Source organism: Prionailurus bengalensis, chromosome A3, assembly GCF_016509475.1.
Source record: "Prionailurus bengalensis isolate Pbe53 chromosome A3, Fcat_Pben_1.1_paternal_pri, whole genome shotgun sequence".
Taxonomy (NCBI): domain Eukaryota; kingdom Metazoa; phylum Chordata; class Mammalia; order Carnivora; family Felidae; genus Prionailurus; species Prionailurus bengalensis.
The window spans coordinates 36,073,302-36,217,480 of NC_057354.1; the positions used below are offsets into that span (position 1 = coordinate 36,073,302).

A 144,179-nucleotide genomic window follows, 5' to 3' on the forward strand; every position below is an offset into this window, starting at 1 on the left:
GTTTAGACTTATATATAGACATACATTCAACTACCAGCCTGGCATCTCCATATAAATGGTCCACAGCCATCCTAAAAAAAAAAATCTACACTATACTGTCGATTTTTACCCCCACATACAAAACCTCCCCTTTTCAATCTTTTCCTCTTGGAAAGCAGCTCCACTATACATCCAGATATTCAAACAAAAAATCTGAAAGCTATCTTTAATTCTTCCTTTCCCTTACCTCTCACACTCAATACATCAGCAAATCTTGTTGACTCTACTTTCTAAATTTGTCTTGAATCTACACTTCTTTCCAGCACCTCTAACATCACTTCTCCCTGTCTAAGCCTCTGCTGTCTCTTGCTTATAGCGCTACAGTAAGTTCCTATCTGATCTTCCCCACTCTACTGCTAAACTTCTCCAACCCCTTTTCACACAAAAGTTAATTTTGGCTTTAAAAATTCTACGATATCATGTCACTAACCTGCTTAAAACTCTTCAAAGGCTTCCCATCATGATTAAAATCAAATCCAAATTTCTTATCATGGCCTGTAAAATCCTACATGACCAAGCCCCTGTCATTCTCTCCAATCTCACCTCCTGCCCCTCTCCCTTTAACTCACCATATCCCAGTCCATTGGCCTTCTTGCTTCTCCCTGAACAACCAAATCCCTCACATCTCAAGACTGCCATTCTTGCTGTTCTGTCTGCTACAAACCTCTTCCCTTGCTTTTTGTTCTTAATCTGGTAGGATCTATTACATCCTTCTCAGGTTAAATCTCACCACCTCTTGGAGGTCTTCTGTGGACACTCTCAAGTGGTATTCCTGCTCCACTCATTTTCCTCCATCAGCCCATCCTGTCCAACTCATTGAAATTATTACAATTTCTTATTCTTTGTATATTTACTTAACAATTCCTTTATTTTCTCTTTTTTCTTCTTATTTTTTTGCCTGTCTTTTCTACCAGATCAGAAGTTGCACGAGGGCAGGAGACTGTGGTTACTTTGTTCATTTAATATCATCAATGCTTACCACAGTTTCTCTCCCACAGTAGGCACTCAGGAAATACTAGTTGAATAAATGAATTTAATACAATCCCTTCAATAACAATGTCAGATAGATTTTTATTACCCCAATTTTGTAAATAAGAAACTTGAGGATAAATATTATCTGTATAATTATTTTTCAGAGCAGATAAAGGGATGGAAACATGATAGCTAGGCTAATTTGTTTAAAAAAAAACAGTAGGGGACTGGAACAAAATTAACCTACTGGGAACATTTACAAGGCCTAATCCTTAATCCCTCAATCCAGTGACTTGATAACCAAGCAAGTGTGCACTTGTTGGGAGGGAGTGTTGTAAAGAGATATGAAAAACAACATGCCCCAACTCACATCTGGTTGTTTCCCACCCTTGGACTGTGGTTGCAGCTCCCAGAGTCATGTCCTCATGGAAATAAATCCAGACGTAGGAAGAAAGGGTCATAAAATAATGGTTTTTCCTTAGCACCTCCTTCTTAGCAAAGAGCAAAATATTTCCCAAAAGCCTGCAGCAAATTTTTAGTTATATTTCATTGGCCATAATTTGGTTCTACTCCTACTTCTAGACAAATCATTTGCTAAGGAGACCACAACTGCCACGTCTGGTCTGCATTCATCACCATTCATCACCTGGACTAGGCTTGTTGCCACACAAATGTATCAAGATTTGGTACCTGTGATAGAAGGGGAGAATAGAAATTGATCATGTAAGCAACAGCATCTGTCACAGCAATTCAATTATCCTGTGTTATTTTGTCCCATTTTATCCTAGAAATTATAGGTGCGATAGATTTAGTCCATGGGCTAGGAAACTCAGAGTTCAATCTCATGACATTGAAGGTCAGCAAGGTTACAGCCTATTTTTCTCAGAAATTGATGAACCCATATGTTGTACTCAAAGAATTTCAACCTTTCACCTCTTGGCAATGGATAAATTCAAATACCAGGCATAGTGAAACAAACAAACAAACAAAATGAAATCATAAGGCACTTTTCTGATGATAAACCTAAAATTGTCCTGATAAATAAATCTAGTCATGTTTTAAATTCAGCACTTTATGCAAATATCAAAATACATCCCTTTTGACAAATCTCAATGTTCCTTTCCTCATAGAGACAACTTTCATTTTCCATAAAATTCCACCTCTTTATGTTTCATGCAGTCATACAAGAATGCTGAACAGTACGTATAGACTAATAGAGGCAAGTTTGGCCTGGTGGAACCAGCCTTTGCCTGAGAATTGGATTCTAGTCTTGCTATATTCCAAAACTGGCTGTATGAACTTGGGCAAGTTGCTTCATTTCTTCTTCTGTGAAATAAAGAGATTAAATAGACTGAGAGCTTTCTAGGTTCTAAAATTCTGTGATTATATCTGATATCCAAGTTAAAGCCAATTGGATAATGTATTGGTAAGGACAATTGATATTATAACAAAAAAATGCCCGAAATTATAGTGGCTTAACACCATAAAAGCTTATTTCTTACATAATGCTCCAATTAGATTCATGAGGTGTTCCTGGTGTCTCCTCCTAGCAGTGTTTCAAGCACTCAGCTTCATTCATTTTATGGTGCTAGTGTCCCCTGCATTTGGCTTCCATGGTTTCTATAAGAGAGAACATGAATAATAAAACAGGAGGTTTTATAGCAGACATGTCAGTCTTGGAAGATGCATTGTCCAGAATCTTGTGGCCAGAATGCATGGCCCCAGACGAAATAAAAGTGAGGTTGGATAATGTAATCTGTGAGACTATAAAGAGGGAACAGGATTGAATAATACTGAGCCAGTGTCAGCCATAAACATTTTTGGGTATATTTCTTTCTCTGAATTCCAAGTAACTAAGGGAAATAATAATCTCACTTTGAATATTCCTGTTGTGTCACTGCTTATCCTGTGTTCCCTAGTACCTCATACTACCACTATGTTTCATCATGAATTAACTCTTTATATGTCTATGTCTTACCAGTTGCTGGGAGCTCCCTGAAAGAGGGACCTTGTGTAATTCCCCTCTATACCCTCAGCGCTCAGCACAGTGGATGGCACCTACTAAGGATTGGAGATCCTGAACAAATCAGAAAAGAGGATATATTCCCAACTGCTTTGTCTTGATGTTGGTGGTCAGTGCTCATTCCCAAACATCTATATTGAGGAGGCATGATCTATATGGTTTGATTTTTATGTCTGTATGGGGGGGGGGGAGGGTAATGGTAAAATTATGTTTGTTTAATGCTTTAGAAAAGTTTTAAGAAACAGCATTTGTCATTTCACAGAATGATGGGGAAGGTTTATTAAATGGAGGTGAAGGAGGTAAAACTATCAACTTTGAACCCCATTGGTGTTGCAGAAGGATGGTAGTGAGAGTAGGTAAAGAGATGATTGTGTGTTTGTGAAGCTCAGATCTTTTTCAGCACAAGCGGACTGAGCCCATGGCCTTAACAGGAGAAGATATTAAGGCCACCACAATGACTGGCATTATAGTTCTGCTCTAGAACAATTGCTGACATTCCCTCCACCCATCCCATGGTCCAACACTGACACCCAGGATGGCCTAACCCCGAGTCCACTCCCAAAGAAATGATTCTGCAGGTTGATGGAATCTCAAGATGCCCATATCCCAGAATTAGAAACTATCCCTGTGGCAGTCAGACCAGAGATGCACACATGAGTTTCTTTTGTTTCAAGTTAAGGATGCATTTTCATGTTTTTTTAAAATTCAACAATAATAAACATTTGTTGAAAGCCCAACTTCTAGAAATGTACTACTCAATACAGCAGTCACTAGCCACATGTGGCTATTAACATTCAAATTTAAATTAATTAAAATTAAACAAAATTCAAAATGCAGTTCCTCAGTCACACTAACCACGTATCAAGTGCTAAATAGCTACATGTGGCTAGTGGCTACCCCAACTGAACAATGAAGCTATAGAATATTTTATGGCATCACAGAAAATTCTGCTGGACAGAACTGTTCTAGAAACTGTTTCCATATAGTGTGTCCAGTTTTCTGGATCAAGTTATCTCAAGCCTATATGGTAGAAGATACAATAAACTCCTTTTAGGATATCAAAAGAGGACCTGTGTTTTGCTAAAATTTAGATATATACATGCAGTTTCTTAAAATAAATTTACATATTTGAAGGGTCAGTCTACCTTGGAAAGCTAAATTTCTCATCTCTAATATGAATGAAGTTTTAACTGCCTGGAACTCAGCCATCGTTATAGATTAGAGGTTAAATAAAACAACAGATCTAATATCTCCTGACATGTTCCAGAAAGAGAGACAGAGAGAGAGAACAAGCAATGTGAGACCTTTTTCAGATAACAGTAGAAGCAAGAATGAACTGAAAAGGAACCTTGCCTACCTTTTGGGTATTATCTCCAAACACGCATCATTTGAAAAATAAAATTCTATTTTAAAATATTCAAAGCAGTGAAACATTTGTACTCCTCATACATGTTAACCTCTAAGCTGTATAATAAGATATGGCATCATTTTTTTTCCCCAAGAGAAGTTAATTTACCCAAAAGAAAAGTGAATTGGCCAGGAACCTATTTTGTCATTGGTCCAGGAGAGGCAAGAATCCTACCTAATCATCAGAGAGGCCATCTGGGCTAGTTATTAGAGATGTTCATAAAAATTTCAACTCTATATCTCCAGGAATATGGGAGATCCACTTCACCACTCCCTAAAGAGAGGCCAGATAACTTGTTTGCGTGGTTAAATATGAGCAGGAGTGATGTATGTCTCTTCCAGTGTTAGCATTTAAGTTCCTGTGCTTGGCCGATTCCTCCTTTCTCCTCATGATGACAATCATGGAAGCCCACATGGGAGTTTCCATTCATGGAAATCCATTAGTGATTATGATGAAGAAAGGCCCTGCTAATTTGTATCAGACAAACAGCAAGTAAAAGAACCAACTTTTATTATATTAAGCCATTATGAATATGAAGGTGTTTGTTACTGCAGTACAATCTAGCCTGTTGTGACCAATATCATCCAAATTCAGGTCATATGGCTCAAAATGGAAACAATGAGTTCTGAGCCCTTTGTTTTTGTGAATAAAAATAAAAAAGCCATATATATGCAGATCAAGAGTTAGACAGAGGCAAGGGATCAAATTTGACAAAGTCAGTACTAGCCTGGATTTCCTATAGGCATTAAACATAGGAAGAAAAAATAGCTTGTTCATGTGAGCATAAATGGTATGTAGAGATTTATTTAAGCTCTGCTGTGAGGCGGGGCCTCATTTTTTTGGATGGTTGAACTAAAAAATGCTATATAGGCTATGTATATCTATGATGCTTTTCCTACAAGAGGCTTAAAATTTTCATTCCCTTCTTTCTAGATATGCTGCTAAGATCTTTTTTTTTTTTCCCCTTGAAGAAAAAATAAACCATTGAGATTAACATCCAGCTTGCTGAGTCATTTGTTTTCTACTTGATGTTAACTACAGGGATCTGAAGGCAGCAAGGAGAGAGAGAGAAAGAGACACAGAGACAGAGATGAAGACATGGAGAAAGAGAGAAATTTAGGGAGAGAAGGAGAAAGATTGATTCTAGAAAAAAAGAAGAAAAATCTGTTAAGTCAAATGGAAAAGCAAAAATAAAATTTGAAAGATTTGGCTATGACATCAGTTTTCTTACTCTGTAGTGGAAGCCCTTTATACAATATTTTAATGAAAACTGTATTGTGATTAAGGTTTGAATCGGATTTTCAGAGTGGAAAAGGGCAAGGCCATTAGAATGGGAAAAACCTAATGTTAAAGTGCAGTGCCTCCACTATTAGCTGTCTGACTAACAAAAGTCAGCTAACTTTTCTGAGTCATGATTTCTTTGTCTATAAAAAGAGAATAAAAAAACTTAGCATATACGTTGGTCGGAAAGATAGAATGCTATAAAATACAGTAAAGGACATTGGAAAGTGGATGACACCAAGCAGAGATCACTGTTTCTTTCTCTCTTTGGACTCTCACATTATCTCTTCTTTATTCTACCAGAAAGTTTCTTTCTCTATAAGGCTTTTTGAATACCAGCTTTAGAAGGGCAAACTGTAGTTCTAATTCTGCCGCTTACTGGAATACTGTGTTAAGTTTTTCACATTCCTGGGGCACCTGGGTAGCTCAGTCAGTTAAGCATTCAACTCTTGATTTTAGCTCAGGTAATGATCTCACAGTTCATGGGATGAAGCCCTGTGTGGGGTTCTGTGCTGGGTTCTCTCTCTCTTTCTCTCTCTCATAATAAATTAAAAAATTGTTTTAAAGTTTTTCACATTCCTTATTTAATATTCACATAATTCTCTGTAAGTTTTTCCCCCTTTTACAAAGGAAGAGGCTTATAGAGAGTTAGAAATTTGCCCAAGTTCACATAGATAGCCTTTTTAGTAATCTAATGCCACAATAATGCAGTCTTGCAAAATTCCTCAAATTCAGGGGCTTATAAACAGCCATTTGGTATGCTTGCCAACCTGTAGATCAACTGGGAAGTTCTGCTCATCTGAATTGCCTCAGCAGGGTCCACTCATGCAACTGCAGTCATTTGGGGTTTGGCAAGTCTCTCTAGTCTATGACCAAAGAACAATAAGTGAGCAGCAGGAAATGGAGTAATCTCTGACTTCTTCATTAAATGAAATGCTGACCATGAGCCAGCAAACTAACCTTCCTTGGACCCTAAGCCAGGGACCTCCTTTGGTCCAATGCCTTAAATCTGTACAGACCTGGAGTAGGGAAATGATGAAGCCAATGATTCTGACAGAAAGGATGCCTCGATCTCCATTTAGTCCCTGAGAGAGATGACTGACAGCAGGACAGAGCCTAGTAAGGGCATATAAAAGCTTCTAACCCCTAGAAGGGACTAGAAGGGAAGGATTTCAAGGGAAGGGCAATCAAGCTTGGGAATACACCACAGCTAGAGATGATTGGAGTTGATGCTTCAACACAATGCCACACCAAAATGTGGTCCATGAACCAGCAGCATCAGCATCACTTGGGAGTTTGTTAGAAGTGTGGACTCTTGGGACTCCACCCTAGACCTCCTGAGTCAGAATCTCAGAAGCACTTTTTTAGGAAGAATCAAAATAGACTCATATCATTGAAATAGCATCTGTAGCCAGATTTTCACTAGTAGGTGAATTAACCCTTCAAGTCCCAGCACCTTGCTGAGCCTCTGACGTCCCAGCCAAGCTTTTAATACCTTCAGTTGATCAACTGGCCCCACTCTCTAGAATGAGCATCTATTATTTTTGCTTACTTAGCATCCATTCCCCTTCCTGTTGACCTCACTCAGAGACCATTCTCCTCCCCAACTCCCAGTCCATGTCTTTTGGATGGGATTTATCATGGGAATGGACATGTGACCCAGGGTACCGAATTAGAGCACAACAAACACCCTTCCACCCACCACAGTGACTGGTTCTGGAAGAAACACATAACCCAGGACTAGCCAATGAAAAGAATAGTCAGGGATATTTGTTGGAACTATTAGAAAAGCAGCATGCTCTTTTCTGCTATTGAGCACAGCTAGTGGAGTCTATCTGAGAATGAAGTCAACACACAGATGTTAAGAGATTAATTTTTGATGACATTGTTTGAGCACCTGAATCTAGCTTTGCTTGAAGCCAGACCTAACGCTAGAGGTTTTAATTGTGTCAATACGTTGCCTTTTTTGCCTAAGTTATTGAAATTTGGATTTCTATAACTTGCGAGAAACATATTCCTGATATACAAAGCCACCCCATGTTCTAAGCTTGCTGACCCCACACAAGTCCTCACTCAGCTCTCAGCTTCCACTCTCTCTTCTGTTCCTCATCACTCGTCATTTTCCAAACTCCAAATTTCAAAATTGTTTGTAATTGTACTTGTTTCCATGGTCACAAGCCAAATGGAGTTTCATAAGATAATATTGGTCATGACCCCAGAGATTTGGGTGGACATTATTTTTCCCAAGTATAACATAGACCTGAAGTTTTGGGTTCTATCAAAACCTCATTATTCAAAATGTGGACCAGGAGCATCAGCATCATCTAGGAGCTTGTTAGAGATGAAGAATTTCAGGCACCACCATGGATCTGCTGAATCATAATTTTCATCTTAACTAATCCCCAGTAATTCATGTACTCAAGTGGCACAAGTCACTGTCTGGGAGTTAGAAGACTGGTCCTATCTTCCTCTGTCTCAGTATTTTTTTACCTGTGAAATGAACAGACCAGTCTATTTCAGAGATTTACTCCAACCTGGACTTTCTATGATACTCATGTTTTTCAGCCCTTGACTGAGACTGTGACAGCCTAGCATGCAAATTAATAGAAACGGCAGGGGGTGGGAGTCAGAAAAATAAAAGAATGCTTCTATCAGTCAGAAAGCAATTGGTTGGACCCTTTGTGTAAAATGATATCAACCTCCAAGTAGAAACATATTCTATTTTAAAAATGAGAAAACAAGCCCAGAGAGGTAAACCGGTTTTCAAAAACCACATAGCACAGATACAGCAGAGCAGAAATGGGAAGATACAGTATTGCTGAGAAGGTACAAAAGAACAGGGGTTAGTGTTTGCACATGGTTGTTCTGGTGCTGGGCTGCCTAGGCACTTATTACAGGGTCCTTGGGAAGATACTTAACTGTTTCGTGTCTCGGTGTACTCATTTGTCCAATGGACATTATAATAGTACAGACTTCATGATATTGTAGGGAATTACATCTGTAAAGTGTTTAAACTATGCCAGCAATATATAACATTTGATATATGTTTGTTAAAGAAATAAAAATAAATCTTGATCCCAGTCTAGAATGATTTCCATAGTATACTGCAGCTCTCCCATGCCAAAAATATCCTCTCTTTCCCCACAAGATTTCTATAACCACCAGGCAATGTGTCTGAAACCCTACCTTAGTTCTTTTTAAAATTACTTTAGTATTTTTTAGCTTGGTGAACATAAATTAATTTAACACGAATTTAATATTAATTAGTTAATAAATGGTGATCCATTTTTAATAGAAACTACCAAGGCAGCAGGTTAGCTCTGCTAAGGTCTTAAAAGGAAAAAGGGATTTAATTAAAAGATTGAGTGAATAGAATGAAACAAAAAGAAAATAAACAAGGTAACTCCTATTCACCAATTTATCAACGGCTTACCCACAGCAATAGTTTGAAATACTGGATACATTTGGGAGGCTTTAAAAACATTATCAATGTCCAGGGCTACTTCAACCTAATTAAATTAGAATTTCTGGAAATGGTACACAAGCATGAGTGTTTTTAAAAAGCTCCCTCTAGTAGGCTGAATGATGTCTCCCAATGATACCAGGTTCTAATTTCTGGAACCTATAAACATTATTTCATTTAGAAAAAGTGTCTTGCAGATGTGATTAAGTTAGGGACCTTGAGATGAGATTATCCTAGGTTTTCTGGGGTAAGGCTTAAATGAAATCAGGCTTCATGTATCCTTATGAAAGGGAGAGATTTGGACATATGAGCACAGAAGAGAAGGCAATATGCACTTAAGAAAATTGTGTATTCTGTTGTTGGGTGGAATGTTATATAGATGTCTGTTAGGTCTAGTGTGTTTTAGTGTTGTTCAAGTCTTTGAACGTTATTGATCTTCTATTAAGGTCTTCTATATACATTGAAAACGGAGTGTTGAAGTCTCCAACTATTATTGTTGGAAGTATCTATTTTTCCCTTCAGTATATTTGTGGTTTTGCTGTGGTGTATATATTATTATGTCTTCTTGAGCAATTGACACTTTTATTATTATAAAATGTCCTTCTTTGTCTCTAGTAATAATTTGTGTCTGAAGACCTATTTTGTCTGTTATTAGTATGGTCAGTCTGGTTCTCTTATATTTGTTTGCATTATCTTTTTATGTCTTTTTTACTTTCAATCTATTTGTATCTTTGACTATAAACTGGTTCTCTTATAGCCAGCATATAGTTGGATATTTGAACAATTTAACCAATTTCTGTCTTTTGATTCAAGTGTTTTATCCATTTACATTTAATACAATTGATGAGGTAGGCTTTATGTCTGCCCTATTGTTATTTGTTTTCTACATGCCTTATGTCTTTTTCCTTTACTCCAACTGCCTTCTTTTGTGTTAGATATTTTCTAGTGTACCATTTTAATTTCATTGTCATTTTGTTTCTTTTACTATGTTTTCTAGTTATTTTCTTAGTGGTTGCCCAGTGCTTAGTACTTCATGTAAGGCAGTTGTGCTACAACAAATTTCTCAGGTGTTTTTGTTATCTAGGAAGGTCTTAATTTCTTTTTTGAGTGATAGTTTTGCTAATACAAAATTCTTGCTTGGAAGTCTTTCAACACTTTGAATATATCATACCATTGTCTTCATGATTTCTGATGAAAAATCAGCTGTTAATCTTATTCAGGATGGCTTACATGAGATGAATCACTTCTGTATCTGTTTTCAAGATTTTTTCTTTGTATCTCCTTGAGTTTTCCTACTTGAAGTTCAGTAAGTTTCTTAATTATTTAGGTTAATGTAATTTTCCAAATTTGGGATGTTTTGGCCATAATTCCTTCAAATATTCTTCCTATCCCTTTCTCTTCTCACTTATACTCCCTTTATGCATATTTGGTACACTTGATGGTGTCCCACTTGTCTCCAAGGTTCTATTAATTTTTAAAATTCTTTTTACTTTCTGTTTCTCAGGCTGAATAATCTTAATTGACCTATCTTTATTTATTTTTTTAAAAAATTTAAAGTTTATTTTTGAGAGAGAGAGACAGAGCTTGAGTGGGGGAGTAGCAGAGAGAGAGGGAGACACAGAACCTGAAGCAGGCTCAAGGCTCTGAGCTATCAGCACAGAGCCCAATGCAGGCCTGAACCCACAAACCTTGAGATCATGACCTGAGCCAAAGTCGGATGCTTAATCGACTGAGCCACCCAGGTACCTCAATTGACCTATCTTTAAATTTGCTAGTTCTTTCTTCGGCCAACTCAAATCTACTACTGTCCTTCTCTAATGAATTTTTCATTTTAGTTACTATACTTTTAAGCTCTGGAATTTCTATTTGGTTCTTTTTAAAAATAATATCTATCTCTTTATTGATATTCTCTATTTGGTTGAGTTATTTTTCTAATAGTTTCCTTTAGTTCTGTAGACATGAGTTAGTTCTTTTAGTTCTTGACATACTGATAATCACCAACTTAATTTTTTGCCCAGTTAGTCCAGTATCTAAGTGTCCTCATGGGAAGTCTCTATTGATCATTTTCCTCCTGCTTATGGGCCATATTTCTTTACATGCTTCAATACTTAGTTAAAAACTGTACATTTAAAATAGTATAATGTGATAACTCTGGAAATCAGATTCTGTCACCACCACTACTCCTAGCATTTATTACAGCCACTGTTTGTTAGTTTAGTGATTTTCCTAAACCACTTCAGTAAAATCTGTATTCTTTATTGTGTGTGGCCCAAAGTCTCTGCTCAGCTAACTTAGTGGTCAGCTAATGAATGGACAGATTTCCTTAAATGCCTTGAACCAATAGGTCTCACAGTCTTTGCAGAGAACCTGTGTGTTAGGGTAATGTTTCAACACTCTAGCAGGCAGTTTACAACACTACCTTAGTCTTTACTTCCTGCTTTTGCAGAATCTCAAGATCATGCAGAGCATAAGGCCTTCTCAGATCTTTTCAGGGCATGTGCACAGCCCTATACATCTGTATGAATATCTAGATTCCCAGGAATATATTGGAGTTTTTCAAAGCCCCTATGTGCATCTCACTTCTCAGCATTTCCTTTTAAGTTTCTTTGTCAGCATCTTGTTTGCCCCAACTATTATTACTGCCTCAGGCAGCTGCTATGTTAAACATTTGCTGCTGACTGTTTTTGACAAATGCCCTGGGGAAAACACTGTTCACACTGAGTTCTGAGTCATTTCAAAGACAAGCACTGAGAGTGGTAGTTTCCAGGAAACTTTCAAACAAGTAAAGTAATGACAATTCTCTTTGGATGGGGCTTCTGGGGAGCTCCGAATCAATTATGTCCCCCACCTTCATTGTCTTCTAGGCTTCTAGGCTTTCAAGGCTACCACAGAACTGAGGAGAGGGGGGTGGGAATAGAGAAAGTTAAATGGTAAAAAATTTGCTGTTCTTACTTAGATCTAGGCTTTTTGTCTTTTTTTTTTTTTTTAATACATGGTCTTCAAATTGTTGCATAGCTTTAGTTAATTTCCAGAGTTCTAAAATGTCTGTTTGGTTTTGACAATTTTTGCCAGTGAGTTTATTGCTTTTATGGAGTAACATATTTTGGAGGTCCTTACTCCACCATTCAAAACTGGCTCTCCCATAAATACAATTATATTATTGAGATGTTGACTCTCAACCAGACTTCTGCCCAGATATTACCTCTCACATCTCACTTTTCAATTTTAATCCAGACTCTCTCTTTAGCTAAAGGGTTAAAAACACATTTCAATATTCATTTTTATTCTCCACTATAAAAGTGGATAGCATTTTAACAGACTGAGAAAATAAGCTTTTAGAATTGCCAAGGCATTATAAGATAGTCATTTAGGGAGAACACTCCAGCCCACACAAACCAAGTGTGCCTCTTTAAAAGCATTTTGAAATAATTTCATAATTTTGTTATCTCTATTTTTTTTTTTACTTTTTTTTTTATTTGAGAGAGCGAGAGAGCATGTGTGTGAGTGGGAAAGAGGAGCAGAGGGAGAGAGAGAATCTGAGGCAGGTTCCACATTCAGCATGTGGAACCCAATAGAGGGCTCACTACTCTAGGATCATGACCTGAGCTGAAATCAAGAGTTGAACGCTCAACCGAGACACTCAGGCACCTCTATCTCTATTCTTTTTAAGAGTTAATATATTCACATTAAAAAATGAGAAATTAAAAAATATAAAATCATGAGTCTTTGTCTTTATTCTTTCCCAAAGAAACTATCTTTAAATATTTCAATTTTAAGTTCTTCTTGTTGTTTATAACTTTAATTTTAAATTACATACTTCTATTCTTGATGCATGGAATTTGAATAGTATGTATTAACTCTCCTTTTTAAAGATTAGAACATCACCTAATTGACTCTTTCTCTCTTTTAAAAATTTTTTTTAAAAATGTTTATTTATTTTTGAGAGAGAGACAGAGCATGAGTGGGGGAGGGGCAGAGAGAGAGGGAGACACAGAATCCAAAGCAGGCTCCATGCTCTGAGCTGTCAGCACAAGCCTGATGTAGGACTCAAATCCACGAGCCCTGAGATCATGACATCAGCTGAAGTCAGATGCTTAACCAACTGAGCCACCCAGGTGCCCTGGCTCTTTCTCTCTTATTCAAACACCCAAACTTTGTTACTTTCATTGAATTTTTGTTTTCTGTTGATTGATTTTATATATAACTTTGTATATAATCATGTAAACCTTTACCACAGAAAATTAGTAAATTGGGGCTTTTATATTAAATGACACCTCTCCACCTTATCCCCTCCTCAGCTCCCTCCTTTAACTACCACATTCTGACAGTTCTATCACCACTTTTATAGTTTAGGACTCATAACATTTAGATTCTGTTAGGAAAACATAGTGAAGTTTCTTGTGCTTGATCTACCACTTGATTATAAACTTTAAAAATCAATAAATAGCATTTATAGCATTATGATCATATAAATACTATTCACTGCAGAACCAAGCAGTGACTCTTTAAATATTCCTATGACACCAAATCTTCACACAAAGAAAATAATCAAACAAAAAGGACAAACAGAAGCTCTTTCCTTAAGCTCCATCAAAAATTGCTCAAAACTGGGGGCCCCTGAGTGGCTCAGTTAGTTAAGCATATGACTTCGGATCAGGTCATGGTCTCACAGTTTGTGGGTTTGAGCCCCATGTCAGGCTCTGTGCTGACAGCCCAGAGCCTGGAGCCTACTTCAAATTCTGTGGTTCCTTCTCTCTTTGCCTCTCCCCTGCTCTCACTCCATCTGTCTCTCAAAATGAATAAACATTTTTAAAAAATTTGCTCAAAATTGTGTCATATTTGGACCAAAAATGTATGGTAAGCTTTCATTTTTCCTGTCATTTATAGGACACTTTTATTTTTATTATTGTTCAAAGAGACCTATGTCATTGTCAGACTAATACACCTTTTAAATTACACTATTTGTTATCTAATTTTTACTGTTTTATTTCTGTACTTGCTTCCTAGTTTTGATCCTAGGAGAAATAAATCCTGCATTAGTTCTAACATTTACTAAATCCCTAGCCTTCTGCATTTTGTGTGTTTTTTTGTGTATTGTTTTTCTGGGGTACAATCCTCAGAAAATGTTTTTATTTGCAGACTGAGTGCACAGGAAGTAAGCATCCTGAATCTGTGTATTTCTGGAAATGTCTTTATTTTGACCTTAATTCCTTATCAACATTTTAGCTTAATAGAGATTTATAGACTGCAACTTATTTTTCTTCTAACACTTCAAGATTTATTCCATTGCCCTCCTATCATCCAGATTTGCTGATGAGAAGTCTGGTGTTGATGTAATTCGTGTTTCTTTGTAAGCAACCATCTTTATTTCCTCTATAGAAGCTCTTAAAACCTTCTTCAAGTAAAGTGGGATATTATGCAAAAGAAGAAGCATACTCATTGTGTGGGATTAACAATGCTAACCTATTCATATTAATAACTGAGTCATCATTTAACAAAAAGTCATGGCATTGAGAGGATGGGGAAAGGGTAAAGGGGTAATATAAGAGAGGTTGATTATCATTGGTCATAACAATAAACCCAATGATAGTCTATTTTATGAGTCAAGAATTAGCAATATCTGCACATTATTTAGAAACAAAAAATACTTTACCCAAAGGAAACACTAATGTCATTAAAAACTGTTACCTTTATATAGAGATAGATAGATAGATAGATAGATAGATAGATAGAGATATAGACTTATATATATTATACATAATATATATAAACACATATATAATGTCAAGAGGAGAAAAGTGCTATGAAGAAAAATAATTCAGGGTAAGAGAATAAAGAATGATAGTGAATTGGAGATTAGCATGATTAGCTAATTTGGATTGTCAGAGAAGACTCCTTTGGAAAAGTAGCATTTGAGGAGGTGAGACATGAGAAGATCTGGGGAAGAATGTTTCAGGTAAAGGTAATAGCAAATACAAAGGTCCTGAGGTGGAAGTTCATTTGATTGTACAATGAACAACAAGAAGGCCAGTGTGATTATAATGGAAATAAGTATAAGGAGAGTGTTGGGAAATGAGTTTCAAGAGGTGGCCAGAAGCCTGATCTTGTAGGTTAGGAGAAGGACTTCTAAAAGTCATAGGAGCCATTAAACGTTTTTTGAGAAAGATTTTTTTTTTTTTTTGCAAGTGCCATTGTGATAACTATATGAAAAAATAGGGGCTAGGAGACAAACTAGGAGGCTACTGTAAGAGCCTAAGTGAAAGATGATGGTGGCTTCAACTGTAGAGGTTGAGAAGTGGGTGAATTCAGAAAAAGTATTGAAAATAGAGCAACATTTGCTCACACATGAGATGTTCACGGGAAAGAGATTAGTGAAATAAGACAAGATTTTATCCTAAAGAAATAGGTGAATGTAGATGCCATTTACTAATATGGGGAAGAGAGCCATATTGGAGTTAAAAATCTCAAATTCTACTTGGTACATGCTAGGTTTTATATCCATATTTGCTTTATATTTATGTTCAGGTATTGAGTAGGAAGTCAGATGGACAAGCTGAAGTTTAAAAGATAAATCAGGGCTGAATACGTAAATATGAGGACATTAACACATAAATGCCACTCAAGGTTCTAGAACTGGATAAAATCACCAAGAAGTGAGTGCATAGATAGGAGAAAAGGTACATGACTGAGCCTATAGAGCTGGGAAGATGAAGAAAAGCCAGAAAAGGAGAACGAAACTAAGATCCTTCTGAGTGCTAATTTAGTAAGCAGGACACCTACTGAGATTGTTAATTAAGAATGTAAGAGATGAAGAAGAGTGGAGGAAACCAACAGATGCATATATATGTTCAGTTTGACATACCTTGATCCTACAGATGAGAGTATTCAGTAAGAAGCTAGGAATATGACTCAAGCTCATGAGAGAAGATGGGACTGATAACATAAAATTAGCAGTCCTACATACATAAAGAATGCTTAAACTCAGGGGGCATGAATCAGATTCTTTTAAGATAACATGTGAAGGAAGGAATAGGACATTGGTTCCTATTTTCCTACCATGAAGACTACAGGAGTCCGAAAAACTCAGTCAGAATTCTCATGTATTAATTTAGAATTAAAATAGAATGGCTCAGTCAGTTAAGCAGTTAAGTGTTGGACTCTTGATTTTGGCTCAGGTCATGATCTCACGAACCATGAGATCAAGCTCTGCCTCAGGCTCTTGCTGACATTGTAGAGCCTGCTTAGGATTCTCTCTCTCCCTCCCTGACTACCCCTCCCCCACTTGTGCATGTTCTCTCTAAATAAATAAAATTAAAAAAAAATTAGAATTGAGATAATAATTGCTTGTACATATATCGCAGAGAATTGTGAGAATAAAATGAGACCATGTATGATAGTGCTTTATAATTTGTACAGGCCTTTGCAAATGTGAGCTGCTAAATTTTCTTCTCTTTGGCTTAGAGTGCAAAAGTTTTCATGGTGGAGAGGCAGGACACATTACATGGACAAATGGAGCTCCCAGAGGGCTTGTGTGGAGCTCAGGAAAATGTACAGCTTAATCTGCTGGGCACCACAATTCTGCTGCTTCAACTCATTTGCTATGGAAAATGAGGAGTCAACAAACAAGGGAGAGAAACAGAGATGGGGGCACTTCATAGAGCACTTTAAGAAATGGAATGAGCAGTACAGAGTGTCAAGTGAAGGCAGAAGTTAAGAAAGATGGGAAGTCCATTGGAAATGACCAGGAGATCACTGACATTACCTGCTGAGATATTAAACTGAATAAATGCTCTGGTGTTAGGTAGCAGAATTGTGCTGTCTTTCATGGCCAAAACCAATCGAATAGTTTCAGATATCCTTTGTACATTCCCAGACATATCCTGAATTATTCACCTTAACCCATCTCACCCTGATTTTCACTGCCTGAGTTCCTGGCTCCTGGAATAAATTCTTACTTATTTATTTGTTTGTTTATTTATTTATTTATTTATTTATTTATTTATTTATTTATTAAATTCTTATTTAAAATCTCCTATCGTTCCCTCAAAACCAGTAGCCAACCTTGCTGTTCTGTTCTGACTTCCTCGACTGACTCTTTCAAGTACATTTTGACTGCATCATCTTGACCCAATTCTTATTTATGCTCCTTATTTGGTATTGATCTCTAAATTCCTTCCTTGATTATACTTGGCACTCTTCTCCTTTAACTCTGTTGTTTCTGTTTACTCCAAGTAATCGTCTTGCCAGCCTAGATCCATTTCTTGGAATTCATCCCAACCAAACCTTGTGGTCAGTGTCCATAGACTCATCCCATTAGCAATGGAACCCTAAAGCTGTTAATGAAAAAAGTCATACACAAACCAAAATATGTTGAGGCAGAGAGGTTAGCTGTAAAGGGAGGATCTGATAGTTAATTTTATGGGTCAACTTGACTGGGACACAAGGTGCCCAGATATTTGGTCAAACATTATTCTGGGTGTTTCTGTCAGGGTATCTTTGGATAAGATAAACATTTAAATCAGTAGACTGACTAAAGCAGATTACCCTCCCTAATGTGGTCAGCCTCATCCAATCAGCTAAAGACCTAAATAGAATAAAAAGTCTGAATCTCTGCTCAGCAACAGAAAGTTCCTTCTACCTAATTGCCTTTAAACTGGGATACTGGCTTTTTTCTGTCTTCATATTCGGACTGAAACAACATCTCTATCCAAGGCTCAAGTTTGCTGGCCTTTGGACTGGTACTACACCATTGGCTCTCTTTGGTCTCCAACTTCTGACTTACACTGCAGATCTTGAGGCTTATCAGCCTCCATAATCATGGAAGCCAATTCCTTATGTCTTTTTGCATATATATATATATATATATGTGTGTATATATATATATATATATATATATATATATATACACACACACACACACACACACACACATACGCACACACATATATATATATACATACATATACATACACAGAGAGGGGCAGGGAAAAGAGAATACACGTGTGTGTATTTGTGTGTGTATACATTCTATTGGTTCTGTTTCTCTTTCCCTGGAGAACCCTAATACATAGGGAAGGAGTCTGATGGGGCTGGAAGAGTCTGTACTAAAGCATAATGATTATAAACTTGAACCATGGGGTTCAAATTCCAGCTGTACCATTTATTAGCTGTGCCTTTAGTCAGGTTATTTAGTCTTCAGTTCCTTCCTCTGTTTTACCTAAACTCCAATATGTGGCAAGCATATGGAAGGTTTTAGATGTTGAATAAATGAATGAATTCAAACAGATGAAGAAACCAGGGCCCAGATGAGTTAAATGATACATATCTAGTCATTAGCTAATGAAAAAAAATCAACCCTCCATATTAAAGCAGCAGTTATGAGTCATTACTTAGAGAAAGTTAAAAGTCTCATCAAATTGATAGATTTATTTTATTTAACCAATACTTCATAGTGTCAGATATGATGATTCTAAGTACTTCACAATTACCTTGTGAGTTGATTACAATTATTGTCCCCATTTTAGCTATGAGAAAACAGAGAGATGACAGAATAATAAGATTCTTAAAAGATTTACTGAAGGAATACTGTGATCTCTTTCAAATAGCCTTTTTAAGTTTCACTAATTTTGACTATTATGTTCTCCTTCCTTGTATCCCTGGTTGACACAAGGTTCTTCCACCCTCCTTGACCACAGGCACATCTTGGCATTGGAGAGAGTTCTAGGGTGCATTCATGTACAAAAGAGAGCCTACAATGTAGATGTTTTAAGGAATAGGAGCATGGAAGCACCTACCCTCTTCTGGCTGATGAGGACTCTCCTCCTTTCCTACAATGATGTTCTTTGTAAAAACCAAAGTATTATTTAAAACTCTGGGTGTGCAATCTTATTTCTTCTCTACATGGCAAGCCAGAAACAGAAACCAATACTCCTGGTTCTTTTTCTACTTCTCACAAACTATGGCCCTACCTCAATGGCTTTAGGTAATAAGGAAAACCTGGGGAGTTTAGAGCTACAGCCCTTAAGCTTTCACCAGGTACTATTTATTCACTTTCTGTGACTGGGTGGGGTGGGGGCTGGGGTAAGGGCTGGAAGAACATGTAATGAAAATGCGGTAAACACACCATGTGGAAAGTAAACCAAGGAATCAAAACAGTTGATCTGTCAAATTGTATATTCTTGTGCCCAAGCCTTGTGCCCTCATGGTGTTTTGAAATATAGTCACAGGATGCCAGGCCTATCCCAAAGGTGGCCCTTGGAGAGGGGCGGTTCTGAGCTGAGCAAGTAACTAAACTATTTGCAAATCGACTTTGGAAAGATCATATGATATAAAGTTTTATTAAAACTTTTATTATTATACTTTTTGAAGTAGTAATTTTTTAATCAATCATACATCTTGTACCTTACCTGGGAAATACAAGCTAAATACCTTGGATCTGGACCTATTACAAACTAGAATACTTTGGGGCATGGTGTACCAGAAAAAGCTTTCAGAGACTGAATTAGCATAGTGTAAATATCCATCCAGCAGAGCAGGTAATTTTCATTACTCATCAAATGAGATCCTAACCATTAGTTACTCTACATGTTGGTTCTTTGTGTTGGTTCACAGGCAGCTGAATCATTTCAAAGCAAATTTTCCATCACCTTTCTTCTGTGGTTTAGACCTTTATAGACCCTGAATAACTTAAATCTGTTGGTTCCCTACTGGTACGGATGACTGTTGATATATTTTTTTTTAATCAAGCAATGAGAAAACCCTGGGGGTAGAGGTGGGGTGGGAATCTTATTATCATATTAAAAATATATTTAGGGCTATCTGATCATCCTTAGTAGACTTATATTTATCCAGTGTTTATGTCTCAAATCAGACTCTGCTACCTTTCCCAGAGAAAGATGAAAAACATCCTAACCTGTATAGTTTTCAGCCTAAGCACAGGAGAGTGGAAAATGTTGCCACCATCACAAGATAATCCTTTGGGCCTGTGGTATTTTCTGTGAAGCTTTGAATCAGTCTCACTCTTTCCTCTTATGTGTAATATTTAAAGATGTCAGTGTGGGGCATCAGCAGTTGAAAATTCAGAATACCAAACCGGTCCTCCCTGGTGACTACCACATCACTTTTGCCTGCAGGATGAGCCTTAGTCAGTGACGTACTTCCTTTATTTATTTGTCCTTTTAAATCTGGAATATCCCCCAAGTCCTCCATTCTTTCACAAAACTTTCTGCATGAATGACTTCCAGTCTGAGGGCCTTACACATATTTTGTTTCTCCTCACTGCAGGCTTTTCCCCAGGAAGATTCTATGTGCTAAATAAGTGCCACATTTTGGAAACAAATCCTGACTCTAAAGGATTTTGTAGTGACATTGCATTTGTCACCACTTCCCTGAGCCCATTCCAGCTTGCTTTATAAAGAAAGTGAGAACTGTAACTAGGAATTTTATTGCCAATTAAGTATCTGAGGACCGTGCAGATTTTCTTCTTCTTTATTGTATAAGAATCTTAAATGTTTAATGAATATTTCAGCAACTTGCCTTGTTTTAGGAATCCAGCTTTAATAAAAATCCAAGCAGTATTTGTTAATTATTATTGAAAACATTAATATTTCAAAATACCCTTTGGGTCAGGGAATCTTTAAGAAACAATGACTTCTACTTATTTCAATTAAAGGCATCCTTTATTTAATTCTTACAGCTCTGCTGGCTCTAAACGCCCCCTTATAACTCTGCTTTCCTTCTTTCTTTTCCTAGGATTCTCTCTACAATAGCTTGCAATTAAAAACTTGAGCTTGGTTCTCAGGCCAGAGAGCCGGGTGTGCTGGGGGGGGGGGGGGGGGGAGTTTGTGTGTGTGTGTGTGTGGTGGCAGGGGTGAGGGCAGTGCGTTGTTTTTCCGGACTCGAGACCAGGATTTTCCATCGCCTGAAAGAGGCCATCAAGTTTCAACATTGCGAGGCACGACTTCTAATCGCATCCTTCCCGGAAAAGTACAAACAGTTCCTCAGCCGAGGTCCCCCACCTCCCACGCGCTCCCCAGCTCTCCCTCCCTGCGGAGAGCCCCGCGACAGCCTCCCCAACACCTGTGAATCATCCGAGAGGCTGCCACCGCGGAACCATTTGCATACCCCACCACCCGCCCTCCCTCAGTGCCTAATACACAACAAAGGAGGACAGTTAGGATTATTGCTTTGTGATTATTATTGTTAATCTCTCATATGACCAGCACAAGTAGCTTTTCTCTCCCACGCCGTTTTGAGCGGCCCCCAACCTAGCCTGGGTTTGCGCACTGAATGAACAACCAGAATTTTGTAGTGTCCCAGAGATCCTTGAATCCATCCGCAGTCCTCCACACTCCCCTTGGAGGTCAGGGCGGTCCTATAAGGCGCGTATGCGACTCTGTGAACTATTCCTAAGAAACCCCAACGTAAAACTCCAGGCTCCGGTTGCAAATTCAACCGAAAACCAGCGTCATCGATTTTGCCCTTTATAAACAACTCTCAACTCCAAGGCTTGAACTCCAGCAAACCCACGCTGGTTGGGTTAACTACTTTTCCCTCCCCCGTCTCCCAATTCATTTTATATCTCCCAGAGATAATTGCTCTGACGTACTTTAAAATAACGTGTACGAGTCTGTCTCCCCAACTGACCACATTAATGCAAACTCCAAGCACTCGATGCTGCTTTGATAAAATGAAGAATTCACTCATAAAAATAGCAGCCCACGTAGCCTGGCCATATATGGAGCTGGCAAGGGTTGACAGGGATGCCCCTTCCGAGCCGCTTCTTTAGAAAAAACAAATTGCAACTGAAATCTTCTCGACTCCCTCCCCCGCCCCCTTCTACTCCTCTGCCTTCCCCTCCCCTTCCATGACTCAATCAAAGACAACTCAGCAGGGAGAAAAATTATATATATCACATGTTTATCGCATATATAACACACATATAATATATGCACAAACAGATACGTATGTACAGACACACGCACACACGCAGAATATCAGAAAACCAGTCGCGACATAAATGTATTTGCCCGAGCTCGGGTGTTAAAATGGAGTCATAAGAATCGTCCCGTTCAGGTGTTTATAAAAGACTACAATACAACGGTTTGCAGTAAAGCGCCCCGGGAGCTGAGTCAAGCAGTCCGCACATCTCGGCTCCTCCCCTCCCACCACCAGCTTCCATCCTCCCTCCGCCCTCCCCTCAACACACTTCCTCCCCGCCCCTCCTGAAGAGGGCTATTAAAAGCTGCTGACGTCAAAAGGGACGGCCATCTTTGATGAGGGCAGAGCTCACGTTGCATTGAAGACGAAACCTCGGGGAGGTCAGGCGCTGTCTCTCCTTCCCTCCCAGCCCGGCGGCTCCTCCACACTTGCGACCTGCAGGGGCCGGGCGAACACCACCCTCTGAAGAAGCCAAGGTAAGGAGCCTCCACCTCAGGTCGTGGTTCTGGTTTTGGATGGCTGCATACCCAGAGGGGACCACAGCCGCGGAGACCAAGTGAGCTTGAGCAAATACAAGTATTTGTGCACCTAGGGTGCGGTATTCCGTGTGTGCGCGTCGGGATAGCTCCTGTCTGGGGCTTTATAAAGTATTTTCGAGGTGAGCTGCTTAGGGAAGGGAGGAATGGGGACACTGCAGATGGAGCGATGGGGAGGAAGCGCAAGGATACGTACCGAATAATAACTTACTCTTTCGAAACAGTAGTGGGACTCTCTCTCTTCCATCTTGCGATGCAGTTTTCAGAGGTCTTTAGGCTGCTGGTTTTTTTTTTTTTTTTTCTGTAGACCAAAACAAACAAACCCTGCCGTTCTGACCCTGTTAGTTTGACTATTGTCGTTAAGGCGCTATTTTCCAGGGAAGAATTAAGGAGAGGGCAGGTTGTGGGAGCTGGGGAGGCGAAAGGAGAAGGGGGAGTTCCCGCCCCGGGCTAGCTGAGCTGCAGCAGCGGCAGCAGCCTCCATGCCCCGCGGACTTGATTTATGCCGCCTGCTCCACGTCAACTGCAGGCTGGCGGGAGGCGGGCGGGTCGTGCTGTGTGGGAGGGCTCTGCGGAGGGCTGGCGGGGGTGGGCTCGCCTCGGGGACTGCGGCGGCCCGCAGTCAGCACCCTGGACAGCAATACCGAGGGACCGCACAGGCGCCCGCGACCTTTCAGCACCGCGGACAGCGGTCGGCAGCAGCGCCGCATCTACCTGCCGCAGAGATGCCTGGCCAGAGCTGGGTATTCAGGGCTGGAGGCCAAATTGCCTCTGTGAGACCCTGGTCTCACAGAGACTCCCTCATAGAGAACGCATAGTAGGTTAAAATTTTTTAAAAAGGGGGAAAAAATCCTTCCCACAGGACTCCTTTGCAGGTAGTTACCTGCTCCCATCCTCAGCTCCTGCATAGCTTCAAAAAAATAAGTCTACTTGTGGAAAATTTCATGTTACCTTCTACCCCTTTTTTTAGGTAGGAAACAAACAAATTTTTTAAAAAAATCTGCATTCATCCTCCAGTCGGATATCAAGGGTTTTGTTTGTTTTTGTTTTTAACACAGAGTATATTTGCCTACAGACCGCGGGTGCACATGAATGAGGTATATATGAAGATGCCAACATGATCTGTTTACAAAAGTGATATATTTCCATATATATTTCTATTTGATAAAAAAATATATGGGGGTAGAATCAACTTTAAGCAGAATCAACTTTAAAAATGAAACCCACTACCACTTCCTTCTCCCCCATCCTTGTAATTAGGCATGAACATAAGCACACACTCACACAAATACATCTCTGAGAAATATTATTGGTCCTGTAGGGTGTAGATTTAATCTCCTTGGCCATGGTTTCAGAGTGAGTGGAAGTGCTTCCTATGGACATTGGTTATCTCAGGCTGATAGTTTTTGATTTTGACATCATTAAGACTGGTTTTCCTCAGGAAAATGCAACTTTGTCCTTCAGGGTAATGCAGGTGTTAGATTGAAACCGGACTCTGACCTAAAGATCTACTGCAATTTCTATTATGGCACTGCGGGATTTTGCTGAGGCAGTGATAAGTACTTTAACCATTTTCTACTCTGAGGCTTGGGGTCTCTGAGTGAACACAAATTACCACAGGGATGTTTCCTGCTGTTTGATATAAATAAAATAGGCATAAAATGACCAGGAGCAAAACTGTGCTATTTGAATAGTTGTTAAGTAAGAGTAACAGCGTCATATGTAAGAATCTATGCAACACATTAAAGAAACGCTGTCATGATCCTTTGAAAAGCCTCACAATAAGATCTTGGATTGTTTTTGTTCGTCATAACTCTGATTATTTCTATACTAGAGCTGCTAAAATGCCCTGTCCACATAGATAAGATATTTTCATTCCCAGCTATTTATTTCCTAGTGTTTTTCAATTTTATAAATAACCATGTGTTTCCACATAAATATATGTTGATCTATTACTATATATGGATGTAAAATTAATTTTCAGGGGTATGTAACTGCGTGGAGGAATTTTTTAACTCTGCAATCCGCAAACGAAATAAACAACTGTGTTTTAGTGATGGGAGGAGGGGAGAAAAAAAGGGTAGGAGGCTTTTAAAATGCTTTGACTTCATGCTGCATGTCCAGACAGCTCTGCGTAGTTGCGTCAAATGAAAAAGCCTAATGCTGCCAGAATTACGTGCTTGGACATTAGTAATTACTGCTGGGTTTGTTTGCTAGTGGAAGACTGGGGGGATGGGGGGTGGAGGTAGAAGACCGCAGTGAAGCTGGCAAAGGGCACATATTTGGGAAGAAGTGGCGATGTGCACAATTATGGAGCTAATTCTAGAACACCTTACTGAGAAATTAAAGAAAAACATAATTTAAGCATGAATTTAACATTTATATTATTGATAAGCTTCAGGGGGGAAATGAAGAGATTTTCTATTTTAAGTTTAAAATTTTAAACATCCAGGGCAATACGGCAAGAAGAGGCAGGAACAGATGGACACAAGGATGTGCCAGGAAACATTCATGCAGACCCTCTGATGCTACCTGCTTGTTTGTTCATTGGCATTTTCTGCATTATCACCTTGGCATTCAGAATATGAACCCATTTATAATCTCCTTAACCTCTCCATGGTAAAATCTCCCAAGAATTTACAATTTTTTTCTACTCTGTTAAACATGTACGACCACACATACACAAACAAAATAAATTGCCCCTTAATTAGCTTGTCTAAAGACATTCCTAAACTCTAAGCGCTAACCCCAGAGTGATGTTATCAACCAGAAAACTGATATTTCTGCCAGTGGCACCTCTTTTCATAGTAGCCAGCCTTCAGCAGAACATGTAGGTTTTGATGATTAGTAGAAATGAGAGGTAACTTGAGAAAGAGGTTGAAAAAGGAGACATGAAGGATAAAAATAGATAAATCTGCTTTTTATATGATGCACTATGAATAAACCATTTTTCTCCCATCATGGAACTGCTTTTCAATTCTATAAAGGTAAGAAAATTGGTGTTGTCAGCCTCAGCATAGATCCATTTCTGCAGTGTCACCCCTTGTCAGCAAGGACCAACCTAATAGGAAGATATTGACCAATCAGTGAGTACCAGATACATAAATGAACCCCATGGAGGATATAAAGTCTCATGTTTATATGGTCTTTGACCTCAATAAGTTTAGCATGTAGTAATCTTAGTAAAAACAATAAATAATAAAATCAATAAATAATACCAGAATGAAAATATAATACAACAGTGGAAGAAAAATCATGAGGGAGTATATAATTATTTGCCAAGTGAATGTGACCAGAAATAAGGAAGGTAAATTCTGAGGAGGACATTGTTGCAGTGGACTCAAATGATCTGAGCAAGGAGGCAGGACTCCAGTTGGCTTTTGGAGGTTGGAGGAGAGATCTTCTCAGTAAAAGTTACAGCGTAGGCAGAACTACAGGTAAGGTAAGCCCAAGTTATGGACAACAAATGCCATCCATTTGAGTAGTGGGGAGCTTACATTGAGGAATACACTGGAACAGAGACTTGATGCCTTCTATGGAAGGCCTTGAATATACCATGCTGGTAATTTGGTGTTTTATCGTCTAAAGTTGATTTCAGAGCAGAAGCCGATATAATAAAGTAATCAGGTCCTTTTTAACATCTGAGAATTTCTATTCACAGATTGGATTATATATTTCTTCCAGAAATAGAGGGGAGTAAATTGGTATAAAGGATGATTAATGAAAAGAAAAAAGAAGTCCTCATTGAGGCATCTTTTAAGATCGCTTTCAGGATACGCATGGACTTATGAGTCCTGCCCAGAAGTTAATTGTAAGTTTCAAAATTTTCATTATTGACTAGAACAAATTATACAAGATGAGCACCTACCAGAGAGATTGAAAAGCAGGTCGGGAATCCAGGAATTAGAGGTACCAAGAAAGTACACTTGAATAATAAACCTGCAGAACACCCTCTCACACCTTCTGAGTATTCTGCATTGTCAAATACATTGGCTAGCTATATGAAAATAGGTGTCAGTTTTTCTGTGCATGTTTCAGGCAGCATGACGCACAGAACCAGCCCCAAGTGGCTAAAACTGAACAACAACAAAAGAGCTGTAGTAAAAATGTGGAAAACTGAGGTGAGGTAGACAGAATATAATATTTCTTTCCCTACTATCCTTGCTGACTTTGGCCGAGTACCCTCACTCCAGGGCTGGCTCAAGGTCTGAACTATACCTATTTCGTTTTTAATCTTGTGGTTACTACTTGCACAGCAGAGCTTCAGAATTCCAAATGCTGACAGAACTGCTGAATTGAAATTGTCAGTGGCTTCATGTGGAGGAATAAGTGGTGGTTGCAGACATAGATCTTGTCGCTATTTCAATTCTCGCTCTGAAGTGTCAAGGGACTATCCTCATCTGTTCTTCACCAAAACACTGGCAGGAGCGACAGCCTTAGGATAATATGTTGATTTCCAAGCTGATTCCCTGGGGGAAATTTGGAAATAGTGACATTTCAGAGGTCAAACTGGTAGTTCTTAAACTGAATGCAGAGGGCCTTCCAAGTATCCAGTAAGAGGGAGGGAGGAGACACCATGTAGCATTGAGGAGACAGGACATGGTGAGTGGAGAAAGACTTTTGAAAAAAAATTAGTTGTAAAGGGGGAAAGGGATTTCAGAGAAATTTCCAGAGAGTTCTAGCTGCAGCTTCAGAATTATGATCATTGCTATAACAATAATTGCTACACATTTCTGCATAATTTTCTTCACAAGGATTTCAGTGCATTTCACCCAATGTAAAAGTATAACCAGTTTCTGATTTCTAAATGAATAATGCAAGCCACAGTTATAATATGAGTTCATATATGATATTAGATAACATTTAGTAAGCCATAGATCTGATTAAGAAGAACAGAGATACCCAAAGCAGTGATTCATCAGAATGCGCCTATCGGGGAGAAGAGTGAGCCACTAATTCTAAAAGCTTTTACCTGTACTAGTTCACTGAATCTTCATAACACCCCCGTAACCAGGGTACCATTATTATTTCTATTTTACAGATGAGGGAACTGAGGCAAAGAAAGGGTCAAAAACTTGCCTAAGATCACAGAGCAGAGCCAGGATTTAAAAGCAATCCCTCCGAGTCCAGAGACTAAGCTATTAACTATCTATTATACGACCTCTTGCATCATCCACATTTTTCATATTGGTAAAATCAGGCACAGAGAATGTATATGATTTCTTTTCCAATATCTTTTCCCCCTCAGTTGGGCTGCAGGGCATGATGTCAAGGATGCTTGCTGATCAGGAGCCAGGAGACCTGGTTCTAGCCCTGAAGTCTGCTTGTAATTTCCTGTTTTGGAATCACACTGTCTTTAAAAAAGTCACTCAACCACCATTGAAAGTCAGTTTGTTCATCTGTAGAATGACAGAACTGGAATAATATTTTCCAATATCCCAACCATTCAGAAGTTAATGAAATCAGTGCTGAAAACTCTGGGTAATAGATCTGGGTCCAGTGACCTGTTGGTCTCAGCTGGCACTGCCTTAATATTGCTTCAGTACCTGATTCGACTCCCTCCCCCATTATAAGATTAATTTACATCCACAGCCTTGCTCCTCCTCAACCTCCCTCTCTCTCTCTCTCTCCCCCAATAATTTCTTTGACACCATTTTTCTGAAGACTTTCCGGTCAGATTTCAGTAATCCTGGCCTTTTCTCCAAAGCCCTGATCTGAGCCATTGCTGTTGTGGGGATCTTCTTCCATCTCAATCAGATTTATTGCTGTCTGTCTATTTCCTACAACCTGCTTAAACTTTTCATAATTCTTTTTCCAATCTAATTAGCTGGGCCCCCCCCCCCCCTTTCTAGACCCCCTTTTGATGCTCTCCTGTGTCTGACTTAAAACAATTAGCTACTGTTGTTTCATTTCTCCTCTCTCTTCCTCTGCCACTTAGAAAAAGAGAAATGGACACTTTAATGGGATCTGTGAGCTCTTGTACTTAAAAAGTAACAATTCCATACGACCTGAATCACATGATGTTAGTAGCTAGCTGAAAAACTAATCAAATTTGAAGGATGGTCTAGGGGTGGGGAGGTAGAGTAACATTTCCAAAAAGCTTTGAGGTCAAGGGACAGGAGAAGGGGAAGCTTTAAAGCCTAGGCGATTTAAAGTTCAGAGGCTAGCAGCTGGCAGTACAACTTTTATTAATTAAACTCATAATCACATGTGAGTTAAAGTCCTGTGTTCCAGAAAAGCCATGTTCTCCTTGCTGCTACAATCCCATTCCTACTGCAATATTTCAGCATCTTTTTACTGAAGTAAAGCATGATATTACAAGAGGAGATCCTAACTGTTTTTCTTACCGCTGCTGACTCACAGAGGTTAGCCTCAGTGATTAACTGATGATAAGAATTAATCTGTATCCCCAAAAGGAGATGGGGAAATCCTGTGTAAGGGTTCATGTTTCCTTTTAAATGCTCCTGTGTAAGGGTTCATGTTTCCTTTTAAATGCTTAACAGTCATTCTAGAGAAAGTCAAAGTGAATTGCAATGCCAGCACCAGATTGATGCTGAATGACAGCTGCACTAGGTTTATGGATTGTTTTCTGTGGTCATGGAAAAATATACATGATCCTCTTAGTTGGTAAAGGAAGCCAAATTCTGTTCCATGTGAAGGGGGAACTAGAACAACTCACTAATCTTTTCTTTTGCTTTTGGGTTTTTTTGTTGTTCTTGTTGTTGAACTGATTTGGTTCCTATTACCCAAACATGGCTAATTCTCCTGTCAGAAATTGAGACTGTTTGCACTTTCTGCTGACTCACCTCATCCATCTTCCAAAATGGTCCCTTTTATGCTTGAAGAGCAAGGTTATATTCCTGCTAAAATGGGAGGTTCTGCAAAATGACCATCTGGTCTCATCGCTTCCGGTATCCAAATAACACCAGTCACAGATTTTGAACTTGGGAGATGACTTTTCATGCCTGCAGGCTTGAGTGAGTGGCTTCTATTCTTTACTGATGGCAGCACATCAGAAAATGAAAGCCTCATAGGTACCCCCCTGGCCTCACCCCTATTTCTGAGGAATACCTCGAAATACCTCGGTATAGCTCTGAGAATTCTGCAAGTTGGGCAGATTCCTTTCCAATGGAGAATCTTAGACAAAATTGCTGATTTCCTTTCTTCATATTCATCTTTTGTACAATTTCAAAAAATAATGACTGAAAAATTGCAAAGCAGTCTATTTCTTAAATTTCTCTGCAGCTAGTCTGAGATTGGTCTGACAGCTAGCTAGAAGTAACTCACACTGAGGCTTCTCCATCAATAAACAGAAAGTAGAGGGAAGTAAATGCCTGTGAGTCTGCCAGGAAGACTATGTAATAGTCCTGTCAAGTGAATTTTTTATTTTAATGGGAAAGCCTATTGTAACTTCACTATAACACTAGAAATAGAGATAGCATTCCTGATTTAGACCAGAGAAATTGCTGAACATATCCACTTTTTCCTGTTTCAAGATGACTATCCCTGTATTCCTCAAACATAATCAGCTGTCATTATGGCACTCTTAATTAATTAATTAATTCAACAAATATTTATTGAGCATCTGTCATTTACCAGGAAAACACTGTACTGATTACTATAGAGCAGTAAATTAAAAATGCATGTTTCAGCCCTCAGTGCATTTTTCTGGGCATCCCCTTTTGAGGTATTATTATTTTAGAAGACCTGTTTCACATGGTATCCCTTTTTGAATCTAAGATATTAACCAACTTAGAAAAGAACTTGGTTCTCTATTCAGTATATGCAATTGATTGAAGGTTTTTACTGAGTGATCAGTATCCAGAGAGAGATTGCTACATCATAAACAGAATATGTATTAAGAACCAGCCTCAGCCATCGAGGAATTTAGTAAATATCTAAGATATTCCCTTATGTAGATTTGTCTCTATTGACATGACAATCAACTAGGATATCACTAAAATTTTCTTTAAATATGTGTCTGTATTCCTGTATCCCCATCTATTAGAACCTCTTCCTATATAGATCATTCCCGCCACTCATGGGGAAAACAGGTCAAGCTTTGAGGAACATGGTACCTCCTAGGCCAGAAAAAAACCTAGCCATGACTATAAAGTTCATGGAACAGTACAAGAATAAGGTGACAGAGAAACAGCAGCATCTTTTTGATGACAGGACTTCCCAAGCCAATTCACTTCCCTCCTTTGAGAACTGTCTTGTTAAACAAGGTTCAATGATTCAGGATTGAGTAGAAGTGTGTGTTAGTCCCCCAACTCTTGCTTTTAGAAAGTTGCCTCTTCTTGCCAATGAGCAATGCTCTCATCTCTCTTATATGATTTATCACAGTGCTTTGTAATTACATATTTATGCATTTCTCTTCCTTAACAGACTATAAAAGTTTTTGAGAGCAAGGGCAATATGTTAACCATCTTTGAACCCTTGGTACCTGTAACAGTGCCTGTCACACACCAGGTATACAGGAAATGAATGGGAATACCAACTGCCCTTTTGCAGAGAAAAGAATTCTACCACTGTAAGTAATTCCTCATTTTATTGACCAAATGTTACACTTAAAACAACTCGGGAAGGTTGATTCACCCTAAATGTTGGAATGAAGTTATGTCCCAAGGAAGCATTTTTGTTCACCCCCTACTAGCTGCCAAATTTCAGCAAATAGTTATTTTTCGGACCTGCTTTTTTATCTCCTGTGAATCAGGGGTTAAAATGCTAATGAAGAATCAGGTGATGCTCAAGCAAAGCATTGACAGGAGCAGATTTATATTCAGAGATGAAAAACCATTGCCTGTGAGTGATTTAAGTCAGTTTCACATACAGAGCCAAGCTATTTGACATATATCAAATACACAGTTAAAAAAGAGAGAGGGGCAGAGAGAGAGGGAAACACAGAATCCAAAGCAGGCTCCATGCTCTGAGCTGTCAGTACAGAGCCTGACGTGGGGCTCGAACTCACAAACCGTGAGATCGTGACCTGAGCCGAAGTCGGATGCTTAACCAACTGAGCCACCCAGGTGCCCTGAAAAAAGAGAGTTTTGATGCCACTGTCCATTCCTACCAGAGTCACCAGGGGGATAGATTGGTGGCTTCAGCTAACTCTTATTTTCAGGGTCACATATTTGCTGCTTCTCTGTTAGAATGATGGCATAGGGTATACAAGAGCTCCATGTTGAGTTGTCTTCCCAGAAAATGTCCTCAGACACATCAGCTTCTAACTTTTCCTTTCACGTATCCAGTGTTCTCTTGCCTAGGGGAGAAAAATAAACTGAGGCATGACATGGTAAATCACTCCCATTTGTCTTTAAGAAAAAGCTGTTATCAACTAAGCATTGAATTTTGCATTTCTTTTTCCTAGTCCTTCTCATGAAACAAGTCTAAAACCTCTGGCCAGTTACCCTGCACCCTACTTCCTTCAGCTGGGAACACAGATACCACTTGATAACAATAAGAAAAAAGTAACTGACTTATTGAATGATTGTGGTGTGGTGCACTAGACCTTTGGCATCCATTATCTCATTGAATCTCTGTGGCAGCCTAAATTCTAAAAGAGTTTAGAAATCTTATCTCCGACCTCAAAGTCTATGTTTTTTTACCAACACCTTGTGAATTTTCCTATGAGTTTTCCCATGAGTTGCACGTAACCCATTGAGATCTTGTAACAGAAAGCATGCTCCTGACATGTAGAACATGAGTCAGCAAAATCCAAAGAACTCAGCCCTCTGGGCTACAAAGTCAAGTGAGAAATGTTGGTATGAGTAACCAGGAGAAACTAAGTATCCAGAGAAGCTCACTGAGTGCTGGATTGAGAGAGATGGTTGCGTACCTGGCCCATTTCTGCCACTTCAGTTTTATGACCCTGACCAATTTACATAACCTGAACTGAGCCTCAGTTTTCACATCTGTAAAAAGCAAGCAATAAACTGCCATGCATATGTCACGTGGCTGTCATGGCACATAAAGGAGCTAAGGCTTGTGAAGTGCTATTCCCTCCACTAGTCTGGGAGCAGGGGAGGAACTGTTGTTATCTTGTCTGTTAGTCGTCATTCAGCATACCAGATTTCCAGGGTTCTTTTTTGCAAGTTATGTGAAGGCCATTCTTTTCCTCTTTATAATGTTGAGTTTGCTTAAAGAAACAGGTCTTGGTATCGCATTATTTTTTAGCTTGAGCAGCATGCGTGATAAATTGGGAAAATGTGTCAACAGTCGGATTTTTCTGTTTGGGGGAGGATTTTTAAAAATGCCTCTGAATAGCATCTCTGCTTTCAAAGTGGCTTGGTGATTCTCAGGATAACGTCTGGAGACCAAAGAGGCTCAGTTATGGTTTAACGAAATGCTAGTCCCCTCTTGCTCAGTGCCTTGGGATTTAAGGCCCTTAAGGAGTTAAAAAGAGATGGTATGCAAAATTTCCTACTATTCTTTAGCTTAAGAAAAAGAAATTTGCTGTAAGCTATTTAGCGAATCATTTTTAAAGCTACATCTGTTGGCTTCATTTTGTATTCAGCTTTGTGTTAGATTTTTTGTTGGGGAGGGTTGCATTCCTTACTGAATACTGTGTGTCTGCATGTGTGTTTTTGTATGTGCACACAAGATATACAGGCAGAGAGGTGCAAACACAGACTCTCGCAGCCAGCCTTGTGTACAAGATTCCTACGTGTCTCACCTCATTTCAAAACCTTTAGTTTTATTCATAAACCAATAAATAGAAAGCCTGCACAAGCAAATTATATGAACTGCAAAATGTATGCTCCTGAGTTGCCTTCACAGAATAATTTCTTTTCAAAGTTGGAAAAGCCCCTCAAAACAACACTAACTGTGGCCGTGACCTCAGATTCTGCTTTTTGGGAGAAGTCCTGTAAATCTAGGTCTATACAGAATAGGACAGGTCTCTGTGAAAAATTTTTAAAACCATTATTGTGTTTTGAGGATCTACTATGTAGTGGTTACTATATTATGGTCTATTGTAGCTAGTATTGTATTTAATTTGTACAGGAACTTCCTAAGTGGTGGGTGTTATTTTCTATACTTGACTCAGAGAAGATACTGTTTGATCAAGGTCCTATCAAGGTGCTTAGTGCCCCTTTCCTCTCCATGAACCAGTGGATACATAACCAGGAGTCAGTGCTTTTTGTTTTAGTCTGATTGGGGAAAAAATGGTTGGGACCAACAGCCAGAATCAGACTAGTTCTGCTCCAAGTCTAGGCATTGGGACCCACCAAAGGAGAAAGGGCTGCAGAGATATGCGAAGTCAGACAGAACAGCTAGAGTACCTAAGATCCTCCCTCCCTCCTCCACCCATCCACCCCAAAGCACAGAACCTTTCTCAGGAGGTTTGCAGCTTGGAGAAGCAGAAAATGCAATCTTGCTATGAGCAGGCAGATCTGAGAGAAAACAAAAAACAAGTTGGCAAGGAGGAGGCTAGGAGCTAGGATTGCTCACTGCTTATTTCGTTATCTTGCCGAGTACTTAAGCTGGGGTGGGAGGGGCAAATAAAGGAAGGGTTGGAAGGGATGATAGAAGCTATCTTCCCAGTACTGGTCTTCCCAAAGAGTAGAGGCTCCCATTTTAAGGGACAAGGTAGGAATTGATGAATCTTTGAGCATCAGAAAATGATTCCTCCTTCTTCCACACAGCTAATAAGAGAGAGAACTTGGATTTGAATTTAAGATCCTAAGTGCAATATTACTGATCTTCCACAATCAGTGACTCATTACTCTAGGACATTGGTTCTTAGACTATGGACATTAGACCAGTAGCATCAGCATCACCTAAGAGTCTGGTAAAAATGCAGTTCTCAGGCTGTACCCCAAACCTGCAGAATCTGAAACTCCAGTGGAATGGGGAGGGACAGAGTCTGTGTTTTCATCACCTCCAGGTGATTCTGAGATAGGCTTAAGTTTGAGAACCAATGTCCTAGAGATCTTAGTAGCTCCTTCAAATGTTCACATTCATCTTAAACTGGGTCTGATGGGGCTGAGGTGTTTCCACTGTTCTCTACCTCACAAAAGCAGTGACCAGTTACTTAGAGAAGAACTATCCTGGGCCACTGGACCAAAGTCTCTACTCACCCTCTGACTTAGTAATAAAGATGCTGTTATTCATGAGAATGAATTTGAAGGATGAGGAAGGTGAGTGTTCACAGCATGAGGATGGGGGTCTTGGGTGGCGGACAGAGGGCTCCTTTGTTATACTTCTCTCCCCCTGTAACAATGGCTCAATCTCTGGCTCCAAGAATCTTCCTCCAAAAACTTAGCAAAATTTAAAATCTCACGAAATGACAGGACAGCCCCTTTCTTCTTTCTGCTGTGTCAGCCTGCAGCCTCTGAAGGATACCAGAGAGTAAAATGTATCCACTCTGCAAAGGATAAAGCAGTTCCCATTGCTCCTCTTTTGGGCCCCACCATGAACTGTCCTGGTACAGGGAGGGGGCCTGTCTCCTTTCCACACAGCCATGCAATTTCTTATTTTCTCCTCTGGATCACAGCACGAACTGCCTTGGAGAAAGGATCCTGATGGCTCATATCACCCCTTCTTTTCTGCCCTCCTCTCATGTAGAATCACACATTTGGGTTTCTTGGGCAGACCTTACAAATGGCATTGTTGAAAAATGACAAATGACCAGGCCCAGAGATAAATTACTTACCAAAGCCGCATGGTGAGAGCTGCATCCGGGACTCCTGACTCACAGATAAGTGCTGCTGCTCTTGCCCTGGGCTGCCTTGACGCTACTGCCTCCAACTCTTTCAAATTTCTTCTCCAGCACAAGTCCACACTCCAATCTGAAAATCTCTCCGTCTGCTGTTACCCTCAGAGATCTTTGGCCTCAAATGGTGACCCAACAACTGTAAAAGCAAAGTAGGAACATTCCTGTGATTCCGAACTGCCAACAGAGCTTCCTGAAAAGGTTGACGATATTGCTTATGTCCGTTTGGTTTTGCGCATGACAAAAACCCAAAGGTAAATGGTTTAGGCTAAAATGCAGATGAATTGGCTCAAAGAATGTGAATAAATGTTGAACAGCCAAGCCATGGGAAGGACAGAGAGGTGTTCAAACACTATCAAGGCTCTTGCTTTGCCTTCTGTCACTGCTTCTTTCTGTACATTGACTTTACTTTCTCTTGTTAAAACACCAGTTCCTCCTTCCACATACCAGAAATATCGTCACCCAGTTTGTGCTTCCTACACATCCACTATGGAAAGGCACTGCCATTTGTTTTCTGTACCCCCTGTTCAAAAATCTCAGGGAAAGACTCTGGTCTAGCTTGGGCCAGGTGCCCAGCTTATACCAATGTGTTGTGAATGTGGAGTGTTATGGAAGCGTATGACTTATATACTGGGACCACACAATTTGATTGGGCGAAGCACCAGTTTCTTAGCAGACATAATAACCCATATTATGTGTCCTATATACACAAGCATACTTTATCAGGTCACTTACCAAATAGTTGTATTAATTCAACCTGTTAAGTGTTTAATGACACTTGTTTCTTTTTTTCAAATTGCTCCCCCCACTATGACCTAATTTTTTTAATTTTATTTTTTATTTTTTAAAATTTACATCCAAATTAGTTAGCATATAGTGCAACAATGATTTCAGGAGTAGATTCCTTAGTGCCCCTTACCCATTTAGCCTGTCCCTCCCCCCCCACAACCCCTCCAGTAACCCTCAGTTCACTATGACCTAATTTTTAAAACTTCATGGCAGCTCTGGAAGGAAAGATGGTAAAAGAAAAAAAAAAAACCAACCATTTTTCAGATGTAAAAACTGGAGCCTAAGGATTTGACTGCCCTGGAAAAGGCAGTCAAATTAGTCAAAGGCAGAGCCGGCTCAAGGATGAAGGTTAGCCAGATGTCTAGTTCTGCTCTTAATTCGTGGATGGCAAACTAATGGCCCCTAGGCTTACTACTATCCAGAAACTTACTTTATTTGGCCAATGCTGGATTTGCAGATATCTTAAACATGAATGCCTTAAAGCAGGGTATTTCCTCTCCAATTTGCCATAGAGCCTAACACTACATGTCTTTATATACCTAGTTCAATCCACATAGTTTTATTATCTTCCCAACCCCTGTAGATATTTGAGTTTGCATCTGCTGCATACCAAAGTTATGGCATTGTTGTGGTTCTGTACTGTGCCACAATCAACCACAGGTAGACGTTTCTTGAGTTATTTTGCCGTAGTTTTTCCCTTCAGATGTCTTCATAATTTATGTCAATATTTTGAGAGACGAGATTGGGCAAATAAATTGCACATAAATAAGACCAACCAATTTTTTTTTCATCTGAATAGAATTAGCTTTTTGTTTTTCTCACTGACCCTGCTGACAGTCTGGTGATGCCTATGAATCCCTTTGCAGAGTGACATTTTTTAATGTATAAAATAAAATACATAAGATTTCATATGAAACAAATTGTATTGAAATACAGTTACAAAAATATTTTTAAAATTTGTGATATAGTCATATATAGTCTTCTAAATATTATACCGTTAAATAGCAGTATTTGGTGGTGAGTCTAATAATGACCACAATTTAAAAGTGGTGATGAGAATACATATTTTGAGAAAGATGTAACAATTGTGCAGTGATATGAAAACATCTGGTATTTCTACTGGTGCTGCATCAGGCTCAGGTCCCCCTTTAGCCCTCCTAGTATGGGGGTGGGAGGAAGCCAGTGGAGAGAAAGGAAGGGTAGATCTACATGTCATGTGGGCACAAGTGTTATCTGGGGTTCTCTGAAGAAGTTGTTTCTTGTTATGTAACAAATTACCCCAAAACTTAGTGGCCTAAAACAGCAATTTCTTATTGCTCATGGGCCTTTGGGTTAATTAGGTGATTCTTCAGTCAGCTGATAGATTGGGGTCTTGTTGGTCTGTAACGTCCTCACTTCTATGAATGGTGGTTGGTAATGGCTGCTGATTAGGGTGGTGGGTGACTAGACCACTTATCTTTCATCATCCAAAAACAGCGAGAAAGGACGAGCACCAATGTGTGAGCACTTTTCAACTCTATTTAGGCCACATTTGCTATTGTCCCATTGGCCAAAGTAAGTCTCATGGCTAAGTACAGAGTCAGTATGGGTGGGGGCCACCCAAAATTATGGATATTGAGAGAGGAATTATTACAACCATTTTTGCAAAATTGTCTACCACAGCCCCCACCAAACTTGGGAGCCTGAGTCAGAGAAAGCTCTTCCATCTGTCACAGGCTGGGCACTAGGCTCTCCCTGTCCATCCTGGAGCTACATAACTTCCACTACCTTCCACAAACCAGGGAACTTAGGCATAGATTATTATTCTCCTGCCAAAGTTAGAGCCCTTGGGGTTAAGTTTTGGAAACATCTCGCTGCATCTCTCCAAGTTAACTAAACAATCACAGACCCAGATGTCTGGTAAATTCAGGGGGTAGTCAAAAGGAAAATGTTCTCTAAACATTGAGGATCTGAATTCAAACTGGAAAAAACACATCACCTTTTTGTTGTTTTGCGATGACATTTCTTTATCTGAAATTTCTCCTGGGCTTGCCTTGGCGAGGGCAGTTGTATTTGAAGTTTTTTTCTTTTTCTTTCCAGAAACCCTCCCTTATTTAAGCAAACTCCACTTTCTCCTCTAATTGCAAGAGCTCCCCATAATGGTAGAAACAATTCTCACCCAGCCCTCTGCCCAATGAGAGATTTGGAAATGGGAACCCAAGGGAGGAGGCAGTGGAAAAAACCCTGAAGGCTTTTCAACTGTGCTGCTGCGTCATGGAAAAGAAGCCAGGCACCTGCCTTGGTGCCTCACAGCAGGCCCCACCAGAGCCTTGTCTTAGTCATTCCATAGATGAGCAGGGGATGTCTGACTCACCCAGCTGTCTAGTCCGGCACTTCAAAGAGCATTCTGAGTCCTGCTCTCAGTCCTTTTCTCAGCTCACTTTAGGTATCAGATGGCAGACTCCTGAGGATCAGACCTGGAGCAGAAGAACTGTTCACTCTTTCAGATCCTGCACCAGCTTCCTTACTGAGCTCCCTCCCCTGCCAAAAAAAAATTTAAAGGTATCTAAATTCTTCAGTCAGAATACTATCTTAGGTTGGGTCCTCCCAGAAGCAGAAGGTGAGGAAGGATGTGAGTGCACATATTTTACTTGGGAGGTGATCCTAGGGATCACAGGTAGGTGAGCAGGGATGAGGAGGAAGAATGAGGAGGAAGCCAATGCAAGGAGCGTTAGTGAGCAGATTACCAGCTGTTGGAGCTCAGGCCTGAACTGCTTCGTTTGAAGGGCAAGGAATCTGGAGTATTTGCGAACCAGCTCCCAGCCTTCAGTGGCTAAGGGCCATTCCCAGGGGTATAAACTTGCATCCAGCCCTGTGGAAGACCAAGCCTACTCCAGAGACTAGAGAAATCCCCCTGGCAGTGAGTCATAGCTTGAGTAGAGAACCTTAGGGTGTACAGGAAAGGTGGGTGCCAAGGAGATACAGGTGGAGCATTAAGAATGGCTCCTCCAATTTTGCAGACTGTCATCTCCAGACACCCCAAGCTTCACAATACCTGTCTCCAGCTTTAGCGCATTAATGGTTTAGTCCTGTGTTTGTTCAACACCTATTCATTGGGCTCCTGCTGGGTACCATTTATTTGGCATCGATGTGCTACACAGTAAACTAAGGTTTTTGCATACATCATCTCATTTGATTCCCATGACAACCTGCGAGGAGGTATTATTAGTTTCATTTTACAGATGAGAAATCTGAGTTGCAGTGAGGTTAAATAAATTACCTTAAGTCCCTCAGCTTGAAAACGGCAGAGCTGAGATTCCCATCCTGGTCCACCTTCAGGTCTCAGCTCCATCCAGTATATCCCCCACCCAGTCAGGTCAGGAGACCATTCTGCTGATTTGAGAGAAGGCTCAACCACACCCAGCCCCTGTACCACCATTTTCCAGAATCCTTCCCCTCTCCCCTCTTTGTCCTGTTCTTTTATATCTTGTTCTCAAGCTGGCTCCAGGGAATTAACCCCTGCCTCTTTGGTGTTCCAAATCCTCTCTCAGGGCAGTGGGCTGTCCCTCCCATCCTCCAGGCCCCCTGACCCTGGGCACGATGACTTCTTTCTCCAACCTCATCACATCTTTGACTCTCTAGGTCCTTAAACACCCAAGTCACACCCACTCATGATCTGTCCTCCTCCAACCAGCATCCGTCAAGCACTTTGGCAGGTTTTGCTGCTTCTGGTATCCTGCCGAAGGGATCAGAGAACCCTCTCTTCGTGACATCTTGTGACTTTAGGGCTAATTTCACCCGTGGGCCCCAAGCAAACGGGCACCAAATGGTTTGTTTTTGAGCAAAAATGCAAGTCCCAATTTACTGTTGTTAATATTTTAAAAATAAAATGGCGTGAGGTGAGGACCAGGAGAGGGAATAATTAATTCCAGCTTGCCAGCGGGGGGTGGGAAGAAGGCATCAGCTCTCACAGTCTCTGGAGGACACCCTGCAGTAAACACAGAGCTGCAACTTCCAGGTGGCAAAGAAATATAAAGGGGGGCAGGTGAGGTGCAGAACAACACTGCACAGCACCATTTTCAGGATAATATGTCTGGCTTCGTGAACACATCCCATCATTTTGAAAAACAGTGTCAGTAGAGCACCAGTGTCAATACCACGTCTGGTGCTTCAGAGCCAGTATTGGTGAGTGGCCTGTTCTCTCCACCTCTCCAGACAGTCAAGTTGGAAATGTGAGAAGTGAAACAACAGGGCTGAGGCCTGTGATGGAAAATGGCATGTTGTAGATCAGTGAGTGCAAATGTTATACCAAGGGTCCAACTAGACCATGTAAATGACAAAACCCAAAGTGTTTTAGCAGAGAAGGAAGAGTAGGGGCCTTTGGTCACTCAAGACCTAGTTTTGAACCCCATCTTGGATCCTACCTCTCGAGGCACTTTGGAACCCCGCAGTGTGCTGTGCTGTGTGTAGGTTACATCGTAGCATCAGGGGAGCTCAAGATGGAAGAAATGTTGGGAAGCATCCAACCCCAAACTCTCACTCATAAGTAAAGATACTGTTGCGACTTTGTTAAATTAACCCTTGTTAAGTAGAGTCCCCACGCTACACCACAATACCCATGAGGCTTCCCTAAGTGGAGGAGCAGAGGGAGACTGGAGCAGGTAGAAGCCCTCTGATTTCAGGAGGCAGCACCGGGAATGCACCAAGGCCTTTCTAGAACCCAGATGCGTTTCTTATTTATTGCTGTGTTAACACCATTACTGCAAAACCAGAGGCTGCAACAGCACACATTTATTATCTCACAGTTTCCATGGGTCATCAGTCTGGGCATGACGTGGCAGAGCTCTCTGCTCAGGTTCTTACAAGCTACTGGGGCTGCATTCTTTTATTTATTTATTTACAAGTCTTTATTATTATTATTATTATTATTATTATTAATTTTTAATTTAATTTTTAAAATTAGTTAGCATATAGTGCCACAATGATTTCAGGAGTAGATTCCTTAGTGCCCCTACCCATTTAGCCCATCCCCCCTCCCACATCCCCTCCAGTAACCCTCTGTTTGTTCTTCATATTTAAGAGTCTCTTCTGTTTTGTCCCCCTCCCTGTTTTTATATTATTTTTCCTTCCCTTCCCTTATGTTCACCTGTTCTGTGTCTTAAAGTCCTCACATGAGTGAAGTCATATGATGTTTGTCTTTCTCTGACTGACTAATTTCGCATAGCATAATACCCTCTGGCTGCATTCTTATCTGGAGCCTGAGGTCCCCTTCCAAGCTCGTTCAGGTTGTCAGCAGAATTCAATTTCTTGCGTCCTAGGGCTGAGAGCCTAGTTACCTGAGGGCTCTCAGACAGGAACCATCCTCAGTTCCTTACCGCACTGCCCCTGACAGCCCCTCTCACAACATTGCAGTTTACTTCTTCAAGGCCAGCAGCAGAATGTTTTTGGGAGGGACCAGCACCTTCTTTTCAGGGCTCTCACCTGATCAGGCCAGGCCCATGCCCAGATAATCTCCCTTTCAATAGTCTCAAAATCAACAGTTTGGGGACCTTAATTACACATGTAGAATCCCTTTACCTTTTCCATATAATATAACCTAATTACAGAGTGACATCTTGTCATATTCACAGATGCCACCCACACTCAGTGGGAGGAGATTCCACACAGAGCCTGTGTGCCAGGCATGGGAATTGTGACAGTCATCTCAGAATTCTGCCTCCCACTCTAGGGAATGCCCAATTCTTCCTTGAACCATCCACATACTTCTACTCTAGAGAGCACCTGGATCCACATCACACGGTCAGGGGCCTCCCAAATGGCCATTTCTCAGCGGCCAGGCCTCGTTCTGAACTGGGTAGTTTTGATATTTACAGACCTGCCTGCTGGCCTGTGTTGGGGCCTGCGTGCGTTTTCCTGACATTGATTGCCTCAATCCACAATCATCGTTCCAGAAGAGATGAGGCTTACGGAGTCCTGGAAGAGCAGGCAGGGGGCCCTAGAGGATTTGACTTTCAGTGTTTGCTGTTAGCGTCCTGCAGAGTGATGCCAGTGGCTCCGATCACTCTGTGGGGCCAGCAATCACTGCAGGTTTTGGGGAGGGGAGGTTCCTGGCATGAGCTATGAGCTACGTAAATGCCTCTGGGAAGTAGCTGCTGGGGGTAATAGGGATGTCGTGCAGCCTCGCTGAGCTTCCACAGAGCCACTCAAGAGTTCTTCCACCCCGCTCATGGGAGGTCAGTGTGGCTGTGGGGCCCTTAGCATATTGAACCCTGCCAAAGCCAGACTGCTTTGAGCCAGAAAGAGCAGTGGGGGCCTTGGCCAGAAAGACAGGGATCGAGATGGACCTCAAGGGGCAGGCTGGCAGAGGAGGTACAATCAGGACAAGGGTGGTCTCTTCATTCAGTGACCTACAGGTAGCCTGGAACTGCCTCCTGGGCCTCAGAGGGCATTGGGTGGGTTGAACCCTGTGGATCCTCATCACTCAGAATTAGAGCCCATGGCATCAATTCTCCCTGCCTCCTCCTGTCATTCACCACATATATATTGAGCATCTATTACACACCTCATGCTGCTATAGGTACTGGGAAAACAGGGGTGAATGTCAGGCAAGAACTCCTCTCGTGGAAATACCATTTTAGTGGGAGGAGACAAACAGTGAACAAACAGATAGACACTGCAGTATCAGATGGGGCCAGAGGCTAAGCAGGAGGTTGGAGTGAGTTGTGGGGATAACATGAGACTGAGGTAGGGGGTACCCCTCTTAGGAGATGGGAGTTAAGCTGCAGATGAGAAGGGACCCATCATGGTGGGGAGAGTATTTCAGAACGTTGGTGCAAAGCCCTGAGACAAGAGCAAAGCTGATGTGTTTGTGCATCTGGGGAACCAGTGCACCTGCCAGGAAAGAGTAACAAGGATCTGGACAGGCACCTCCAGCATCCATTACAGTAGCCATGACTTTCTTGGCTGAGGAGGGGACATGACCAGGCTATGAAGCACTCTGCTGCAAGAAAACACTAGTCCCCCAATTTTTAAAATAAATTAAATGAGCTAACATGGGAGGTCTGTTATAAGAGGAAGCTCTCATTGCCCACAGGTTCTCGTCAAAAAACCTTTAAGCAGTCAGCTCCCACTATACACTTAAAATAGGAATTGATTTACTGGTGTTCTATTCACCCAGCTTCTCAGGAATAAATTCAGTGCATGCTGGAAGGTGTCAAAAACCAAACTGCATACTAAATAAAACAAAGTAGAGAGATGAGTGTATTGCAAGGCTTTTAATTTGCAAACCAGGAAAACCAAGGCTGTGGGCACAGTGAGTTCCAAGTTGCTCACAGACTAAGAGGTTTTTGTAGGATAAATACAGAAGTTATTTAGTTTTTTCAGCTGATTGGTTGCATAGTGGTCTTCTTTCTTGTCTGGATTGGGGTAGCTGAGTCAGGGAAACAATGAGTCCAGAGATGGCATGGATAGACTTGGAGTTTTGGGGATTGGCTGGGTCCTCTGCTGATTTTGGAGGAGAACTGTAAATTCCTATAAGGGTAGGTTATGTTTCCTTAATGCACCTATTAACCATATCCATTTTGTCCTTGACATAAGTAACTCCATTTTACTGTGGTTCTACAAAGTTATATCTGAATATCTGTTTTGCTAACCTAAAAGAAGATTAGGATTAGGTCCTAACCAGTACCTTAGAGTCTCCCACCAGAGAGATCTAAATGTGTTTCTGAGAGTAAATATGAGAGTATATGTGGCCTATTCTCAAGGAGTATGGTTCTAGGAAGAACCACTGCACTGTGATAGCAGAGAAGGAACCAGTAGGTCAGGAGTAGGGCCACCTTAACACAGCTGTCTCTTGTGACTTTACTTAAAAACTGGCTTTACCGCTCAACTGTGTAGCTCTTGAGAATGTAGATCAGTGGGGGATACCTGGGTGGCTCAGTCCGTTAAGCATCAGACTTCAGCTCAGGTCATGATCTCATGGCTCATGAGTTCGAGCCCCACATTGGTCTCTGTGCTGACAGCTCAGAGCCTGGAGCCTGCTTCGGATTCTGTGTCTCCCTCTCTCTCTGCCATTCCCCTGCTTGTGCTCTGTCTCTCAAAAATAAGCAAACATTAAAAATAAAATAAAATTTAAAAAAAAGAATGTAGATCAGTGGTTTCCAAAACCTCTCTGCACATCAGAATTGCCTAGGGTCTTATAAAAATTCCAAAGCCCAGGCCATATCTTAAACCAATGTAATGACAATTCCTGGGGGTGTTTTTAAATAAACTTTTTATTTTGGAATAATTTTAGATTTGCAGAAAAGTTGTGAAGATAGCATACGTCTCCCCCCACAGAATCTATACCCCTCATCCAATCTCCCCCATGGTTATCATCTTACATTATTGTGGTACATTTGTCACAACTAGGAAATTGACCTTAGTCCATTACTATTAAACTCCAAATTGTATGTGGATCCCACCAGATTTTCTATTAATGTTCTCTTCCTATTCCACGGTCCAATCCAGGGACCAGATTGCATTTAGTTGTGTCTCCCCTGTCTCCTTTCTGTGACAGTTTTCCCTCTTTCTTTGTTTTTTGTGACCTTGATAATCTTGAGGAGCATTGGCCAGGTACCCAATCTGGGTTTGTCTGTTGTTCTCATCATTAGACTGGGGCTATGGGTTTTGAGAAAGAACATGGCAAAAGCGAAATGCCCTACTCATCACCTCATGTCAGGACGTATAGCAAATCCCTATGACCTCACTGGTGATGTTACACTTGACTGTTCACCCAAGGTAGTGTTTGCCAGGTGACACCACTGTGAAGTTACTATTTTTCCCTTCTCGTCTTTGGATGAGACTCTAATCTTTGGAAACGTGACACTGAGTCTAGCCCACCATCAAGATGTGTGTGTATGTGTATGAAGGGAATTGGTAATCAAGCCCTACCTGCAGGCAAAAATCTGAAGGGCACATTTTCATGGCCACCATACTGTCCTAATTTCTTTGCTTTGTTCCCAGTCACTACAGTGCAAGCTTTCTCAGATGGTCCAGGACTTGCCGTGTTCCTCCAGCCCACTGGGAATGAACCAGCACTCCCTGGCTGTATTACCTCGGGCAGGTTATTAGTCCCCTGCCTCAGTTTCCTCATCTGACAAATGGGTGTCAATAGAGTATCTATTTCTAAGAGTTATTGAAAAGATTAGTTACATAATGAATATAAAGTTGTGACTGTCCTGCTGGGCATAGAGCAAACCTGCCATAACTGTTAACTACCAATAGTGGTAATAATACTAGTAATGCCTTCCCTCCTCCCACCTTGTGTGCAGGTATGTAGTATACCTCAGTGACACAAACCAATAAGTTGGAACTTACATTTGAGGACATATTAAACAACTCACTCCACAAAGTTTACTTATTAAATGAACACTTATTTAGCATTTACCATATGCCAGGCACTGTTCTGATCATCTTCATGAATATTCACTCATTTAGTCTTCATAAAAAGCCTAGGAGGTGACACCTACTATTATCCCCATTTTACTGATAAGGAAACTGAGGTACAGTGAGGTTAAGGAGCGTGGCTAACTTAGGCACATGGCTAGTGAGTGGCATAGCCATTTGCACTGAGGCAGCCTCACTCTCAAGTCCATGTTGGTAACCGCTACACTACACCAAATGATACAAATAAGTAGCGTTGTGTGTTGTGAGACTATTTAAAGGGGGGCGTGGCCTGGTGAGGGAGGGGAGCCCAGTCAGAGAAAATATCCATGAAATCTTAGGTCATCATATACCAGGCAAGTGTGGGGTGGGGTAGAGGAAGGAGAGCAGGGGTGTTTGGAAAGATTAAGGAACATTCTGGTTCCTCCCAAAAGGCAGCTGATGTTAGGTATTCTTTCCCTGAGAAGTCTCCTCTCTCTCATCTTCTCACTTGCTTTCTCAATTCTTTAATGTGCACTTGGGAAAATTTGACATGTCTTTGATATTAGGGACATAGAGAGCATAGGACACCTCTTTCAATAACTGGAACTGATGGTTGGCATAAAAGAATCTGGACCATTCAATACACACCATCATGCTTGTCTTCCACACGTACAAAATTCAGTCTGCCCTCCTTCATTTTTATGTCAGGAGTTTGGTAATGCAAAGGAAATTCCTGATTGTGAGAACTTGGATTAGCTATCAAAATGTGTTTTGTGAAAATTATTATTCATGTGAATCTGTGAGACTATAAAAAAAAAACACTGGTTCCCTGGGTTTCAGAGTATTTAGGTCTTCACCCTGGGGGTGTCCCCAGATCCATATTCTTGCACCCGAATGCAACTACAAACTTGGTGAAGGGAATGCTATCTTATCTGTCTTTTACACATCCACACACTAAAAATTCCCACACAGTAAATGCTCAATATGTGTTTTGAAGTGGATTTATAATTACATAGACTCATGATAAGATACTGTGACTTGCTTATTATTTCCGTATTTGAAGCTGCATCTAGATTTGAAACCTCAGGAGCATATGCAAATCACAAGCTATGTCACTTCCTTTGTCCCATCGTGTCCCCATATAAAATAGACTTTCTGCTTCCAAAATCGGCAGGAAATAAAAGTATGTTCATTTACATCATAATTAAAATTTTAACATACTTTTGCTGACATCTGAGACTTCAAAGTAACATGTCTTTCAGCCCAGGTAAAGAGTGTTCTCAAGCACTGGTGTTATTTAGTGGAGCTCACTGGAATTCACTTTATGCTTGAATATGTTGATTCCACTTCTGTCTGAAGCCTGCTGGAAAAACTCAGAATTCTGGTGGTTTTGCTGGGGACATACTGATTCTGAACCGATTCTGAGTCATTGTATTTCAAAGAACAGTATCACATTGAATTTTTCTGGTTTGGAATAAAAGAAAGAATGGTGGGTGTACATGTTCTGTGCACGTCTGTATGGGTATGTGAGGTGGGAGTAGAAGATGGAAGGAAAGAGATAAAAGGGGCTGACCTACTTATTGAGAAGGAGAACAAATTACACTTGCAAGATTCTTATCAATAAAGACTGAAAGATGCTGAACCTAGGAGTTGATGCTTGGCTAACCCATCTTACAGAGTTGATGCAAGTGTTGATGTTTGGCTAACACCTCTTACAGAGAAGAGAGAAAAGAGGCAAAGCTACCCTGACAGTGATGGGTGTGTGAAGGAGGTACTTCTGTCATCATCCACACATAGAACCTGAGTGCAAACTGCTTGCTTGGTGGGATAAGTCACTTTCCAGACAAATCTACTAAACTTTCTACCCAATTGCCACTGTTTGAGCTCTAAAGAATTTCAATTCTTTGAACTGAATTTCCAGAAAGAATAGATGTGCTGAGAGTGGCCCTTCAAGTGGAAATACACAGGTAGAAGAGGAGAATAAATCAATACTCATCACTAATATTTATTCCCCAAGGGTGCTCAGCAGCCATCCCCCCCCCCCCAGGTGTAATGTCCCTATTAGGGCTTATAGGGTAAGTCAGACATGGTTATTTATCGAACATCTGCCACGTCCATGCACTGTGCTGGCCTCTGGTCCCGATCTGGTTAATGGCAGGTGCTCTGGCCTAAGACCTAGGGGAAAGCTCTTTATTCTTTCTGTTCCTAATTTCTTTGTGTCTAAAATAGGGGTGATGATAATAAGGCTGTAAGGATTCGCACACACAAAGAGGTTAGACACAGCAAGTTAATGGTGCGTCATTTATGGTGCTTCTAGGCACTCAAGATGGAGTAATTCATCCAATTAAAATCTATATGACCTAAAAGGTAGAAAAGCATAGGCAATGTCTCAACAGCTAAGGCAAGGGCTTTCTTACTCCCTAAAGCTGCAGAGAACACCCTGCTTCTGCCCAGATTACTGTGCCTGATGACTCATTAATTGATGGCTATCAGCAGAGCGATAAAGATGTGCCACCAACAATCACTTGGGCAGATTGACAATGACATCTGGGTTCAGCCCTGCATCGACTTTTTTTTTAGCCTCCTGAAATGAAATGGGATGACAACATTTTATTTTACCAACTACATTCTTCCTGTCCTGGCCCACAACTTCAGTATTCCTTTTTAGACCAATATAGACACTAACCTGAAAATAAATTTCAGCATCAATAGAGGAAAAGACTAAGAATAGAATTACTGGTTGTTCCTGATATGCCATATGAAAAATTTATATTAAGTCATGCTTCTTTCTTTCCTCTTGGCCTATTTTCTTTTATTAAAGGATGTGAAGACAGCACCTTCCATTACCGATGTGCCTTCCAAGCATGCTTTATTTCTGCTCTACTTGCTGCCTGCTGCTTACTCTTACTGATAGTTCAACTGTCTGTAAAGCTCCTAACATAAAAGAGTGAAAAGTTTGGCTGCCGGGTATGGAAGGCAGCACAGGATGATGGCACTATAGCCAACTCTTGAGGTATACCCAGTATATCAGTTAGCTTTCACCGGGTAACAACTTCCCAAATGTAGTAGCTTCAAACAGCATTCATTTATTTAGCTCAGGATTCTACAAGTCAACAATATGAGCTGAGTTCAGTTGAGCAGTGTTTTTCAGTCTTGGTTGAGCTCACTCTGTGGACTGTTGGTGCGTCAGCTGGGAACCAGTTGGTCTAGAATGGCCTTAGGTAAGATGACTTATCTCATGAAGATCTATCTCATGATCCACTAGGCTAGTCTGGTTCATTCACCTGATGGTTTTATGGATATCTTAAGCCCATGCCTGTGGTAATGAGGCCTAAGAAGTTGTTCTTCCTGACTGATTACATGGGAATGATCAGACTCACCCATGTATGCTCAGAAGCCAATGCAAGGTATGCTTGGCTATATGGAAGGGCATGGGTATAGGGAGACCCATGAGGACCCATGAACTATTGCATAGCCAAACATAACACCTCATCTACTTCAGTTGTTAACATTTGCTCTCCTTCAACACAAATCATTTTTATAGTGTTTCTTCTGGTTATAAAAGCAATTCATGGTAATTGCAGAAAAAAAAATGTGTAAAGAAAAGTATACAAAAAGAACAAAAATGTTCAACAATGATCTGATGGTTCAGAGGCAATAATTATAAATAAATTACTATATTATATATGGTATAACATTGGCTTTGTTTTTATCTGTACTTAAATATCCAATGATACTATCTGTTGAGCCCTACATTTCAGGCCTTCTGTTCCTTTACATGTGTTACCTCATTTAATCCATACAGTAGCAATGATTTTTGTCATGAGGAAAATAAGTCTAAGAGAGGCTAAACACCTTGCCTGAGATCACACAGCAAGTTAGTAGTAGAGTCAGCATTTGAAAAACTGCAGCCACACTCCTTAAGCCACTTTTTTCTTTTAATGTTTATTTTTGAGAGAGAGAGAAAGAGAGAGAGAGAGACCATGAGCATGGGAGGGGCAGAGAGACAGGGAGACACAGAATCTGAAGCAGGCTCCAGACTCTGAGCTGTAAGCAGAGGGCCCAACGTGGGGCTTGAACCCACAAGTCGTGAGATAATGACCTGAGCCCAAGTCAGACAATTAACTGACTGAGCCACCCAGATGCCCTTCCTTAATCCATTCTTAACCATTAGAATCTTCTGTCAGTCATCGTATTCAGTGTTACTCAAATTTCAGTGTGCATCAGAATCCCCTAGAGGACTTGTTGAAACAAATTGCTGAGCCCCGCCTCTGGATGTTAAGATTCAGATGGTCTGGAGTGGGGCCTGAGACTCTGCATTTCTTTGTGTTTTTTTTTTAATTTCTTTTTTATTTTAGAGAGAGGGAGAGAGAGAGAGAGGGAGAGAGAGAATCCCAAACAGGCTCCATGCTCAGCACAGAGCCCAATGAAGGGCTCAATCTCAAGACCGTGAAATCATGATCTGAGCTAAAATCAGAGTTGGACGCTTAACGACTGAGCCACCCAGGTGCCCCTCTGTGTTTCTAACAGAGTCGCAGGTGATGCTGATGCTACTGGTCCACGGACCACACTGAGTAGCTCTGCTCACAGCAGAATTTAGTTATGTAATGTTAATTCTGCTTCACAGATGGAAAGACAGAAGTTCAGAGAGGTTTAGTAAGTAGGTCATGGACACATAGCTGGTCAACTCTGTTATTTTCTTTGTCCAGTTTACTCTCATGGAAAACAATGAGTGGGCTTTTCTTCTCTTGACGCTGTAGCACTCAAGGAAATGGTTCAGGATTTAGATGCAGCCTCTGTGACAGTCAGGCATTTCTGTGAGATGCAAAGATTGCAGTTATTCCTTCTTTATTCATTCATTTCCTTCATGAGGGGCTCTAGCTGGGAAGCCCTGGGATGGATAATGCTGATATTTAACTGTCCTCATCAAAAAAGATCTAAAAGGAAAAAAAAAATGCACGAAGATACTCCTTTTGAAGCTACAGAAAGAAACATGCTCCAAAGACTTCTGTGCTATTTTTAAATAGCAAAGAGCCTGGTAATATTTTGCCAGGTTTCTTATAAGAAAAGGAAAACCCCTCCTTGTAGTCACCAAGCTTTCATGATGTTCCAGCTAGATGGAGTATAGCTTTTGTAGCCACATATGATGAGCTGGTAGCTTTCTGGGTGTCTGTCCTCACAACTCAAAGTGTGGTCCGGGGACCAGCAGAATCACCATGCGACTTGGTAGAAATGCCAGTTCATAAACCCCACTCTAAACCTACTCGATTAGAATCTCTGAGGTTGGAGCCCAAGAATCTGTGTTTTTCCAGGCTCTCCCAGTGATTTTATGGAGAACCTTCAGAACTAATTATTTTGCTTCCCAAGGACAGCTGGCCTTCTGGAAACTTCTGATTCTGCAAGTCCCAGACTCATGACCATCAGGATCACATGGAGAGATTGTTAAAACAAATTTGGGGGCAGCACCCTCGTACTCCAATTCAGCAGATCTAGAATGGGGCTCATGAATGTGTATTTCTTGCAAGTTTCCTGGGTATGCTGACGGATGCTGCCACTCTTGGACCATATGCTAGCTAGCACTCAGTTAGCCAACATTCTTCATAAAGAAAAAAAAAACCTGACTTTAACTTTCAAGACCTTTTTAAGATCTCTGATTCTATACTTATGTTTAAAAATGCTGTTTCTTTAGTTAGGGAACCCATTTTCTTCAGACAACTACTTACCTCTAAAATAGTCTTCAACCAAAATCCACAAACTGTTTTGAAATAGAGCTGATTCTGGTGTCCAGGGCATTTCTAAAGAAGCTGGTCAAGTCTAAATAAGTGGAAGAGTGTAAAGTACAGCTTCACGACTTCAGTGTTGGGAGATATTGATAACCTTCCATTCGCTTCGACCCAGAGCCCACTGATAAACGGTGCATGGGGATACATTTTCTGGGTGTATTAACCAGTCCCCCACAAAAATAACATCCAGCTGGCCAACAGTAGTCTCTAAATTCTCCAAAAGAGAAACCTTCATGTGTTTCTCTAACACTTGCATCTGCTCATAAGCCTTCAGTACCAGTGAATGAATGTATGTGTGTGTATGTGTGTGTGTGTGTGTGTGTGTGTGCATATGTATAATTTCTTAAGTTGCTTATTGGACTCTCTAATAAATATTAACATGTTTACATTAATTAATATTAACATGAGAACATATTGCCTCAAAAATGGTCAAAGGAAGATTAGTGCCAGAAAGCTGCAGGAAATAATTAAGCAACGTATATATGAGTGCCTACTCAAGTTTGAGACACAGCATCATGTCAAACACAAATGTTATGAAGAAGTATGAGCTATGATTTTTGTCCTCAAATTATTTACTCCATGATTTCTGTGTACTAGCCACTGGTACTAAAAGGGTGCTCTTTGAGAACCTGCCTAGGGTGGTGGGGGATGTAGATAACATAAAGAGACCAATGTAGTACAAGGTGAAAACTGCCAGGCCAGGACACCTGAATCCAGAGGAGCCATGGCCCAGGCTACCAGCCTCCTCTGGGAGATGCCATTTATACTGAATTTTGAAGGCCAGATGGAAGCTGGCCAGATAAGGAGGGGTGATATTCTGGCAAACAAAATGACAGGGGTTTGGAGGGTTACAGTCAAAGTTAAATAGGTAAGCAATTTTCGTCAGGTTTGCTCCTGAGGGAGCAAATGATTAATAAGCATGAGATCTGATTCCTTGGAAAATGTTAAACAAACCTACCACTACCTCAGAAAAGCAACACATAAATCTATTTGAAGGGAGTGATGTTTGCACTTGTGATTAAGGCAGGCTAACCTTTCCTGGTGGCTTTTGTCTTAACATTTTGTTATTCATGAAATCTTTCATTTTTATCACATCCCCTCGAGGTTCTAGCTGCTTGGACCACAGACCCAGAAAAGCCTGTTTGTCTATGATACCCACCTCCTAGAAAGCAAATTTATGGAAATTTTAGATATTTGTATAGCTATGGAGAAAAAAATCTCAAGTATGGTGGAAGAGAAAGAACAGGAACTCAGGGAGACTCAAGGCACAAATTCTCTGGACACGGTGTTTGCCAGGTCACTCCACCAGTATGTACCAAATAAGAATGAGGGAGAATCACAGACTTGCTTTCTACCATGGCAGCTATGATCTTCTAGAACCATCTAGAGCTCTACCATTGTTAGGTGGATAAAACAATTGTGTCCTGATTTGCTGTCTGGAAGGGCCTATGGACTCATTCTGAGATGCACATATGCAAACTCAGTAGTGATAAAATACAATTTCCAGAGTTAAACCATGACTCTTCTACCAACATACAGTGAATATATGTCAGGGGTTCACTCATGTCATTAGTGAACCAGGAGGCTGAAAAGCTCATTCACAGAGCATTTGAGGAACAAAGATTTATATAGACAGTCAAGAAAGGCATAATAATATGAATTTCTCAGCTAAGTATGAAACTGATTAATGTCCTATAGGGCAATAAAACTGTAACACTTGGGATTATCTTTTCTACCAAAGAAATCATTTGCATCTCTACTGAATGAAGGTCATTTGCTCAGTTTTCTATAAGGTAACATCTAAATTGATAGTCTGGTCTCTAATTGAGAGTAAATAGTAAAAACTTTTGGGAGTGATGGATTTATTTATTACCTTGATCCTGGTGATGGTTTCATAGCAAAGTACCTATGACAAAATGTGTCACATTCTATGCTTTAAATATGTACATTTATTGTTCATCAATCATATACCAATAAAGCAGTTGAAAGAGAAAGGAAAAAAAAATAGTAAGCAAAACAAAAGCATATTCCCTCAGAAAATTAGATGATCCTTGGATGAGTCTATTAGACAATGTTTTTGTATGCTATAGACAGATGCTATAGTCCTTTTGCTTCATTTCTAAGTTTCTGATAATTTTTCTTGACACTAATTAAAGCAGTTGATTCTATAATAAAAGAGATTTAGGTTTTGGTTACTTGCTAATTGTGTAACCTTGGGCAAAATATTTAAGCTTGCCTAAGATTTTTCCATCTGAAAAATTCAAGATAATAATGTGCTCCTATGTCACAGGCATATAACTAGGATGAAATAAAATGGCACATGTGGTGCTTAGTAAAGAACCTTAGTAAAGAACCTGTGGTGTATATTATATTAAGGACCTAATAGGGGCCCCTGGGTGTCTTGTTCAGTTAAGCATCTGACTTTGGCTCGGGTCATGATCTTGTGGTTCATGAGTTCAGGCCCCTCATCAGGCTCCGTGCTGATGGCAGAGACTGCTTCTGATCCTCTGTCTCCCTTTCTCTCTACCCCTCCCTGGCTCGCACTCTCTCTCTCAAAAATAAACATTTTTTAAAAATAAAAAATAATAAAATATAAAAAAAGGATCTAGTAAATGTTAGCAGTTCTTAATTATTGTTTTCAAGGAAGAAAGTAGCTGAAGACCCTGAATGAGACACTATGGCAGATAGAAAAACCGTAGACTAAGAATGAGGCTCTGTGGATACTAAGAACTGCGGGATCACTTCCCTTTACCCATATCTCTCATTTCTCACCTATTAAACTATAAGAAGAGTAGACAAGGGTCAAAGGGATCTAACTTTTAAAGTAGAATTCACTCACTAGGTCTTAAACTGAATATTGATGGAATTCTGGTTTCATCTCATTCAGAATCTATTCATAAGCACTTAGGGCTGAATGTCCACAGTGATCAGTGGCAAAGACTCTGGATTCAGGCTCTCTAGCTTCAAATCCCAACTCTGCCATTTAGTAGCTGTGGAACTGGAGGCCATCCACTTAACCCCTCTGTGCCTTGGTTTCCTATCCATAAAATGGAGACAATCAAGGCACCTGTCTCACATAGAGTTGCTGGGACCATTAAACTGTGTTATCACATCCAAGGATCTAAACAGGCCTTGGCAGACACTAAGCATTCAGTGATCATTCCCTATTATTAGGGCCTTTGGATGAGTGGCCGAGTAGCCACAGGTTGTGGACATTTAGCAAGACTGAGGACTTTTTGTCGAACTTCTTAGAGTGATGAAGGTTGAAAATGTAATTTTTACATGCAGGGCAATTCCCCTCTGGAATATCATTCAGTACTAACTCTAAAGGTATATTTGGGGTTGTCTGGCAGTGTGTGCAGTTTAATGACCCAAAAACGTTCCGTGATCTACGTATCACCCACACCCTGGGACTGGAAAAAAGGTGTTGACACCTACAAAGGGTCTGGCCAGGCAGGTTTCGGGGTGACCTGCCCAGGCCTTCTACCCTGCTAACTGGCAAGGTTCCATCAGCAGGATGTGCCCTCGTGTTCCCACAGAGCCCACAGATGGCTTACCACCTGTTTTGGGCAAGACATCTTTCTTCTCTCTAGTTCTGAGAACTAGCTTGGCCCAGAGCTGCAGGAAGATCTATCCCCAGAAAGTTCCTATAGTGGACACTGTAGCCCCCCATGACATCCCCTTGGATCCTTTCTACCAGCCCACTGCTCAGATTCTGTAGGTTTTGCTGCTAAAGGCAACTTATGACTTTCCCCATGCAAAGCATTGCCTGTGTATAACCCCGTAGAGGATTGCCTCATCCTTACAGGTTTCCAGAAATGCAGGGAGTTTTTGTCTCCTGGTCCCATTGAGTGGCTTTCACCAATAACTGACTGGTCCAAAAGCCCAACACACTGGCCTTGAGGTGGGATGTCCTCTAGGGTGTATTTTACATATCAGAACTCCCTGCAGAATGAGATTATCTTGCTTGGCTTCTATCCCTTTCTTGGTTGACTTCCTCCACCCCCTCCCTGGTCTCCCAGGGCAGCAGAGTGGGTTGGGATTACTGGAGTTTCCCCAGTAAACCTCTTGCACTCAGATTCTTGGCTCAGGATTGACTCCTGGAAGAAGACAGCCTAGGGTTACCTCTTTGCCTTATTCTCACTGCCAGTGGAGAAGTGCCTTTGGGAGAACTTGTGGAAGTTTCTATAAATCTAGGGCTTGTTTTAAGCAGTTGGCCCCATCCTGAGCTGCTTGCTTTGTAAACACTTTGAGTACTGGAGGGGAAACAGGAAAGGACGTCTTGGGGCTTGCAGCGGTAAGGGAAACAGCCATTCAGAATCCTCCGAAGAAAAAAATCATGTTTTTAAGGCAATGTGTGGGCGAGTTAGGCCTGCCTTCCTTGAGGCTTTTCCCATGCTATGGGAGGTCCCAGAGCCTCAGGAACTTCTGAGATACAATCTGCTCTGTGCCTCCTTGACCTCAGAAAATTTTCCTCCACCTCCTCCTTCAGCTCAGCCATAATAGGGGGTCTGAAGCTTCTGTTTCTTCATTTTAGGTAAAAGTTTGCTGAAGCACACTAGGACTCTGCAGCACAGTCATCTGCTAGCCAAAGGTCCTTGAAAAGACTTGGAGGGATCCCTTCCCTAGAAGGTGTCGACGCAGCCCATAGCCTGGTTTTGGTAAAAGACCTGAAGGTCTGCTTCTTTGAGTTTGTGAGGTTACAGAGTCCAGGGGGGCCCTTGAGTGAGTATAATGAACACAACTGCCAACGTGCCAGATTTCCAAAAGTCAGGATGGTCTAACATGGACTCTGGTGCCAGAAAGCACTTCAAAGGTTGATCACTAAAAGGGCCCTGGCCATAGGTGACACCCTTAATTCTTGTTCACCATCTGGCAGTGTATCCTTCAAATGAGCAAATAAGTTCTTGACCAAGACAGAGGCTGGGTAGGTGAGGGTGACTGGATCAGGGTAAGCTCTCCCCAGTTTCTGGAACAGCAACACACACTCACATACACACACCTTCCTCTGTCTTCTCGGGGTTATGGGTGAAAATTTACTGAAGTCAGCTGTTTCTCTTTGTAATATGCAATCACTAGTGGTCTATGTAATGCCTGGCAGTAGGAGAGGCACCATAAAGGTTTCTCAGACACAACAAAGTTAAAAAAGAGCAATAGCTAATGAAATGCAACTCATTAAAAAACTTAGTAGGTAAGTCTGCCTTTCCTCTGATCTAACAGAGGTATCTTGCGGGTGAGGGGGGAGAAGATTGGTGTCCTATATTCATTGAAAATGTTTCTGTTTTCTTGAGTGTAATCTGGCTTTGATGACTTCGGGCTTCATTTAATGATTTTCAATAGGGCTATTAAGCATAGGTCAATGATATTATGCTGACTGTAGAAATAATATTAAAAGTAAATAAATATAAACAAAAATACATAAAAATGGATCTCACTAAATTCAGAATTGTTAATAAGTCAGTCTGGGACATTACATAGAAAAACCTTTCTTCAGAGATAATGCAAGGTACAGCCAATATTACACAGGAAGAATATTTAAAGTAGAACAGATGGATTTAGGCAGGTCTGTTATTGGCAAAGCTACAAGCTGCTTGCAGACAGATTAAAGCCATCTTAGAGAGGATGAGCTTTCAAGTTGTTTTTCAACACCTAAGAGTTCTGTAAGGGAGTGAGTGAGAGTTAAAACCACAACTAGATCACTCCAAGAAATAGCAATGGTTAAAATTGAGACAAGAATATATTCAAAATCGTTTGTTACTAGTCTCAGTCTTTTTCATGTGCATCTGTGAGTCTATCCACTATTACAAAGTACAGTTAACTAGCCTATATATTTTTTAAAAATTAATTCCAGCATAGTTATCATACAGTGTTATATTAGTTTCAGGTGTACAATATAGTGATTCAACAATTCTATACATTACTCAGTGCTCCTCACGATGAGTGTACTTTTAATCCCCTTCACCTGTTTCACCATCGCCCCACCAACCTCCCACCCTGGTAACCCTCAGTTTGCTCTCTGCAGTTATGAGTACTAATTTACATATTTTATGTTACATACATTAATGGAGAAAGAATGAATTATTCCACAAATGACATTGAGAAAAGAAGCTGTTTGGGGGAAATCTCAAATTAGGGATTTAAGTCTTTCCATATACACACTAAAATAACTTTTAGCTGTATTAAACTTAAAAATGCCCTTTGAGGGAGACTTTTAAAAATGATTTTTTAACTGTTCTTGGCATATGCAAATATTTCATAAATAAATAATTGAGGAAATCATCAGTTAAAAAGTATATATTTATAAGCCTTTGTAGAAATAAATGTCTTTAAAACATTTATTTTCAGGGGCACCTGGATGGCACAGTCAGTTAAGCGTCCAACTTCAGCTCAGGTCATGATCTCACTATCTGTGAGTTCGAGCCCCGCATCGGGCTCCGTGCTGACAGCTCAGAGCCTGGAGCATGCTTCAGATTCTGTGTCTCCCTCTCTCTCTCTGCCTCTCCCCTGCTCGTGCTCTCTCTCTCTCTCTCTCTCTCTCTCTCTCTCTCAAAAATAAATAAACAAAAAAATTAAAATATTTATTTTCTTTGCCCTATAAATCCAATCCCGGAAGTCCATTGTAAGGAAATAATCCAAGATGTAGATAAAGTTTTTATATAAATATGTTCATGGCAGTCTAGCCTATAATGGGAAAAAAAGAAAGGGGAAAGAGAAAAGAAAACATAGCATTAAAAGTCCAGGAATAAGAGATAGCCAGATAAATCATAATACATTTATATGAAACACAATACATTCTTTTAAAATAGCATTTGAGGGGCACCTGGGTGTCTCAGTCACTTAAGTGTCTGACTCTTGATTTTGGCTCAGGTCATGATCTCACAATTGTGAGATCTGTGGGGCTGAGTGGGAAGCCTACTTGGGATTCTCTCTCTCTCTCTCTCTCTCTCTCTCTCTCTGTGCTCCTCCCCCACTCATGCTCTCTCTCTTTAAAAATAAAATAAACATTAAAACAATTTTAATGGAATTTGAAAAAATAAAAAGTAAGAAAATGGCATCTGAGCAATGTTTAATGATTTTAAGTTTTTTATTTATTATTTTTGAGAGAGAGCGAAAGAGAGCAGGGAAAGCGCAGAGAGAAAAGGGGAGAGAGAATCCCAAGCAGGCTCTGTGCTGTCAGCACACAGCCCCATGTGGGGCTTGAACTCATAAACTGTGCGATCATGACCTGAGCTGAAATGAAGAGTTGCATGCTTAACCGACTGAGCCATCCAAGTGCCCCAAGCAATGTTTAATGATTAATGAAAATTTTCAAAGTATAATTAATAATAAAAGAAGAAACAGGATAAATATACCTTAGTATGATCCTAATTTTAAAATAAATTTATGTATACACATACATATATTGCTTCTAAGTAGTACAGTGGTTTCAGTCTTGATTTATCTTAGAATCACCTGAAGAGCTTTAAAATATACTGCTGCCTGTGACCTGTTCTCGGAGATTCTCATTGAATTGGTCTGGGGTGTTGGCTGGGTATCTGGAGTTTTTGAAGCTCCTCAAGAGATTTTAATGTGCCCCACCATTCCCCCACCAGGTTTGAGAACCATGGGCATAAGATGTTTAAGATGCTTCACTAAGTGCACTAGGAGAACACATGAATATCCACTCAGCCTTCTGGGGCAAAAAGTTCAGCTGGTGGCTGCTACCAAATATAATGGCATAGTGCCCAAAGAAAAACTCACTCGTTTCTATTATTGAGAAAAATTATCCTAAACTAGGAAATAAGGCAAAGGATGGATGCATGTCTAATGGACCCACTCAAATATTATGTAATTCTCTTTTTTTTTTTAATTTTTTTTTTCAACGTTTATTTATTTTTGGGACAGAGAGAGACAGAGCATGAACGGGGGAGGGGCAGAGAGAGAGGGAGACACAGAATCGGAAGCAGGCTCCAGGCTCTGAGCCGTCAGCCCAGAGCCTGATGCGGGGCTCGAACTCACGGACCGCGAGATCGTGACCTGGCTGAAGTCAGACGCTTAACCGACTGCGCCACCCAGGCGCCCCTTATGTAATTCTCTTTGTTTAACTTACTATTAACTTTTGATTAGGCTCCATACTCTGTGAAGTTACATGTTTCTTAACTCGAAGATTTTTGTGTGCTAATTTAAAGGATTATGTGTGGTAAAAAAGACAACTATAAAAGTTACAGTTTTATTGCCCTATAAGATATTAACTAGCTTTGTGTCTAATTTGGCAATCTCATTCCAGCATGATTATATATGAATTAACTTCGAACCAAATTTATCATTTTATTGGTTCCCTCATTAATGAGTGAAATAAACCTTTGACACATATTCACTCTATGTTTTTATGAGAATCATGTTTTTAACTTATTGAAATTATACCTTGAAACTAGCAATGATCAAACACACATTCAATAACAGAAGTGAACATGGACACTCACACTGGGTGGAGACTTATCCAGCATGAACATCTTACCATTTGACCACAGAAAACTTCCTTCTGATATTTTCGGTACATGCAAAATAATAATAATAATAATAATAATAATAATAATAATAATAATAATAATAATAAATCCCCAGGCCCTCTGCCCACAAAGGCTAGTCCAAAGTGCTTCTTCAATCCACTCCACATTAATGATAGTGAGTGTCAAATAGAGTAACTAAAGAAGCCAAATTTATACACTGCAGTAGTTACTGTCACATTAGTTACTTATCTCAAGCATTGGAGATTTGGGTAAATCTAATTTTATAAATCAGTCTTTGGTTTCCAATGATTTACACAATCACTTCAAAGACACTTTATCATCAGTTGGAACTCTTGTGCCATCAGCTGGGACTCCCGACACTTTGGCCAGACTTTTTAGTTTTTGGTCCCATTCTTTCTGTCAAGTGCTTAACAGTCTATGACATGTTATAGCGTAAGCTAGGAGCTTTGCTATTTGAAGAAACCCTGCAGCGAATTCATTTTTGGAGCAAATAATTTCCCATGAGTCTCTTAGCTTAACTATTTAAGTAGGTTGGATCATGATAAGTTTGTTTGCAGTGGGATTGTGTTTTTGGGTCCTGGTTGCTTCAAGAAGAGACATAGCAGAACTGTTATCTAAGGCAAAAACAATAATGATTATCTTCATCGAAGGTAAAAACAATTAAGTCCAGGGTGAATGCCTATATTCTTTGATATGATATTGTCAGATTAATCTGGGAAATAATCATTAAGTTGTCATTTTTGATCTTCTCACCTCCATCAAGCAACTTTGCAGGTAAGTTAGCTCCTCCCTGAAACCTGTCCACTTAGGGAATGTCTTCCTTATTTACAACCACAGTGGATCTTTTAATATTGAGAAGCAGATGGTTTTCCTTCCTGCATGGCAAACCTTTCCCAAAAAGGATAAGAGGATAGAATTAGGTCCATCTAAGTTTTCATACACCTCAGCTTCTTTCGTAGAACCAGAGACCTCAGGTTTGGAAGGGAATCCAGTGTCCCTTTTCTTGACTGAATTTTGGCCACCATCGGCCACTAGGCTTTCCTTGATTGTTTTCTAAGAACAGGAATTCACTTCATCCAAAATTTCCAACCCAGACTTTGGGTAGATCTTGTCCGTGTTCTTTATTGAGCCCAACTCTGTTATCCTATAACTTCCTAGTGTTTCTGTAAATTGACTTCTGCCAATTTGCTATTTGCCAGTAGTTATTTAATAGATATCTGCAGCCTTTAGTAGTCAGGTGATGTTTATAGCTCTCTTCTCCTATGACTTTGAGAGTGGGTTTTATGTTCAAGGGAAACAAGCCTCGGGATGAATTCTTTCCTCCATGCAATACTTTATTTTTTTTATTTAATTAATTAATTTATTTTTTAATATATGAAATTTATTGTCAAATTGGTTTCCATACAACATGCAATACTTTTTAGAAAGAAGCCACACTCCTAGTTGAACAACCTGTTCTACCAACACGATGTCCCAGCTTTCTTTGGGCACTCCAGCAAGCACCTTCCATAAAAGGCTTATCCAGGGAAGATGCAGCAATATCCTAGTAACAGGATTCAGGTGACCTTCTAATCAGATCAGGTAAGAGCAGTGTATTTTTCTTTCTTTTTTTTAACGTTTATTTATGTTTGAGAGAGAGTGTGAGCAGGGGAATGACAGTGAGAGAGGGGGACAGAGGATCTTGAGCAGGCTCTGCTTCAACAGCAGCGAGCCCAACATGGGGCTCGAACTCACCAACTGGGAGATCATGCCCTGAGCCAGTCGGACGCTCAGCTGATTAAGCCACCCTGGCCCCCAGGAGCGGTGGTTCTTAAAGTGTGCTTCCTGCACTGTCTGCAGCGGTTATCACCTGAGAATTTCTTAGAAGTGCAAATTTTCAGACACCATTCCAGTATCACTTACTACATCAGCAGTCTCAGCTTTAACAAACTCTCCAGGTGAGAACCAGTGGGCAAGAGAATTGCCTAATCATAACAAAATAAAGGACCAAATTTAAACTTTAAGTCAGTAGTGTAGATCCAGACCAACTATACACATACACACACACCCTATTTATGTTATGGGGGATGTTAGTGCCTGTAAAGTATTTCTAGCCAATTCACATATTTTGAATACTCATTTCACCAGTGAGAAGTCATTCCTAACATATATTTCGTTACTTAGCAAACCTGCCAATGCACCACAGAAAAAGGAAGTTGAAGCTCTTAGGGTAGCTCTATCAGGGATGCAGGCTTCTTTTATTTTAAAGATTTTTTTTTTACCTAAAAAATTTTCCCTAATGTTTATTTATATTAGAGAAAGAGAGGGGGAGGGGCAGAGAGAGAAGGAGACAGAATCTGAGGCAGGCTCCAGGCTCTGAGCTGTCAGCACAGAGCCCAATGTGGGGTCTGAACTCACAAGCCCTGATATCATGACCTGAGCTGAAGTTGGATGCTTAACCAACTGAGCCACCCAGGCACCCCTTAAAGACTTTTTAAAATGTTTGTTTGTTTATTTATTTATTTTAAGGAGGAGAGGGGCAGACAGAGAAGGGGAAGAGAGGGAATCCCAAGCAGGCTCCATGCTCATCCAGAGCCTGACTTAGGAATGTGGGCTTCTGATTAAAAATCTTTGAAATGCTAACTGCCCAGCCCAGAACTGTATATTCCTGATTCTGGTGCATACAGGGTTTACCAACCACCTCTGGTGTACAGTTTACAAGTAGCATATCCCCGTGCCAAGGAATTTTAAGTTAAATAACAACTTAAGGGTTCATATAGAACAAGTCTAATGTCCCTTCCTTGTAGTTAACTGTTGAGTCTTTCCCTGCCTTTTCTCTCAGCTAAACACCCTCACACCTTCATTCATCTTTACTACAGTGTGATTTCAAAGACCTTGACCTCCCTGATCCCATCTCAGCTTCAAGTTATCCACAATTAATGAATATGATCATTTGATGGATATCACTCATTTATTCTGTGGGCTCCCAGATTCTAAGATAAAGGTATTTAAACACACACACACACACACACACACACACACACACACACACATACACACACACAAAGTTCCACTTCTATGCCCTGGCCACCACACTCTAGATTTTGCTCAAACTCACAGCCCCTTTTTGTCAATCTTCTCTTGCCTGTCTTTGTCCTCTCTACATGGGTCAGACATGTGGAAATGAAGGCAAGAGTATGGTGGGTGACCCTTCCCCATATCTTTAAGCAACGAACTTCCAAGTATCTCTCTCTCTCTCTCTCTCTCTCTCTCTCTCTCTCACACACACACAGATGAGTTTAAGAGTATGATAAAATTTGCTTTTAAAAATCTGAATCTATTTCAATGTATCCAATATATTGAGAAAACACAATTCACATATAAAACTTCTCGTTGTATAGATATTACTACTTAGAATGAGGTTTGAAACATGAGTCCATTAAATCCAATTTTAAAAAGGATTAAGTTATAATCTGGGGTGCATGTATGCTTTAATTGTGAAGAAAATGCAAGAAGCCCAGGGTTTTGAACAAACTGTTCATATGATAACAGGTCTAGGATATGGGGGACCTGGCTTTGGGTGTCTTCATTATGACACCTTTCCTAGGAAAACAGATCATGGTAATCAACATCATTTACCTGTCAAACTGTTTATGTCTCCAGAAGGAAAATGCCAAAATTCAACTAGTTTAGCATCACAAATACTACAGGTTCTTTGATAAATCCCATATGGTTCATATGCCTTTTTTTTTAATTCAGGAGATAGAAACTTGTATACGAAGACCAGTACCCTCCAGAAGAGATCTACGCTAGAAGAAACTACAGTTTGGGTTTTGTTAGCAGAGAGATGATGGATGATGGATAAAAAGAGCAACTGCCTCAGATTAACAGTAGGAAAAGAGCACAGGCCACATGGGCATTAGTCATGGTGTTTTTATACATTCTGAAAACATTCAGTGAGCTCAGACAAGACTAGTCTCTTCCTCCCAAGTTTTCTGATGTTTGCGGTTGCAACACTACTTTAGGATGAGCCCTAGATTGGGAGTTAAAAGATAGATTTGGGCTCTAGATGATGTTGTGACCTCCAGAAAACTACTGTGCCTCTCTGAGCCTCCCTTTCTCCTATGAGGATAGTCCTCCAATAACCCTCAAGTTCTAGCCACTCTGTGATGTTTTGGATGTGGATTCTTCCACTTTTGGCTGGACTTACCATTCTTTGGCATGGCTAGGAATACAGGGAATTTTTGTTCTCCCCCCTGCCCCACCCCTTTCCTGATGGAATGATTTGTTCATTCCTTTCAGTACCTGCTTTACAATCATCCGTATTTCATAAAATATAACTCACAAGCCCATGGAAGTTGTCTTCAGCTGGTTTCCTCCGAAGCAGACCCTTGGACAAGGATTTGTATGCAAGTGATTTATTAAGGAAGTGCTGCCAGGAGAAACAAGAAGGGGAGAGGAGGAAGCAGGACAGTGAGATAGAGAGGAAGCCAGGCAGTGGAGTGATGGGAGGAGAGGTCTTAGATCTGGCAGGACCCTTTGGTTGGATGGTCCATTATATTTTAGGCTATGTCTTGCCTTAAGGCAAACACAGCAGGGCTTCTGTTCTGCTGTGCTAGTCGGTCACCACCAGCTGCGGGTCTGCCCTGGGGAGACCCAGGCACTTACATCTCTCAGTGGATCAGGTGAAGCAGCCTTAGGGCGGTCTTACAAAAAGGGGTAAAGTCAGGAGTGAAATATGCAAAAACTAGAGGAGTGAGTCAGGCATGAAATATGCAGAAACTGGGGGACCCCCATATGGAGTGAGTGAGGGCAATCCTAGGGGGCTGAACAGAGCACCAGCATCCATTATTTATTGCTGAAGGCAAGACTGTCAGTGAGCATACAGCAGCTTCCAAGTGTTGCCTCAGTCCTGTGGGCATAGAAAGGGTTTGTTTTTTTGTTTCTTTTTTTTATGTTTATTTTTTGAGAGCAAGAGAGCACGAGCAGGAGAGGGACAGAGAGAAAGGGAGACAGAGAATCCAAAGCAGGCTCCGGGCTGTCAGTGCAGAGCTGGATGTGGGGCTCGAACTCATGAACCGCGAGACCGTGACCTGAGCCAAAATCAAGAGTCAGACGCTTAACCCCACTGAGCCACCCAGGCGCCCTCAGAAAGGGTTCTTTCTGCTTGGTCTTGGATTTTGTCTGTTCATTCACTTCTGAGTGAAACCATTTTATTTAGGGAGTAACAAGACTTGTTTTTCATGTGGCCAAGTGTTAGTCCTGCATGGATATTACCTTTCTCCCAGGAACTAGCCGGATTCCTTGGAATACAAACATTTTCATCAGTTCCCTCCTAGGCAAGATGGAGGAGAAAACCCGAAAGCAAAAGGCTTCTAGCTAGAGCCCCTAGAGCCATCTCTTAGAGGTGGCCATTCCTCTCCAGCTGCATGCCAGTTGTGGCTGCACTAGCATAACACTCGGTAAACATTGGGTAGATGGCTAACCAATTACTGTGGTTTGCTATGACTATGATCAGGGTAAATGAAATGAAGTTTGGTTCTGCCCTTCCTTTTCTTCCTGGTCAGTGAGTCCTCACTGCTTCAGGCTTCAATTCCCAAGTCAACAATCAGGAACTGTGGCATCATACAAACCCCAGTGCTAAATACCCATTTGGCTGCATTTGCAAAACAAAGGAAACATTGGCACTTTTGAAAGGAGAGATTTAGGCATAATCAGTGTTGGTTGTGGCTGACAGCCCTGTTGCAATTAAGAGATGCCAGAGCTGGCTGCATGGAGGCCGGCCGCTTTAGGGTCACAGACCAGGACCCTAAATTACAAAGCTGAAGCCACCTATTACCATTGCTGTTATTATGCCCAGAATAGTCCAGGGAAGGGGCTTATCAGGGAAGTCAGAATTTTCTTTTCAAAAGAAACCAGATCAGGACTGTATTTGTTTATATATCTAGATGTACAGTCACAGAGTCCCATTTAGGAATGGGGTGGAGTGCAATGGTTTGGAAAATAAAGAAGCCAAGCTTGAAAGGAATCTAGCTATAATGTTGGTCAGTGACTTCCTTCAGAGAGACTGGGGAAGCAGTGACATATCTGTGAGCTGGTTGAAATATCTGTCACTTGAGATGGTTTCTTAAGGCAAATTCCCCTATAAGAAATGCATTCATAGTGTTTAACCTAGCCCATTCTATACCATCAAATATTGTGAAAACATGGTGGGGGAGAACCAGAGGCTGCCACCTCAGATCAAAATAGCCATGCAAATGCAAAATAGCAATGCAAATGTATTTGCATTTTTAGATGGTTTTATCATAGGATGGTTTTATAAGAGTTTCCCCTTGGATACGTGCAAAGCTTTTCACCCTGCGTGAAGCTATACATGAATCCCCCCATTCTAGGGAGCATAAGAAGGACCTATGGTTGTTACTGAAAATGTGAATTCTAGCCCCACCATCATCAGTCTCTTCCCATAGATGCTATAACTGGCAGTCTGCATTTTTACAAGCAGCTAAAAAGATTTCGATGCAAAGAGACCTTAGACCATGCTACAGAGAAGTGCTATCGTGAGCACTTGTGACTCATCTGTGACCTAGATAATGGGCATAAAATGGAAGTGAGGTGGTAAATCCATTTATTTATGAGCCACTTGTTCTTCATATCTGAAAGATATTTTTTTTATTCAGCTAAGCAATTTGTTAAAACCAGGAGTCCCACAATGAAGAGAGAAGGAAGTTGAATTTCATGCACAGGAATATTCAAAGTAGAATAACAAGGAGCCAAGTCCAGTCCCCACTTTGAAGAACTTATACCACCATAAACACTGCAGATTTAAGAACTGGCTGTTTTTAACAATAGAAGCATAAACAGAACCTTGCCACCTTGCTAAAAGTTATTCTTTGCTCTGATCCTTAGTTTGGCATTAAGACCTATAATTTAATTATCATCATTTTCAGAGGAAGAGTTTATCAGGACTAATCATGTTAAACAAGTCTTAGCCTTCACAGACTCTGTTACTTGAAGGAGGAAAGTCTCTGTGTTCTTTTTCTGTTAAGCATCTTCCTTTTGTTCTTTGAATGAAAGACTATCTCATGGAAATTAGCCAGTGTGTCCACCCTTCAAGTGCAGGACACTGTTGTGAGACATTTGGAACCCATGGCCCATGGAGCTTTCCATTCATTTGGGAAGCAAATGCTGCTGGAAATCGGCAGGTGGTGTAGAAAGGGGAAAGTGAAATATGGAGCAGACACTGAGTCTGGCTCCCCGCATTGGGACTCTCATCCTCTCCCGGCTCTGTGATCTTGGTTGGTTATTGAGTCAACTTGTACTTCATCTTTTCTTGCTTAGTATGGAGATAACACGGTTCAGGGCAACACTTCTCAAACTCCTGATGCTAGATGACCTTGTTCAGGAGGTCTGGGATGGAGCCCATGGTTCTGCATGTCTAACAAGCTCCCTGGTAAGGCTGATGCTGCTGGTCTGGGGACTGCATTTGGAGTAGCAAAGGTTTGGGGGTTCCTATATAACCCCCGTAGCTTTGTACAAAATTCCTAGTTTGATCCTGTCACATAGCACATTCCCAGTAAGTGATGACTATTGTGCATAATATTTAGGCAATAAGAGTTATAATGACATAGCATGTTGGAATCGATGCAGCTGATTTTTCTTAATTGAGAATGGCTGCTTTGAACCTGGGACAAATTCTGATTATTCAGAATAAATAATGCTCCTGATGCGGTTGAGAAGTCTTGAGGACTTGTCTCAAATGCAGTAACTGCACTTCACTATTTCCCTAGAATAGGCACTTTGGATCTTATGGTTGCATCACTTTCAAGGAGAAATTTCATCCAGTAAAAATAATGGCATTAGGCCCATTCTTGATCACATTCTCCTATCACTGTAGTTGGGGAAAGAGAACCAAACATTGTAGTTGGGGAAAGAGATTCTGCCTCCAAACACATCCAAGTACCAACTCCTTCTTGAGGGTAAGGGCAAAAACTCATAGAAAACACGTGACTGCCTCACTGTTTGATTCTGAGTCATGAGCCACATGAGAGCTCCCACATCTGGTTTGTTGTTATTATTGTTGTTTGGGTTTGTTTTAGAAGATGGAAAGGATAGGGCTAAGACGTATATTCCAGACCCTTGAGTTTAATCAAAGTTGTGCACCATAAATATAGTGAAGGGGAATGGGTGATACAGGCTTCCAGGCATAGAATGAATAAGTCATGGAGATGAAAGGTATGGTATAGGGAGTATAGTCAATGGTATTATAATAGTGCTGTATGGTGTCAGATTATAGCTGTATATGTGATGAACGTGGTATAACTTACAGACTTGACAAATTACTATGTTGTACAGCTTAAACTAATGTAACATTATATGTCTATACTTCAATAGATAGATAGATAGGTAAAATAGTGAAATGGGGAGTATGGGTGCAATTCTATTATTTAATATTGATAAAAGCTACAATTTACTATGAAAAAGTAGCTACCATCAGATATTATATGACAGTTCTCCTGCAAAACATTAAAAAGAAAAAAATGAGGGGCGCCTGGGTGGCGCAGTTGGTTAAGCGTCCGACTTCAGCCAGGTCACGATCTCGCGGTCCGGGAGTTCGAGCCCCGCGTTGGGCTCTGGGCTGATGGCTCAGAGCCTGGAGCCTGTTTCCGATTCTGTGTCTCCCTCTCTCTCTGCCCCTCCCCCATTCATGCTCTGTCTCTCTCTGTCCCAAAAATAAATAAACGTTGAAAAAAAAAATTAAAAAAAAAAAAGAAAAAAATGGGCTGACATGTAAGAAGAAATGATAAAGTTATAGTACCACAGGGGTCTTGAATACATGGAGATCAATAGATCCAATTGACTAAAGATTTCAGGGAGTTTTAAAAACAAATTTTCAGCTTAATTTGATGTAGGTTGGTAGGAAGATAGAGTCAAAGATAGAATAGACTTTCTTTTTAAACACAAATCAAACATTCCCAGAAATTGGCCATGGACATGGATACAAAGGAAATCTCACCTAAATTCAAAAACCACATCATATGGGTCACCTTCGCTGCCTATGGTGGGAAAAAAATTAGAAATGACAAGCAAAATACCTCTATTATTAAGCTTCTTTTCTATTACTTAAATTTTAAAATCATACTTTCAAATAACTCTTGAGTTGTTTGAAATTAAAATTGAAACAGAAGAAATTTGAATAAAAGAAATTAAAACTGAAATTTAATGCTATTTAGAAATAAATAACAAAGGCTATAGTGTATGCCCCAATCCTTAGGATAGGGCGACAATAACACAGGATAATTTACAGTAATAAGTATACTGTACCAAAAACAAGAAAAATGTAAAATAAATGAATCTTTTGTCAATTCAAGAAGATATAGAAAGAACAACACAGTAACATTTAGGAAAAAGAGAGAGTTAAAATAAGCATAAAACCGGGGCGAGGGGGTGGGAAGAAGAACTGGAGATTAAATGCATGGGTAGAGGGGTACCTGGGTGGCTCAGTTGGTTAAGCTTCCAACTCTTGATTTCAGCTTAGGTCATGATCTTGGAGTTTGTGGGATCAAGCCCCATATTGAGCTCCCTACTGACAGTGCAGAGCCTGCTTGGGATCCTCTCTCCCTCTCTCTCTGCCCCTTCCCCTGCTCATGCTCTCTCTTTCTCAAAATAAGTAAATAAACATTAAAAATAATAATAAAATAAAAGCATGCGTAGAGATGATAAATGATATCAAAAGCTGGGATATACTGAGATGTACCTGCCAAACCAATCTATGTTATTTTCCAATCTATAAATTAGACTAAAAATAAAATAGTTTCCAGTTTTTGAATAAAAGACAAAATTAGCCACACAATGTTCTTTGAGAGTAAATATGCTTTGAAAATACACTTTTGAAAATGACCCAGATTCCTGATCTGAAATTTATCTGTGTGGTTAATAGAGTTAACTTCTAAACATGTTTCCTAATTTACAAAATGGGGATAGTAAGAATTTGAAGACCGTATGTCATTTAAGGTTCATGTAAGTTATTATATGAACAGCACTTAAAACAGGGCCCAGCTAAGAGTAAGCCCTCAGTCAGCGTTAGTGTGATTTTACTAATAATTAAGGAGAGTTGTCCAACTTGGTTTATAAAGTCCCTTTATTCTTCTTTGGGCACAGTTGAATATAGTGAATCTTCAATAAACTTTTTTTTTAATGTTTATTTTATTTTTGAGAGAGAGAGACAGAGCATAAGTGGTGGAGGGCAGAGAGAGAGGGAGACACCGAACCTGAAGCAGGCTCTAGGTTCTGAGCTGTTAGCACAGAGCCTGACGCGGAGCTCGAAGTCACAAACCGTGAGATCATGACCTGAGCCGAAGTCAGACACTTAACCGACTGAGCCACCCACGCGCCCCTCTTCAGTAAACTTTTGCTGAATTTTAAAGTGTATCTCCACCAGAAAGCAGGCAGGTTCTGCAGGAGGAGAGAGAGAATACCCCAAAGAGGCCTTGTTCAAATGGATTAGCAGCGCAAGAAGACACCAAGTTGTAGGGTGCAGCTCTGTGATAATTCAGCCGATAGATGTTGATGTATATGGGTTTGCTGGTTTGTCTTATTAATTAAAAAATAAGCCATGAAGAGAAATAGGTGTTAGCTCAGGGCATACTCCCCTTACATCTTTCCCAAAATGTTCCTTCCTGATGGCACTCGAACTAATGGCCAGTGTCCCCAGCATAATAGCTCTCCGTGTCACTGTTGACCTTGCCTATTAAAAACAGACATCTCATATTTCCATGCTCACCTCTTTTCCTGGGTCCTAACCATGTTTGAATCCAGACTCTGCATCGAGAGAACAGTGTTACCCTAATGCATGAAAATAAATAAGCCCCTTGACAGGGAAGAAAGGGTTGTCTCTGTATTTTATTTGCCCCATGTCTAATGTGAGTCTCAAATAGACTTGCAGCATTGGAAAATGAAGGGCTTTGCAAATTATACTTGACATCAAGTTATAGCTTCAGCCTGCCTACTTTGTACCACATACCGTGACAGCCACGGCCTCTCAGGTGTTTCTGTCTCTAGTGCAGTCCAGTGCTGCCCCTGGGGCTGGAGAACCTTGGCTGGCAGCTGGGCATGGAAATTAGGAATCTTTGTGAGAGCTGTGCAGGCTTCCAGAACCTTGTGATGAATGACATGGATTAAATCCATAGTTTATAGTCCTAAAACCCTATACAAATTGTCAGTCAAAAGCGAATTCGTGTTCTTTTTTAAATGAAAAAATGACACAGGAAGCTCCATGAGGAGGGACTTTTTCAGACAAATATAGACAGAAGAAAACGTCCTACACTGCGTCTGTCTACAGGAAATGTACAGTGCCCTGCGGGTATGGGAGATGGATAAGGAATGCTTTAAGGATTTTGTTTGACTTGATTTAGCCCAGGGATCAGTAATTGCTTTCTGTATAGGACCAGAGGGTAAATATTTTTGGCATTGAGGGCCGTGGTGTCTCTTGCAACCACACAACTCTGCCGTTGTGGCCTGAAAGGACCATTGATGATAAGGAAGCCAGTGGGCGAGGAGTGTGACAGTAATACTTTATTTACACACCCTGAAACTTGAATTTCATATATTTTTACATGTGCAAAGTCTGCTTCTTCTTTGAGTCTATTTAACCATTTAAAATATAAAACCATCCTTTGCATCGAGCCAACACAAAAATGGGCATTGAACTGGATTTGGCTGTAATTCCCTGAAGCCCCTGGCTGAGCCTGTTTTCCCCGTCTGGGTAATTGTGGAGCCGCCTCGCTTCCCATGCAGCTGGTGGCTCTTACTAACATTCCAGGAGACGGTTCTGTATATCAGAGCTCAGCAAAAGTGCTGTCTGGGCCTATGGCAGCAGCATTGCCTGAGGCTTATTGGAAATGCAGAACCTGGGACTCCCATCTCAGATCAACTGACTCAGAATCTCTGAGAGTGGGACCTAGCACTCTGTTTTAACAAGGTTTCCGGTGATTCTGATGCTCATTGCAGTTTTAGAAGCACTGCCCTAGACCACACCTGGAAAACTGCTGATTTAGGGACATTAAATGCCACCTGGAGAGTATCAGAACAGCTCATTCTGTCTTTCACCCAACAAATCAATTAACATGAATTGAACACCTACTAGGGGCCAGACCCTTTACCAAACACTGGTGATTTGAGATAATTAATAGGATACTGTTAGACCCTTAATAGCATGGGAGATTATCTTACATCAGAGCCCCAGGGAACAGTTTTGAGTGGCTCTGCTTCTAATTTCTTCACTTAACTAAGCGGGCTTTGCTGGCTGGGACCACACTACTAGCTCCAGCAACACACAGGAGGGAGGTCCAATGTGCTAACATGATGAAATGTTCCATGCCGCCTAGATAATAAATGCCATTTCACTGTTAACATCCTTTCAGCTGGTGAAATTGCTGTTCATCAGTGTCTGTATGCCTCTTCAGGTGCTATCTCCTAGAAGGTTAATATGCTTGGGTTTGTGGTTTGTGGGGAGAATTTATCAAACACTAGCATTAAATACCCCAACAGAGGGTTTGGAGGTGTTCTTCATGCCTACTCTCCCTCTCTTCTTATTAGGAGAGTGGACATTGCTCTTTCAGCTTGGAAATGCTGTGCATTTGAGATCTGTCAGATTCATTAGCCCTTCTCCCAAATCACAGGCATCCCCCACATGTTAGGGCAGGACTAAGGTGTGGGAGTTCCTGGGGAGACCGTAGAAGTGACAAAAACAAAGGTATCCACCACATGGCTTCTCTGCCTTCACCCCAACTGTCCGTCAGCCAGGTCCTTTTCAGCTGCCGTCAGCTTGGTGCCAGGGGACCCTACAGCTGTTTTTCAGGTGTTGAGAATAGCAACTTGGGAGGAGATTGCCAAGGAAACCCACGAGACATGAGTGCGTGTGTGTATGAGAGAGACAGAGACAGGGCGCCTAAGAGAGCATCACGAGCAAATAAACCTGGAAGAGAGAACTAGCAATAGTACTACACGTCCGAAAGCACGGGACCAGCCTTCTAATAAACTAACCTATTAGGAGGAAAAGTCAGTTGCTGGCTTGGACTGAAGCAAGATGTTTCCCCAAGGAGCCCAACAGCAAAATACAAAGATGGAGAGCTGGGCCCATGTGGCAATCCTGAGAGGTGCTGCTTTGAGACTGGAGGCTCCGGCACTTTGCTGGTTTCCCTGGTTTCAGTGTCTGCAGGTGCTTGGCGCCCCAGCAACATGCCTCCTGCCCAGCTGTTTTAAAGGAAAGCTAATTAACACACATTAGAATTGTTCCACTCTTAGCAAAGGGTATAGGCTTAACCTGAATGAGTGAGGCTTTCTGAATATTAAGCCCCCACATCCTTACAAACAATGTTGATCAAAACTTTCTATAATATATTCCTCTCAAAAAGCCTATGAAACTGGTATCATGTGCCCTGTTGAAAAAACTGAGGCTCAGAGACAGTGATAGATTTGCCCAGAGTCACCCAGCAACCGAGTATCAGATCCAACAGTTTATCTAAGCTCTTGGCTACTACACTAGGCTACGGCCCGCAGTCTACTCAACATTTCCACTGATGCACCATTTTACTCTAGAGGGTAGATCCCCATCACTCAGAAGAACATGGAATCTTGTTTCTGCTTGTTTCAAGGTTCAGAAGTGGTTTAGTGTAAATTCCTTTCCAGTTTGTGTTTGCTAGATCCGTAATTTCTAAAGTGGAGACCCATGTTTAAGTAAAACACAAAGCATTTAAAGCTCTATATCATATCATGAGTACATATTCTGGTGACCAGAATTGGTGTTCAAAAATTAACAGGCTCGGGGCACCTGAGTGGCTCAGTCACTTAAGCCTCCGACTCTTGATTTTGGCTCAGGTCATGATCTCACAGTTCATGGGATCGAGACTCATGTTGGGCTTGCTGCTTGGGATTCTCTCTCCCTCTCTCTCTGCCCTTCCCCTGCTGGCACTTTCTCTCCCTCTCTCAAAATAAATAAACATTTAAAAAAAAGTTAGCAGGGGGCCCCTGGGTGGCTCAGTCGGTTGAGCGTCCGACTTTGGCTCAGGTCATGATCTCACAGTTCGTGGGTTCGAGCCCCGCATCAGGCTCTGTGCTGACCGCTTGCTCAGAGCCTGGAGCCTTTTTCAGATTCTGTGTCTCCTTCTCTCTCTGCCCCTGCCCCGCTCACGGTTTGTTTCACTCTGTTTCTCAAAAATAAATAAATGTAAAAAAAAATTTTTTTAATTAAAAAAAAAAAAATTAGCAGTCTTATGGTATGATACTCTGTTGAAATTTCAAATGGCTGCCCATAGAATCAACCTAACATAAGCTTACTACCTTTTTCTAAAACGCTGGTAAGTAAAATGTAGCCCTGAAGCTTCTTTCCTTATGTTTTACTGTGATTCCACACTTGATGCTTTACCCAAGAACCACTGGCTACAAAAGAACAGTGAAATCTATTATTTACAAAGAAGATTCACTTTAAGACTCCTCCTATCAGGAATCTTGAATAGTCTGAGTTACTTCACAAAAGTACATGTGGCAGAGTCTAATAATATGTACTAAATTAAGATCCCAGAGGAATCCACTTTAGCTGTTGAGAAAACAGTATAGCAGTGAGCCTAGGAGATGGGGTCATTGAGGGCCTGCCTCTGTGAACCTGATTATGTTGATGAAGAGTTTTTATTCTACTTTTGCCCCAAAAAAAAAAAAAATGCTTCTCATACAAATAATAATAACAATAATAATTACTATAATACTTAAACATTGCTTCACGGCCCTAAATCTAAATTCCTTTCCCATCTTCAGTTTTTTTAATAGAAGAAAAAAACCCAGATGTGTTTTTCAGTTAGGAAATCATGCTCCTATGCAATATTTTTATTCCATTTAAAGTCTCTTTAGGCCTTCATTAGTTAGTGTAACATCAGCTGCTATAACAAAACAAAATCCTTACATTTTCAATAGTGTAGCACAATCGAAGTACACTGTCATTTCATATGAAGGTTCAGGTCTTGGTGGTTAACTGTCAGCTTTCCTCCATGCAGGGATTCTACGGGTCCAAATTCTTGCCGTCTCATAGCCTGGCCATCCTCTAGGGTCCTGTTTTTTCTTTTCTTTCTTTTCTTTTCTTTTCTTTTCTTTCTTTCTTTCTTTCTTTCTTGGCAGAGAGGGAAAGAGAGGGCATAGGAGGAATGCCTGGTTTTTTTTTTAAGTTTATTTATTTATTTTTGAAACAGAAAAAGAGAGCAAGCAGGGGGAGGACAGAGAGAGGGAGACAGAGAATCCCAAGCAGGCTCGCCCTGTCAGTGCTGAGCCCAATGAGGGGCTCAAACTCACAAACTGTGAAATCACGACCTGAGCCAAAACCAAGAGTTGGATGCTTAACCAACTTAGCCACTGAGGCACCCCAGGAATGCCTGTTTCTGAATTGCCTTAGCCTGGCAGGGATGCACATCATTTCCACTGTAACTCATAAACCACCTCTAGCCACATGGCACCACCTCCTTGCAATAGGAACTGGAAATGTAATTCCCAACTGGGCAGCCATTTCCCTAAAACAACACTCTACAATGGAAGAGGGAGGAAAAATTCCAGTGCACACTTAGCCATCTCAGCCACAAAACAAGAGCCCATGCCTTCTATAATTTCACTACTCACAGAGAAGGTTTTATCATATCAAATATTTATCCTCTTGAACCCTTCCTTAGGCTCTTTATCCCATTACCTCTGATGGCCTTTGCTGGGGACATGACTTCCTCAGGGAAACCGGCTATGACCCATGGGCACCCATGGTATATCCCCAAATATAATCAGTTTCACACTAAGTAATTTAATTTCCTTATTTTACTCCCATCTTTCTAATTAGGCTGTTGCTCTGTGATAGCAATGAATTTACCTGTCTTGTTCATCAATATCTTTAGTGCCTAACACTGCCCTGGCATATTATAGGTACTCAGTAAGTATTTGAAAAAGAAGAAAAGACAGGATAAAGAAAGAAGGGAAAAAGGAAGAGGGAGAGGGTGCTGGTTGGCTCTGGAGGGAGCTCAGTGTGGCTACCTGTAATTTGCATCATGTGGGATTTCAAGAGTGTAACCATAAAATGGGCTGGTCACATTTCAGGGATAAGGATCCAACCCTTTTTGGAAAAAATAGTTCTGCATAGTCAATAAGCCTTCTTGGCAAACTCTGATAACAACTGCAAGAGACAAAGATTTTCTGCCTGTAGCTCCTTGCTGGAGGAGGAAAAAATTATCTGTCATTCAGGATTCCTTTAGCTGGCCTAAGAATTAAATGGATTTGAGACCAATTAACAGGAGAAAATAAAATTTAATTATGTATGTATGGGGAATCCATGTAGACATGAGTTCCAAAGACAGTCAGTCAAAATGAGGTATATATGTCACCCTGAACTAAGGAGAAGGGCGTAGGGATCTGGGACTTAAAAGGAAAGGGAGAAATTTGCAGGAAGATTAAAAAAAAAAAAAAAAAAAAAAAAAAGAGTAAATGTTTGCTGGGCCATACAGAAACAAATGGCATAGGGAGGAATTTTAACAATCAGACTTCGCTAAATCCTTCTTGGTCTACCACCCCTAGTTCTTGTTATACTGTAGTTATCTACAGTGATAACTCCTTTCCAGGAGGAGGTCCTCTATCTAAATTCTTGTAGGCAGTTAGGGAGAGAGTCAAATTTCTTCCTGAGTCTTTTGGGCCCTGATTGTTTTCAGCTGGAAATAATCTGTATGCCAAAGTAACACATCTTCAGGTAGCCTCCCCTTAGCCCTATATTCTTTTTTTTTTTAATTTTTTTTCAACGTTTATTTATTTTTGGGACAGAGAGAGACAGAGCATGAACGGGGGAGGGGCAGAGAGAGAGGGAGACACAGAATCGGAAACAGACTCCAGGCTCTGAGCCATCAGCCCAGAGCCTGACGAAACAGACTCCAGGCTCTGAGCCATCAGCCCAGAGCCTGACGCGGGGCTCGAACTCGCGGACCGCGAGATCGTGGCCTGGCTGAAGTCGGACGCTTAACCGACTGCGCCACCCAGGTGCCCCCCCTTAGCCCTATATTCTAAATGCTTCTAAATGCAATGGAATACTACTCAACATCAAAAAGTAGCAAACTGTTAATACATGCTACAACATAATCTCAAAATAATTATGCTAAGTGAAAGAAATGAGGGAAAAAATGACATATACAGTATCATTCGTTTATATAAAATTCTAGGAATTGCAAACTGATTTATAGTAACAGAAAGCAAATAAGCAGTGTCTCAGCCCTGGGGTAAGGTGAGATTGAATGTGTAGGTAGGATTACAAAGAGCATGACCAAATTTTGGGGGGTGATGGATATATTTTCTTAATTGTGGTCATGGTTTCCTGGGTGTATACATATGTCAAAACTTTTCAAATTATATACTTCAAATATGTGGGGTTTATTATATGTCAGTTATACCTCAATAAAGCTCTTAAAAATAAAATAAAAATAAAAAATAAATATGAGGTTAAAAGCGTACTAACCCAGAACAGCATCCCTCCATATTGTCATTCCAAAATCTTGGGTGATTTGTGTCTTAAGAATGCTTCATAGTTATCTGATATCTTCATAGGTATCTGTCTACATTGTAAAGTTGGCAAGTATACATTCATAATGCACCCTTTGGAGAAACAGCAAAATTCTGTTGATCCTGGTCTGAGTATGGCTTCCACCTTTCAGAAGATGACTGAGTTATGGAGAAAGAGTGTGGGCTATTGAGATCTTCTCCTATTTGCACATACTACATGCGCTCATATAAACCCTAACATGTTCAAATCTGTTTCTTTCAGGTTTTGTGTCCAAACCCATCACTGACTCCCCAGCCCAAGCACCCAGCCACCTTCCCCCACCACCACTACCATGGCTGAAGACGCAGACATGCGCAATGAACTGGAGGAGATGCAGCGAAGGGCTGACCAGCTGGCTGATGAGGTGAGGGATGGGACACAGGAAAGGAACAAAAGGTGGGGAACTGAGTAGTTTGACTTATTCAGGTTCAGGTGGAAAAGGTCTTCCAACATTTCAATTTAAAAAACAGTGGGGTATGACTTTGATATTCAATATACCTGATACCTCTGCAGACAGGAATGGTTTGATAAACCTATGTACAAGTAATGACTTACCCTAAACTCCCAATTTCTAGAAATCTAGAGAAGTCAAGATCTTCTAAAAAAAGCAATGTCTTCGGATATCTTATAGCCTACAGTGTGCTAGAGCTGGCCTAATTCTGAGAGGTGATTATTACATTTTCCAGAATTTTGCAAACTGGTACTAAAATTGAATTATATAAACTGACAATTAAATAGATTATATTAAAACCAAAATTAATAAATACTCAAAACTCATCACATCCTAATTATTTTACTGTATTTTACTTCTATCTATGATTTCAAAGTTCTTGACTAGTGTTGTATCTATAGTGTAGGAATACCATGTAATGGTACATTACTGTACATCTTCCCAAGTTCACCTTCAGTGACCCATGATATAGTTAAAAATCAGACAGATTAAGAGTATTTATATCCCAGGAATCTGCAGGCACTACAAGTCAGGGCTGACTTACTGTTTTATTGTTTGTCTAGACTTATGAAAGTAGAGAAAATATATTAATAACCTTAAAAGTCTGCCTGTCTCTAGCCATTATTCTTCAATTAACACAAAAAAATGGAGGAAATCTTCCAGTATTCAAAAATTGTTGTTCTCGTCAGTAAAGAAGTCACCTGCATCATTGACAAACTAGTGAAGTTCCAACATGTCCTCATTGTTTCACATTCCTTTTATTCATTAATGTAAATGAAAATATCAACCAACATTCCTGTTAGAACTACACTTGTTCTTTGCACGCTTAGCATTGGACACAAGAGTTCTGCAAACCTTAACAGAAACTTTCTGGGAGAATCAATTGGCTATATGGAATTATTTGTAAACTTAATGCTTTCCATCCCTTATATCAGAAAAATAGTAAATTTAAATACATATATACATATTCATATATGTTTTCCAGAGAGCTGTTTGTTTAGCATTTACTAGCATACCACAGCTTACAGCTATTTATTTCAAAAAGCAGCCTCCTGACAGCTCTTCCAGGAAAGTTAACATTCTTCACATTTCTGCAGAATCTTGTCCAAAATAAGTTTGTCACTTAAAAGCAAAGCCTTGAGAAATCACCCTGGTTGCTGGAGTCTAGTTGTTAGTTTCAAAAGAACTGAGACAAAAGCGACAACGCTGTGCCAGAGGGACCAGTGCTGACTTCAGATTTTCCGTCTCACTTTGTCTTATCTAAGGATGAAGATAATTATTATAGCTGTCTCCTATAGGCTAGTTATTTCAAACATGCTTGATTTTTTTTCACCCTAAGGCGACAGCTTAATTTGTATTGATAAGAACTTCCAATTGTGTTTCTAGGAGCTTTATGAGAAACTTGATGTTAGATTCATCTCAATTCATGAAAAATTATGTTTGTGTTTAAAATTCAATATTCTTGGTCCAGGGAGGCCAAATTAGTCGTCTGAGTATTTGAGATAATTTTTCATGCATCCTGCACATGCAAAATTATCTTTTCCAGATTACTTTGTCTTTGATATCAAGATCAGCTTCATATGGTTTTGATTTTAGAAGATCAGCTTTAATGTAATTGCTTTAGGGAATCTTATTATGTAGAAAGACTGATAGGAAAGAGATTGAAAATGTGTTTCAGTTATAAACTTAAAAGAATATGTGATAGTAACCCTTTGTGTTTCTCAAGTAAAGAGAATAGTTCTGGTTTTCCAAGACCTCTGGATTCTGCACTGATAATATTTATGCATTTTTTTTTAAATCTCAGTCACTGGAAAGCACCCGTCGTATGCTGCAACTGGTTGAAGAGGTAAGGAGTGGCTGAATTTCAAGATAATGAATTCCTTTTGCTGGCATATTCTTTTCCTAGACCCTACTGCCTTTTCCTAGGCCATGATCCCATTGATTCCAGAGCTAGTGAAGTCTACCAGGAAGCCACGTTAATGAGGGAGATGTCAGGCAGCCATTAAACTATCCCCTCTTCCTCCCAGCCCTGGCTACCTTTATAGTCTGGGAAGTAGAGATGGATGGTATTTCCAAGTAAATGCTCCCAAGAAATCTTCATATAAGATTGAATCACTTTAAGCAAATATAAGGAATTATCTACATAAAAACTTCCCTTGTAATGACTTTGATGCCTCTAGGTCACATCTCATCTTGACATTCTGTTTTGACTTAACCACATATATATATGACTTTTAAAAATATATATCCCAATAGATACAACATTTTCAGAAATTGTAATATTGAGAGTCAGGCACTAAAATTCATGAAATAATAGGAAAATTTTTTGATAAAAGGAATTTCAAGTCCACAACGCACATATAGAAGCTCTTTTATGTTCCTGACTCTGGATTAAACATCCATTTGCGAGGCATGGTTAATGAATCCCAAACTATTTTTAAATGGGTAAAATAGGACAGATAGCAATAATGGAATCAAAAGGGCACTTACAATAAACCTTGCTCTTTCCAATTTGGTAGAGCAGCAGTCAACCAGGAAGAATAAATGGATTAATTGAACTTGTCTATTGGGAGAGATGAAGTGGAAAAAGAATGGGATGGGCTATATTTATCTGAACTGAATAAAACAAGCCTAATAGTTTTTATTTAGTGAAATGCTGTTTTAGCTATGCTTTGAAACTCCTTATCAATTCATGTGTGGTTATCATTTTTCGAGATCTTCAGTGTTCTCAAGGAGAATGATTAAATGAGCCTATTTGCCTCATGCTACTGTAAATTGCTTATGCAATGACATGAAAGGAAGGAAAGATCAATTTTATAAGGCTAAAAGGAAGTTCAGCTGCCTCTCACACTACAGAAGCCAATGTCTTCCCTTATTTCTGCACTTTCAGCTTCTTACCCAGAAATGAAATACTGGCTACATGTGAATTGCCACAGGAGGAGTGGGGAGAAGGTAGTGCCGTGGGCGCCCCAGGACACTGAGGAAAGGGTGAGAGGTACACGTAATGAAATCGGTTATCATGAGAAATGAGAATTTGAGCCTGTAATGTAGCATAAATTGGCCCCTATAGGAAGGCAGGCCAACAAAGGATCCCTCGGCATCACATGAAGCAGCTTTCCATCTCTAAAGGAAGAGAAATATTGTCTTTGCTCTACCCTGGGAACACAACTCATGCAGAAATACTTGAGGACCAAGAAGGAGGCAGATATTCTAAATCTAAGAGTGCTGGTGAGGCTTTCTAGAGTTAGCTTATTGTCCCTCAACCCATCATGAGAAGAAATGAATCACATTTTTGTGACATTCCCATGTGAGTTCTCATGTTGAAATGAAGCGAACCCACATGTCAGCTGACATTATTATGTTCTATGTCTTTATGACCTTCAACCATAGCCTCCAGGCTCGTTTTTCATTTTTGTTTACGTGTATGCATGTGTCAAGTAAATTTGTAAAGTACCAGAACTGTTACCAATTTGCCCACGTATGCAAGTTGAAACACTGCTTAGAATGTGGGAAAATGGTGGAGCAAATGCATTAAAATGCATCACTTTGAACTGGCCCCTCACCCATTGGAGTCTTTGGGCCAACCAATATTTTTTTGCCTCTTCTTAACTTGCAAGTAGTGTCAGTCAGTCTTGAGAAAGAAGTGTCTGCTCTCATTTATTCTAACAGAGGGAGAGTCTCAAAAGCTCTACGGATTAAAGTAGGATACTTAAATCATACATTTTTGTTTCTCTTAAAGTATTTCTTGATCAAGCATGAAGTTGCATCTTATAGCACCAGGGGTGAAACAGACAGAAGCTAGTCCCACCTCTATAAATGAGAGGAGGCTATTAGACTTTCTATCCTTGGGAAATTACGAGCAAGGCATTATTAGAGTAGACTGATTGCTCTTACTTCCTCCTGGGTTATTTTATATTGATGGTCAAACACCCCTTATGTCTAGGGCAGTGGCTATTCAGATGATAGTCTGCTTTTCAATCAAAAAAGAAATTTTCTTTAAAGAGAATCAGCATTAAATATTCATCAAGGGCAGAAATCATTTGGCAAATACGAGCACTGAAATACCAGGATCTTCCCCATGATCCCAAAGTGCATCAGTGCTATCTAATTTGAATTGAGCTGAATTCTTATTGAAATTTAGTCTCAAAGACAGGAAAGGTCACTAAATTTGTAAAGTCTCCCTAAGGCAGACAACCCCACTTTCAGTTCAGTATATGACTTTGTGCCATCCCTCATAGACTTGAGGGTGTAACAGAGTGGCAGGTGTAGAATCTTACTTTTTAATAGAAGCCATTATTGGCATTTCAAGGATAGTGTAAAGTTACACATAAGTCAATTGGGAAAGTTCAGAAAAGCTAGATACCATATACAGGTAAAAAGATTGGAAATCATATAACACTTGGTTCCCAGCCTAGAGTTGCAAACTGGCTCTTCTGATGGCTGTTCTTCAACAAACATGTATGGAATTCCTAACTTTGGAGGTCTGAGGGAAGATATAAATTTGTATCATGCAGGAAACCAGGTATGAAAATAACTCTCCAAATTCAAGGCCTTACCTGCCTTTGGAGCACATAAGAGGGAACAATTAATTCTGGTAATAAAGTCATGAATGTCTCTACAGTATTTGGTTCTGGGCGAAAAGGCTAACTCTGCTGACAATAAATGCTGGAAATGAAATCTACACATGAATGCCTTGAGCTATGAAAACTAGCCCCAGGAAAGCCCCACTGCTTTAGGGCAGGCCAATTCAGAGGCACCACACAGAGCTTTCCTGGAGTGATAGTTACTGAGGCTCTGTGTGGTGTTTTTTGCATGGATGTTTTAAGCATCTTTTCTTTTCATCCCAATTTATCTTTCAAGACACTCTGGTAATGAGAAGGGAATAAGCATTCTAAAGCTATATCTTTGTTATGCCAGACTTTCTACTAAAACTGGAAAATTGAGGCAGGGCAGTTGTTTTCCTATAGGTAGATATGGGGTCTTTTCGAATTCTAGCAGTTAAGATAGTGCCTAGACAGTCCTGGTTTTAGTTCAGATATGTTGGGCTTTGGGGAAAGCATCTCAGAATGAGAAAAGAAAGACTTTAAAATGTTCTAGAAACATGGTCTTAGTTCATCTGTGAGAAAGGGAAAATAAAAATAGAGAAAGAAAAAGAAAGAAAAAAAATTCCTGACATCTCCAACTCCCTGGTTTTTAGGTAGACAATTTTCCCAGCACTCTCAAACAGAAACCAAGAATAGAGCTAAGACAAAAATGGAACCATCTTCTCTCTTTCCTAGCTATTAAAACACAATACTCCTTAAGAATAAGAGAAAAGTAATATTCTGCCTTTCCTGAAATATTATCCCCATCCCTGCCCTTCTCCCTTGCATTTCTAGTATCCCCAAAGAATAATCCAGTTATTTTGATAAAAACTGTCAGGAATACAGTGGAGTCAAATGTAAGTTCTAAAATTTATTGAGAACCTACTATGTGTAGGGTACTATACCTAGAGTCATCATCATCAAACATATATAATCTAACTTAACCCTTGTAGGTAGCCACCTTTTACTACTATTCTGATCTCCATCTTACCAAGGAGGAAATTGAAGTACACAGTGGTTAAGTAACTTGCTTGAGATACCCAGCTACAAATGGTACACATGAAATTAAAACCCAGGTCTAGTGAATCCCAGATCCCAGACTGTGAATTCTTACACACAGCACTCCCCTTCCACCAGCAAACCCTACCATATTTACTTTTTCCTTTGAGAATTCTGCAAAAAGCAAAAGGATCTGAAAAAACAAACACAGCAGCCCATTCTAAACTGATTGAGATTCTATACAAATTAAATCCTTTATCTTAATTGCTTTTTGTAAATACAGCCTCCCATAGAGTGAACTTTTAGAAGCCTTTACTTTCTGAGCTCATTTTAATCTTTATAAGTACTCTGGGCAGTAAGGGAGCTGTTTCTTTCCCTGTCTGACACCTAGGGAAGCTGAGACACAGAACAAGTGACTCTTACAATAGAACTACAAAGATAAGTCTAAAATTTGAAATTATCGACTCCCAGATCCCAACTCTGTCCACCTAACCAAACTGTGTCTAACTCTGTGAAGCAGTTGAGAAGCCATATGCTTGGCCCTTACCTTAGTGCCTGGAACAGAGTGGAGGCTCAATAAATAATCAGTGAATGAATGAATGAATGAATGAGTGAATGAACAAATGAATAAACAAATGAGTGAATGAACACCAACCCAGTAACCACCCAGTCTTCTTTGGCATCTTTACCCTTATCTTAAACATGGGGAAACATGCTAAAAATCAAGTGACTCTTCCACAATCTCATGACTAGTTGCTGATTGAACTAAGAGCGCAGCCCAGTGTTCCTGACTCCCTGATTAGGTACCCACAGCTTCTATTTACCCAAATGGGAGCAAGCTCTTGCTCCTTCAGATTAGTTCTGTGAATCATTCCAGCACTGAAACATTTAGCAGCAAATTGAACAAATGTGAAGTTATACTTGCAGGCTTCCATAAAAAGTACAACAGAGACTGTGAACAGATGAGACCTGGACTGTCCAAACTGAAGTCACTAGCTGCTTCTCATCCTGTGTCCCCAGTAGAATGGAACAGGGATTTCATGCATGGCCTTGAGTTGTGTCCTATAAAGAGAAAATGATCTCTGAGGTGATTCTGTCCTCACCAGTACTTACCTTGTCACATCCATATGCTTGAATAAGGCCATCTGCTTTTTACAATTTCTTCTCTTAAGCAAAGGCTAAAATTTGCAGGAAAAAGGGCACAGAAATTGTTAAAGTACCAGCTAGTGTAGACAAACGTGTTTTGGGGTCTGGAATCTTGCTGTTCAGCATGTGTCTGGGCACCAGCAGTATCATTAGATGGTAGAGCTCATTCAGAATGCAAACTCTCAGGCTCTATCCCAGTCCCACTGAATAAGGATCTACATTAAAAAAATTTTTCTTAACATTTATTTAGTATTGAGAGACAGAGCATGAGCATGGGAGGGGCAGAGAGAGGAGGAGACACAGAATCTGAAGCAGGCTCCAGGCTCTGAGCTGTCAGCACAGAGCCCGACACAGGGCTTGAACTCACGAACGCAAGATCATGACCTGAGCGGAAGTTGGATGCTTAACCGACTGAGCCACCCAGGCACCCTAAGGATCTACATTTAAACAAGCTGTTTCCTATGCAGGGGATACATATGCACTTGAAGGTTTGGGAGGTAGTGGTCGGGAAGCTTCTGATGGTAGTTGGTAATGATGATATTTTTCATTTGCCTAGATATCCTTTTATAGACGCATTTGCTGAGGGTATTTATTTTATATACACTTTTGTCATGCTAACTGTAGGCCAATCACCAGTCTAGCATGTGGGATGTACTATTTCACTTAATTCCCATGACAACTCAATGAGGTATTAACTATTATTACTATATTACAAATGAGGAAAATGAGGCACAGAGTAATTAAGACATGTACCCAAGGTCCCATAGCTAGGAAATGAAATCACCAGGATCTCAGGGCAGAGTCTGGCTCCAGAATCTGTGCTGTTGAGGACTCCTGAAGTCATCCTAAGCTCTACAGACTACACCCTAACCTCACAACTAAAGCCTATCAAAACATGTTCAAGAGTAACTTGGCTTTTCCTGTCTAGGAGAGTTAACTACACATTCTCTGAAATGGTGAGTTTATAAAATTCACAAAAAAAACATTTTCAGTGTTCTATTTTTTAGAAGTCCTATTGGAACTGAGCTGTTAAAATACTATTAAAAAATAATAATAATAAAAATAATAAATTAGTAAATAAACTACCTCTGTTGACCTCCACTAACTTGTCTTTCTTTCTTAGTTATTGGTTTAAAATGAATCCCTGGAAAATAAATGGGGCCATGAGAGATGTCTTACTTTTGAGCTTATTCTAGGGGCCACCATGAGCATTCCTCAAAAAACCAATTAATCCCAACTATTAGCAATGCCACTTTATACTTATTAACAATCACCCTATGAAACAAAGGTCTTTCCTTAACTAGTTTGAATTCCCAGGAATGATGGTTTTTAAGGTTGGGCCATGCAAATATCTGTGTTCCTTTTCCCTACCCACCAACTCCTACTCCCATCCCCCAAATGGTTCAGGTATTCAATTTGTTTAGATCATAAGGAGTGAAGTGAGGGGTGCCTTTTACAGACTTCTGCACAAAATAACTGCAGTAAAGCTTGTGGCTGAATTATTTTCTCATTCTCTTACTGTGCAGAATTTTAGATTTCAGAATAAAGAGCCCTTATTTCTCATCCATCCATCCATTTTCTAAATCTCACAGAACTTTCCCCTGTAGAGAGAAAATGGGAGAGTGAGTTCTGTTTGGGCCCGTATTTCTCAACCTTTGTGAAGCAATGATCTCTTTTGATCAACCTAAAAATTTTGCCCCAAAGTTTCTTACTTTCCACTTGGTCATCCCTTCCCTATTCACTTGAGGGAAACTTCCTGATGTATCATGCCAGAGAAGATTTAGTCTAGATTTTGGAAGATTTGCTTTCCGTGGATGGTGTTATAGAAACTATAAGGCATTTTTGTTTTCCAAGTATTTCACAGTATAATACTAAGTTGTGTATTCCAGTTCCATGCCAAGCCCCATCCCCAGCCCTACCTCCATGGAGACTGAGCTACATCCCCTCTTCTATCCTAAGAATCACTGAGAGAGCAAGTCCATAGGTGACCCCTTCCTCTGATCCCTCCCCAGCCCTTAATACTCTTGCCCTATTTCCTCCCTCTCTTTCCTTTGGTCCTTCTTCATTTTCCATTTCTTGGGCTAATTGTCCCCTTACTGATTTCTGTTTCTCTTTTCTCTCTCTAACTGCTTTTCAACTTTGCTACCATTGTTGGAATGTAGAGTAAAGATGCTGGTATCAGGACTTTGGTTATGTTGGATGAACAAGGAGGTAAGTTGAGATTTCTTCAGTAAGAACAATTCCTCATCTGAATAAAGTGCATTTTCAAAAAATTATTTTTGCATACACAGGTGGTCCTTTTGACACGTGTTACACGCATGTAGGAATATGAGGGTTCTAGAGTTTTCATCGTCTTGCTTTTCCCCCTTTCTTTGTTGAAAACACTGGTAAATGTATGGGAGTATTGAGGCCTTCATGACTGATTGAATGTTACTACTCTCCCTGTTATATATGTTGGAATAACAGAATTTTGAAGGCAAAACTCATGTGTTTGTATTTTCTTTTAATGGTAGTATTTTGGACAGTTTGAGAATTCTCTGATTCCCCCTTATCCCCAGTTTTCCCCATAAATTTAGTTTCTTGTAATAATCCCTAGATAGAATGAGAGAATAATATGTCACATTGTCCATTTCTTCTGACCATCCTAATTCAGTGTCTGGCAGTTTTGATTTCCACGTCATCATGAGGATTCCTTAAATAATTAGAAGCTGTCTTTAACAGGATAGAAGCTGAAGGAGATTATTGGAAAATGGGAAATTGAACCACTTAAAATATTTAAATTGTTTTTTAAATTATTATGGAAGTGCTAGAAGCAATGAAAATCAGAGTATCAAGGAAAATCATCTCTACTCTAAAGTGGAAGCTAGAAGGGTAATATTTTTTTTTCTCAATACATCTAGTCATATGGCAATTTTTATTTAATGCTAGTCACAAGTTAGTTACCTGATTCTATTCTGAATTCTTATCATAACAAACAAATTTTTGAGAACTTTTTTCTTGTTATTTATATTTTTGAAAACATTAGAAAATTCTTAGGAATCATGAGAAAAATTTTTTTAATGTCAAAGATAAAAACGTAAAATGTATTCACAACATGGGACACCACAAGCCAACTTCTGAAATAAATGAACCTCAAAAGAGGTTCATACAGCCATACAGATAGCAGATAGCAGACTTAAGGCATTTCCGTAAAATACAGACAGACCTGCATATCATCAAAGAAAAGGGCAAAACCTACAAGCAAAATGGATTTAAGATATAAATAGTCAATTTGTAAATAGACGTATGAAGCCATGCCTGAACCAACAACAATAATGAGATGCCACTCTTTAGAACAGACTGATACAAATTTTTAAAATTGATAATAACCAATGCTGTGAGTGTTTTGATAACACAGAGATTCTCAATGTACAGATAGGCACTGTAAACTGATAAAAATTTTTGAAGAGTAATGTCATGATCCTTTAAATTATGAAGTGCACACATCTTTGACCAAAACATTCTACTTCTAGAATTATATGCTGTAGATATACACTGACAGCTATAAGAAGAGAAATATACATGCCTAACCTATAATAGTGTAAAACTGGAAACGGCCTAAATGTCTATCAGTGGGGAGAGCAACCAAATTATGTTCTGGCCATAAAGAAATATTCTGCAATCATTACACTAAATGAGATAAATCTTTACCAACTTCTGAAGAGTTAGGGCTGGGACATGGAGGAACTAGTGGAAGGTATCATTTGGGATCCTCTGGGAAGCAAATGCTAAGAATCAGAAGTGTTTGAGATCTATTATGGACACCTGTGATGAATCAAGAGATGAGGAGCAGGAGTAGACAGGGACAGCCAGTCAGATTGACACAGGTCTGACACTTGTAAGAGGAATGGAGGGGAGGAGGTTTGGGGAGGAAGAGTCTCAGACTGCAGTACTGCTCTGAGAAAGTGTCAGCCAAGCTGACGGGGAGCCAGTAGCTAAGATAACCTAATGATAGCCCCGTGATGGGCAGGAATACCTCATCTTTAGTGATTCCATTGTGCTCAGCTCTAGGCTAGAAGCGTCCCAGTGATGCTTGAAGCATGGTCTCCATGCAATTGCTTTGGCGGATCCCATAGGTGCATCAGCTAGAGATGTGAACTAACTACAAATTCCCTCTTGAAGAGAGTTCTGAGGGGCACATCTTCATGACTGTCATATAAAGGCTTTTGTTTCTATATTATGTATTTGTATTGAACTTTGTCAATAAATAGATACCAACCAATTTAAAAAAAAACAAAAGAAAAAGCTTTTAAAAGCAATTTAACATCAAGCCCAACACTTCCCTGCAATTTTTGAAATACGAATTATCAAAAGGTGTATGTAAGTAAGGGAGTCTAGTGAAGTAGTTGTATTTTGAAGGAATTACAGTAGCTGTGGCAATCTTCAGAACTCCCCAAATGAAGTTGTTATAATTGTGAGACTTGCTGGCTTGGTCTGTGTAACAATGTGCCAGATTTTGAAACTCAGGACATAGCAAATCATTTAAAAAAAAAAATTAAACAGCAGGTGCCCATGTAGAAGAGCAGTACCTCATTTCCAGAGCTAAATTGATACATATATACCCAAATAATTAGGAGTTCCATCTTATTAACTGTTTTTGTTAGTAATTTGTATGTGAAGGGAGTAAAAAAGGGAGCATGATAATTGGAAGGAAGCTTTCAGAAAGGCTCAAGATGATGCTTTTTTCCCCCCAATATTGTAATGCATTGACATGAAGACTTGGAAAATAATACATACAAATGTGGAATCAAGAGAAAGTGGGGCGCCTGGATGGCTTAGTAGGTAGAGCGTGAGACTCTTGATCTCGGGGTTGTGAGTTCAAGACCCACATTAGGCATAGAGCCTACTTAACATTAAAAAATTAAATAAATTTAAAAAGAGAGAAAGTGAATAACATGCTTACTTGAGTTGCAGATTTCATTGCACTTTGATGAAGAAAATCTAGAAATAAAATTTGCCAAAATCTCCACACAAAAATATATGATTCATAAGCACAAATGATTCCCAGGAGCATCTATATATTATTCTCTGAGAAAGAAAGCAGAATAACAGATTTCCCCCCAAGATAGTTAATGTTCTCAGCTCAAACATTTCATTTGTGGCCACATCACAGTAAATGCTGAATTCTTTGGTTAAACATATTTTCTAGAATACTTTCGGTTTTACCAGATGCATGGTAATTACATTGGTACTGAGAAAAAAAAAAAAACATGCAACTGTAAAACCTCCAAAAGCAAGTGGCTTCTGCCTGGTCTTTAGTGGTACACACGTTCCATTTATACTATAAGGTGATTAGGACCTTTTAAAATGACAGATGAACATATCTTCACAACTATCTTCACTGCCATGGTAAATGCATTTTAATTCTGTGTATGCTGTGTTTAATTGTTTAGATCAGTAACTGCTTTAAAATGTCTCTCCAGTTATGCTCTACTAATTTTGTCTATGCCTCAACACCAAAAATGTTGATTGCTTCTACCCTGCAGCTGCACAGGAGTTTCAAGAAACAGACATCCTTCTAAAGAACTATTCCAGGTTGTCCAGCCAAAGGCTTGCACTCAGCAATTCTTTATGGGATTCTTGTTTTATACCCAGGTATCAGGAGACACCAAGGAGCACTGAGCATGACAGATGGCCCTGGAAATGCACTGATTCCTGGGACTTTTATTTCTCTAGAAAACTTGTCTCCAAGTGAAATCCCCATGAAACCAACCTCATCAGTAATGTGGGCTAATTTAACCTTTCACCTCCTTATCTCTTATTCCTTTTGTTGGCCTTTGCTGGGTTATGTGTTTGTTTCAATGCTGAAGACTCCGCTCTTGAGACAATCCCATGGGATCGATTTCAAACTAAACAGGGAAATCTTTGACCTTTGCCTGGCAGAGTAAAAGCAAAGTAAGTCCTCTCCCAGAGTGACTGCCGACTTTCTTAAAAGGTTCATGGAGGTACAAAGTAGCATTTGAGAAAACATTCCTCTTGCTAAAGTCTACACACCAATATCTGTTATGAATGACTAAAGCTGCACTAGGGTAGCCACTAGCCACACGTGACTATTTAAACTTATTTAATGAATTTCCATATGTTCATCAATGCTAAGGAAAATGAAAATCATGTAGGCAGCATCTGGTAACTGAATATACTCAGGAAGGCTTGCACACTGGGTCAATAGCATTGACATCTTGCTATTCTTCTACTCTGTGTTTTTAAACCAGGTCGAGGCTTCTGAGGGCCTTATGTTGCCTTACTTAAATAAGATTAGTAGGAAAGGTCTCTAAACTTAGATCCCTGAGCATCCTGCCATTGGTGGATCTATCACAAGTAACCAGTCATCCAAACATGGCGAAAGAAAGTACTATCTCTTGCCCCAACATATAGCACCATCTACTGGAATACTTCTCCTAACCCAAAATGTTACTATCTTCCTAGTCTCCAGGAAGAGACAGAAAACAACCAAAAAGCAAGCTTAGGGAGGTAAGGAACAATCAACAATGGACAGTACATTGCATCAGTCAGTTGGATGCTACTGTCCACCCTGGAATGGAATGAGGATATTGATTACTTTCAAGGATTTGCTGAGAGATTCCTCACAGAAATCCATTGAAATTGTATGAAGTCCCAATATGCCAAACATCCACAAACATAACAGTACACTCTAAAAATGAAAAGTTAGAATACCTATGACAAAATGGTTCCACATGTTTTTAATTAAAGGTTTGACTCAATTCGGTAAAATGATCAGTTCAACCAATATTGGTAGCTATAACATAGTTTTCTGAATCAACTTTTCCGTAAGAGTTTTGGCATCCCTCTCTTCGCTATGACCTTTGCCTAACAATCTGGCAACCCATGATAGAACCCAGCTTTTAGGAATACCGATTGGGACCAGCCTGTTTGTTTTTATATTTTATTTTGAATTCCTGGTTCAGAAATACAACACTTGTGGACCAATTCACATTTTTATTTTATTGCCTTTTATTTTTATTACTGCCTAATCCCTGGGGCTATGGTGGGTGGGGCTCCTGAAATGTTGTATTTTTAGCCAAAATATTAACTCAGGAGAAACTCCTTGGGAAGGACAAATGCCGGAATATGTATGTCCATGCCATAATCTGCGTGTATTTCAGCTGTTATTAGTGGAATGCAGCTTGCTTTCCCTCTGAGTCCAGATGTTTTTCAATCCCATCCTAACCCAGCACTCCAGAAAGCTATTATCAATTATTCCATTGGGATTTCTGTCTGTACTTAACATGGTTCTTCTTTTGACAATGTTGAGCTGTGCCTCTCCCTCTCAATCCCCTCATTCAGTAGTTATTATTTTTTTTTAATCTGCAGACTAGTTTATTACATTCTTTAACGGGAACTAGAATAAAGTCTTTAGAAAGGTACAGAATCTTCTAGGATGTCAAGAGTTGTCATCAATTTTTTTTAAAGTCTTTTTAAAGATTTTCTTAAAGACATTACTATACCTATACATACTCAGCAAAAGTTCACCAGCACAACACTGTTATTTCTTCCAGCTATCCAACGCTGGAGAAACACCTAAATTTTGCCTTCATCCATCATTTGAGGTGCATAGCACAGGTAGCAGATTCCAAATAAGCTAGATTCTATCCTTTGTCCCACAAGAGAGAACACAATGGGCTCTTGATTTCCAAATGGACAGTTTCCCCAGTTTGGGTCACCAAGGAACTTAATCTTCATTTTTTGGAATGATAATCTTCACTCTACAATTTAATGTGAAATTGTTTTTAAATGATTATTTATGCCCTTAGACTGGAAATGTATTTATCAGTTTTATTCTAATCAAGCCTTTATTCCCAGAAGCATGTGTACATGGAAATGTAGATGAAAAGAGGGATGGAAGTGTAATTAGGTTTTGTAACTAGATAGGCATTGCATTGTTCCTTCCCTTTAACAGTCTTAAAAGCTGTTTTAAAAACCCCTTTACTGAACATGTAATTTACTCAATTTGGTGACAACTGTTGAAAAATTAATCAGATTAGTGAATGTAACCTTGGCAACCCAGAAGCACAAGCCAGTTTTATGGCTATTGATCTATGTCTCAGATGCACTTGGGTCGGCTTTGCTGGGAGTGATGACTCTATGTTCCAGCCTGCCACCCCTCCTCCAGAGCCCCAAGCATTTGTTTTCCCTGCTGTCTGCCTGGGTTTGGGATCTAACATGCCCCCCATTGTAGAGACTGGGAAATCAAGTGAAATGCCTTCCAGAATTTGCATAGCAAGTAAGTCAGGATGAGAGAGGAATTTAAATGTTCTGGTACTTGGCATATTACTCTGTTGATGTTGACTTTTTTTTTTTTTTTAACAGTGTCTATGGATTAAGTATTCAAAACCCAAAACTGCCCATGGCCTACCTTTGGCTAGACAGCCACTACTAGGGGAAAAAAGATCCAATACCCATTGCTAATTATCGCTGTAATTATTTTCCCCAAAGAAGATTGATTCTGTTTTCTACCTGTACCTGATCGAGGATGCTTAAAGCCAAAAGATAGAGATAGTTAAAATTGAAGCAGATACCTTCTCTAGTGGCATGAAATCTGAATGCCTAAAACATAAGCTAACACCCTGTTTTTCTTTCTCTCGGGTTTCACTGGTGTCTGAGTAAGTGAATATGCTGTGCTGTTTTCCTGGACACTCAGAATCAAACAGGCCTACCTACCCCATCCCATCGTGTCTGAATTACAACTATTTTGAGCATCATTTCTGTTCGTTTCCTTCCACCTATGCCTGTGTAGGGCAGCAGCACCAGTCTACAGCAATGCATCCTCTTGGACCATGCATTGTAATATCTTTCTCTTTCAAATTCCGTTCCACATAGTCATTTCTCATGTTCTGTTGGAAACCCCCAAAAAATTCATTCCACACTGTCATCCCTTTGTCCTAACCAGAACAACTCGATCGTGTCGAAGAAGGCATGAACCATATCAACCAAGACATGAAGGAGGCCGAGAAAAATTTAAAAGATTTAGGGAAATGCTGTGGCCTTTTCATATGTCCTTGTAACAAGTAGGTACTGGGTACCAGCTCTAATCTGTGGCGTCCAGTTTTCTTTCTTTCTTTCTTTTTATTTTTTTCTTTTTAATGTCAAAGTGAATGTCTGAAGTTTTGTCTTTTTTTTCTTTGTCCTTTTCCATCTGCTTCATTCTGTGGGGATAAAATACTTGTGTTTAATCAGAACAACTGGAACGCATTGAGGAAGGGATGGACCAAATCAATAAGGACATGAAAGAAGCAGAAAAGAATTTGACGGACCTAGGAAAATTCTGCGGGCTTTGTGTGTGTCCCTGTAACAAGTAGGTGCTGCCTGCCTGCCTGAAGCTTTGGTTTCCCAAGGCCCATCTCCAAGCCTTGACAAGCTCATTCCTGCCAAGCACAGAGGCAGGATGAGCATGTGGCATGCAGAACAGATCAATACCGTCTCCAATGTATTCATCTCATAGCATAGATGATATTAGTAGGAGTTACTGTTAATGCATTAAAAATCAGGCATACTACAGTGAAAGCTTCACTGTCAGCAACTTTTATTGACGAACGTTTCAACATTTTCCAGAAAGTGTACCTTGAGCCAGAGACCAGCCTCAAGAAAGAGGCGCCCAGGGAATTTTCTTTTCCCCTAACCCCAAAAGCCAAAATTGCAGAGTTAGAAAAGACTGGGGGGTGAGTTTGGAAGTCGAGAAACACATATGTCATGGTTTGATTTTTTGGAAGAAAAAGAGGCCAGTAATTTGGCCTAAGCAAGCATCCGTAAGATAGTATGAAAGAGATTCCCCTACCAGTTACCAAATCTGTCCAGCGATTAGACTATAGATGCCATAGCTGCACCCACTGCAGAGGCCATGAGCCCTTCAGCAAGAAGTGCTCAAGCTTTACTCAAATTGGACCCATACCTCCGAAATTCTTCCTCTTGGAAGATCTACCTGTACACTGCCTAAAATGTTGAAATGTGTAGATTTTGCATGCACGACGTCACAAAACATTCAACTGTCCTCCAGGTTCTGCAACGCTTTTTTGGAATGTAGCAGAAATGTGACATGTGGTTATAAAGGTTTGCAACAGAAGGAACCTGAAAATGAGGGTTCTGGAAGATAGTCTCATTTGACTAGCGGTGAAAAAAAAATGCATGAGTGGATTGTCCAACATGCATTTGGAAAATTAAACCCGTACCCAATCTCCCTCACTCCTCCCACCTCCCTTTGAACAGAAGCCTTTTCCCTAAAAGCTCTCCTGATCCTAGCTTTTAGAACAGCAATTGATGTTATTTCTAGCTGATTATATGACCATTCACATCCTTTAAACTTTGAGGCTGATTTTAAAATATCCCACTTCCTATTTAGGAGGGGGAGGGGCTCAATTTACAAATAAATTTAAAACTGTTTTAAAAGAATGATCTACGGTAAAGCCTGATTAACTGGAATCTAGCTAACTGGAACCTTCAAATGTATTGATACTTTTGCTTCCGTCCACTTTTAGTAAAAAGAGACAATTGAGCAAAGTGGGGGTGGAAATCACATTGGAGACTTAAAATGGTTTTCCTTGAAGGGCAACCTGGGAAGTTTGCATTCTGCCACTCAGTCTACATCCTATAACTTCCATACCTAAGGGAACCAAACAATAAGAGTTGATCTTCAGAAGAAAGGCCATCAGGCACATCAGGAGAAACTATAACCAAGGAAAAAGTCAGTCATGTTCACTACCCTAAAACTCTAAAGCAGGAAAGTGGCTTGAGAATCTAACAGATATTCAACAATCACCCCTGAAACAAGATTTTCCTCCATGGCCCACTGTTAATTAAGAAAGGCATTTAATTCACCAAGATGACTCATTGCTATGCATTCCAGTTAGTCAAGATTTACCTGTATATCCTTTTCAGTGGCCACTTGTCCCCCCAGGTGAGATTTCCACCTGTTTTGCGGTGAATTCCAACAGATACAATTTCCCCATTCTTCAACTGTGTGGAGAAAGTGTGGAGGCAGGCCCAACCCCTGTATGGATTCTAATGTTCAGATGAAACGATGGCCCCTACGAATTCCACATAGTAGTTGGCACTAATTCCTTATTGCACAAGAGACCCTAACTGAGCTTCAAAGCTTGACTGAAGTGTTCCCTATTGTGTGTAAATAATGCTTTAAAAACCATGTGTCACAATGCAGTGGCTGGTGGTGCCCTGGACTCTCTGAGGGCTTCGCCCTGTCTCAGCATGTTTCGAAGGACTATGGTAGATGTACGGCAGTTATGTGAGTCTATGTGCAGCATTGTGGGTGCAGTGATTCGCCTTCTTTCAGAAACGCAAACTTTCCCACCCCCTTGACTTGGCCAAAGATGGTATACCAGATATTTTACATAGCAGAAAACATCACAAGGTCCATATAACTTCTTTTAATGGGAGGAGGGAGGGGATGGGGAGTTGGAAAAAAACAAAGCCAGACTCTGAGCTCTATTAAATTAGTTTTTGGATGCTGTCCCACTGAGTGGGCCCATGGCTCTTTAGCACAGTAAATTCTGACAGCTCAGGGCTGTGGAGTTATACACTAGATTGTGGGAATTGCTGAAATTCCATTTGTACAATTTTCCAATTTATCTCCAGTGTTGCTTGGTTCTCAATCTGCAAATGTTAGTATTAGAGCCAGTTTTAATAGATGGCTGTGATTCTCTAGTGCATGAAAAAAAGGAGGGGAGGGCTAAATTCTGTTGTCTTATAATGGAAAATGTGAACATGGGACCAAAGGAAGCTCTCTTGTTTTTTGGATGAAAAAGCATATGGTTTCTACTATGCAAAGAACCTAAAAACATCTTTGATTGCCTTAATCCAACACACCCACCAAAATATGCTGCACATGTTTCTATTGGGCACAACAGGTATGCCTGGATTTTAAGTTTATCTCCAAGGCAGCTCAGTGAAATATGGCCCATGGAGACCACACCAGTTCCAGACCACTCTCCCCTGTCACGCCCCAGGATAGCCTGAAGTAGGAGTTTGTAATCACTCCCACCCTGCCCACCCCCCAGCCTGACAAAGAAGCTACTGAACCTGCGTTTCAAATCCTCATGAAGGCTATTACTGTCCTGCTAGTGCCTTTTTCGAGAATGGTCAACTCCTGGAGTAGTTTGGCTTAAATGAGAATGCTTCACTTTCTACTCATGCCTGTAGCTGGTGCATGAAGAAGACATAGAGGGATTTCCTTTTCTGGTGCTAGATGGCTTGTTCTCTCTTCTATTTTCCTGCATTCATTTCACTATGCCTCTTTTACTTTTTGTCTCTGTGGACAAAGGTTTGTACATCAACTAGATGTATAGTGACTGTTTGGAAGTACCGATATATTATCTAATTCAAATCACACTAGAGGCAACTCAAAGACCACCACCCTTGGCCAACCACCAGTCCATTATGTCCTTCATGCAGAGTTGGAATAGCTAGTTCTGTACATGCATTGGGGGGGAAATTAAAACAGGGAATCTGCATGATGGTGTGTAAAAACTCAGTCAAGTGTGTTTTTCTTGATGACAGTGTGTTGCTGTGGTGTGATGTACACACTCTACTTGGCAGTCTTGTTATGTGTCTGTCTGCCAGTATGTTTTTCTGTGTGTTTTGTGTCTCAAAATATAACCATGCCACTGAAATAGAACTGAATGTCCTCCAGCTACCTTAATCTTTGTCTTAAATCCAACGAAACTGCAAAAAGAAACCAAAACAAGAACAACCTTTGGGGCAAAGGTTACAGTCTAGACAATTGCAATTGGCTCAATTGGAAATGAAATGCTGAGTAGCTGAGGCATGGTGGTGGCCAACTGTTTCGGTCCAGATTATGATATATCGGTATTCTCTAATGCCTCAAATTAAAACCCATTTGCTTGGTTTGGTTCTTCGCTTGAAGAGGTAACCATTGTTGTGAGCTTGATGCTCCACCCCCTTGCCTTGTCACTCACCCTCTCTTTTGCATAGGCTTAAATCAAGTGATGCTTACAAAAAAGCCTGGGGTAATAATCAGGACGGAGTGGTGGCCAGCCAGCCTGCTCGTGTGGTGGATGAACGGGAGCAGATGGCCATCAGTGGTGGCTTCATTCGGAGGTGAGCTGTGTGCAGCCAGTCCTATAGCAGTTATCTATTATTGAGTAACAAATCACCCCAAGCTGAGTGGTTCTTAAAGCAACAACCATTTTACTGGTTACTTATAAATATGTATGTTGGCTGGACAGTTCTTCCAAGAGCCCCTCTTGGGCTCCCTCATTACATGCAGACTGGCGCGGGATCACCCAAGATGGTCTCACTCAGTTGTCTGTTGGTTGGCTGGGCAGGGCACCTCATTCTCTTCCGTGTAGTCCCTCCAGCAGAAAAGCCCTGGTTTCTGACGTCGTGGTGGCAGCATTCCAAGCATTGTGCTCCAACACACAAGCACTTACCACAAACCTTGTCAGCTTTGCCAGTTTCATTAGACAAAGCAGGTCATGTGACCAGTATCAGTGCAGCAGAAAATGGGCATCTATCTCATTCCACAAACTTAATTGAACAGAACTTACTAAAGAGATTGTTTATAGAGGCATGGGCAGGGCTAATAACAAGCAATAGTAAATCACTTGTGGACTAGCAGCAGCAGGAAGAGTCCTAAAGGGACAGGAGCTATTGTTAGAACCTGACAATAGTTACCACTGTGGGTGAGAGACTGTAGAGAAATGCAGCTGTTGCAAAACCAGCAGGAAACGAGAAAGGGAAATAAGTGCCCTCACTCCTGTCTCCTCTTGCCCTCCAGTATCTCACTGGTCACCACCAAAGTCTAGCTGGAGGGTAAGAGAAGCTGGGTGATGTAGTTGTAGAGAGGCCAGCATCTCTGGGGAGAGAGCAAAACCAGTCAAACAATGGATCTGGGGGTACAAATAGAGAATAACAAGCATACCTGACTTCTTATTTCCTTTGAGACCTGGAAGCAAAAGCCAACTTAAATACCCGTTTTTAAAATCTCAAATTACACAGATCTGCCTATCCAGAATTCAGCTCTCAGGAGCTAGAAAACAAAATAATAATGACAAATATTCCTGTTGTTAAAAAGAAAAGGGAAAAAAAAAACCGATTCCTTTTTACAGGCTACTATGGAGCTCAGCAGTGACTAGGGTACCATTGACTAGAGTGGTGTACAGATAGTTACACATCTATCTGTTCCTGGACCATTGTAGCTGATATTACCAACCAATAATCCAGATTCAAGTGACAGCTTACTGTCACTTAGGTATAAGGTCTATAAAGCCTCATAGTTGACAATTCTATTCTTGCTTCTATTTGCTCCCAGGGAAACTAGACCAAGCGTTCTCAATCCTGGGTGCACATTAGAGTACCTGAGGCTATTTTTTTTAAAACATCGGGACTTGAGCCTAACCTACACCAACTGAATCAGAATCTCTAGTAGTGAGACCCGGGCATCTGTGGTTTTTAAAGCTCAGGTGATTTGTTGAGAATCATAGAACTAGAAGTAGGCCTTAGCTGTTGATGATCATTAAAATAAACTTTTATGTTAAAAAGCTAGGAAGTTCTCCTTTAATTTCCCCTGGTCTCATCTGCTTTAAAAACTTTAATGAAACAGTCAACTCTGGAGGTTACCATGGGGAATGGGTTTTTTACCCCTCTGGACATTTTTAGGCTATCACCATCTGCAGTGGTAAAATGTTAATTAGCCAGTACATTCTAGAATGAGTACTTACCACTTGCAATAAAGAGCTACTACCTTTGTAACTTTCAAGCTGAGCTATGAAAAAATGGCAAGATGGTAAGGCACTTTGAGAGCCAACTCCTTCCTCCCCAAAATGGGACAATAATCTTTTATCGCAATTTCTTCCCTTGAAATCACCCATTTGCAATGCCACCAAAACCCCCATTGCATTGAAATCGGAGCAAATAGAAATCATCTGGAACAAGTAGCTCCCTTTGGAGTTCTTGGGAGCAAGCCGGATTAAGGGGCAGACTGTAATTATCATTACCCTTCCCATGGATGTTTGTCCCAAATGGGGAAGAACATGAGCAGAGAAATTCTCTGACTTAACACAATAAGCCTTTTCTTTCATTCTAAATTTAACTCTTGGAGACGTTGGTTGACATCTCAGAAGGAAAATACAGTTTCTAACTAGTTCCATCTTCATTCTCCGACTTATAATGCTCCCAACTAAAATGACTTTATTCCTAAAAAATGAAACTTGAGATAAACATATGAAGAGAGGAAGTGATGAGCTGGTGGAAATGAGAGAAGTAGATAATCTATTTAATATGCCTTCTTTATAAACTCAAGCGTTCAAAAATGAAATTTAAAGATTATTTTCTATCGTAGGGGCACCTGGCTGACTCAGTCAGTGGAACATGTGACTCTTGATCTTGGGGTTGTGGGTTCGAGCCCCACGTTGGGTGTAGAGATTACTTAAATATTTAAAAAAATTATTTTCGGGGCGCCTGGGTGGCTCAGTCGGTTAAGCGGCCTACTTCAGTTCAGGTCATGATCTCGCGATCCGTGGGTTCGAGCCCCGCGTCGGGCTCTGTGCTGACAGCTCAGAGCCTAGAGCCTGGAGCCTGTTTCGGATTCTGTGTCTCCCTCTCTCTGACCCTCCCCCGTTCATGCTCTCTCTCTGTCTCAAAAATAAATAAACGTTAAAAAAATTAAAAAAAATTATTTTCTAATGTATAAAAGCTAAAATGTTCTCATATTGAACAGAGTGAAGGTAGATAGGATTGATACCTAGGCGTCTACAGATTTTCCCTAAGCTTTGAGTCCTTGGTATTTGAGATTTTTCTCACATTCTACCTTCTAAAAATTGCCATTTTGACTCTCAGGGTAACAAATGATGCCCGAGAAAATGAAATGGATGAAAATCTGGAGCAGGTGAGCGGTATCATTGGGAACCTCCGTCACATGGCCCTGGATATGGGCAATGAGATTGATACACAGAATCGCCAGATCGACAGGATCATGGAGAAGGTAAGCTTGTGGCAGTTAACAACTTTCCACTGTTCATTACTTCTTCTGAAATAACCACTGAGGAAGGATGAAGGACATAATAAGACCCTCAAGCCGTGATACTGGGTTCAGGCACACCAATAGGTGGAAGTTTCCCCTTATTTTCCAAGACACAAATTCACCAACATATAAGTAAACAAGAGGGTAGAATCTAGCAGATATTCCTATTTCAAGCATTGTGCTAGGCACCAAAGGACATAAATATGAGAAGGACATCATCCCCACTAGTAAGAAACTCACAGCCTATGGGAGGCAGTGAGCCTCCAGATGAATTTATATAATTTGCCAAGAGAGCCACACATAAAATTCAAAGTAGGGTTAGATGAGGGAAGATTTCAAGAGTTAAGTTATAGGACAGTCTCCCAAATAAAAGTCAAATTGAGCCTTGAAGGTTGGTTAGGAGCTTGTCAAGAGATGATGTAGGAATATAATCAGGAAATATGGGAAAGAGTACTTACTTTAGTTTAACCAGAAAATGAATATGAGCTTTGATTTTATAAATGCCAAAGCTTTCATGATAGTTCAAAAAGGCCCACATTCCTTTTCTAGTTCAGCAGTTCACATGTCCAGATCTCAAAATAGAGAGCATAATCTGGTGAAGTTGAATTCACACAAGGACACCAGATGTGCCTCTAAGACTGAACCCCCTGGTGTCAACAAGAGGCATAAGGAAAAGTGGAGAGAATAGAATGGGAAGGAATGGGTTTGGGGGCTTGAGATTGGAAAAGAACAGAAAGAAACACTGGGTAGCTTTTATAAAAAGATTTGGGGCACCAAAACCTGATATCCCACACTATACAAATCTGACATACTTTCTATGATCTTGTATTCTGTCCCCTCCCCAATCAATAGAGTCCTGAATATTGCTTATAATCTCCTAAAATGTCAAAATGACAACAGGAAGAAAGAGATGCATTATAAGTTTAGTGGCCATCATGCATCTATAATCAATTCTAGTTGGCTAATCTTATATTGTATGACTTTATTCCCTGGAGGATGTTGAAGTTCTGAGCCTGAAGCCCTGAGTTTCTTCTAAATAATTCATTCCACTTTGGTGAGCAGAGAAGCATGCTTTGAATCAGAAGGCTAAATACTGAGTTTCTTGGAACCCAAGACTTGAAAAAGGAAGTAGACATAAAGGGAATACTTTGCCTTATTGTGCTCTATGTGCCCCATATTAAAAATATCTGATTGCATAATATTTTGCCCGATCAATATTGAGCTATATAAATGTCAGTGCTGGTTAGCAAAAAGCTTGTGCTTTGCTGACTTTTGCAAGTCATGACATACTTATCCTTGCTAAGAGCCTTTGATATGCTAAAGCTTTTAAAGCTGTGCAAATCAATAGATTTTACAACAATATTGAGAGTTTCAAAAAGCACTGGAGCCAACACAGACTGACCTGCCCATGATGGCCCAGAAAAATGAACTAAGAAATAATTGCTGAACCACCTTCCATCAGGAAATGATTTGAAAAAACAAGAAGTACTCATTTTCTGTCAATGGACCCAATTTACTCACGGATGTAGAGAGATAATGTACCTCTATCTCAATTAGAGTTCCAGAAGGAGAACTTTTACTAAGAGAGAGGGGTCAAACCTTTATTGATGGAGTTGGACTTTAAGCACAAAAAGTGTTCCTGGAAAGGCAAGTGGCATCTTAATTTTGCCACTTTGCATTTCTAGTTCTCTTCTCTAGGGAAAACCTTTCATTTGGGGCCCAATTTACTACAAGGGCAAAGACATATGCAGCCATGAGGTATAATTGGAAGGCAGGCAAGTGGATGGGAAATAGCCGTTATGGTTTGTATCATCCTTTTAGGTGTGGAATTGCTTAAGAAGTGAGAGAGGGGTCTAGTTGCCTTCGAATAACCAGCCTGGGTCTTACTCCCCAAATCATAATCTAAACATGATTAGATAGAGTCCATTTCAACCCAGCGTTGCCCCAAATGATACATGTTATATGAGCTGCACAATTATTAATAGACTTCTACCTTCTCATGTAAATTCTCACTTCTGATAACAGGTAACAGTTTAGAAGGTCTCCTGCATATTTAAGAGTAAATTAAAATCACACTGTAAGAGTAAAGAGAATCCTCTGATGTTTCTCCCATATTCTCTCATGACTCCAACAACAACCTTCACCCTACCCCATCAATCATCATCCTTTCTCATCACTTGGATTGATAGTGAAGTTTGGGAAGTCCAAAACAATGTAATTTTTTTAATGTTTATTTATTTTTGAGGGAGAGCAAGCGAGCATGAGTGGGGGAGGGGCAGAGAGAGAAGGAGTCAGATGAGGCAAAGTGGGCTCTGTACTAACAGCAGAGAACCCAATGTGGGGCTCAAACTCACAAACTGTGAGATCATGACCTGAGCTGAAGTGGAACACTTAACCACCCAGGTGCACCCAAAGCAATGTAATTTTAATACGTCCCCATGGACTGTCAAGAAATTACTTTGTCTATTTAAAAACCTTGCTTTCTGCTTTGAGTTATTTATATATATACAATCTTCTAAGGTTAAAGTGGTACAGTTCTTTCAGAAAACTACTAAAATGGGGCAAATTTATATTAGTTGTTTTATGTTGCTCAGGAAATAGTGGTATTCAAACTTTGAATTTTTTTTAATGTTATTTATTTTTGAGAGAGAGAGAGATAGAGAGAAAGCATGAGTGAGGGAGGGACAGAGAGAGAGGCAGAGAAGCAGGCTCCAGGTTCTGAGTTGTCACCAAAGAACCTGACGCGGGGCTTAAACCCACAAACTGTGAGATCATGACCTGAACCGAAGTCGGACACTTAACCAACTGAGCCACCCAGGTGCCCCGGTATTCAAACTTTGATTTAAAGTTGTCAGTGTTGGTGGTAGGGGCAACTGGGTGGCTGGGTTGGTTGAGTGACTCTTGATTTCAGCTCAGGTCATGATCCCAGGGTCATGGGATCAGGCCCCACATGGGGCTCTGTGCTGAGTGTGGAGCCTGCTTGGGATTTTCTCTCTGTCTCTGTCTCCCTCTGCCACTCTTTTCTGCTTGTGCATTCTCTCTCTTTCTCGCTAAAAAAAAAAAAAAAAAAAAAAAAAAAAAAAAAAAAAAAAAAAAAAAATTAAAAAAAAACCAACAAGAAAGAAAAAAAGGAAGAAAGTATCTCAAGTTGTCAGCAGTAGATGCCACACACACAGTGAAATACAGTGAAGCTGAAGCTTTTAGCATTCCTTGAATTCTCCTATCAATGAGGAAACACAGCATTTGAAAACTAAGACCTCAGGTTCCAACAGCACTCACCAGCTTTGTGACCTGATTTTTTCATCTGGAAGATAATAAAGAACCAGTTCAAACCTCAGATGAGAATGGGCTGCCATGTAGGGTAATAAACATCTACTTCTGGCATTCTGAGCAGGGGTCTAAAAGCTACCTGCCATGGTCTGAAGCTGATATTTCTAGAGTGTTCAGAAGGGTGGTGGGCTAATGAGCTCCTTCTAACTCTTACTGGCTCAGTGGGGGGCGGGGGGGGGGGGTCATGCTTGCTTTCTCACAGGGCAAATCATGTAGTATATTGGGTAGGCCAGCAAGCTTAAGATTCTCTAAATAGAAATGTGAAAACTGGGGTGGGCTATATTCCATAAATACAGTCCTAAAGCATATAAACAGAATGAACACAGGCATTCTCCAAATACCAGGAAGACATCTAAAAGGAGATTACCTCAGGATTTTTTTCCTAAAAGGTCCTATTTCTGTTATACAATAAAGAGGTAGAACCTTTTGCATCAGATATATGGGCTTGAATTTTGATTGCTTCAGAGAAAATTTAGGTGGAAATCACAGATGTTTATTGAACATAGGTCTGTTCCAGAACCTTTGATGATATCCAAAGAATAACCTCATGTTATACTTCAAAATATCCCTTTTCACCACCAGGTGAAGGCTCACCAGTGCATTCTTAATGCAAGAGTTTCTACAATGTTTACCTCCAGAAATGCCACCCATTTTCAAATGAATGATTTTCTTCATTTGAGCTTTCCTCAGTGTATAGTCTGGAAAAAATAGCATAATTCAATCTGCAGGAACATTTCACACTGGTCTGAGCCTTTAATTTTCCTTTGCACCAAAGGGTCATTATTTCTGATAGAATTTATAGCTAAAGAGGGAAGATTTAAGGGCCAAGTAAAATTGGAAAGAATACCTATTTTCCAAATCAGTAAACTAAGGTCCAGAATATGAGTCTATAGATCAAAACAATCAAGGCAAATTAATGTTCTTACCTGTTTTGAAAGTCAACTTTTGGTTATCCAAACAGATGGTAGGAAGCTATTGCCAGATAATTCAGAATTACAGTAATCTAGCAATATTTCTATTTTAACTTGGCAAATTTCTAGTTGAATGTTGGTAACTCTAATTGTGCTGGGAATTCACAATTAAACTGAATAAAGAATATCCAATTTGGTGGAGGCAGGAAAGTACCAAGTACCATAGTAGATGCAAAATCAGTAATAATTGAATAAATACTGGTTGATAGAAAAACAGTTGTTTCCCACACTGCCTCTTGGCTTCCTGCTTCTCTTCTGAGGCTGGGGAGGGGCAGACACCATTACCAATCACTCTGGGACAAAACAACAGCCTAAACAGAATCTTCATATTTGCCTCTGCTTGCTGACTCATACCTTTCTCAGTGGTGTTGGGAATACTTCATTTTCTGGGGTTTAAAAGTTTATTATGGTAGCAACTCTGGGTTTCATGCTATATATACAGCAAAAGGTAACCCAGGCAGTGAGATCAGTCAAGGCACAAAATTATGATAAAAGTCCCCTTGTTAAAACAAGTCAATGAATTATAAGGGGCATCTGCCTGGTTCAGCCAGTAGAGCATGTAACTCTTGATCTTGGGGTCATGAGTTCAAGCCCCATGGGGAGTGGAGCCTACTTTAATAAAAAAAAAAAAGGCAATTATCAGGCTTACAGGAGTGAGTCTTCAGAAATGAGGCCTAAAATAATTTTTTTGTATTTATTTTTGAGACAAAGAAAGAGGTGAATGGGAGAGGGGCAGAGAGGGAGACACAGAATCCAAAGCAGGCTCCAGGCTCTAAGCTGTCAGCACAGAGCCCAACGCATGGCTCAAACTCACAAACCATGACATCATGACCTGAGCTAGAGTTGGACACTTAGCTGACTGAGCCACCCAGGTGCCCTGAGGCCTAAAATTATTAAACATCCCTAAAACAAGTCAAGTTTTCATCCAATAACTATAATTGCAAGATAAGATATATTGAGTACTTAATCTTTGTAAAAAATTATTCTAACATATTATATATATAAACTCATTTCATTTTCACAGCAGACCTAGGTACTATAATGATTAACATAATGATTACCAGTGTGGACTCTGACTCCAGGCTGCCTGGTTTCCTCATTGGGAAAAATGAATTAATAATAATATAAAATAATTAATAATAATATACATCTCATAGTTGATATTAATCTTGATGTTGTCAAAGTTGAATGAATGGGATATAATAGACACTCATGGTTGTTAGCAATATTCTTTTTTATTCCCAGCTTATGGACAAGAAAGCTGAGGCCCCAAGATGTTATGTAATTGGCCCAAAATGATACTGCTAATAAGGTAGCCATGATTTGAATCCAACTGTATAAGTGGTGGTAATTCAACTCAATCCAACAGATGTGAATACCTAACATAGAAGTCATTGGGTGTCATTACAGGATAGAAAGATAAACGATGTAACACTGTCCTTAAAAGGATAACCTCTGGTAGGTTTAAACAGTCATGAGAGCTAAGATCAAGCTTCTTTGATCATGTCTAAGTAGAGCCACAGGAAATGGTTCGGGAATCACAAGAGAAGAGAGGGTTAATTCTGACTGGAGGAGTTTCAAGATGCCTTCATTCAAGAAGGGGGCACTTCAATAGACCAAGAAGGAAGAATGGAATGTCAAAAGGTAACCTGAATTCTGTTTTCTTTTCCCTTTTTCTAGGCTGATTCCAACAAAACCAGAATTGATGAGGCCAACCAACGTGCAACAAAGATGCTGGGGAGTGGTTAAATGTGCCCACCTGTGTTCTCTTCCAAATGCTGTTGGGCAAAATAGCACCTTCATGCTTTTCTCATCGTATTACCTAGTAGGTCTGCACACATACACACATCAGTCCACTCCCATTGTGAATGTTGTCTTGTGTCATTCATCACCTTCCAAACAATATTATGTGTTTTGTTCTTTCTGGGTCTCTTTCTTTCCAAAGGTTGTATATAGTAGTCATTTGGTGGCTCTAACTCCCTACATAAGATGTCTTGGGTTTCATTTTTCCTTTTCTCTCCTCAGTGGTGTTTGCTGAATGACAACAATTTAGGAATGCTCAATGTGCTGTTGATTCTTTAAATACACAGTATTGTTCTTGTAAAACTGTGACATTCCACAGAGCTACTGCCACTGTCCTTTCCTTGGGTGTCAGGCTCTGAAACTCTCAAAATTTGCTGTCCTTGGTTCCTCATGGCTGTCATCTGTCTTTATGATTTCATGATTAGACAATGTGGAATTACATAACAGGCATTGCACTAAAAGTGATGTGATTTATGCATTTATGCATGAGAACTAAATAGATTTTTAGATTCCTACTTAAACAAAATCTTTCCATGACAGTAGCATACTGATGAGAAAACACACACACACACACACACCCCAACAGAAACAACAATACAACAAAGCATGCTCAGTATTGAGACACTGTCAAGATTAAGTTATACCAGCAAAACTGAAGTAGTGTCACTTTCTTTCTGTCAATATATAGACTTATTAATCATAATCATCCTTTTTTTAAAAAAAGAATTAAAAAAAAAAAGATGGATTTGACACACTCACCACTTAATCATTTCCAGCAAAATATACGTTTGGATGAACTATGTCAAATGAATGTAATATAGGATTTGTTTGCTGCTTTTGAAGGCTATGTTTTGGAGAAAGCAATCTTGCTGTGAAACAGTGTGGAGATGTAAATTTTATAAGGCTGACTCTTTTTAATCACCATTTCCCCCTGTGGTTTGTTATCAGTACAATTCTCTGTTGCTTAATCTAGAGCTATGCACACCAAATTGCTGAGATATTTAGTAGCTGATAAAGAAATCTTAAAAAAAATAATATAAATGAATGAGATATAGATAAACTGTGAGATAAATATCATTACAGCATGTAATATTAAATTCCTCCTGTCTCCTCTGTCAGTTTGTGAAGTGATTGACATTTTGTAGCTAGTTTAACATTATTAAAAATTATAGACCTCAGATGTCTGCTTTAATTTCTTCATGGACTCCGTCTGATTTTGCAATCACATGAGAAGAGGAAGCCTGGCTCCTCCATCCCATTGCTCCAAAAAAGCAGTTCTGCATGCTGAGAACACTGTATGGGGGAAAAAAAAAACACTCTATGAAAAAAAAAAATGTTCCTTTTAGACACGATTCCAATGGCGGGTGACACTTGGCTTGATTTTTATAATCTGTTTCAGAAATACTTGTGTGTCGATTCAGTGTCAGCTATGTGCGAAAATGTAGTTTTCCAGAAGATAGAAAAAATGTCTATGGAAAAAATCTGTGGTACTCAGACTTGACCCAACATAGATTTAGGTATATCGGGTATCAATCAACTCTTCCTTCCTCTCCCACACACCAAAAGTGAACCCTCCACAACCACATTGCTGATACCCCCACTTTTTTTTAACAGCTTTATTGATGTATTATACAATTAACCCATTTGAAGTATATAATTCAATGGTTTTTAGTATATTCACAGAGTTGCACAATCTAGTATTAGAATATTTTTATCACCCCAAAAAGAAACCCCATACCTATTAGCACTCACTCCCATACCACTCCCACCAGCCATAGGCAACCTCTAGTTTATGTTCTGTCTCTATAGATTTGCCTGTTTGAACATTTCATATAAATGGAATTATACAGTATGTGGTGGCTTTGCGTCCAGCTTCTTTTACTTATCATGTTTTCAAAGTTCATCCATGTTGTAGCATGTAACAGAACCCCATTCCTTTTAAGGCCAAATAATATCCATTGTGTGTGGCTACCACATTTTGTTTGCCCATTCATCCATTGACGGACATTCAAGTCGTTCCCACTTTTTGGCTATTATGAGTTAGGCTGCTATGGACGTTCATGTGCAAGTCTTTTTTTTTTTTTTTTTTAATTTTTTTTCAACGTTTATTTATTTTTGGGACAGAGAGAGATAGAGCATGAACGGGGGAGGGGCAGAGAGAGAGGGAGACACAGAATTGGAAACAGGCTCCAGGCTCTGAGCCATCAGCCCAGAGCCCGACGAGGGGCTCGAACTCCGGGACCGCGAGATCGTGACCTGGCTGAAGTCGGATGCTTAACCGACTGCGCCACCCAGGCGCCCCTAATGTGCAAGTCTTTGTGCAGACATGTTTCCAGTTCTTTTTACGTCATCATTGTTACCACCATCATTGCTTCTGTCACCATTGAAGCCAACACTTCCACCACCATCATCTCCACCAGCACCTGTACCACCCTTCTCCCCACCATTGCCACTACTTGCCACCTTCCCCTTTCTGCCTCCTCTGCAACTTCATCATCTTCCATAATACCTTCAGCATCTCCACCGTTATCACTGCTATCATCCCAATCACTACAATCACATCCACCACCTGCCACCACTGTCATCGCCCTCACCTCCACCTTCGGCATCACCTTCGCCATCACCACCATTACCTCCCTCACTTCCACTACCTCCTCTGCCTCTCTCTCCTGCCCCGTAATATCAATAGAGATGAATTCATCCTGGTTGCCTTGACTGGCCACCAGATAATTTCATCCCTGAAAGCAGTTCTGGATGTTTGCTAAGAGAAGTTGAACGAAAACAGTGATGACAAACTCATTCTCAACAAATCTTTGCAGTTCTTCACCCTCTTGCCAAGCCTCAGAACAAGTTCTAGACATACCCAGATACTCAGGGAAGTTATTCTGAGAAATAACTATAACAACATATTTCTTCTTTAAAGTTAAAGTAGTGGAAAGGATGCTAGAATATGGAGAAAGTGAATAAATATTCCGCATATATGAAAGCTGCTAAGGGGTCAACGTATGGGTCATATTAGAAAGTTCTGTCCCTGGGGCGCCTGGGTGGCTCATTTGGTTAAGTATCCAACTCTTGGTTTCGGCTCAGGTCATGATCTTGCGGTTCGTGAGTTCAAGCCCCACATCAGGGTCTGCACTGGCAGCAGAACCTGGTTGGGATTCTCTCTCTCTCTCTCTCTCTCTCTCTCTCAGAATCAATAAATAAACTTAAAAGAAAAGAAAATTCTGTCCCAAATACCATATCCTCTCAATCATCTCCACTCACTCAGGTGAGTGAATGTTTGTGTTATTAAAACCCCATACTGGATACATGAAAAGTGAGATACAAGCATTTTGCTTTAAGCCTATGACATAATTCATTCTGAAACACATTTTCTTGGATAACTGAGTTTGTCCAGCCTCAACTCGTATGCAGTTTCTTTTGGCTAAAGGAGTACATGTTCCTTGGGGATGAATCAGCTCTGGGTAGGAACCAAGTCAGGAAGTACATTAGAAACATAATTACTGGGGCAAGGCTGAATCTTCTGTCTCCCTCATCCATGCCCCTTCTACAAACAACCAGAAAGTGAAAGGTGGTCTCAGGTCCTAGGAGCAGTGTCCTTTCCTCTGGCCTATCTCTTCATTTGTAGTTTCAGTTTCCCTTTTTTCACATTCTCCCCCAGCACCCCCTTTGACCAAGGTTCCTGATCTTTGTGTCACTGATTTGTCAGCAAACTGATAACTGCACCCGAAATTAAGAGAAAAGGGAGAAGATTCATACTTTGTGATCATCTACTACATGCCAGGTGCTATGTTAAGTGCCTCATTTATGTTGACTCATTAAACCCTCTTGAAAATGCTACAAAATGGGGGTCATTAGCCCATTTTGCGGAAGAAATTAATAGTTTATTTTAACAAGACTTCTCAGCTAATGATGATGTAGGCATGATTCAAACCAGATGTGTATGATTCCAAAGCTATAGGGAGGCCTGGAAGATGAATCCAGGATTGTGCCTCTCTCAATTCAACCAGCCAGGAAATTCCAGGAGACATTTGGCTTCACAAAGAGCAGCAAAGACAAATTTACTGGACTTCTTAGCCAAAAGTCTTGGTGAACACCTTTGATTCATTTGTTCATTCATTCATGAAATATTTATTGAACTTCTAGGACAGGCCTTGTTTTGAGTATTGGGAGTACACAGGGCAGGGGAAGGGGAGAAGGCAGCAGGGGGAACAGGGAAAATTCTCAGCATTCATTGAATTTATATTCAACCTGGGGGAGATAGATAAACCAACAAGTCAAATATGAAGTGTATCAGGAGATATGTGTCTCACAGAAATGTAAGCAGTGAAGGGGGAAAAGAGTGCAGACAGTGGAGAAGGTATTATTTTAAGAGAGAATGATTGGGGAAGACCTCACAGATAAGTTTAAGTAAAGAGTTCTTCAAGGTTTGGAGTAACCAAAATGATATGTCCAGGGTGAACCCATTTGAGAAGCAGATTTGGGGAATGATGAAACAAATGTACAAATTATATGTTTTCATTTAGTAATACTAGAACTCCTCCTCTGCAACTCAATCAGTCCTGGTTTTAACTATTTCCCACATTGTCTGGAAGAAACTTGCAAATATCTTTGGCTCAGAGAGGAAGGAGGCAAGCCCAGAGGATGAAACAGTGTGCAAGGAATGAACATCAAGTCAAACTGTCTCAGGAGAGTAGAAAATGTTGACTTCAAGGTCCAAGTGGTCTTCATACAATCATTGACATACTAGTTTATCTTCAAGCAAGTTAGTCACAAATCTCAAATTCTCTACCTAGGATTTGGAAGCCCAAATCCATCTCCTAGAATGTAGGACACTTTGGGAAACAAGGAAACCAAAGAAAAGTAAACCATTAACAAGTCATTTAACCTCAGTACCTACAGCTAATTCCAGGATGAGTTGCCAGAGTATCCAGACATTTAACTATTCCAGTGTTCCAATCCTAAATGGGGTGCCACCATTTTACCATTCTTAGCTCCTCCAGCCTCTTGCCATAACACAGCTTCAATACCATTCTGTTCAGGGGGCTTACTAAGTTCATGATCCTCTTTCTATAAGAAACTCAGAAAAAAAAATGGCCCATAATCCTTCTACTAGACAATGCTAGTGCCCTGCCCATATCCTCTGAGCTCTTACCTCTACTCACAAAACACTGCAGTGAAGAACACTGCAAATCTCTGCCTTGAGATACAGAACACCAGAACTGCTGTTAATGTTCTGGGAAGCAGTCCTTAACCAAGGATGGATGGGGATTGGTGAGTAGATGCCCAGTTTCTTTGGCCCCAGTCTGGGATAACTCTGAGCTGTGTGCTCTACACTGTTTCCCAGAGTTCCTGCAGCAGAGTCAATCACCAGTCCCTCACAAGATACCTTGCCTGGTAATTATCACTATCTTTACTGGCTGTCTTTTCTGCTCTTTCCCACCTCGCTATTTGTTTCCTGGAATATCTTCTCAAATAAACTACTTCCCCTGAAATCCTTGTCTCAGGTTCGCTTCTGGGGAAACCCTACCTCAGACAATACATTCTCATGAGATACATGCCAGTGTCTGAACATCTCCTCCAAAACACTGCTATAAAGAAATGTGCTCTAATTTTTTCACCATTGAAAGGTGAAGGGTCAGTCTTTCTGACCTGTATCCAAAGGTCATAAAAGTCAGGAGCATTAATATTGCTTTTTGCTACCGTTCATGTGCAATACAGGAATTATTCCCTGGATGTTATGAGAACCAAATGAGTTGTATACTTTACAGTTCTATCCTAATATTACATGTTGTTATCATTGTTGCAAATACTATTAATAATATTGAGGCAAACTAGAGGGGCACCTGGGTGGCTCCATCAGTTGAGCATCTGACTCTTGATTTCTGCTCAGGTCATGATCCCAGAGTCTGGGACTCTGTGCTGAGAGTGGAGCCTGCTTGGGTTTTCTCTCTCTACCTCTCGCCTGCTTGCATATGCTTTCTCTCTCTCTCTCTCTAAAATAAAAAATAATTCTTAAAAAAATGAGGCAAACTAGGCTAAGAATCCAAAGAATATGGTGGGGGCTATGAACCTTCTATAACAGTTTTCCACTGCTTTGTAACAAACTTCTCCAAAACATGATGACTTAAAACAATAAATATTTATTCAGCTCACGGTTCTGTAGTTTGGCATTTTGAGCTAGGCTTGGCTGTCAGTTCTTCTGGTCTTGGCTGGGTTTCTCACATGACTATAGTATACTGCAGGTCAGATGGGCAACTTAGCTTCTGAGAATCAGCCAGCTATTGGCTGAAGCTCCTCACTTCTCTATGTGGCCTCCATTCTCCAGCAGGTCAGCCAGGACTTTTTCTCATGGTAGAGTCAGAAAGAGTGGAAGCCTGCAAAACCTCTTCTAGGCACACTGCTTCTACCATATTCTATTAGCCAAACCAAGTGACAGAACCAGTTCAAATTCAAGACATAAGGAAATATACTCCACCTCTTTCCTGGTAAAAGCTTCAAAGTCCTATTGCAAGGAGAAGGGTGAATAATATGGCTATCTTCACAATCAATCTAACCTCAAAGAGGCCTATAGAATCCTCCTTTCTTCTATGTCTTTAGAACCTGATGCAAACAAAAGGTTAGGGTGAGCCCTTCATGCATCTTAGAGTGGACTCATGCTAGTATTCTTCCCTTTTAGTAATATTCAAAAGAAAAAGCATAGGGCTCAGCAGGCATTCAGCCCTAGGGAGGATTTGAGAATTGTGAGCAGAATGAGAGCAGAATGATCGTAGGACTGAGGATTGCTGACAGGATGTGGCAGCCTGTCGTTAAGACTGACCTTAATCCTGAAATAGGGAAACTAATCCCTCCTATTCAAAGCAATAGGGTTTCTGCACCATCATTAACCCCTAAACAACAGAACTTGAAAAAACGATTTTAAAATGTTCAAAATAGAACTGGATCCTCAACCAGCACTTGAAAAATGCCCTTATTCTAGAAGCTTCTGTAGTTTTTCCTTGCCATCTTTTATTTGTTGCTATTCTGTGGGAAACTTCTTGGGGGGGGGGTGGTGAGAGGGCTTTCTTTTATTTTCCTTTCCTCCCTATCTTTTCTATACAAAAATATACTGTTCTCTTTGCTAAGAGGATAAAAAAGACTGATTACTCAGGGATGAAAAAGAAATTATGTGTGTCAGAGACAGCTTAAGTATACACAAGATGTATCCTGGGTGTCTGGGGGAGTGGGGGTGTGGGAGGTGACTGCTGTCTTCTGAGGCACTGTCTTACTTTAAAGAAACTGTGACAACCGCCAGTTTAGGAAAGATGAGGCAAGTGCTAATGGTGTGTGTTTTTAAACTTTCAGAGGCTGTGGAGATAGAAAGCCCTAGAGACCTAAACCCATATTATCATCTGTTATTAAAGGCAAAACTCCAAACTAGGCCAAGTAGATTCTCTAAGGGATTAGAGCTTTTATACCTCTCCACTAAAAATCCACTTTGCTTTCCAGACCTATCAATTTGACCATGACAATGGCCCATTTCAATTTCTGCCCACTGAACTTTCATGTATGCACCTGAAATGCAAACTTCGGCTCAAAGAATAATGAGCAGTTAGTTCTTCAGTCAAGATATCCCCACCAACTATCTCAACATAATTTTATTCCCCAGCATTAATTTCAAACCAAAGAGAATCACTGGAGTGCCTTGGAAGTGCTTTTCCCACCCCCCAGGGGGTTGAGTTAGGGGTGTTACTGGCTGGCTCCTCAGAAAACAAAGCCTGAGACAGTGGCATAAGGCTAAATAGTTAATCTGGGAGTGTGATTCTGGGGAACAGGAATGAGTAGAGGGAGGATGAAATGCTGAAGGAAGGAGAGCTAATGCAAGAATGCAGGACAGAGTTAGCCATTGCTCTATAGGCACCTACCTGGGTGTTTAATTCCCATGAGGCAGCTGAGAAACCTTGCAAAATGTACATCAGGACCATCTTCCTGGGGCAAGAAAGGGAGATTCACCCATCTGCTTCCATCTCCCTTTGGTCAAGTATAGTCATGGGACAGGGCATTAACTCCCCTGTACTACTGGGTTGTGCACATGTATGTCAAGGGGTTCTTTCTGAGGATGTCCTGCCTTAGAGGAGCAAAGAAGTTCTACAGCAGAAGTGAGACGTGGGACTGCGATAGATAGACACTGTCAGTTCATACTTATACGAGGCTGGTTGAAGTCTGCATAAAATTGGTTGCCACTGCTGTGGCTGGAATATGAGACAGGGAGAAGAGAATCTGAAGGTATATTTAAGAAGTATCTAACATGAACTTCATACAGTTGTGCAGGTTACATACTGTTCAGCCATAGGGGGCATTATTCACATCGTAACAACTCCACATTTTCCCTACTCGATGTATAGGGTCAACTGAGATTTTGTTTGAAAGAGCTTCCACTGATAAAAAAGAAAATGCAAAAACAAAATAAAACAAAAAATAAAACCTTCAAAAGCCACTGTTCCAGAATAACTTGGAGGACAAATTTAAAAAGGCAAATTGTAGGATAGATAGCAAAAATGAAGTTCTAAATATTGGTGTTGGAGCATGGGTTTCAGAAGACAGCAGAAAAGTAATAAGGGAAACGTTGTTGTTGATGTTGTCTTTTTGAATCCTGAAGACCCAGAGGAAAAGGGTCAGGATTCAGCATAAGGAGGAAGAAAAGAAAAAGGGACCCCAAAGAAGATAAGACTGAACAATGCTGGCAAGGTGATAACAGAAGAAAATGAGGGCAGGAGTGACATAACTAGTTAAAAGAGAACAAGAAAGAAATATAAAAAGGAACCTTTAAATAAAAATAGTGACTGGAAGATTGGAGCACATGGGGCTGGTTAGAGATTTAGTTCCCTGTTGCCACTTCCAGGCTATGTCTCCTTCATATTCTCGAAACAACTCCACCTGTGTTCCTTGGTCCTCCCTTTATTCTCACGGCCATCGTCAAGGGGACCTTGATTACAATTTTCTGCAGCTTGAAACTGTTCTCATTCAAGATGTTCGCATCTTTAGTCTCAACGCATTCAACATTTCTCCAAACTCATCCTCTGACCAAAATATTTCACACCTCTCTTCTCTCGTGGTCTTACATCTCCGCCTATGCCCTTCAGACTTCTAGTTCCTGCTTCTAAGTTATATCTATCAATAAGTCCAGCTTCCAATGTCAGCAAAATCCCCAGTGCACGACGCCTTCTACTCTCATATCGGCATCTTCAATTTTCTGCCCTTCAGCCCTGGACTACAAACCCCAAACTCTGGATCAATGTGGTCCTCTGCCTGACTCCCCCTGTGCTTGGGGTTCTTGGGAACACAGGTGAAAATCATGCAGTGACCTGGACTGATGCCAATAAAAATGTATGGCCCCACTGGAACTCTCACGCCCAGTAGGTGGCGCTGTAAATTGGTACTACCACTTGGAAAACCATTTGGTAGTATCTATGGAAGCTAAATGTGTACATACACTATGATTTGGCAATTCTGTTCCTAAGTATCACCTTTTTGTTCATCAAAAGACACATCCATAATAGGATGTTCAGAGCAGAAATATTCATAACAACCTCAAACTGGAATTTACCTAAATGCCCATTAATAGAATTGGGAAATCTTACTATGGTTGTTTACCCATGTGGTACTTACAGCAACAAGAATGAGCAGAGTACAACTACCTGCTGAAGCAACATGCATAAACCGTGCTAATTCAGTGTGGAATAAAAGATGCCTAATGAAAAGAATATATTGTTTGATCCCATGTATATAAAATGCAAGAATAGGATAAATTAATCCATAGCATTTGAAATTAAGATAGTGGTTTTCTTGGGTTTTAGAGAGTCAACTAGGACACAAGGGAACTATTTGGAGTATTCGCAACATCTTATTTCTTGACATGGGGGCTGATTACATGGGTGTGTTCAGTTTGCAAAAATTCACTGAACCATGTAATGTGATAAGTGTGCACTTTAGGGGATATATGTTATACCTCAACAAGAAGTTTTTGAAACTGGAGCACTTGGGTGGCTCAGTCGGCTGAGTGCCCGACTCTTGATTTCAGCTTAGGTCATGATCCCAGTGTTGGGGGATAAAGCCCCATGTTGAGACCCATACTGAGCATAGAGCCTGCTTGGAATCTCTCTCTCTCTGCCCATCTCCCCCTCTCACTCTCTCTCTCTAAAATAAAACAAATAAATCATTAAAAAACGTTTTTGAAATAGTCATAAAAGCAGCAAAATACAGTCCCCAACTTCATCTGGCTATCCTTTCCACTGCAGAAGTCTTTCAAATATAAAGAAACTCCTCCTGCCTCACTCGTTTACCTCCCTCTTAGCATGACTTTATCTTATACTTTAAGGGAAAACTGAAGTTGTCAGCAGGAGCACAGTTCACACAATTCCATCCCAATGCGAAAGATGCTTCCCAGAGTAGTGCAACTTGGCAGTCTGCAACTATCAGACAAGAATTATTTGCATTTCCTGTCCCTTCAGTTTCAAAATTGTCCCTTTCCTCCTGTGTTGTACCGTCTTCCCATATTAGTCAGACTCCTAGAGGGACTGAATAATGCAAGGAGAATGTCATAATAGGGACTATTTATGAAGGTGTGGGCAGGTGTAGAGAAACCGGGAGGGAGATACAGTCCCCTGGGACTAGCAACAGTGAGAAACATTTCCCTTCCTTATTTCGAAAGACATGAGGGAAGGGACCAGTTCCCTGAACCCGGAAAGGCTGGCTGTATAACATGGAGAGGACTGCCTGGCTAAGCTTTGGCTTTACCTGGACAGATGGAGCTAACTTATAGCAATGTGATAGAAAGAAACTGGGGATAAACACCATAGTTTCCCTCCCTTCCCACCTTCTGATCTCTGGCCTTTCTAATGCTTCCCATGTGCTAAACCCACCAGGAGCCGGGGGAAGGGAGGAGGTGATGAAGTCCACGTAAGTTGGCTTGCCAGATCCAGACAGGGTGGAGAAGGGAAGCATGTTGGTTTAGAGGGGTGAACAATGGCATCAGCACACTTTCCCTCCACAGATCACTCTATGGAGGCTATTGTGGCTACAGGAAATTCTCACTAACGGTACTACAAACCAGGGGCACCTGGGTGGCTCAGTCAGTTAAGCATCGGCCTCTTGATCTCAGCTAGGCTCTTGATCTCAGGGTCATGAGTTCAAGCCCCATGTTGGGCTCCACTGGATGCAAAGCCTACTTAAAAATAATAGTAAAAAATAAAGGTACTGTAGACAAAAGGAAGGGAGAAGTTTCTCACAGTGAAGGGTCACATGACTGGAATTAAAAAATCAAGGAGAATACAGGACTCCTCTGAGCCCCATGGAAACTCCACCTCTGTCTCTTTATGTTCTTTTGTTAGCTCACTGCTTTTGTTCTCTCATGATGTTGTTGCCATGTTTTCTCTACTCCTATCCGTCTCAATCTTTCAGTTTTTGCTCTCATTGCTTATTTCTTTATTCTCTAGATATTTTTTAGTCAAATTCCTAAAAAAGGGAAACCAATTAGCTCCTCCCCTATATTCACAGAACAAGCAACACCATAGGTTGCTGACCAGATCATGTTTGGTTGGTTGAGCTCAGTCACGTGCTCCCCTTGGTCCAATTAACTATTGTTGGAGGGTAAGGTCGTGTGACATGAAACATGGCCGCCTAAGCAGCAGAAGCTTTAAGGAGAGGGAGTGCAGTGGGTGAGTACCTATTGATATCCATACATTTATCTTAAATCTTTAGTGTAAAAGATTTCCTTTTTAGTTTAGAGTCTCCCCAAACACAGCCTGAGATACGGACTTGGTTTCAAGTAGTTTATCTAGGGAGTGATATCAGGGAGCAGGAATCAGGGATCCGGTGACGGTGACGAAGAAAGGCCCGTATAAGCATGTGTTGTCAATATCACCACTCTAGTTAATGGGGCTTAATTCCATGTGACCTCAGAGAAGTTTACAGAATCCTTCTCAGAATTTGTCCACTCTAAAGATGAGAGGCAGGCATTTTTTCCCCAGCTTTATTGAGATATAAATAACATATAACATTATGTTAGTTTAAAGTGTACAAGGGGATGATTTGCTACATGTTTATATTGCAGAATGATTACCACCATACAGTTAGTTAATACATCTTCCTCTCATATAATTATAATTTTTGTGTGTGTGGTAATGTTACCAAACAGAGAACTGGTTCCGAACTCAGATTCAGCTGTTCACTGCTTAAAAATCAGTACTTGAGAGCCTATTGAGGGTGGGAAAGCAAAGTTTGCTTTATTCAGGAAGGTGGCCACCTGGGAAGATGCCGAGCATTTTAAAGGGGGAGTCAGGGGAAAAGGGAGGGGGCTATGTGTGGGAGAAACACGTGCCCAGGTGGTTAGTCGTATGTTGATAGGACCCTGAACAGACTTGCTGGCATCTGTAGCAGCTGTTTTCGAATGTAGCCAGGCATTATCTTCTGGGAAAGTTTGATCCTTCACTCCTCAAGGCCAGCTTCAAGGAAAGAAGGGTAGTTCTGCTACAGATTAAGGGACTTAGGTTTTAGGGACTTGATGCAAGGAGTGCAGAGCTTAAAGCAAAATAACCCTTAAGACTGGTTGGAGTGCTGTTACAGTGATAACATTTAAGATTTACTCCTTTAGCAGCTTAGAAGTATAAGATATAGATTAGACCCCGAGGACTTACTCATTTTAATAACTGGAAATCTGTACCTTTTGACCAACATCTCCCCAATTCCCACACCCCCTAGCAACCATCATTCTATTCCCCATTACTATGAGTTTGTTTTTTTGCAGGTTCCACATATAAATGAGATCATACAGTATTTGTCTTCCTCTGATTTATTTCATTTAACATAATGCTCTCAAGCTCCATGCATGTTGTCACAAATGGCAGAATTTCCTTCTTTTTTATAGCTGAATAATATTTCAGTGTGTATATATACCACACTTTTCTTTATCCATTCAAATGTCAGTGGACATTTAGGTTATTTCCATATCTTGACTATTATGAATAATGAATGTCAAGCATTCATTAACTAGCTTGCATACCCATGGGTGGATGATTATTATTTCTCCCACAGAGACATCAATTCCCCCATACTTCCAAGCTTGCATGTACTGGGCTAAGCAAGCTCTCACTAGTGCTCAGGACACTGGAAAAGCCCTGGGCAGAAAGGAAAATTCAAAGTACATACCAGAAGCCAGATGCTGTCTGCTTGAAGTGAGTCACAGCCTATACAGAACTATCTCCCTATCCATGGCTGAAGTTAGAGCTGCAGCCAAGAGACCACAGATGGTTCTTCTACCAAGCGGTAGTTAATATCCATTGTTGTCTCCATTTCCTTGTCTACTTTTGCAATACACCTCTCATCCCTTTTGACCTTTGATTCAGGTCACCATGAAACTCATCATAGTTTCTGGGTGCAAAACAAACAAACAAAACACTCTTCAATCCTCTATGCTCCTACCTCCCTGAGATATGTGATACTGCTAACCTCCAAAGCCCTCTCTTTGTTTTATGTGCAATCACTTTCCTCTGTGTCTTCTCTTTCTCTCTGGCATCTCTTTCTTAGTCTCCTTTGGTTTCTCTTCCTCTGCCCATCATTTAGGGGTCAGTGTTTCCCTGAAGTACAAAATTTGGGTTGGTTCTCACCTACATAAACCCAACCTTGCCTGTAATAGCTTCAGCCACTGCCTCCAAGTGGATGATGCCCCAAAGTATATGCCTGCTGCAGGCTCCTCTTCTGAGGCCCCAAACTGCTTTTCTGCCTACCTACTAAACACCTCCTTTCAGCTCACCCACAGGCACTTCAAACTCATCGTGACCCACATTGAAATGCTTACCACCTACCCCTTCCAAACTCTTCTACATTGGAACTAAAGCCAAGTTCCACCCCCTCGTTATATCAGCTGCCAAGCCTTGTCTGAACCACCTCCTAATATTTCCTTCCTCTGTCCTCTTCTTTCCCATGGCCATATCTGGAGGAGCACAGATTCAAAACTAGCCACCCTGATTCCTGCCTGGTTCCACACCACTTCCAGTGTGCGCTTAACAAACCATCAATCTGATTATTTTATGCCTCTTTAATCTTTTAGTGGTTGCCTTTAAGATAAAGAGTAAGATAAAGTCCTTTAGCAGGACTTATGAAGTGATTCATGATCCAGGGGCACCAACAATTAGGACCCATCCATTACAACTGCTTTCTAGCTTACCAAGATTTCACATTTACCAAAAAAGGATGTGGTTCCCCACCCCAGCGTCAGTCTTCCAACCCATTCTGGCAAACACCATCTCATTCTTAGGACTTCATTCAGGCATCACCTGAAGTCTTCAGCTTCCCTGATCACCCTGAGGTAGATTTAGGCCCTCCCGTCTCACTCTTGTCAGAGCCTTAAGCATAGTATGTATCATATCGCACTGCAAAATTTGCCTCTCACTTTGTCTTTTTCACCACACTGTAAACTTGTATCACTCACTGTTGCTGTATAACAATCACACAAGCCCAGAGGCATACAAAAATAAATATTAATGTCTCACATTTCTGCAGAGTTCAACCTATCTGAGCTGGGTGGTTCTCCTGGTCTCTACTGGGCTCACTCATCTATGGTCAGTTGGGGTTCTGTCTGGGCTGGATTGGGCTAGGCAGCTTATCTAGAGTAGCTCTCTTCCATCTATCTCTCAGCCTTGAAAGCAAGGATTTTGTCTCATTTATCATGGTGCCTTATGTTGAATTGTTGAATCAAAGAGACAATGAGATAGCTAGTTAATATTGTATATATTAAACAGAAAGTACTAAATTGAAACCACTGGGATCCTCTACTCTTCCCAAATCCTCCCACCTACCCAGACCTAAGGCAGCACAGTATCCTCTCACCTATCCTCATAAGGATTATTTTTTCACTATTATATACTATTATTTTTCACTATTCTAATGATTATGATATAAGACTTCTATGTTTCTTGCAACCTCCCGGCAAAACATTCAAAAACCAGGTGGTATTTTATCGACAGGGTAAAAATGATTTGCTGCATTCTCTGGAGCTATTTGAAGGAAAGGCACTCTACTCTGGTGGTTTAAAATATATCTGCAGATTCTTTGACACTTCCTCAAACAGGTGCAGCTGAATTCTCTTCCCCTTAAGTGTGAGCTTAGTGACTGACTTCTAAGGAATAGAATAGTGTGTAACTTCTGAGACTAGGTAATCAAAGGCCTTGTGGCTTCTTCCTTTCTTTCTCTTGGATCACTTGTTCCAGGAGAAGCCAGCCACCATGTCATAAAGGCACTCAAGCAACCCTGTAGAGAGGCCTATATGACAAGGAACTGAGGCCTCCAGCCAACTGGCATATGAATAAGCTTTCTTGGAAGCAGATAACTCCAGGCCGTTCTGAAGATTGTAGTGGCCTCAACCAACATTGGACTGCAACTTCATGAGAGGCCCCATGCCAGAATATGCTGCTGCTTTATCCTAAGTCTCAGAAACTTTGTGAGTTAACAAATGCTTGTTGTTTTAAGCCTCTAAGTTTTGGGAGAGGCCATTATGCAGCAGTAAATAACTAATTCAGCCACTTTGTGAATCAATTATTAAAACCTCTCCCAGAGCCCAGGTTTCATAATTACAACGTTACAAGTGGCTTCCAAACAGCTTACAAAGGGGAGAAAATACAACCACACCCCCACCTTGGAGGCTCCCTACCTGATGTTAAAAAAAAAAAAAAAAAGACAAAATAATTATCTACCTTCCTTGGAGGCTAATAGAAAGAAAACTGTCAGGTTTTAGAAGAGACTGTCAAATTTGACTATAAATGTTGTCCAGGAAGTCTGAGTTGGAAAGCAAATTTATAGAGGAAGAATTGAAAAGGCTCTACCATCATCCCCTTGACTGAAGCCCCGTCCTAATTTTCAAATTCCACGTTTAGCAGCCACCTCCTCAGAGCAACTAGATCACTAGAACTCTAACCTGACCCCCAGGTTATTGAACTTGTCACTTGCTTCACACCCCTCATGTTGGCCCTGAGAAATAGAATACTGCAGGCCAACCCCTATTCTAGCCCCGAAGGTGATAATGAGGGAAATCATGCGACTCCTCAAAATAATGACAAAAGGGAACAGCATTTGAGGTTGTGAGTCACGGCTGATTGGGAGTCAGGAGAAGGAGAGCAGAGAGAGGAGATGAACATAAGAAGAGCTGAGCAGAAAATGAACACGGGCTCTGCAGACACGAAGCCAAAGGGAACACAACCAGGCCTGAGGCCTCAGAAAGCTTCACAGCAGGCTGGGCTGGAAGGCTGGACTGGTAGGATAACGGGGGAGAAGCCTCTACAGGGCATCTCAGCCAGGGGATCTACCACATGTCCAGTCAGGTTTGGCCAGTGATGTGAGGCCTCATGAGCCCCTGATTCTCCCCTTTTAGTCACTGAACAGCAGCATCTACTTACTTCCTCTTCGTGTCAAGAAACAAATACCAGGAAGCCACTTTTCACTCAGCCCTGAGCCAGGACCAGGGAATATAGACATGAATAAGACCCTAAGGATTTAGAATTTCACAGGGAGATTGACCTGGGAAAGTCATAGAAAAGAATGGAGCAAAGGCAATGAGAGACTATTGTTCAAGGAACTCTGGGAGACAGACAAGGGGTGTCTACTAGATCAGTGCCTGGAGGTGGTGGGATGAAAAGATCTAGGAGGCTGCCTAGAGAGGTAGGCATGTGAGCTGCAGAAACAAGCATCACTGTGGTAAAGTGTGTGTTGTGGGATAGGGGAAGACACCCAGGTAACTCCAGAAACAGGTAATATAACAACTGCTCTCAGTTTTCTAGGGCTGCTACAACAAATTACCACAACTGGATGGCTTTAAACAACAGAGTTTTGTTCTCTCACTGTTCTGGAGGCTGGATGTCTGAAATCATTGGCTGGCAGAGCCAATGTCCCTATGGAGGCTGGAGTGGAGATTCTGTTCTTGCCTCTTCCAGCTGCCGGCGGCATGCTTTGGTGTGCCCACATCACTCCAATCTCTGCCTCTATCTTCATATCAATTCCTCCCCTGTCAAGTTTTCCTCTGCCTTGAAGACACTTGTGATAGCACGTAAGGCCCATTTGCATAGTCTAGAGCAATCTCTTCCTCTCAAGATTCTTAATTATTTTGTCTACAAAGACTCTTTTTCCATATAAAGTAAGATTAATCATTTCCAGAGAGTAGGACCTAATATCTTTGGGATCGCACTACTCAGTGTACTACAACAACATAAGACCTGGATGTGCAAAGATCTGGTGAGCAGATAGTTCAGCATTCGTTGGGCTTAATAGGAAGTGAGAGATAAAGTAGGCCATTACATTATACACCAGGTGAATTACATGTGTGCAGCCTGGAGAGAGCGGGCCCACGTTCTCTCTGCAGCCATGAGGGTAGATTTCAGTATCAAATGACATCACTATGGGCTTTGAGACAGGGAAGTTCAGCCCCTGACCTTACAAATGCCTAGTGCCTAGAGTATGTGGGCAATATATGCTTGCTAAATAAAATTTTAAAAAGTGAACTTTTACAAAGACTATAGGAACCAGGGTGGAAAATGGGGAAAAGACATTGGGGTACTAAAGGCCAGCCCCCTATGGTGAGACAGTTGTTAGTGCCTTGGAGTCAGGAGCCCCGTGGAGTCAGGCAAGGCCACAGATGAGACCACATCCTTGTTATACTCCTGCCCTGCTTAACCCAGTCATAGGTTCCTCCCCAAAACTCCTTCTAAATAAATCACTTGCACAAGAACCCTCATCTCAAGCTCTGCTCTAAGGAATCTACCCTAACAGCTTCCCTTCCTGATGATGTGGCTCTTAGGAGTGTCTGCGCTAAGCAACGGGTTAGCAAGCAGATGTTCAAACCAGTCATCAGTGAGTTCTGGGAGGATGCTAATTCGGCACACACCAAAATGAGGGAAGAAGGTTTATCAAAAAAATCAGTATTTAGTAAGTACATGCCAAAAATCCAGTGGTCTGCACCAAGTAGAGTGGTTTTTTTGTTGTTGTTGTTTTTTACCCAGAACCGTTTGGGTTTTTTTTTAGTATGTATGTATGTATGTATGTATAATTTCTATACCCAACATGGGACTTGAACTCATGACCTTGAAATGGAGTCGCATGCTCCCCTGACTGAGCCAGCCAGGTGCCCCTAGAACTGGTTTCTAATTAAAGACTATGCCTCTGTCGCTTATCTCACCTTATCTCACTCTTCACTGCACTAAAAATTTCTGGTTTTTTTTTTTTTTTTTCAACGTTTATTTATTTTTGGGACAGAGAGAGACAGAGCATGAACGGGGGAGGGGCAGAGAGAGAGGGAGACACAGAATCGGAAACAGGCTCCAGGCTCTGAGCCATCAGCCCAGAGCCCGACGCGGGGCTCGAACTCACGGACCGCGAGATCGTGACCTGGCTGAAGTCGGACGCTTAACCGACTGTGCCACCCAGGCTCCCCAAAATTTCTGTTTTTGTAACACATATTTTGTTTTCACCAACTAAATTCTTAAATCTTCATGAGTGAGGCCCTGCATGATGGGTTCTTTTTGCCATAATACCTGTCACCATAGCTGGCATTCAGTAGGGGCTTAATGAAAACTGAGAGGTCACATTCTCCTGAATTTGTGTGGGCTTTAATGCTTATGGAGCACTTCACATACCCAAAGTGTGCTCCATGGACTAGAAGCATCAATATTGTCTAAGAATTTGTTAGAAATGCAGAATTTCAGCCCCCAGCCCAGATCTCTGGGTAGGGCCTAAAAATCTGTCTTTTAACAGGACCTCTGGGTGATTTTATGGGCGCTAACATTTAAAACCACTAACATATGTCAGCTTATTCAACTTGTTGGAAGATGGATCCACTGGAGGGAAGATGGTTGTCAGAAAGCCACAAAGAAGGAATGGAGCCCCCAACAAATTTGCCTCCATCCATGCGTGTACCATGTGAGTGCTAGGTCAGGCCTATACTGCCCCATCCCGCCACTGGGACTCAGGCGCCAGGTCCAATACTGGCTGTCTTGGGCAAATGATTTGTCTCCCTCAGCATTTGTTTCCTCATCACTAGAATGGGAACAATCTTAGCACTAGCTCATATTGACTAAATAAATTATGGTACATTCGTACAAAGGAATACTCTGAAGACTTAATGAGGTAGGCTTATATCTGCTGTTGCAAAAAGATGTTCAAGTTATATTTTTAGATAATGCAAGATTCTAAAGAGAAAATTGTGTATGTGTCAGGTTAAAAATAAAGGACTCATTACATATATATGTGCATTATACACATACAATAGATTACACACGTGTGTTCCACATATACATTAGTATGTATGTGAACTTAAAGAAGACTCATTAACATATACACATAAATACTCATTACATACATATATTGGTAATGTATGAGTTTCCCATAGGAAACTAATATATGTGTATATTTTTATGTACATATTATATACATATATAAAATGTGTGTGTGTGTAAGAGTCCTCCAGTTTTAATGTCTCATACACACATACACAAAGCACTGACTGTAGGCGAGGTGCTGAAAATACCAGGGAAAATAAGAAAATCAAGATCTTGTCTATGAGAAACTTACATTCTAACCAGGAAGGCAGCCAACAAAACAAGCAAATACATAAACAGGATAATTACAGATTATGATGAATGTTATGAAAGAAATCATCTAGATGCTCTGATTGCCACTTGGAAGAGGCCTGTTTGATACAGGAAGAGAGGATCTCAGGAGGATGTGATATTGAAGCAGAAACTAATGGAGGACATAGAGCTGGTGGTTAGCATTGCTGGGGAAAGGGCATTCCAGGCAGAGGGAGCAACAAGGACAGAGGCTCTAGGAGGGGAATGGGCCTGGCTTATTTGAGGACACACAAGAGCAGAGCAGTGGAGTAGGAGACGAGTAAGAGTTTTAGAAGATCCAGTGAGGAAGCATGGTAGGCAAACCTTGAGAATTGTGTTAACATATTGGATTTTATTCTAAGAACAGGGGAGAACCCATCAAAAGGTTTATCCAGGAAACTAACACCATCTGATTTAGGTTTTTAAAAGGTCTCTTGGCTGCTGAGTAGGAACAGGCTTGCAGGGAAATGTGAGGGAAAGCAGGAACCCCATCTAAAAGGACATTACAAAATCCAGGTGAAATATGGTACAGGTCTATACCGACTGGGTCAGTGATGGTGGAGAGAGATGAGCAAACTCGAGGATTACATTGGAGGTAAAACCAAAACTGAACAATGGATTGAAAGGTACAGGATTAGTACGGGAGTCAGTTGTCTGTTGGTTGATCCAGACTGTCTTTACCTAGGACAACTCAGATGGAAGCACTCAACTTTGCCCTATGTCTTTCATTCTCCAGTAGGATGGCCTGGGCTTCCACTCATGGAGACAGCAGAGATACTCAACTGTAATGGAAACGAATAAGCATTTTCTCAAGCCTCTGCTTGAGTCACATCTGCTAATATGCTATTGGCTAAAACAAGTCGCATGGATGAAATCAGAATCAAAAATCAGGGAAATAGGCTCAATCTCTTAATGGGGAGGCTATAAAGCCACATGGCAAAGGGAATGGATACAGGAATGGCTGAAGAAGGGGAAGACAGTGCTTTTCAAAGCACCGGCAGCTCTACATTAACAGACAGGGACAGGAGAAAACAGGTTAACGCAGTTGTGAAATGTTGAAAATGGTATGTTCCTATCACTGTCTGTAAAATCAGTGAGCTTAGGAAGCCAAGAATTAAATTGATAAATAAATGCTAGACTGTGCTACGCCCTAGGGCCTATGTGTATGCCAAAATTAGGGATGCTGTGCTTCCTGGCCAATTCTGTTTTATCACAGTGAAGCAGAAACTGCAGGACAGCATGAGATAGACTGACAGACAATTTCATTCTCTCTTTAGTTGAAGTTCTTCTCAGCAATTAGTGACCCAGTACCTTCCCTGACTGGGATTCTCCTGGAATCTCTGAGCTGGTTTATTGCCCCCAGAAGCCCATAGTAATTTCCCTAGAGAAAGCAGAATTTCTGCTACTGTCCCCAGATAAACCATTCCAATAGTCAGGTGGGGATATTGGTGGTAGTGGTGATGGTGATGGTGGCAGTGTATTTTCACTCTGTTTTTGTTTTACTGTGTTTTGTTTTTTCACTTAGGACATAAATTGTGAGCCCTTGAACGACATCAATCGTAATTTTCAACTGTATTGGGACAAGTAGGGATAAGCATCTCCCTAATTTCTAGAAATATAAATAGCAAGGAAACAGGATACTTAAACAAATAAGAGCTTTTAACAGAAGGTCTGCAGATGTTGCCTGCTTCTCCTCATCACTGTAGATCTGTGGTCCGGCTCTGGGAAGAGGCAGGAAGCCTTAGGGCGCCTTATTCGAGAACAGTAGATAAAAGTCACGGTCTGGCAATCCCATCTGCTTCCTTGAAGAAGGAAATATTATAAAATAGTAATGTCAGGGCCCCAGGCAACACAGTTTCCCAAGGGTCTCTGGGTTAACTCAACCAACATGTCCTCTTACATGTAAAGTTGGACTCATGATGGGGGTGGAGCAGACAGCTGAACACACTATGTTGGCCCGCACTGCAAATGAAAAGGTACCATCTGTGCTGCTGCTGAAAAATGATGATGCAGAGATGTGACGTTTCTAATGTTCCATCTGGGTACAATTGAATTGCTTCTTTAAAATAAAAAAATCCATATTTGATATCCATCCTTTCTTGTAATGGTCTCCATCTATCTTTTGTTGTTTCTGGAGGATTTATTTCATGAGAAGTATGACATGAAATATGAAAAGCTAAGAACAAAGGTCTTTGGGGGATGACTGTGGCATTTGTTGTTTCTTTGGCTGACTTGTTCTTCATTTTCTTGTCATTTCAAAAACACCTTCCATATGCAAAATGTCCTCTCCCCGCCTTGGGAAAAAACACCCTGACTAGATAACTGGATAGACAGGCAGAAGGTGAATTATCAGTCTGTTATCTACACACAGAAGGAAAACAGGGCGTGAATTTGCCAGAATACCCAGTTGCCCACATTTCCAAACCAAGAAAAGCCGCAATTAATTTTCTTTCCTAAAAATCATGTTGGTTCTGAAGAACATTCTGAGAATAATAATAAGGGTAATTAGAAGCACAACTTGAATTCAGAGTGACTTGCTTCTGAAGCATTAAAAGCACAAGAAGGAAACAATAGTATATGGAGGGACTCTAACATGCCTCTCGCCAGGTACAATTATAGATTTGAAATCTGTTGTTATCTTACCATGGCAACCTTCATACTTAATTTCCCAAATGTTGAACTTTTGTCATCCTTCTCCTCTAGGGGAGCCCTTCAACTACTGCTTTCCCTGAATTCATGTCGTGTCCTTGCCTTACAATACCTAGCATTCCTCCAAGCACATGCTGTGGGCTCACTTCCCCAAGCCAAGAACAATAGCTAACACCAGGAGAATTGGGTTATGCTCTCGGCAAAAGCACTTAGATGTGTTCTTTCTGTATGATAGAAACCAGTGATTGAGCATAGCTTCAAAAGGTCCTTGCCAACTTTGTTTGGCCTCTTGTTCTATCCTGTGCCATTTTAATAAACACTTATTAAGTGTCTACTGTGTGCTGGGAGCATTGGGAAATACAAAGATTGGAATAAGCCATATTGTCTGATCTCCAGAAGTTCACAGTGTAGAAAGAGTAAAATCCAGATCACCAGAAAGCAGTTCTCAATGTGTGATCCCCACACCAGCAGCATCAGTATCACCTGGGGCTTTGTTAGAACTGTAGATCTCAGGGGCGCCTGGGTGGCTCAGTCAGCTGGGCATCTGACTTCGGCTCAGGTCATGGTCTTGCGGCTGAGTTTGAACCCTGCATCGGACTCTGTGCTGACAGCTTGGAGCCTGGAGCCTGCTTTGGCATCTCTCTTTGCCCCTGCCCCACTAGTATCTCTCTCTCTCTCTCTCTCTCTCTCTCTCTCTCTCTCTCTCTCTCAAAAATAAATAAACATTAAAAAAATTTTTCTTCAAAAAAGAGAAATGCAGATCTCAGACCCTTTCCCAGAGCTTCTTTTTTTCTCTCTCTCTCTCTTTTTTATATTAAGTATAATTTATTGCCAGATTGCTTTCCATCCAACACCCAGTGCTCATCCCAATGGGTGCCCTCCTCAATGCCCATCACCCACTTTTCCCTCTCCCTCATACCCATCAACCCTCTGTTTGTTCTCAGTATTTAAGACTCTCTTATGGTTTTCCTCCCTCCCTCTCTGTAACTCCACCTCCCTTCGCCTCCCCCATTGTTCTCTGTTAAGTTTCTCAGGATCCACATATGAGTGAAAACATGGTAACTGTCTTTCTCTGCCTGACTTATTTCACTTAGCATAATACCCTCCAGTTCCATCCACTTTGCTACAAATGGCCATATTTCATTCTTTCTCATTGCCAAGTAGTATTCCATTGTATATATAAACCACATCTTCTTTATCCATTCGTCAGTTGATGGATATTTAGGCTCTTTCCATAATTTGGCTATTGTTGAAAGTGCTGCAATAAACATTGGGGTACAAGTGCCCCTATGAATCAGCACTCCTGTATCCCTTGGGTGAATTCTTAGCGGTGTTATTGCTGGGTCATAGGGTAGATCTATTTTCAATTTTTTGAGGAACCTCCACACTGTTTTCCAGAGTGGCTACACCAGTTTGCATTCCCACCAACAGTGCAAGAGGGTTCCTGTTTCTTCACATCCTCTCCAACATCTATAGTCTCCTGACTTGCTCATTTTAGCCACTCTGACGAGCATGAGGTAGTATCTCAGTGTGGTTTTGATTTGTATTTCCCCAATAAGGAGTGAGGTTGAGTCTTTTCATGTGCCTGTTTGCCATCTGGATTTCTTCTTTGGAAAAGTGTCTATTCATGTCTTCTGCCCATTTCTTCACTGGATTTTTTTGGGGGTGTGGAGTTTGATGAGTTCTTTATAGATTTTGGATACTAGCCCTTTATCTGATAAGTCATTTGCAAATATCTTTTCCCATTCTGTTGGTTGCCTTTTAGTTTTGTTGATTGTTTCCTTTGCAGTGCAGAAGTTTTTATCTTCATGAGGTCCTAATAGTTCATTTTTGCTTTTAATTCCCTTGCCTTTGGAGATGTGTCGAGTAAGAAATTGCTGTAGCTGAGGTCAAAGAGGTTTTTTCCTGCTTTCTCCTCTAGGGTTTTGATGGTTTCCTGTCTCACATTCAGGTCCTTCATCCATTTTGAGTTTATTTTTGTGAATGGTGTAAGAAAGTGGTCTAGTTTCATTCTTCTGCCTGTTGCTGTCCAGTTCTCCCAGCACCATTTGTTAAAGAGACTGTCCTTTTTCCATTGGATACTCTTTCCTGCTTTGTCAAAGATTAGTTGGCCATCCATTTGTGGGTCCAATTCTGGGGTCTCTAGTCTCTTCCATTCGTTATGTGTCTGTTTTTGTGCCAATACCATACTGTCTTGATAGGGTCTCTGGGAGTGGGCAATCTGTATATTCAAAGTTCTTCCAGATAACTAAGATGCTCCCTAAAATGTGAGAATGACTGGTGTAAAGCATTGGAGCACAAGCACCATAAGAGAGATACAAAGTGTTTTGAGTAAAGGGAAAATCACATCTGTTTTGGAAGGAGGGGATTTTTAGGAGTGATATAATTTCTGTGATGCTTTGAAAGTTAGCTAAGATATTGAAATGTAGGCAGTGGAGTAAGAAGAGGACATTCTGGGTGAGTGAAACATGAGCCAAGCAACAGAATTAAGAAAGCAGAAGGCAAATCGAAGAGTCTAGATTGATTGGCATGGAAGGAGATGGAGGTGAGAATCAGAAGATATAAGTTAGGGTCTCAAGCCCCAAGCTGAAGAGCATGTGGACTAACTCAGTGGGCAATGACAAGCCACTAAGGTTTTTAGAGGAATAACAAAATTAGAGCAGTGCTTTTGGAAGACTTATGTGATGGTTTCAGTAGGATAACTTGAAGTAGGAAAATACACAGGAAGTGGGGAACCAATTGAGTTGACAACTGTAATATTTTGGGTGGGTAATAATGAAAGTTTCAACTAGGGGGTTTACAGAGAAAATATGAGGGAATTAATTGGAGAAAATGTGAAGTACTAAATCAATAGCATTTAGCAGTTGATTCAATATTAGCAAGAAAATGAGAAGACTCAAAACCTTGATTAACAAGAGATTAGTCATGTCATACACCAAAGATTGAGGCAATCAGAGGATGAGTTGGTTTTGGAAGGGATTTGTTTAGATCATAGTTGACATTTTGTGATTTGGTGCATCATGAAGCTGGGAATGCAGGCATGGAGTTTATAATAAAATCTACAATATTTGACCACATAGGCTAGGTCTGGCTAGGCACATGAGCGAGGCACATGACTTATATCATGTAAAGCTTATACTAACTTTATGAGAAGACATTATTATGCCTGTTTTTATTATTTAAATTAGATTCTGTTGCATATAACAGAAAATCCAAAATATACAAAACAGTGGCTTAAACACAAGGTTTATTCTAGCATGCAGAAGAAATCAGGAGGTGGGCAGGCAGGATAGATACGACGGTTTCAGCAAAATCATCAGAGGGCCAAGTTCCTTCTAATGTCCTTCTGCATCCTCCCCTGGGGAATCCTACCCTCCAGGTACTTCATCAGTCAAGATTGCTGCTGAAGCTCCAACTGAAAGTATGGGAATGGATGCTTGTTGAGAGTATGAATATAGAGTAGGAGGTTGGAAGAAAGAACCTTGGAGGATGACCACTAGGAAGGGCCAGGAGGAGGCATAGGGAAGAGAGGAGGACCACATCAACAAAAGGCAAGGAGACACAAGGCTTAGAACGGCAGGGGAGGTGGGGAGGTGATGTTGGATCGTGCAGACCATGAAAAACGCTTAGTGGGTTGGACAAGGTGGGGTCCTCAGTGACCTTCAAAAGAACAGCATCATTCAAGAGTTCTGCAGCAGCAGCTCTTAGAGTTAAGGAAATAATAGATGATGAAGTAGTGCAGCAGTAATTTCTCTCCCATGAAGTTTGGTGATACAGGGAAACAAAGAAACAATGGTAGTGACTGAGAAATCCAGCAGCATTGAGGTAATGTTTCCTAGACTAGTAGGCCTGAATACAATTTCCCTTTATGATGTCAGGTCTCCTGGAGACCAGATTTAAATTGCTTGAGCGTGTGGGCTGAGACAGCGAAGCACATCTTCCCTGATCGCAGCCCCCGTCCAATTCCTCCCAAGAAAAGTAAAGCGAGTGTTGGCTGATACTGTAGCATAATAAAGGTCCAATACATTTTCTAAAGGCTGTCTGATAAGCTTCATTAATTCATTTTTGGCTTTCCCTCCAAAAGCTGGATAGAAGTTCCTCTAACTCTGGCCTGTGCTCTTGAAGAAAAATTAAATTGCAAAAGTGAGGCTGTTTCATTAGGCCGCACTCCCCCCCAGGGTCAGCAAAGGCTCTCTGGGCGCTTTGCAATGGCAGAGCTGCGGCTCCATTTCAGCAAAAATAAATATCAGATTACACACATTGTTTTTGCAGCTGAGGATTTGGTGGAGTGGCTATTGCATTCTGCAGTTGCAGATAAAGAGAGCACAGCGTTTTTGCATCCTTTCTTTATGAAGCCATTTTCTCCCCTCAAGAAGTGCATCCCCAGAGGATTTTTTCCAACAAATGCCTGGTGCTTCTGTGATGTTCATCGTGCATGACTTGCTTTAGAGGTTGTTAAAAATAAAGACAGATAGTTGGGTCAGTTCTCTTGGTGCCTTTCACTCCTCCCTTGTTAGATTTCCACCCCACCCTTACCTCCCTCCCTGGAAAAGCCCTTGTGCTACAAAATTATGAAAGAATGGCAGAGACTGAAACCACAGCACGCCTTTGCAATTCTAACTTTCTAACCTGAAACCAGTGAGCCATAAAACTCTAGAAGCTAAAAGCTGCCTGAGGCAAATCCAAATCTTCTGGCTTTAAAATAGCAACACATCTTTTACCATTTTAGCTATTTTGAGGTAGATTTTCATGCGCAGGCATGCTTGTTGAAATTAAATGTGTTTCATTTGTATCTTTTTTTTTTCTTTCTGAAGAAATAGCAGGCTTGCGAGGTACTGCTTTCTGCATCTTAAATTAAAGACTAAATTTGAGTGCCTTGAGTAGGTATTAAATTACCAAACTGGGAGTTTTCTATCTAGATTGGATAGGCCTGGTACCACTCTGGAACCTGGGTACATTTAGGAAAGTTGCCTTACTTGAGCCTGTCTTTGAGTATTCCTGTATTGTCACAGCTCTTAGTCTGGATGCCCCAGAAACAAACCCTAAGATGAGGTTCCGAGGGAAAGTAGTTTATTTGGGAGATGATTACAGGAAACACTGGTAATGTGACTGAATGAAAGGGAGTTCGCTCCCTGATGTATCACGGAAACTGCATGAGGTGAGTTGTCGCACAAAGAAAACTTTATTTGGAGCAAATAAGATCACAGAGAATGGCTTCCAAAGCCATGACTCCCTGAGAGAGGGTAACTGGGTTCCTTTTGTTTAGGTTACGATGAATATTTAGATAGGAAAGCCATGTCATCATATGTAGAGGTGGTGCACATGCACCTTAAGGAAACCTCCTATACATAAATTATATGTTATGTAAATGAGGCTCCTCCTTGGGTGGAGATTTCAGCATTATAATGAGGTAAAGATAAGTACCAGTCATTCCAGAGGGTCACACCACGGTCCATCTGCGCAGGTGCAAGTCATTTAGCTCAGATGGTCAGGGTGGACTGGGCTGGTACCTGTCTTGTCAGGCCTGTTGCCATCACCTGAGGGGTGGTTTTGGGTTCATTTGCAAGATTTAAAAGGTAAGACAGAAAGGAGATCTTAAGGAAAGATGTAGGACAAAGGTTAGTGAGTTTGTACTCACTACTGCAGGTAGCCACTACCGCAGGTGGGCAGTAAAGGTCAGGTCTTAGGGTCTAGCTGGTGACAGTAAGAGGATGGGGAAGTGAGCAGAGAAGAGAAAATAGCTCATAAAAGGTGCCACTGTGGGCAACTGGTGCTTGATCCTGCTGAGGACTCTGGGAAACACTGCATAACATGAACAGATATGTCCTACCTGAGGGCTGGGAAAGCTTGGGTATTCATCAGCCAACCCCCATCTGTCATTGGTTCACAGTCCTGACCAGAGATGTCAGTTCTTTCCAACATCCTCTATAGATTCAATGAAATCCCAATCAAAATCCCAGCAATTATTTTGTAGATGTCAACAAATTGATTTTAATATGTATATCAAAAAGCAAAAGACCTAGAATGACTAAGACAATATTAAAAAAGAACAGAGTTGAAGGACTTATACTACCCAATGTCAAGATTTTTTTTTTTTTTTAAATTTTTTTTTTTTTTTTCAACGTTTATTTATTTTTTTGGGGACAGAGAGAGACAGAGCATGAACAGGGGAGGGGCAGAGAGAGAGAGGGAGACACAGAATCGGAAACAGGCTCCAGGCTCTGAGCCATCAGCCCAGAGCCCGACGCGGGGCTCGAACTCCCGGACCGTGAGATCGTGACCTGGCTGAAGTCGGACGCTTAACCGACTGCGCCACCCAGGCGCCCCCCCAATGTCAAGATTTAATATAAAGTTGTTATGATCAAGGCAGCGTAGAAGTGAGTTGGGGGAAGAGTAGTGGAACAGAATAAAGAGCCTAGAAATAGACCCACACAAATATAGTCAATCTATCTTTGACAAAGACTCAAAGGCAATTCAGTGGAGAAAAGACAGTTTTTTCAATAAATGGTTCTAGACACTAGATGCTTATACTTTTCACAAAAATTAACTCAAAATGAACCATAGATCTAAATGTAAAGTGTAAAACTATAAAAGTTGTAGAAGAAAATATAGGGGAAAATCTATATGATCGTGGATTGAGAGATGAATTTTTAGATGCAATACCAAAAGCACAATCTATAAAAGGGAAAATTGATATGTTGCATTAAAATTTAAAACTTCTTCCCTGTGAAAGACAGTTAAGAAAATGAAAGAATTGGAGGAACTAACTGCAAAACATGTATCTGATAAAGGACTTGTATACAAAATATACAAGGAATTCTTAAAACTCAACAATAAGGTAAGAAACTCTTAGAGCTAAAATCTTTTCTTAGAGCTAAAAATCTACGATTGTTGATAAAAACAGGTAGAATGTGATTTTGATTTTGTAAACAATAATCACAATACACGTGTAAATAAATAATTTCTCAATAGTCAAGTCTTTTATTATCCCTTTTTTGGAAAGAGAGTTGTTAACTATAAACATTTCCCTCTCCAGCTCTTAGTCTTTTTAACTGAGCAGAAGGGATTATGCAGTGAGAGAAGGAATTGCAGGAGAAACTGACAGGCAGATAGAAGGGGAAAATTCCTTAAAGGGGAGGCGGTGCCTAGGAGCTGGAGGCCCCAGGTCCCATGCCTTACTGTGCCTCTCCATCCCATGCCTCACTGTACCCATAGGTGATGGTGAGGACTGAGAGGGAATCTCAAACACACACTGAGCCTCCCATCCAGAGGAAGACTCGGTGCTCCTCTGGACCCTGAAGGCAGTCCCTGCCCTCCTGACCCACTGGACATTAGACAGTGATAAAGGCTGCCATGTTGGGTTGAACATCAAAGACATCCCCCAGCTTTCCAAGCGGTACATAAGCCTCCCATTTTTCTCTTTGACCCTCAAGAAAGATCAAAAGCCCCAGTACTTACAAGGATCTTCTGACAACCTTGTAGGACATGAAGGTCAGAGGCAGATTTAATCTGATTTGAAGAAAACGGAGAAGTGTGACATTCCTTAGAAAACTGAGTTTATGTGCAGGCAGTCATACACGTTTTTGATACATATAAATGAGAAAACAACTATAGGAGTAAATGCCGAATTAACGATAGGTGTTGAATTCTGAGTAATGGGATTATAAGTGATTCTTATTTTCTTTTTATTTACTCTGTGCTCTTTGATTTCCATGCAAGGAGAATGTATTACCTATGGGAAAATGGGGAAAGGCTAGGTGGTACAGTGTATAGGGCCTGGGTTTTGAATTACTAGTGCTTCTTATTTGCTGGGTCAGTTTGATAAAGTTATTTACAAGTCTTTTTCTTTTTCTTTTTTTAACTTCGGTTCACATTTTATTGCACTGATCACATGTCATGACTGAGAAGACATTGTATATTGTTAGACTCTCAGTTTTTGAATAAAATGCAAAACACAGTCTTCACTAGAGCATAATGGTCAATTCCTAAGCATTCCCAAGGTAGTCTTAGATGAGATGTTTCCTGAAGATATACGAAAATATGGCTAGGATAAGAATATGTAATGCACATCCTGACACAAGAAGGGAGGCAAGAAAAGGATCGTGCATTGAAATGACTGGCAAGTTAACTATTTTATGTATTTACCAGTAATTTGAGGCAGACGTGAATGAACAGGAATACTTGGAGGATGATCGTGATTGAAAAGCATTTCAATGTGGGGCACTTGAGTGGCTCAGTGGGTTAAGCATCTGACTCCTGATTTCAGCTCAGGTCATGATCTCACTGTTCATGAGATGGAGCCCACTGTTGGGCTGTGTGCTGACAGTGTGGAGCCTGCTTGGAATTCTCTCTGTCCCTCACTCTCTGCCCCTCCCCCGTCACATGCATTCTCTGTCTCTCTCTTTCTCAAAATAAATAAAAAGAAAGAAAGAAAAATATTATATAGTATAAATGACTGTTCAGTGATATTTCTGATTATTTTACTTATTTCTACTTGTATTACTTTTAGTAATAAAATGTTTTTTTCTATCTCATACATGATTGAACACATATTTTGCTTTAAAATTAACAGTCACAATTGAAGAAACAATGGTTTGTTTTTCTGATGAAGTTACCAACCTGCTGAATCTTAAGGCATCAACAAATGTTGTGTTTCATTTTCCCTGAACAATAAGACCTTCTATTTTGATTATCCAGTAAATAGCAATTTTGTTTCTCTAGTTGTTTCCATTTGCCAAACAGTCATGACAGTTTAACATGGTGGCTACTGCTTTCAGGGGATTCTATCAGGGGAGTCCTCACTTCCACACAGCAGCTTCTGGTAATCTTTCATCTAAAGCCCATCCATCAGGACTTTTCAATGGTGGTTGGCCAAGGTGTCATGGCTGCCATGGCTTCATTCTGCTGAATATGATTTTCCTGAAATCTCCTAGATATTCTTAGTGTTATATAAAAATATATCTGTGAGCAATGTTCCGAATGGGTGGTCTCTTTGGGTTTTACTTCTCTTGCTGTGAAGTCTTTAATGCAGTCAGAAAAGCAGGTTTCTGTAAGCTGATTGTAGGTTCCAAGAAATTCTTTAAGCTGTTTTATCTGATCAGATTCTGGTATTTATGCAGCCATATTCTTTTGGTGTGTTTATTAATCACCTGATGCATGAGTTTCCTTTTTGTTCTGGAAAGTCAGTTGTCCAACCTTTGCTTGAACGTCTCCATTGAGACCTGATTTCTTAAGCACAGGCTCTCACATCAGACACAATTGCAAGGCTGAGCTGCCAGTTGGGTCTAGGGCCAGAGGGTCTTGGTCAGGGCAGGCACTGCAGCTGCGGGATGGAAGAGAACACATTTCTAAGCCTTATTTACATTTCTAAGCCTTATGTCTTTACCTATAAATCCCAATGGTGTCAACTTTGTAGTTATCAAAGAGATTATAAAGAGAGCAGAGTAGTTTGCCATATAATTGCACACATAGATACTTATGATAAGTGTACACTTTAGACTGGTGAACGTCACAGTATGTAAATCTCAGCAATGTGAAAAAACACACAAAAAATACTCATGATGCTTTTGTGTGAATATTTAAATCAACTATGGAAATAGCTAACCTAGATACCCTGATGAATATTTATAAGGTTGGCATATGTCCATCATTTATATCTTTAAATTAAATACAAAAATAAAAACATTACTTTTTTCAAGCTTGTTCCATAATGCCAACTGAAACTCCCAAGAAGTTCTGCATTCTAACAACTCTTCTAAGAATGACTTAAATCCAAAGTACAGGTTATCAATTAGAGGTGATGGCTATGTTCCTTAATGGATTGTTCAGAGATCACTTAATCCCTGCCCACCTGACATTTTTCTGCTACTAAAATGAAAAGAATGGTCCTTGTCATAAGGTGAATTATATCCCCCCCATTTATATGTTAAAATCTTAACCCCCAGTACCTCAGAATGTGACTGTATTTAGAGATAGGGTCTTTAAAGAGGTAATTAAGTTAAAATGAGGTCATTAGAGTGGGCCCAAATCTAATATGACTGGTGCCCTTATTTAAAAAAAGGAGATTAGGTCATAAACATACACAAAAGGAAGACCATGTGAGACACAGGGAGAAGATGGCCATCTACAAGCCAAAGAGAATCTTTAGAAGACACTAGCCCTACTGACACCTTGATCTTGGACTTTCAGCCTCCATAATTGTGAGAAAATAAATTTCTGTTGTTTAAGCCATCCAATCTAGGATACTTTGTTATGGAAGCCCCACAAAACTAATATCGTCTTTTTGCTTGTCTGAATTTGGGGTGTTGTAAGGAATCTGAAAGACATTTAGGAAAATCTTAAAACTCCTTTTTTTACAGAAGTCTAATAAAATTATTATCATTTGTGATGCACCCATACTTAGAATTATGATGTGGCAGCTATTCCTATTCCAATATATATAGCAAAGATATTTTCTCTTTAAGTTTAAAATAAACTGTGGCATGGAGGAAGGTATCAAAATCACATGTTTTTGGGATAGATTTCTCCACTCCCTTCAAAGGATAAAGGACATAGTATTTGCTTGGTTCAATGATCAACACTTTGTGCTGAGAGGTGGAAGAAGAGAAGACCCGAAGAAGTTAAGATAATGAAATTACTTTTCATAAATACAAAAACCAGAAAAGAGGGGCTGTAGGGAGAAGAGCTAGCACAATGGAAGACTTTGGGAGAATAACTGAGAAAGAGATTCAGGAGCTTTGGGTGGGAGAAAGAGGTGTGTAAGTAGGGCTCCTAGAAAGGTATGCTGAGCAGAATGAAGTGTAGTGTCTCCTCATTCTTCAAAGAAGAATTGTCATAAGACTTTCACATTATTCTCCAAGACTTTTGATTCAAGGACCCCAAATTCATGGTGCTTTTCCTGACATTCCAAAATGTTGAAGAGATTGTGAGATTAAAACAAGGTAGCTTAAAAGATAGCTCATCCATTTAGTCAGTTTCTCTTAAAATTTTCCACGATGTGAAATGCAAAGTAATGTGCTGTAAAGACAATGATTAAGCAAAGGGTATTTTAAAGTTTACTTTTCTTTCCATTTGATTTCTCTGCTTTCAAGTATCTGCTCCTCAGTCCATCTGTTGTCCTATTTTGATTGTTTTTGGCAAACAGATGCAGGAGAACACTATTGCCGTTCCTGTTTTATAAAATCTCAGAGATAAGAACATAATGTTAGTCAGGTTTTCTTTTGTGGGGAAAAATTGTGAAGTACTGAAATACATCAAAAAAATATTACTGGATGTTTTCAAAGGAAAACTAAGCATTGTCTAGCATCCCCCTCCAGCTTATTGGTTCTACAGTGTCTTTATGACTTTCATTATATTGGTGTTATTTACAATTCTGTAAATTGTACATAACTGAAAGAGATACAAATGATTCTTATCCAAAAATATGCAAATGAATTTGAAGGATGTTCCATTAATTTCCCTCCCTCTCTGTGGAAGAAGCCATTATGGCACAAATTAAGCAAATTCATTGCAACATTCCTAATAGCCTTCATATGCATTTTTTCTTTGGATTTTCCTTCGAATTGGTTGTAACATCTTACTGGTTCCCTCCTTAATTAGTGAGTTAAATAAAATCTTTGACATATGCCCATTTTATATATGTATGAGATGTGAGTTTATCTTTTCTAAAAAATTATCCTTTAATACTTTCATGAGTTGACTGTCTTTCAGCCTTTAGAAACCCAGCTGAATATTAGTCTTACCTGCGTTTCAACTGGACACAATATTGAATTAATCTTTTGGAGTGAGAAATAGCAGGGGATGGCTGGGGAACAGTGTAGTTGAACTGACCTCTCTATACCTCAGTCCAAAGTCTCAACTGCGTGCATCTCCAGTGAACCCAGGGGACCTGAGCCATGATCTGCATGACATTTTTATCTCTGACATTCAGTTTGACTTTCAAGTATCACAGAGTAGCAAAAAAAAAAAAAAAAAAAAAAACCAACAAAAAAACCCATGAATCCAAAATGAAACGGAATATTTTTCAACTTGCCACTATACCATCCAGTCTAATGTGAAAGAAAATCCATTTCATTTTGCCACTGCCTGCTGATTGGCATGAACTCAGCTGCCCTTCAAAGGTTCAGCCTCTTGAAAGCAGTTTCAGTCATTGCTGTGAGCCAAAGGGAGAACAGGAGTTAACATTCTCAAATTCCCCTGAGAGTTGTTTTTGGATGGGTGGGGGAGAATGTATTTGGTGAATGGTTTTAGCTTACACCGAAAAGGTACTTTAATTTTGGTCCATTTTTATGTATGAAAGTAAAAGTAATATCAGAGAAATGTGTTGACAACTTCCAGTGAGTAAAATATCTGCCATCTTGAGATAAGTGTTGCCAGAAAATAGAAAATGATGCAAGAGGTTTACCCTGTACACATTATCCTATCAGAATTAGAAGCATATGCCATATGTTTTTGTAGGGGAGGAAAGAAATCATTTCCTTCTACTCTTCTAGGTTCTCCACTGGGGGACCCTGTAACAACAGAGTATAACAAGAGAAACAGAAGTTTATTAACATGTATATATCCCATATACATGGGAGAAGCTCAAGGATGAGTAACTCAAAGAGATGGCTAAAACTTGAACCTAAATGCTGTCTTCAACTAAAACAAAGGAAGAAGGATGTAAAGGAGGTAAGTTATGGGCAGGTAAATAGAAAAAGTACAGTAAAGAAGGGAAAGGTTTGTTATGTAAGTTTTAGTCTATGCCTTTTCTATTTGTAAGAATCTCTTGGGATTTAGAGTCACTACAAAGAGGGAGACACTTTTACAAATGAAGATTTCCTTTATAAATGTAGATTTCTCCTACAAAAGAGTAACTTCTGTTTTCAGAACTTCTGCTTCTGCTGTTTCTTTTTCTTTTTTAATTTTTTTAATGTTTATTTATTTTTGAGAGAGAGACAGAGCCCGTGAATGGGGGATGGGCAGAGAGAGAGGGAGACACAGAATCAGAAGCAGGCTCCAGGCTCTGAGCTGTCAGCACAGAGTCCAATGTGGGGCTTGAACTCACAAACCATGAGATCATGATCTGAGCAGAAGTCGATGCTTAACCGACTGAGCCACCTCAGTGGCCTGCTTCTGCTGTTTCTTAAAACAGCTTATAATCAGCTCTAAATAAAATCATCATTAGCAGCAGCAGCAGCAGCAGCAGCAGGAAAACAACTGGCTCTAAATAGTACTTATACCAAAAAGGCATTTTTGGGGGAGGGCATACTCTGGTCTCCTACAGTCATATTTGGGGGGGGGGGTACATTCTGGTCTCCTACACTTTCTGTTGCCAAACTTGAAGCCGCATCCTGGCATTTAGGTTGAGTGGTTGATCTGTCCAAGGCAACCATGGCTTCTTGATCACATTCAGATAGTTTTTACTTGTCTTCAGCTCTTGGTTTGATTGTTTGGAGTCTCAAGCTGGTTTTTGAAGTCAAAAGGAACACTTCTTCCTTTCCTTCCCTGTTTATAGAATTAAAGGACAAGAACATGGGGCCTAATTCAGGTAAATATATTAACAAAATCTCAACCAAAGTATCATTTTCAAAATGTTTAACATCATGCAATTCTCATGTAAAATCAAAATGAGCAGAAACCAAAGTTTTATTAAACTCATCAATGAGGGAAGCAACGGGATGGTGAAGTTGGTTCAAGAAAGGATACAAGGAATTGATGATTATATCATCAATGAAAGAAAGGAAGAATACAGAAATAAGTCACAAGGTTAGAGGCAAAACTCATCACTGTTCTATCACTAATAAGACCATGGCCTTTGGAGCTAACTTTTCTACACAAGAAAAATCATTTGTGTTACTATCAGACAAAAATAATTGTCATTGATCCAAGACAAAAATTACTTTCATGATATTGGGCAAAAATAATTTACATCTTTGAGAACAAACTGAAGGTAGATGGGGGTGGGGGAGAGGGGAAAGTGGGTGATGGGAATCGAGAAGGGCACTTGTTGGGATGAGCACTGGGTGTTGTATGGAAACTAATTTGACAATAAATTATATTAAAAATAATTTACATCTTATCAGTTTCCAATAAAGAAATATTTAGCTTTACAGAGTTGAAAATTGTCTGAGCCCTAATCAAGAGCAATGGTAAATCAAACAAATTCGTGTATCATGTGACTCTAGGGTAGGAGTCAATAAACTATAGCAGGCCTAGCTTACCTTAACTTGTTTTTGTAAATAAAGTTTTGTAGGAACATTGCTGCAGCCATTTACTTATGCATTGTAGATGGTTTCTTTTGCTACAGAGTTGAATAGTTGCAACAGACTAGATGGTCCTAGGATCTAAAATATTTGCCATATAGCCCTTTACAGAAAACAAAACAAAACAAAACAAAACAAACTTGCCAGCCTTTGATCTAGGAACACCAGGAACAGGGCACTGCCTAACAATGGAAACAGAAGTGACATAGTCTTTTTTCCTCCTTACTTTCAAGTTTTAGATAATATTTTTTTCTTTGCAACAGTGTTAATAAAAAATACTTGAGAGTGAAATCAGACAAACTTCTTCAAGGAAAAGGCACATCAGAAGTATATGCCTTCTGATCAGGTACATATTACTGAAAATTATGTGCATCATAGCCACACTGTACAATGAATTCTGCTTGACAGCATTATAGATTCTCAGAAACTCCTTCAGAATCAATTACACACACTGAAAGCAGAGAAATACCAAGTTCTTTATTTCTAAGAAAAAAATCTCATGACCCATTTAAGTTCTCAGCATTTTGAATTACTCACTTCTCTTCGATTAAAAAAAAAAAAAATCAAACCAGGGGCACCAGGGTGGTTCAGTCAGTTAAGCATCCGACCCTTGATTTTTACTCAGGTCATGATCTCACAGTTTGTGATCAGGTCATGATCATCACAACTGCTCCATCCAATTTATGTGTCCAGGGATTCTCACCACAGAATCCCTGCTTGGGATTCTGTTGCTGCCCCTCCCCTGCTCACACACTCTCTCACTCTAAATAAATAAATAAATAAATAAATAAATAACTTTTAAAAAATCAACCCAGATTTTGATATTAAGTTCATCCATATCCTGATATTTTCCTTTTGCTATATGTGGCCCACTTCAAGGGGTTGCACTTTCAAAAAAAAAAAAA

At 40.4% G+C, this 144,179-nt stretch overlaps 1 protein-coding gene across 5 annotated transcripts; it reads left to right on the forward strand.

Annotated features, from left to right (window-relative positions):
* The first annotated feature begins 22,435 nt into the window (after positions 1–22,435).
* SNAP25 (synaptosome associated protein 25) lies at positions 22,436–107,932 on the forward strand. 5 transcript variants are annotated; one of them, XM_043602887.1, is made up of 9 exons: positions 22,441–22,601; positions 31,050–31,194; positions 77,646–77,787; positions 79,679–79,720; positions 86,765–86,813; positions 93,837–93,954; positions 97,602–97,727; positions 100,467–100,611; positions 106,632–107,932. In XM_043602887.1, the coding sequence occupies exons 3-9, from the start codon at positions 77,716–77,718 to the stop codon at positions 106,698–106,700; spliced, it is 621 nt and encodes a 206-aa protein (XP_043458822.1). In that variant the 5' UTR covers positions 22,441–22,601; positions 31,050–31,194; positions 77,646–77,715; the 3' UTR covers positions 106,701–107,932. The 5 variants fall into 5 exon arrangements, with proteins under 5 accessions (XP_043458825.1, XP_043458822.1, XP_043458821.1 ...); XM_043602890.1 differs by lacking the exons at positions 31,050–31,194; positions 93,837–93,954 and adding an exon at positions 93,550–93,667 and having other exon boundaries at positions 22,436–22,601; XM_043602886.1 differs by lacking the exon at positions 31,050–31,194 and having other exon boundaries at positions 22,442–22,601.
* Positions 107,933–144,179: the final 36,247 nt, after the last annotated feature.

Excerpts from the sequence above, each read along its gene's own strand:
- SNAP25 (XM_043602890.1), top strand. The coding sequence starts at position 77,716 with ATGGCTGAAGACGCAGACATGCGCAATGAACTGGAGGAGATGCAGCGA. Across the intron at positions 77,788-79,678 it reads CTGACCAGCTGGCTGATGAG|TCACTGGAAAGCACCCGTCG; the intron begins GTGAGGGATGGG and ends TTTAAATCTCAG. Across the intron at positions 86,814-93,549 it reads TATGTTGGATGAACAAGGAG|AACAACTCGATCGTGTCGAA; the intron begins GTAAGTTGAGAT and ends TGTCCTAACCAG.